Source organism: Anoplopoma fimbria, chromosome 13, assembly GCF_027596085.1.
Source record: "Anoplopoma fimbria isolate UVic2021 breed Golden Eagle Sablefish chromosome 13, Afim_UVic_2022, whole genome shotgun sequence".
NCBI lineage: Eukaryota > Metazoa > Chordata > Actinopteri > Perciformes > Anoplopomatidae > Anoplopoma > Anoplopoma fimbria.
This window is the reverse complement of record NC_072461.1, coordinates 23,714,446-23,858,624: the sequence shown is the minus strand read 5'-3', so window position 1 is coordinate 23,858,624 and position 144,179 is coordinate 23,714,446. Positions and strand designations below refer to the sequence as shown.

General features: G+C 39.7%; 4 protein-coding genes across 4 annotated transcripts; 1 reads left to right on the top strand and 3 right to left on the bottom strand.

The window, feature by feature from the left end:
* Nucleotides 1-6,925: 6,925 nt before the first annotated feature.
* Nucleotides 6,926-10,418, top strand: xbp1 (X-box binding protein 1). Its single transcript, XM_054610787.1, is given in 6 exon segments — nucleotides 6,926-7,241; nucleotides 8,272-8,368; nucleotides 8,723-8,839; nucleotides 9,004-9,084; nucleotides 9,087-9,170; nucleotides 9,298-10,418. Coding segments are annotated over 6 exon segments (1,236 nt in total). The 5' UTR covers nucleotides 6,926-7,014; the 3' UTR covers nucleotides 9,928-10,418.
* Nucleotides 10,419-24,546: 14,128 nt separating this feature from the next.
* LOC129101695 (coiled-coil domain-containing protein 60-like) lies at nucleotides 24,547-57,067 on the bottom strand. The gene is given in 13 exon segments (XM_054611599.1): nucleotides 24,547-24,844; nucleotides 26,364-26,553; nucleotides 26,732-26,878; nucleotides 27,950-28,090; nucleotides 30,202-30,268; nucleotides 33,976-34,162; nucleotides 37,886-37,973; nucleotides 40,098-40,202; nucleotides 45,543-45,585; nucleotides 45,588-45,679; nucleotides 47,103-47,273; nucleotides 51,998-52,050; nucleotides 56,751-57,067. Coding segments are annotated over 13 exon segments (1,707 nt in total). The 5' UTR covers nucleotides 57,000-57,067; the 3' UTR covers nucleotides 24,547-24,670.
* Nucleotides 57,068-63,820: 6,753 nt separating this feature from the next.
* Nucleotides 63,821-75,087, bottom strand: hspb8 (heat shock protein b8). The gene is made up of 3 exons (XM_054611119.1): nucleotides 74,463-75,087; nucleotides 70,751-70,814; nucleotides 63,821-65,050 (listed from the first exon to the last, which is right to left on the bottom strand). Exons 1-3 carry the CDS (start codon nucleotides 74,902-74,904, stop codon nucleotides 64,873-64,875), a joined length of 684 nt encoding a protein of 227 aa, XP_054467094.1. The 5' UTR covers nucleotides 74,905-75,087; the 3' UTR covers nucleotides 63,821-64,872.
* Nucleotides 75,088-78,318: 3,231 nt separating this feature from the next.
* srrm4 (serine/arginine repetitive matrix 4) lies at nucleotides 78,319-142,042 on the bottom strand. The gene is made up of 13 exons (XM_054611832.1): nucleotides 141,810-142,042; nucleotides 97,847-97,981; nucleotides 88,945-89,028; nucleotides 88,711-88,791; nucleotides 88,596-88,622; nucleotides 88,313-88,363; nucleotides 86,098-86,181; nucleotides 84,911-85,076; nucleotides 80,946-81,268; nucleotides 80,544-80,738; nucleotides 79,653-79,754; nucleotides 79,386-79,541; nucleotides 78,319-78,583 (listed from the first exon to the last, which is right to left on the bottom strand). Exons 1-13 carry the CDS (start codon nucleotides 142,040-142,042, stop codon nucleotides 78,319-78,321), a joined length of 1,902 nt encoding a protein of 633 aa, XP_054467807.1.
* Between the last annotated feature and the right edge of the window lie 2,137 nt (nucleotides 142,043-144,179).

Sequence of the window (144,179 nt, the reverse complement as noted above, 5' to 3'; positions counted from 1 at the left end):
CAAAATGATAAATTGATGAGGCAGAACAAATGACGCCTTGACCTCTAAACGACCAGAGAGAAAAATGCACGTTTCATCATTTTTGATGCTAAGAAATAAAAGCAGCAAAAGCAGGTAGAAAAAAAAACAGAGCAAGTGATTCTGTAGAGGTGGAAGGCGTGGGAAGGCACAAACAAACAAACAGACACCCCAGTGGATTGTGGGTAAGGGGCAAGATGTGTGAATGGGAGGAGGCAAAGGCAAACATACCGCCCGCCCCCCTCCCCCTGCAGCTGGATGCGGTCCCAGGGTGTGATCCTGATCACCCCTATTGTCCAGCCTGCCTTTGCCCTTTAACACCACCGTTTACACCAGAGCCGCCCCGGTGAGCACACACAGGCGTTACTGTTTACCCTGCATGCCAGGACTTCACTGTAGAAACCAGGACTTCACTGTAGAAACCAGGACTTCACTGTAGAAACCAGGACTTCACTGTAGAAACCAGGACTTCACTGTAGAAACCAGGACTTCACTGTAGAACTTCCTGTAGAAACCAGGACTTCACTGTAGAAACCAGGACTTCACTGTAGAAACCAGGACTTCACTGTAGAAACCAGGACTTCACTGTAGAAACCAGGACTTCACTGTAGAAACCAGGACTTTCCTAGGGAAAAACAAAAAAACAAAAAATATTTATAAATAAAAAGCAAGGATGAGTATTTTTCTTCTGAATTACAATGTGAGTGCTGAAGCCGGAGCATGTTGTAGTCTAATAATAAAGTTTTTAAAAAGGTAATAATTAAGAAAAAATGCGTTTCGGTGAAGCATGTACAGATACTGATATTTAAAGTGACAGTTTTCAAGCCAAAAAATACCGATTGCTAATCCATAGAATTATAAATAATACAATTATTTAAGGGGGCAACTAATCATTCACAGCTTTTCGCAATATGATTAATTTATTTAGAGAAAAAAAAATCAGTTTTACTAAACATGCAAATACATTTTTCATTTTTAGGTATTATTAACTGCTTTTATGTTACTGTTGAACATCAAGCATTGATTGTCTTTCTCAGCAGGTTGTTTGGACTGGTAATAATCATGCTCACAGTATCGTTAAGCTTTTATCAAGTTGTGCACCTCACCCCAAACTGGCATATCCTGAACCCTAAATGTATTCATTCTATGACATCAAATCAATACTATTTCTACTCTCAGGGACAAACTTAGATGAATAACACAACACAATGTACTGAGACAGAAGATTAGTCCTTGCATGAGTTTGAATACCACAGGGTGCAGTTTTGTTTATCTGGAACTCCTGGTTCTATGTTACATCACAGTTATGTCCCCATCTGGAAGAAATACATTTGATTAACACGCCCTGAGAGGTTTGTTTTTTTATGCTTTTGGGGTTGGTCCATTTTGAATTGTGTTTCTTTTGGGGACCCACCCAGTTTAATCACAGGCTCCAAGTTTGAGCTCAAGGGACGATCCCCACCTCTGCATATGTGTGTGTGTGTGTGTGTGTGTGTGTGTGTGTGTGTGTGTGTGTGTGTGTGTGTGTGTGTGTGTGTGTGTGTGTGTGTGTGAGCAGAGACAGTTGGTATGTCTGGTTGAGTCTAGCAGTCAGGGCGGACTACACTTCGGTTGAGCTGTGCACACAATCCCTCTGAGAGCTTCCAAGGAAGATATTTGAATCCAGGATGTGTAACCAATGATTTAATGCCGACACTGCAAATAATGTTAGTCAGCTTGTCTCATGTTGCAAAATATAATTACTCTTATAACACAGCAAATATTCCATTTTTGCAATAATAAGAAGTCATGCTAACAAACCAAATTGCAATTTGCTATGTAAACCCTCAAAAAGGCAAAACCCATTCTATTGGGGAAAAAAAGTCTGGAGCAATCTTAAACTAAAATCAAAATGATGCTTATCTACAAAAACTATATTAGAAAACCCCTCCAGCAACTATTCAATTAACTTTCTGGAAGATTTGGATGAGAAGATTGACTACTTACACATCTGTTTGTTAAATCTGAAGCTACAGCCAGTTATCTTAGCTTAGCATAAAGCCTGTAAACAGGGTGACACAGCTAGCTTGGCTCCGTTGTTTAATCCATAAAATACCCAAATGTAAAAATGAACAATTTGCCATTTTAAGAGTCAGATATGTTCTTGGCTTTTAGCTAAATCAAACAAACAAGATATAACTTGTTAGTGACCCTTAGAGATTCTGTTCAGCTGATTTTGTTACCAATGGACAGAGCCAGGCTAGCTGTTTCCCCCTGCTTTCAGTCTTTGTGCTAAGCTACGCTAACCGTCCTCCAGCTGTAGCTTCTTTAAGGGACATAAGAAACAACAAGATATAGTGATTCTACTGGGTTTCTGTGTTGTCAAGAAGTTAAAGTTAAAGAATACAAGGTTTCAAGATGCTCAAGGGCTCTCCTCAGGGCAAAAACCTTTTTTTCTGCGAGTGTAGTTCAAGGTCTAACTCAAGTATTCTCCAAATGCACTCTAAATTCATTTGAACCAGTCATGCAGCCAGGACCTTTAAAGTTTAAGAGCGTTTAGAATGTCCTCGTCTGACGCTGTATTCAATGAGTGGTAATTGTTTGTTTCGTAGTAATTTGCCTCTGCACTATACTTTTGCTCTGGTTTATGCTTTAGGATGCTTGTTAAAGAAAGGAGATGCACTTATGACTTCTGGTGACTAGTAGTTCTCTTGAATACCTATGTTGAATACACTTCCTGTAAGTCGCTTTGGATAAAAGCGTCTGCTAAATGACTGTAATGTAATGTAATGTAATGTTTGTGCCAACGCTGTGGTGTTACACCCATGTAAGCACATCATGTATTAAGAGGATTTACATTAAGTACTTACAGAGTCTTAGTGGTACGCTCTCTTCTATATGTTAACACAGTAGTATGAGTACATTGGCAGTGGTGGAATGTAACTAAATACATTAAGTAATGTACTTAAGTAAAGTTTTAAGGTATTTGTACCTTACTTGTTTTCATCTTATACACTTTTATACTTACAGATATACATTTCAGAGGCAAATGTTGTTATTTTTTAGGCATTTGAAAGCTTTTAACTTTTCAGTTCAAGATTTTATCAGTTCCTAAACTATGATGCTGTGTTCTTTTCGCTGATCGTCTTGTTTACTTCTGTTAGTCATAAAGAGGCATCACTAATAAATTGATACAGTTTCATAACTAGAAGTTCCTCACAATAACTTTAAAGTACTGTTTACATGTTAATGCCTCAATGATAATGGTCCAGTAATATATTTATATTCCACTTACAGAGCCCATTCTGACAGACGAATACTTATTCTTTCGATACTTTGAGTACATTTTGCTGAAATACTTTAGTTATTTTATTTAAAAGTGTGTTTCGATCTGGCAGCATCTAGCAAGTGTTTGGTTTGTCCTTTCTGGGCTACTGTAGAAACATGATGGCCGGCTCCTTGAAGAGGACCCGCTCCGTATGTAGATATAAACGTCTCATTTGAAGGACACAAAAACACAATTCATATTTTCAGGTGATTTTACACTAATTAATGATATTATATTCTAATTCTGCCAATATATCCCCCTAAATGCTACACACTATTCCTCTACGTTAAATTTTGAATTCAGGATTTCAACATTTCACTATGAAATGTTGAAACAATGTGGACTCAACACATGATTTGCATTTTTAACGGGAAGCGTTTGCAGAACAAAAGAACATTTTTGACAGTTTTGTGACCGAGGCCCACTGGCTATGTAAAGAATGTAGAACTTATGCGTATGACATACAATAAAAAGGAAAAAACCCTCTGGCTATTCTGCAGAAACATTTAGAATACTCTTCAGTTGTCACACCTCTATCCCACTCATGGTTTAGCATAACTTGAGAGCTGCACACATTTGGGAGGTCACTTCACTGATGGTGAATGTGACACTTGTCTCATGCATGACGGGGGGGGGATCCCCAACCGACCGTCCAGATCAGAAATAACTAACTGTGTTTCACCCTGTGGCAGGAAGGCCGTGTATAAAATTAACCATATTGGCCTGTTTTGCTCTCCAGAGTGACATAAAGAAACTTGAAAAAATAGGAAATGTTCACTAGGAAGTTAACATGTGACAAGTGAGTGTAAACTTTCATTCATGAGGCTCGAGGAGTTTGACCTATTTAGTACATTGCTTCAAATAAAAGACGTCCTGTATTCAAATCCTGTTTCCTTCTTCAATACCAGACAACACTGTGAAACACACACACACACACACACACACACACACACACACACACACACACACACCATCATAAATGGCTGCTCTCACAACTCTCAGATGTTGATTCTGGGTTGTGACGGTAAAGCTCTGCAAACAAGCCAGTGTTTGCTCTTGCTCCTGTAGTTGAGGTGAGAGACGACAGGGGCAAAAAGGGCTTAAAAGCAGTAAACAGTAATGGTGGCCAAATACTGCAAAAATGTGAATTCCTCTTTGAGTATAAATAGGAGTTCCAGGAAAAGAGAGTAGTTGTGAAATTGCTTGATGTTGTTTTTGACTGTTTCTGACTGAGGCCCCTCTATCTTAAATGATTGATAGCTGCTTGTAGACAAAATGCTTAAAGCCACCTGAGGAGTTTTATTGCGATGGCACACTCATATTAGTAATAGTAGTAGTAGTAGTAGTAGTAGTAAATTATTGTTATCAAAGTTGTAAACTATGCTTTATCGCATCAATTCATATCATTCAATACACGACTCTCCATTCAAAACATGAAGTGAACTGAACAATTCACCTCCTTGTTAAAAGTTTAGACCGTGTGGTTGTTGCTTTCGCCTCAATCCATGTGTTTTGTTATGTTGAAAAGGCTAAAGAACTACTTGTGTTATGTGTTATGTTTGACTCTTTATTGCTCAAGCAAACCGCAGTTTCACTACAAATCTTTGAGAGCTCCTACAGATGAAGTTTAAAGTTTTAAATTCTGAACTCAAATGTAGAAAATTGTTATTTAGCTATTTCTAAATATTGTATTTGGTTATTTGATCACAGTGTAATGATTCAAAAATGTTTTTTTCAAAATAATATGTGCATAAATGAATCATCCACGGTGAAAACTAGTTAAAAGAGTGCAAACGTTACAAAAATAATAGTGCTGTAATATGATTCCTGTGGCTTTAATTTAAAGTGTAATTCATTTTTTCAAATTCTGCAATATGCTGATAATAACATAATAATGCTATCGAAATAATTTTGTGAAAAAACTTGTGAAAAACTTTCTTCAGTGGAGGAAAAGAAAATCAAAGTAATCATTTGACTGACAAGAAACTGACAAACACTCCAACAGTGCTGCAGAGGAAATACGAAAATGAGCCCTTCTGGGAAAGCCATCAGAGTGGTAAAGCTTGTTTCGTGGGTCTAATCAATTCCTTGGAAGGAAAGAATGAGGAAATGATAATACGCAGGGCAAAGTGCAAGGAGCATCAGATGTCTCAATGGAGCCTACTATCAGCGTTGGAACTATGAAACTGAAGAATATCTCCTGTACTGATAAAACAAAAATGTGACCCTTGGTGGCATTTAAGTTATTGATCTCAAATATAAAACATCAATGTGATATTGTTATTTTTAAACCACCATAAAGTGCTTATGAGGATGTAAATACCATATTTGGATGAAATAAAAAAAAAAGACAAGGTTCCAGGAAACTCCAGATAAAGGTCACAGCTTGTCAATCAATAAAGTGAAAGTACTATAAGTTTATAGTGTAAAATATGATGCAATTCCTGGCAACAACAACAACAACCTAAAGTATACACTGACTCAAACAGTCCATTCTGGCTCTGCGGATGCACTATAATATAATCAAATAAACAAAATGACACATTTAAACAAGAAACTGAAATGGAGACTTGATGGGGAAATCACATTTAACACAGAATCTTTGGGTAATTCTGAGTGAAACTCCAACAATGCAAATCTCATCAGCGCCGGGGGACCAATCATGGGCCGTCACCATATTTGGATGAAATAATGTCTCAATGGAGCCTACTATCAGCGTTGGAACTATGAAACTGAAGAATATCTCCTGTACTGATAAAACAAAAATGTGACCTTTGGTGGCATTTAAGTTATTGATCTCAAATATAAAACATCAATGTGATATTTGTATTTTATATTATATTTATATATATATATTGTGTAAAATATGATGCAATATCTGGCAACAACAACAACAACCTAAAGTATACACTGAATCAAACAGTCCATTCTGGCTCTGCGGATACACTATAATATAATAGTCTGTGTAGTTGTATAGTATGTGTATTTATTGTCTGTGTAGTTGTATAGTATGTGTATCTTATTGTCTGTGTAGTTGTATAGTATGTGTATTTATTGTCTGTGTAGTTGTATAGTATGTGTATTTATAGTTGTATAGTATGTGTATTTATTGTCTGTGTAGTTGTGTAGTATGTGTATTTATTGTCTGTGTCTGTGTAGTTGAGCTGCTGCAAATGGAATTTCCCCCATGGGGATCAATAAAGGAATATAATAATAATAATATACTACTTCATACAAAAAATATGTGCTTTTTACTCCATTATATTTGATTAAGAACCTAAGATAGTAATTATTTTAGCAGATTCAGATTAATAATACAATATATAGTCAACACGTCATGTATTATTATAAAATAAAGGGGAATTTACCAGATGCACCTTTTAAAAGTGCTGATCACATTCATTCATTCATTCATTCATCATAATAATAATAAATAATAATAATAATAATAATAATAATTCTGAGTGAAACTCCCAACAATGCAAATTTCATCAGCGCCGGGCGGACCAATCACGGGCCGTCAACAAGTGACGTCACGGCCGCTGGGAGCCAATCAGCTGCCACCACGACAGTAGAAGAAGCTCGGAGGAGCGGCCCTTCTTCTTCAACACTTGAGAATTACCGGCGATCGGGTCACCAGGCGTCCGCTGAATTCAACCAAGAGACCCGGTTATTTGGGCTAAATCAACATGGTGGTGGTAACAGCAGGGACCGCGGGGCCCCACAAAGTGCTCCTGATCTCCGGGAAGCAGAGCAGCGTGTCGCAGCCGGGATACAACCGGCCCATCTCGGTGGTTTTGCCGTCGTCGTCCAGCCCGGCGTCCTCGGATTCAGACTCCAACTCCTCCACCGGGCCGCCGATCCGCAAGAGACAGAGGCTCACTCACCTGAGCCCGGAGGAGAAAGCCCTCCGCAGGTCGGTCTCCTCACACCTCAGCTCACATTATGCATGATTAATCTAACAGTATGCATGTTTAAATCTAACATTATGCATGTTTAAATCTAACATTATGTTTAAATCTAACAGTATGCATGTTTAGTTTAACAGTATGCATGTTTAGTTTAACAGTATGCATGTTTAAATCTAACATTATGCATGTTTAAATCTAACATTATGCTTGTTTAAATGTAACATTATGCATGATTAATCTAACAGTATGCATGTTTAAATCTAACATTATGTTTAAATCTAACATTATGTTTAAATCTAACATTATGTTTAAATCTAACATTATGTTTAAATCTAACATTATGTTTAAATCTAACATTATGTTTAAATCTAACATTATGTTTAAATCTAACATTATGCATGTTTAGTTTAACAGTATGCATGTTTAAATCTAACATTATGCTTGTAACATTATGCATGTTTAATTGTAACATTATGCATGTTTAATTGTAACATTATGCATGTTTAATTGTAACATTATGCATGTTTAATTGTAACATTATGCATGTTTAATTGTAACATTATGCATGTTTAATTGTAACATTATGCATGATTTTTTTTAAAAGCCTAAACCCAGCTTTTGCTCATGGACACGCCCAAATGTATTGATTCCCCCCCTTTGATGTGAAGAAAAAAACAAAACTCCAAGAACTGGGTCAATGTTGCATCTGCATGGATCATAAGTAGGTCAAATAAAGGGTGTTTAAAAAAAAAAAAAAAAGAAGCAGTTCATTAATTGAACCATTGTTATGCACAGAGGCTTTGGACTTTGCACCAGCTTGTCAAAGTGCTTATCTGCAGGATTTGACTGTCCTCAGAGCCGGATACTGATATCCTGGTTGTGCCTGCGTGGCAGAAACATGGCCGGCTGATTGCGCAGTACTGTGAACCCGAGAGTCATGTCAGAGGAGGAGGAGGAGAGGGGAGGAGGGGGCTTAGTCAGCATCATGGAAAGAATGTGTGCTAAATTCCTGTTTTTTTCCTTCCCCTTCACAAGGAAACTCAAGAACAGAGTCGCAGCTCAGACAGCCAGAGACAGGAAAAAGGCCAAAATGGGGGAGCTGGAACAGCAAGTGTTGGAGTTGGAGCTGGAGGTAATAGAAATATTTGAATAGTCACAAAACAGGGGTGTAGCTAGGCATGCAGGGCCCCCCCGTCCATCACCCGCCACACCTTCATCCATGTGTCATCTGATGTATAAATAAAACAGAGATCACTGGATGTATTCCATGTATTCCATTTAGAAATGGCACACTTGCAATAATTGCATTCATCTGCTTTAATAAAATCAAATACACAACCCCCCCCCCCCCCTCCCTCCCTCCCTCACCTCACCTCAATTTGGTGCGGTTTCATTTTCTAGTTTCTCCCCTTCATGCATCACTTCCCGATAGACCGTTGCAAGTTTCAGACGTAAAACATCTGTTGGTGTTTTTCTCGCTCTGCAGAACCAGAAACTTCACATCGAGAACAGGCTACTCAGGGAAAAGTCGAGCGGCCTGCTGACAGAAAATGAGGAACTGAGACAGAGACTTGGGCTGGACACCCTCGACTCAAAAGAGACGGTACGTTTTGTGACGCGGGACAGCGGAGGGGGAAGTGCGGGGGTGGGGGGGGGAAGTTGGCTTGCGGGTCAATGTCGGATTCTTTTTCGAGTGGCGCATTCTTAATTCACCCCCCCCCTCCTCCCTTCCCGTTCTCTTTTTTATTTTTTTTTTTTTTGTCGCAGGTTCAGAGTTTGTTGTCCAACGGGAACGAAGCAGGTTTGGGGATCGGGTCTTCTGAGTCCGCAGCACTCAGGCTACGTGTGCCTCCGCAGCAGGTGCAGGCCCAGCAGTCCCCAAATCTGAAGACTTCTCAATGGATACAGATGGTTCTGACACTACAGACCATGAGGTAAGTCTAATAAAGACAACTCCTTCTTATGAATAGAGCCCTCTGTTGGATTCAAAGCTCTGTAATAACCACCAGAGTCAGGTCATGGGTCACTAGGCTAATCTCCTGTTTCCTCCTCCACCTCTAGTCTGATTTGCTCATGGGCATTCTGGACATCCTTGACCCAGAGCTGTTCCTCAAGTCTTGTGAAGAGGAGTGCCAGGAGCCGCAGGTGCTGCTGGTCGGAGGGGGGGACCCAATACCTGCCACCACACCTGCGTCTCTGGGGGCCCCATCAATTAAGCTGGAGGCCCTTAATGAACTGATCCACTTTGACCACATCTACACGAAGCCCGTGGAGGTGGTGGGCGACGGCGGGCAGCGAGACGACGACGAGGAGAGCGACGACGAGTACGAGGAGGAGGAGGAGGAGGAGGAAGAAGAAGAAGCGGAGATTGAGGAGAAAAGCGTTGAGGCCGCCTTCGACGTGGCCGACGTGGTGGTGGTGGTCGAGGAGGAGACCGTCTGCGTCAAAGACGAGCCGGAGGAGGTGGTCATCCCCAGCTGTGACGCTCAGAGTGCGGTGGACGACTTTTTCTCCGGCGCCTCCCCACCAGCCCTCGGCGGCCTGGATAAGGAAGCCTGCCTTGCGGACACCTACAGCGACTCTGGATACGAAGGGTCCCCGTCCCCGTTCAGCGACATGTCCTCCTCCCTGTGCTCAGAGAGCACCTGGGACGACATGTTCGCCAATGAACTCTTCCCCCAGCTTATCTGAATCAAAGCATCCAGCCCCAATACGTTTATAATATATTGATATTCATATAAGAGCTCATGTGTAGCGTTCAATAACGCGTTCAGACGAGCACACGGTAACATAGGACACCACCCAATCCGCTCGTGTATATAGGCTAAAGTTAAGCACATAATCTCCTATTATTACAGCAGGTCTGTATCATTGGCGATGCTGCATTGACTTGTGGGAGATGGAGTTCATATTTTTGGCACCATTTAATTACTACAGAGGATTTAAGATTGATTAAAAAAAAATCTTTCACTCGCTGTTCAAGACAACACGTGGGTGGATTCCAGTATTTCTGTAAATTAATAGGGGGACGGAGGCCCGACCATTTAAATATAACCTTTTTATTTATTTGTGTATTCAGCTTCAGAGTCGTTGTATGTCCACATGTAAAGACGCTTTCTTCTAATTTGTTGACGCTCTCCTTGTAGTCTTAATTACTGCATTAAAAAACTTTTTGCATTGCATCTTGTCTCCTGGTTTAAGTCTTTGCAGGTGTTTAGACAAAATGAAAGTTTGATCTCCCATTAATATGCACACGAAAGTAGTTTTTAAAAAGAAATTTAAAGAAAAGATAATGCAGATAATTAACAACCGGACAGTATAGTGTTTCTATCATGAACTGTACTGTTTGACGGAATGCTCTTTACTGCTGAAATAAGAAGTTGATCAATGAATTAGTTGCCAGAAATCATTGGCAATTGAGGTCATTTATCAAGAAAAGTATATGAACACTTGCTGGTTCCAGCTTCTCAAATATTTGGCCTTTTACTGCTTTATAGTGTCAGTTTACATTACAGTCATTTAGCAGACGCTTTTATCCAAAGCGACTTACAGGAAGTGTATTCAACATAGGTATTCAAGAGAACTACTAGTCACCAGAAGTCATAAGTGCATCTCCTTTCTTAAACAAGCATCTTAAAGCATAAACCAGCTTGGTACAGTTAAGAGCAACTTAAGAAAGCAAGAACAATATACTTAGTCTATCCTAGCAGAATCAAGTAGTTCAGTATCCCTCCAGAAGTCAAATACACTGGTTTAGAACTGATGGGCAAAGAAACAGCAATTTAAAGATGTCACACTGACTTAAAAACAATACTGAAAACCCTCATCTCAATATTATCAACTAAAGCAAGAGGTCCTGGATTAAATCTGAGGCTTTGCAAAACAATTAAAACATGTTACACAATGACGATTCATAGTTACAAATAACTTCTACTCCCAAACGGACGCTAAGTACTTCTGTTTATAGTGTCCGATAGGGTGACGTGCTTCACACCTGCTCAGCGACCAAATTGTTGCCATGTGACGTCTGCACAGAGCCTTCTGATGATGAAACATGCGTCACGCTGACACTTTAATACCCGCGGATGCAGAAAGCATAAATTCGGTTTATGGCGCAGGGGCCACGAGTACATATTGCTTTATTTGAAGGGCTCAAAAACCAAAACTATGGCCTAAGTGATCGATTAGTCACCAGTGAAAATAATGGGAAACATGCTCTAATCACTAATCACACATCTTTCTGCTTACATAGAGATTCTACAAAACGATTGAATTATCCTCACAATTTAAAATCCCATCACCGATGGAATCAGTTTCACGCCAACACGTGTTAAAGAGATCAGGAGTTTTAATCATGCAAAATGATGGTTAATTAGATTGTTGAATGTTTACTGTGCTCTTAGTATAGAGTGAGTAGTGGTATAAACTCCCTAGTGTGAGCGATCAACATCCATAACTCTTTCATAAACAGCACAATCTCTCCCCAGGTATCTTGTCCAGCTCTGAAATAATCTCCCACGTGTGCAGACACAGTGTTTATATTCCCTATCGCTCTTGAGCCAGGGCAACCTTGCTTTTCTGAGAAGCCGGCCTGCTTGTGTTACATAAAACCTCTAATGTGACTGGGAGTTTCCTGGGAGTCTAACCTGAGACTGTTTTTTTAGTCTTTGCTTCCCTTCAGAAATAGGTCAGTTTAAATATCGTTGGCCTTTCTTTGGGGGGGGGACCTGGTGTGAAGAGAATAGGCGGAGTTGGGCGAACACCTTTTCCCTCATTGTGAGTATTCTAATCACAATGAGGTTTGTTAGAGGAGACACCTTTAAGTCCCTGAGGCTGTGATTGGTATGACCCACCCATTGAACAAACGCCCCCCCGCCTTGGAGTGCCTGTTGTTGAACGAGGTGATTAGATCTTCTTTCACATGCAACACTGATGGAATTGATCTCAGCTCTGCCCGTCTCCGTTAGCTTTAGCTCCTGTTTTTTTTGATTACAAAGCTTTTTTATTAACGACGTCATCCATTATGTCTCACAGCAGCTACACTCACACATGAAGGCAAATTACCTGGAAGAGGCCGAGATGGGTAAAAAACCCTCCCACAAAAATTGGCATCTCAGCTATTTCTCTATAATCTGACCTCCATTCTGTTATTGTGGTAGGTTGAAGGAAACCGCAACAGACCTTTGACGTAGATACGCCTCAGCTAACCCGAAAGAGTGTGGTGAGAAATTGACTATTTCCTGTCGCGTATGAAAAAACCACAGCCTAAACCAGCCTTACAGCTGTAGAGACGAAACTGAGAAATATCTGCTGAAGCAAAGTAGATTCCGGTTTATTTGAGGACGATAGACTCTTTTCTGTTTCACACTCGGTGAGTGTGTGTTGGACAGTTAGTTTTGGTTAAAAATGAGTTAAGTAAAGAGATAAATCGGCACCCTTTTTTCTCATATGTTGCTTCTTTGCTCATTGTTGTGTAACTTTTAATAAATGTATTAAATTGTTTTAATTATGTTTGTCTGCCATTTCCATCCTGTAAATCCCTTTGCATCCTTTGTTTTGAAATGTGCTGTATAAATAAAGTTTATTATTATATATTTAGATATTAGAACGGCTTAAATCTGTATAGTTACTTAGCCATCATTTCTCTTTTCTCCCCTCCAGTAAAGTCCACTCAAAGATGATTCCTGCCAAAAGACTTTCCTCCAATGTTGAGATAAAGCACTTTTATTTTTACCGTCACTGGAGATTTTAAAGATGAACTCACTGGAGATTTTAAAGATGAACTGTTTAGAAACCCAACACAGAAACTGATATTCAAATCATCAACAGTAAACCAAAGAACATTTGTGGTATTTTGAGGTGCTGCTTGGTGCTGTAACAAAACCAAGATGTAAACGTTAAAATTCATATGCATTCTTCAAAATGGCCAAAGGACACTAACTATACGTCATCTGTGGATATCAAATAGCTTAATTTGGATCTTGCTCTTGGCAACTGGACTTTAGCTTGCCAATGCTCTAATAAGAGGGGCAGAAGGAGGTTTTATTATGACCACGCAGATCTTTTGAACTCCAAATCCTTCAAAGTCCTTCAACAGACGGATACAGTTTCTGTTGTTGAGGTCGGGGTGCTGCAATGTGGCTGTCATCTTTTTGTTTGTTTGAGAAGGAGTGAAAAAATGCAGCACAATGACTGTTCAAACTGAAACAATGAACCAATGAGTGACAAGGGCTCAGTAAAACCAGAATGAACTCCATGTTATTGCAGATCCTAACTCTGTGTCCTTCTGTTGTAGGAGCATCAAAATAACAAGATGGACCATAATTATTGTTTTTGTACCAGTGATCATTTTGGTGAAGTTAACCATGACTAAATGTGTTGGTCTTAAACTTTATTTTCCCCGACGAAGACGAGATGATGACGTGACTTAACACCAACTAACTAACTGACTTTACCAATTTGCAATATTGTTGATGAAGAAAGACGACTAAAATAAAGTTTTAAGAGGAGACAAAATATTATTGTGCGCACCATATTCGGACTGCACAGGCAGCAAACAATGAGCAGTCAGGAGGACTCGGTTAACTTGTTTAAGACAAAGTTAACAATGACAACAACAGGGCTTGGGAGACGGAAAAGAGGTGATATTTTGGTTACAGTCTTTTTGGCTAAAATAAGACTAAAACGCCAAGACCTTTAGTCGACTTAAAATTGAAAAAAAAAAAACAGACTAAATATGATAAAAAACTAAGAAGGACATCTGATACAGGACTAAGACTTAAGACCTTTACACAAGGAGGTGCAATGATTAAAAGACATGGAAATGCGAAATACTGCCTGCAAATATGATATGTCTTTTATTTTGAAAGGTAAGAAGGAGTGTATCTGGTATGCACTGCCTTTTGTCAAGATTTAAAGGAGTTGTAAAGTCTGCCGTCTTGGTTTGGACTACGACCCCTAATGTTGTTGTTTCATAAATATAGACACAACTCAACCAGTTCTGCACAACGTGATTGGTTGATGCCTTTATTCACGTTGCAAAAGCAAAAAAATGATGACTAATATTCGTGATCTGTGTGAAAGTATTCCCGGCAAAAAACGGTTTGAGTTTCGCTCAGAATGTTTGGCCTTAAGACTAAATAAAAAAAACATTGCTGGTAAAATGAACACTCATTTTATACAATAATTCAGCCCTTAAATTTATGATCATTTCAACATATGATACTTGAATCCCAGACCCGCTCCACCACCCCTCCGCCCCTTATAAAGACGAGCTCCATGTTAGTGTGCTTCTCTAAACCAGTATGAAACCAACCTGGTGCTGGATGTCAAAGTTCGTGCTTAAATTAGAACTAGATCTGTCGCCCTAACGTGACACTGTCGTCACCTATGCACGGATTTGGCTAAACCTCACTGCAGGCCTCGAGTTACTACGCTCAGCAGTATTATAAAGAGGATTGCTGATCCTACTCGGTCGGCGGCCACTTCAATGTAAATATGGGTGTTACAGTTGGAACCATTAAGCTCCTCAACCCAAACAGTAAACAGTGCGATCTAAACTGTCATTTAAAGAGAGAGCAACAGAGCAAATCTGCTCCGACACAATAACATCAAACATTTAACGATAAGGATTCTGAGAAATTAGCGGAAAAAAATTAAAAGGAAGTAGCACCTGATCAAACAGGATTCAAAGAGAGTCAGGTGTAAAGCAAACAAGAGGTCAAGGCAGCCATGTGACAGTTTTCTCATGTTTCTCATTTTCGCTGGTTTTACCTGAGGGGGGTTGAGATGGAGGTCACAGCCTCGAGGGGCTGAGCGACTTCAGTCACCTGACCCAGATGAGGAATCAGCGACGCCCTTCGGCTTTCTCTATTGAAAGGCTAATAAGTGGCTGATCACAAGCTGGGGCATGGCTTTGCTATTTAGGGCACTTTATCAATAATTCAGTTGTAGGAAAAGTGAGACATCGACCACGTCATTGCCAACAAACAACATCTGTCCATCTCTCCTTCATGTTTAAATGGCAGCACTCAAATCACCTGGTAATATTACAAGAAACCCGGCTCGTCAGTCCTGTCTGCCCACTTCAAAAGGTGTGTTTCCACTCCCATCGTCCGACCACGTCTGGTTGGTTTTTCCGGATTTTAACAGATGGAACATTCCAAATGATCGTTTCACATGCAGCAAGGCATTATAAGGCCCTTAATCAACAGGTCTTTCATCTTCATCATCCCGTCAGAGCTGTAACAATACCTCCTGTCTTGCCAGGATCAATCAACCGTTTATTTAGTTGCATCACAAGTCGAACGTGTGTGCACAACAAGGAAGCTGCAGACGTAAGGTGAACAATGACGCACACACATCCCGGCAATGCACTCACATGTGGACGCACACTTCACTCTTGTGCTCCGTCAAGGCGGTTTCCTCTCGAGCTGCGAGAGAGAAAGAGCACTGTCCTCGGTTACCAACGGCAACGAAGGACAGTCAGCGGAGTGTGTTAATGCATGTCTGATCCGAGGCACTGAGCCAAAGCTCACCGAGAGAACAGTAAGGCTACTTATGGGAGTCAGATGTGTCCCTGAGAGTCAAGAACATGCAGTTCCACAAGTCGGGGAAAACAGTTGTAGAACTTTATTTAAAATCCCCTCCAGAGAGGTTTAAAGACACAAACATACTAAGAATAAGAACAGGTTTTTCCACTTTTCCAAATGACATCGATGTTTTTCCCTAATTGAGAAATCTAGAGTCTATGAATAAGCAAATGTACTAAGTTAACAAAATTACTTAGTTTGGTTCAGGCAACAAAACTACTTAGTTAGGTTTAGGAAACCAAACTACTTAGTTAGGTTTAGGAAACAAATCTTCTTAGTTAGGTTGAAGCAACAAACTACTTAGTTAGGTTAAGGCAACAAAACTACTTAGTTAAGTTAAGGAAACAAAACTACTTAGTTAGGTTAAGGCAACAAAACTACTTAGTTAAGTTAAGGCAACAAAACTACTTAGTTAAGGAAACAAAACGTGGTTAGGTTAAGTTAAGGCAACAAAACTACTTAGGTTAAGGAAACAAAACTTATTGGTTAGGTTAAGGAAACAAAACTACTTAGTTAAGTTAAGGCAACAAAACTAATTAGTTAAGTTTTGGCAACAAAACTACTTAGTTAAGTTTAGGAAACAAATCTTAGTTAGGTTGAGGCAAACTAAACTACTTAGTGAAGTTAAGGAAACAGAACTACTTAGTTTGGTTTTGGCAACAAAACTACTTGGTTGGTTCGAGACAACAAAACTACCTGGTTAGGTTTTGTGTCGAAACTGAAGAATGCAAGTTATGTGACAAATAAATCAACTTCTTGTTTCACACTGGGAACGAAATACAGTCTCTTGGGTGACAAATTGTTTTTGTTTACATTGTTGTATGAATCACAGGACATTATAGGTATATTTTGAATGCTGGATTAGAACAGCCTGCATTTTTCATTTTTTTACTTTTTAAAGTTTCCTTTTGGACCTTATTATTTAGTCTCAGACTTAAGGTGAGCAAAGAGAATATTTCCTCCTTTGGCAGATCAATGTGATATCCCCCTTTTAGTGTAAAACCCTGCACACATACATCACTCTGCAGAGCGAAGCTAAAACATCCAAGTGAAGTACCAAGAAGCAAAACACAATGTTAAGTAGATGAGGATGTTAAATATTTGTAAAAGCAACATTTCTGCCAGAATAAGCTGAGAGCAATCTTGATTATCACTCTATTTCAAGACTTTTCTTTCAATTAATGAATGACCACATAAAGCAAGAAAAGTGATAAGTGACAAGCTTGAAAATAATCTTTTATCTTGAAGAGAGCCATTACCATCTTTTGCTTTTAAAATAAAAAAAAAACAACAACAACAACAACAACAACAACAACAGCATATTCTTAGGAACACAATCCGAGGCCAGAAACGAGACGATGAGACATTTTGTCCATCGAATGACAGCAGGCTATTTAATAGGCACAAGCTAATGCAAGCTGCTGGGAGGACTTGCGTCACAGGTTACACAAGGCTCCATTGCCATGGTTTCAACTTCCTGTACATGTGGCAGGTCTGCAAGAGGCAGCCCGTCTGCTGGAAGAAAAACATTAATCACTTGGATTCCTCCTACACAGCGTGGCAGATTCTCCCTTTGAAGCTCTGTCAAAGGCAGCAAACCCACGTAACAAAGATCCAGAGCGGATCAAGGGGATTTAAACTGACAATTTCTTTTGATATTATCTGAATGCCTTCTCATAACCTTGACGCAGCTTTGCATTTTACTCGATCTGCAATTTAAGTCCAACTCCGAGGTCTCAACTTTCTCAGTTTCTCTTTCACTCAACTTCTTCGGATGGCCTTTTTCACTTCTTGCTCAAAACCATAGAGGCGCCCTGAGGTTAAAGCCTCATACCTCAGCCTCTGTCTGCCAGCAATTAGAGAGTAAGCTCAGACATGATCACAAGGCACAGGCGAACGGGCATGCACACTCATACTCAAGCAAAGTACCGCAATTCTTCTTTGGAATTTCCTAATTCTTGTTATTTTCATCAGGACCACCTACGCTATCTGAGACAATAAACATCCCGTAGCTGTCACAGTTTGTACTGTGTCTGTTGCAATGTTGAACACTCCCGCAGGGTCCAAGTGTAATAGGTCATAGATCAATAGTGTTCCTGTCGGGTGAAAACCTTCTACTGTACATCTGCTGTTTGGGAAAGTCAGAGAAACAACCCCACATGAACTAGTCATGCTAGCAGCTCTGTGAAGCTGCACTTACAGTCACAGTGGTGCTTTGAGCTAAATGCTAAAATCGACATGCTAACATGCTTACAAAATGAGGATGCTGGCAAGCAGATCGTATGTTTACCACGATCACAATCTTAGCTTAGCATGCTAGCAAGCTAACGTTTGTCATTAGCTTTTTTTATTTTCAGGTATTTGTTTGTAAAGTACTGGACAAATTGAATATTTGACCTGAATGAAAAGCCATGGGAACACCAAAGTTATTAGTATGTATTTCCTGGGAACCATGACTGTATAAACATTTACTTAATCCATCGAATAGATGTTGGATGTCAGTCTGGATCAAAGTGGTGGACTCACACATCACTAGCGTAGCTAAAAATATGTTGAGAGATTTGGTCAGAGAATGTTCTCAGCCTATAGACAATCGTGTAATGGATCAATCAGAGTTTAACACAGGCATCAGCTTAAATTATCTTCACTAGAAAAACATTTGCCTAAATCACAACATTTTATCAGATGCGAAGGCAATTTTATAAAAAAAAAATACAGGGAAAATGAATGTGCTTCATATTCTGAGAAAGATAACGAGATCAATACAAAGTCACAACCTATCTGACATTCTCAACAGCCATGGTCAGATCTAGAGCGACAAGTAAAGCAGCAAACTTTCACTGCTGCAGCCACAACAGGTGTTTTCCCTCAGCGGCCTCGGCTGTAAAAGTGTCACATGTGTGTACTTTAAGCTAACGCTCCACGGCTATTTTGGCCAGAGGCGCGGACAGCGTCTCGTCTAGCTTGGGTGACAAGTCACTTTGAATTTGGACTTAATGACATTTGTCAAAGTGACATAAAAAAAATAAATCAAACAGATCAACCGAGAAAGTTCTGGATGCAGTATTTGTATTTTGTGTTTGGAAATGTGAGTGTGTGCTTGACTTTGAGAAACAGCATGAGCACCCCTGCCTGTTTGAGAAGCGATAAGAGAGTGTCTACATGTGCAAAGTGCCAGCTGCAGGGGATTTATCAGTAGGACAAAGGGCTAACCAAGGGAACATGCAGGAAGACACAATAAAGGAACTGATAAAAGCATGTCACGGAGCCGTTACAGCTTTCATATATTTCAGGAAGTCTGCCATCATCCAGCGTAACTATAATACAAGATTAATGTCCTATTTTCAGACACAGAATACAAAAAAACAACTGATCATATAGTTGTTTACATGTGAAATCCAACTAAAACTACTGAAAAAGTACAATATGACATGTATTTCAAGACCCCTTACGCCTCATTTTAAAGTTGATTTCACAACAATTCAGCTATTTTTAAATAATAATTTCGAGGCCCAGCTTTTGGTTGCACAACGTTTCACCGCTAAGCAAACACTTTCACACACTTACGGCCAAATTCACTTTCAGAACTACACAAGAATGGAGAGGCTGCCGCTGGTAAACTGGAGAGTAAATATTTAATTTTCCTGTAGGCGGCTCGACCGTTGTGTTTTTGATATGATGTGGTGGAAAGGACACGGGGTTGTTAAGATCAGGACGCCCACCTGACTTAATCCTCATCTGGACCCTGAAGCAGAAAACAGCAGTTCTGTCATTGTTCATTTTGTATTATTTGGTACATTTTAAGACAAAGGCTTTCAGCAGCTGTTCTTATTCTTGACTGCTTGTAATGACGAGGATCACAGAGTTTAAGCTTGTTCTGCTATATTACTCATATCAAACGCTTTCACCAAAATGATACGTAGATGCTTAAAATCCTCTGTATGTTAGACCTTCATTTATTCTCCTACTAAACAGTATTTTCTGCTGCTTGTGCTTTAACTATACAATTATATCTGCAACGAGCTACGATCTCCTGGGAAACCGAAGGCTCAATTTACGGCACAAAGAAAGTGCGAATGCCAACCGACAAAAACAGAAAGAGGAAGGTGTTTTTGTTGTTTTCCCTGTTAGCTATCAGTAGCCATCACCAGTTACCAATAAGACTATAATGTAAGTCCTTTGCTGTAACTAACCCCAGTAGCGTAAATGGCGGAAGTTTGAACAACCAAAGTAAAGCCCTTTGTTTGGGTTTTCTCGTGCAGCCTTTTAATCCGTCATCCGTAAAAATCGTTAAGCACAGAAACCTTGCGCACTAAATCCAATACGTTTATTTGTTGTAAAGAAAATCTCAATACAAGACAAAACTGAATTAATTATGAGGGTGCTATAGATAACGCTAGTCCCAAACGGGGCTAATGAATGAATGACATTAGCAAGAAGCTACCGCTAAGCTTCCTAAAGTTCACTCACTACTGTCTAATCTCTATGAAGTCCCCGATTCCAAGCTGTTCTGCAAATCGCCGGCCACAATGTCTTTAAATGCCACACGAAGGTATTTTTACCTCGTCGTTAAGTGCCTCGTGCTGGAAGCCATTTTGGAAGATGATGTTTGTATTGAAAGTGGCTCTAAGTGGTCAACAGCAACAAAAAACATCACAGAAATGGAAACTATTCGGAAAATTGAAATGACCGCGGAAAGTTTCGGATTGAGTGTGTAAAGGTGATTGACACAACTAGAGTTTGAGTTTACTTTTAAACGTGCGACCATTTTGGACTAAAAATACGGACCTGATGTGCAAAGGGCTTAACTTAAATGCAATGTATCCTGTGTTATTGGTAGTTGCTGTGAAACACTCCTCAATGTATTTTAGTAAAGTACTGTTTTATCGTGCTCTGCTTTAAGATGAATAAAATAAGTTTAAGATCAAAGAACAGCAGTAGTTTGTAGTTTGTTTCTCTCCTGGCCTCTTCTTTATCTACTTTAAAATCATGTGCATCTTTAAGAAACTACATCCACACATAACACACTTAACACCACAGCGACTAAACCCCGATGCACACCGGGGTCTGGGACGGATCACACCACGTTTCGTTTACACCACGGCCACATCATCTAGTGAAACCATCAGAGCAGTCTAGCAATAGCAGCTGTTTTTAACAACAATTCTCCCACACAGATGACTCAGAGTCCACACAGTCTGTTTGTCTTTACCGCATGAAATCAGCATATACGTATAAGGTAAAAAAAAAGGGGAAGGGATACTCGAGCATTTTAGTATTGTACTTCCATAAAGATAGGGGCTTGTGAAAGACAGATAAAGAGAAAAATGGTTTAATAGTCATAACACTTTATTGTTGAAAAGTATGGAGTCTCAAACTCAAACTGAGATAATTGTGATCGTCCCTGACATAATGTATTTGTAAATAAAGTTCTTTGATTGTATGAAGAACAAAAAAGGTCCACATAGGGATCATAGACTGTATGAAGTGGACGTAGTCACTATGCCATCAACAATTGGTTTGTGGACTGTGGTTTTGAAGCCTCGAGTTCGACATTATGGCCATCGCCATCTTGGTTTTTGGTCGTTGCCATCTTGGTTTTATGCAACCAGAAGTGACGTGGTAGCAACCTGTCAATCGCAAGATAGCCACCTCCAAAAGCATACTCTGACTTTTTGTTTATTTTACTCTAAATTGACAATTATTTACTAAAAGAACATCATGCTGTATTGAAGAAGACTTGAAACTAGAGATTGAGACCAAAAATGTATGTTTACAATGTTTACTGAGGTAATAAATTAGGTGAGAAGTATTTTTTCTCATAGACTTCTATACAATCAGACCTCTTTTTGCAACCGGAGGAGTCTTGGTCATTAGAAGGAATGTATGTTTAAGGCAGCACTTCAGTATAGGCTACCCTTTTCAGATCTGGAGGTCTCCACCTCGTAGAGGGGTCGGGTGGATAGGTGGGCCTAAAAACACCGGACTTTCACCCAGGAGACGTTCATGTCTGGAGTGAAACCAGAAGTCAACGTTGAATTCTTTGTCACGTAGCTTCCATACTCAATAAACACTACTTCTGTAGTTGTTTTACTATAAACCACAATCTTTTCCTTAACCTAACCAAGTAGTTTTGGTTGCCTAAACATGGCAGGGGCTTGCACTGTTTGCTCGTGTTGCTGGACATTTGTGGGAAAGCGCCCCAAAAAATAACAAAATGAGGTAAGATATCAAACAAACTGCTGTATTAGGACACATTGATCTATTTACACCAGCTTGCTCATGCTCACTTCAACTAAGACTGTTCTTCAGCTTCAAACCCCTTTCTATATTTGATTCATGTGCATAATTATACCACTTTAAGCCCACTGACTTGCAGCTATATTTATTAATAACACTTTTATTTACAATCTTCCACTTTATTCCGTCTAGTCTTTGTGCCCTGAGGCACGAGTTCTAAAACCTGAGAGAGAAGTTCAAATGAAAGAATCCTTGTTCCCCCTCAGGTTTTTCTCTGCCGCCCTGCACCCCACCATCCCCCCCTGCCCAGGGCTAAGCGAGGGGGGTGGGGGTTGGTTGAACACAGCTTCCAGACTGTGAGGCATTCCTAAAATGAGTGCTAGCTTGTTGCTCCCCCCCCAGTTCCCGATCCCGCCCCTCCTCTTCCAGGCAAGACACTTTTCCCCTTTGACTCTCCGCTGCTCTGCAGACTGACGTACAGACAACATGCCCAATCTCAAGTGGAAAGAAAACTACAGCACATGTTATCGTGAATGGATAAGGAGGACTAGAAGTTACTAGAAGTCATTTACAAAAGCACGAGTTGGAATAACACATATTGACAATGTGCTCCTTTTAATCATGTTTGACAAAAAAACATTATTTTGCTCAAGGCATCTCAACCACATTAGGTCCAAACATTCATATCACATGATTTCGGTCACATTCACTTTCAATTCCTCCAAAATGCTGATCGAGGCAATGAACAGAGAGTTTATTATGTTTATCTAACAGGCACGGTTGAAGGTCAGCCTTTTTTTTTATTCACAACACCGTCAGGAGGCGAGGTTAAAGGTCACTGTGCATGTTTGGCTGGGTTCAACAGCACAACTGAGTGTTGGTATATGAGGTTGTTTATCCATTATCCGATCGTCCCTTTGTCATCTGTGGATTGCACTTCAGCAGTAATGCTGACCTGTAATGTTTTTCCATGTAAATTGAAACAGTTTTACTGCTCTCTACAGACGGCTAATACTGTGTGTTTTACAGCACATTTGCTAAACACACTGACTCAAGAAGATCTTTGCAGGAAAAGGTTCTTGCAAACAGGAAAGGGTGGGTTTTTACAACAAATTTCACATTGGGCAACACCAACAGTGTTTTTTTTTTCTTTATTATATAAAAGAAGAAGTGGTTAGTAAGCATGAGTAGCGATGGCTGCTACGACAGAACAGACAATGGAGGGGGCCACATACAGAAACACTTAATGCATCAATACAATGTTTGACACATAGCACAATAGAAAGATTCTATGAAAATATGAAATGTTCACTGGAGACTTACAGGGAAATGCGTTAGAAAAAAAAAAAGCAGGCTTCCAGGAAAACATTTGGTTGTTCTTTGTAACCTTTGACTGATTATTGATAGGTATGTGGCTACTCTACTTCCTCCTTCCTTCCTTCCTTATTGTGTGCCTGCATGTATTGTTTAACCCTACCTGTACATAGGTGGGACCCCGTGCTCATAAGTGGAAAAAAGCATTGAACCAGGGTATCTGCATATTCTTAGGTATTTAAGACCTTTTTAATACCTCTTAAAAGGAAAAAATAATACCATTTTGCAGCAATAAAAGAAATCGACAATCTAGTCCACAGTATACACCGTTATTGAGTTTTGTTGAATTTGCATTTAACTGAAATATTCCGGGAACATTAGCTAACATAACTCGACTTTACTGTGGGAAAGAAAGTACTGAATGCAGTCTGGTGACTGGTAGTGGGGCCTCCAGGCTTTAACAGAGGGGACATATTCTCAGTAGACAAACTATCAGAAGCAGCCAACTACTATATTGGAAAAGTACTTTTACTGCTTGTTATTTTCAGATATCATGTGAGACTCCAGCGCTTTACAACTCATTATCCCAAGTTTGAATGTTTTGCAACAAGGCTTACATCGCGTCTCGGACATATCGTTGTCGTTGGCCAACCACTCGGGAATTTAACGATGGTTGAGCCCGCTCAACTCACGCTTTTTTCTTCTTTTTCTCCTGCCGCAGCCTTAAAATCTTAAACTGTATAAACATGTTTTTATTCTGGGTTAAAATGATCACAGCCACAAAAGGCGTACCACCAAGCTGTACGGACTGTACGCTGCTCATTTAACGTACAAACAAATTGGTATCGGAAGTTACAGACCGGTCATTGTTGTGGGATATAGAATAATAGTATAATAAAACATAAAAACTAAACAAGAAAATAGAAACACTCAATAATTACGGCCAAGGTCAAATTGAATGCCTCCCCTCCTACAATTCCAGACAGATTCCAGACATTTTTGAATATCAAAAACTAAATTTAAGACATTTTAAGACTTTTGAAGGCACCCTGATTGTACCTTTAATGTAATTGTTCCTTTTCTTTGGGCAATTTCTTTTAACTATGAAATAATAACAATTGGGTCTTTTGGATTTATTTGTTACTTATTGTTGATTTGTCTTTCCAGTCAGGTGAATTGGTGAAAATGCAAGATAACTAACCCTTCTTGTCACTTTTACTTATCAATTTTTGCCCCGTTACTTTTGAGACAAATTGTATTACTATTTCAGCCTTGAGCTCACATTTGATTTACAACCCTGGTGTCCCTGTGTTCCCTTCATCTGTTTGTCCTCCAGGTCTTAATGAGTGTGGTTCACCTGGTGTTTGCGGGGCGCCGTGGCTCTGCGGGGGCAGAGTGACCCTTGAACACAACCAGGAGTCGTACTCGTCCTTTGGCATCTGGACAACATGCTCCGTGGCAATCTGACAGAGAAGGAGAGTAATGGAGGAGGGGATAGTTTAAATAGAGATAGACAGAAAGAAACCAATACCTGGTGTCGTCGGTTTAACGCTTTATTCTATTATTGGTTATTATTATTATTATATATTGAATTTTTTGTATTTGTTGTTCATTTCGTATTGATTGGTTTTGTTGTGTTAAATATGGACATGTTTTATGTGGGTTTGGGCCTCATTGTTGAGCTTTCTGTTGTTTTATTGCCTTGCTTTTTCTGCTTTGTCTGTCAAAGCACTTTGTAAACTCTGTTTTTAAAGGTGCTGTATAAATAAAGTTATTATTATTATTAATATTACCTCATACAGTCAAAAGTAAGAAATAAACAACAAAAAAACTGATTTTTAAAGAGTCATTGACACAAGAGATACTGGACAACATCTGTCTTATAGATGGAAGTTAAGAGCAAATCTATGTTGACTTTGTAAAATATACTGCTGGCAACCAAACCAAAATATACTTTGGTGCACCAAACTTTCCAGACCTTCCTGAAGTTCTCCTTCTGAGCCAGTAATGGAAACCTAATACATCATCTGTGGTCTGTTTGATTCAGTTCTGAGGGACACACTGCCACATGCTGTCCTGAAAGAGGAACACGAAGAGAAATCAGCCAGAGCCCGACCCTCTAAATCAGTGAACCAACTTTACTGTCCTCTGGTGTCATTTATCAGCCGGCCTTCCTGTCATTACACCGTCAGCTATCTGCTCTGGAGTCTGGAAAAGGGTCTATTGCCCCTCATTTCTGACCGGTAGAGGCGTGTTCAGAGGTTCTGGAGTCTGTTAGTTAAGGGAGTGGGGCTCGTCTCTAATTGATGGTTTGGTGGGAGTGGTCGAGAGTTTGCTTTCGGGCTTAAAGTTGAGGGGGGAGGATGAGAGGAGTTTAACTAAAGCCCACAATTGAATCTCTTTTATTTAAAATGGACCTCGTGGAAATACATCATTACAGACGACTTATGGTGGGAACAAACGAGAAAATGTTTAATCTGCTAAACCAATTGCAATAAGAATCTGGCAACAATTACCTTCATTCAGAAATGTAATTGTAACCCAGAACACAGGATCACCTTCAAAGCTCAGATTCCAGTTGTAAAGATCAATGTTACATATAATTGTGACAACTTCAGCTTATCTTTCAATTTGAGTCTTGAACTCCACACAATCTTTGTACTTAGATCAAGCAGAGTTTTGTTCCTAGAATATATCAGCCAACTCATTTTGACCAAATGTTTAATGATTTAAGACTTAAAAAAGAATCTGTGCTATTTTTATTTCTTCTTCTGTATACATGTCTATGAGATCTTTGCTCAAGCTTTGACATCAATGTGAGTTCATTCATTTACTTATAAAGCCCTTAAAACTATCTTAGTTAATTATTTCATTTCATTTTCTCAGTATAAGCTGTGGGAGAGAAATAATCATTGTGTTGCGGCTATTCCTTGAGGATTTCTAAAATGTGTGCCAGTTTCCTTTAGCTTTATGTTTGTGTACCTGGATGGCCACACAGAGCTCAGGCAGACAGAGCTCCCACAGCTCAAGACCCCCGAGCACCTTCAGGAAGACCTGAGGTCGAACCCTGAGCGTCTGCTGCTCTGCAAAACCACTCAGCTTCTCCAGCACCCGGCTCACCGCTCGCTCCCTGCACACCTCCTCAGGCAGGCTGCTCAGCAGAGTGGACAGCCTGGAAGTAAATGACAGCATGGGTGTCAGATCCACTGATAGCGTCATAAGAATATGGTATTTATTAGCTCCAATGTGCATGTTAACACATATGTCATATCACCTCAACCCCAGTAAACTTCCCAAACCCCCCCCCACCGACATTCCTCACTAGATAATGTCTTCAACAGGTTGCATACCATATATTGTTGCCGTGGTCGTTTTTATTGCGGGTGTTTGGTGCCTTCGTCTCTGGGGACTGGCAGGTCACGTGACAAGGAAGGCCATGGGATTCAGTCACGTGACACAGAGCTCGATATCTCCGGAGGCCGCTGTTTAACCTCTCCCTGGATGGGAGAAGAAAAAAACGAATTAAAATCTAGAATTACTGCCTCGTGGTAGTCTGCCTCCGTTTACCAGCCAAGTGTCAGTTTATATAGATGTCTGTCTAAAACATCATCACTTTAGTTATGGCCATCAACGTTTTTTGTGAGCTCACAGTGACCTTTTAACATCCAAAATCTAATGAGTTCATTTTTGACCCCAAGGTGGACGCTTGTGCCAAATTTAAAGAAATTTCCTCCTGGCGTTCCTGAGATATCGCGTTCACAAGAATAGGACCGACGCACGGAAGGATGACCTGTAAACACAATGCCTCCAGCTTTTCCCAGCTGAATAGTTTTAATTAAGACGATTCTTTTTTGGTAGAACATGTCCTCTGATATGAATGTTTAAATGAAGTTGTATCTTATTAAATATGTGCTGATTTGTATAAATCAATATTTGCCATGTTTTTAGGTTTCAAATGTTGTATAAATCAGGCTGTGAATGACCATAAAACTTACCCAGTTGATAACTTACATTTACATAAATATGCAAATTAGGAATTATCTAATGCTAACTTTTGGTTTTCATTTAGGAGAACTCTACAGACGCAAAAAGACTAAGTAGTAAAATCAACACCTTAATGTGAAAAAATCCCCAAATTAACCAGTGCATGAAAAACAATGTTTTGCCTGTAGTGTCTCGCCTTACATATGTATTTGACAGAACAAACATGTTTGTAACACGAGTAGTAGCACCAGTCTGAGGAATGTTTGGGACGTTTACCCTCAAAGTGAAAGTAAAGCAAAGCCTCAGGGAGTCAGTGGGTAAAAGTCTGTGATATCATAAAACACAATAAGATCACTTCATTCTTATGACAAAACACCTTCATTCCGGTTGATTTAAAAGTTCAGCATTAGCGAATTTTTGAAAACTATTCCTTTAAATATCATTCAAGATCATCGATTCATCCTGTGAAGTTTATCATTTTTGGGGAAAGAAGAATAATTTAGTACTTGATACTTAAATGTGACAGTTGTTAAAAAAACAATAAGACGGAATACATTTCTTGGTATTGGATGTTTTTGTCGGACCTGGCTTTGAGCTCCAGGACGTCGACGTAGTGCTGAGACATCTCCTCAACCTTTTCGTGGAAGGCAGCTTTCAGCTCCCGCAGCGCGGCGGCCTTGTTGTCGATTAGATGGCTGATGGCTAACGGGGGTTTGGCAGGACAGCTGGATGTAGGAAACACAAGACAAACAATATTTAGTGTTGTGTTCTTTGATTTATAATCAAGATGAAGCTGTAAAATGTGTCTTGTTTGCCAACTTTCTGAAAAAGAACTGTGTCCGGCAAAAACAGTTTTATAAAAAGGTATTTATTTTTTGGTGCTTTGACTGGTCTTGTCTTGGGAGACCTTTTATAAGGTCAACCAATGTGGATTTGAACATGTTCAAGCTGAAAATCTGCACTTTATCCTAATAGTTGTTGTTCATTGTATCTTTATATCTTTGAAAACATTCAAGCATTCATATGAACTGTATATATAACTGTAATATTTAGACAGTGACAATAAGCCGAACACTGTAGGTTACATAGAAGTAGTTGAGGTTATTTTTGTCATGGGTGCGGTTGAAGTCGCACCTTTTGGGTCGTCAAACTGGAACAGAGGACGGTAAACCAGCAAGACTTGCTTATAGGAGAAACTGTTAAAAGAGGGATAGGTCACTGTTGACAAAAGCGAGTTTGGATGTAGCAATTAACGGCCAAAACACTTTCACATGTGTTCTCGTGAACTAAGTTTTCTTTGACATGTTTTGTGGGTATTTGCGCCCAAATATATCCGTTTATTTCACCGTCAGGAAGATCATGAAATTGGTTGCGGGTGTGGGCATGTGTGCGTGCGTCCGTCTGTGAGTGAGTGAGTGAGTGTGCCCCTCCGTGTCCGTCCACGGCTTATCTCGAATTCCGCTGCAGCAAACTGCATAATATTTTGGGTGGCCTGTTATGAATGCATGATCAAGGTCCTCTCTGAGTTGTGGTAACCTACACTTTCTCAAAACACTTTTTATGACTCACAACTCTTAACAGACCCCCCAGCTGGTAGGAGCAGCTAGTGCTAACACAGCTGAGTGCGCCGCCGACGCCTAGCCGCTACTCTCCGCCCAGAGACACAGTGCGGGGTAAACAGTTTGCTCACTTGTATTGTTTTGGACGATGTGTTTGGCTAAAATTTAACAAAACTAGCAGTACACACACTGCTTAGAACATCTACGCAACTCAGACAACTGGGATTATTTGCTTTTGGCATGATTGTATGAAATGTATTTAACAGCGATTGCTTGCATACACTGCAGCTTGTTTTGGAGTTTGAACAAAGTGTGTTATAGGACACCTTTCTGCCCTTTAGTGTCTAGACGGGGGGATTAGCCAATTGTTGGTTTTATTCATTCAATCACAGTCATTGCAGACACACCTGGCGGAGATCTGTGCTGTACTGAGTGCACCTTTCCAGTTATGAGTGTCATATGCTGTTTTATTCAATGCTTTTTTCTGCATTTATATTAATTGTACACATTTTGGTTGCATAAAGAAAAGTGGATGGATTTGAATGCACCACAAATGCATTTTTGAAGTGTTAACATTTTGCACATGAACCATTCAAATGTTGATGCAGACTTTGCTGGCACAAACCCACAATTACTGCAAAAGCTGGCTGAGAAAAAAGCCATCTGGAACATGTAATCAGCCATTGAACGGTGGTAATCATGTGCAGCCAAGGTAAATATCAGGTAGAAAGCACCAGCGAAATGTCCTTGATAACATTTTACAACATGCCCTTTTGTCCCAACCCCCAACTGATGTTTTATAGCACATTCCTGACATAGCCTTTCAGATCACTGCCTTTAAAGCTCCTGAATAGGCCAGAGCAGGAATGAAGATGAAGGGGGACTAAAAATAGAAACACAAATGGAAAAAGGCTGTCCACCACAAGAGTACAGGTTGAGCTGCCTCTCTTCTGCTCTTCTTCTCTTTAGACATTCCAGGGTCACGGGAATGTCGCTGCTTGGTCATGAGGGCTTGGACTTTTGTCCCCTTTAGGATTAGCTGCTTTTGATCTAGGGAAATAAAGCCCTGGCTGCAGTTAGGCCTCATAATGGGAGCCCGGCCCGGCCCGGCCCGGCCTAGAGGCAAGGCAGCAGTCAGGGGTAGAATTTAAGGATTTATGGCAGCAGGCTGGTAGCTGTTATCTTTTTATACAATGTTTTTATTTCCCGGCTGCTGGAATAAAAAGTCAGGTGACAGACATTCGGTTAAATTGTAGATCCTTGCAAGATGAACTTACCTGCTGGTTTGTGAGCTCTGGCCTTTTGTCTCAACTTTCTGGTGGACATTTGGCAGTGTCCGGAGACCTAGAGATTAAAAAAACAAAACTTTATCAAACCATTTTTTTCCATCTCTCCTTGTCTCTTCCATCACTGCATTTTATTAAAAATCTGTGACTCTCTCTTCCTTTCATTTTCATGATTCATTCATGTGATGTGGAGTTGAAGGGAAGCAGAGTTGCTGAGTCAGGAGTAACATCAAGTCTGGGTTTGTTCACTTTATGATTCAGGAATAATGTCTTAGCCCAGTAAGGCTCCACACATATTCAACGCAACACCCCCACACTCCTACACGCAGCTGCAACCTCCTGCGTGCCATCCCACCCCAACATATCAACAACAGAATTAATATTTAATGTGTAACTATGAGTAATTTATGACCCCTCAGGTCACCTGGTAAACCTGCTGAACTCAAGGGTCAATTCATAAACAGGTACACACACACACACACACACACACACACACACACACACACACACACACACACACACACACACACACACACACACAGCTTTTAGTTGTTTCCCCCCTGATGATTGTTTGTATAATGAGTGTTATGACCTTTGTAACTGGAACATGTATGCACCGTCCTGTGTGCTTGTCGTAAATGGCTATTTTTCTCTTTTTTCTCCGTCTTTCTTTCCTTTTTCACTTTTATCCAAATCACATTAAGTCTGAATGAAATATGTTTTATAAACACAGCTCTCCTCCTGATAGATTTCCTGCCCTGTGCTGACATGAATCTGAGGTGCAACAAGATGATAAAGGAAGGAAAGAAAAAAGCTTTCATACATTTTCTTGTGAATTATTGAATACGTTCACCACTTCAGGCCTGTAAAAAATCCATCAAATAAAAAAAATCTCTTTGGTTGAACTCTTTACAATCCACACAGGTTGGGAACTGCATCTCCTTTCTAACCAGAATGTTTACAAGTTGCTAACCGAGACATGTTTCCCTGCCCCCTTCATCAGAGGAATAGAAATAGAAATAATGGAAGTATAAGTCGGCAAAATTGTGCAAAAAAACAGGTTTGATCTTGTGCAAGTATTAGTGTTATTCCTGTATTTCCACAAAGTAAAACAAAATTATGAAGACAAAATATATCCCTGTAGGTGTTATGTTTTCATATCTGATCTCACAGCTCCCCCTGGTGTTCACACGCTGCTACTACACCATGAAATTGACAAGTTTATCCTCTATGTAATCCCACTGAAGGATCAGCTGCTAGTTTCTACATAGATGTCACACACGGTGATGACACACATAAATCTTCATAAAGCTTCCCGAGAGCATAAAGCATTCATTAAAGTGTTAAATACCGGCCTTAATGATTCAACTTCTCTTCAAGCTTTGACAAAGATTAATCACAGTGTGGCAAATCGGGCTGACGAGGCGCTTATTAAAATGTATAGCATGATTTCTCAGGAGGAATAGCTGTAAAAAAAAAAAAAAAAAAAAAAAGAACTGCAGCCAAAACTGTAATAGCCAATAACTTTTGCAAATTGGCTGGCTTTAGATTGAATAAATAGAGTTCTTATTTTAATTATCTCAAATTAATGCAGCGGATTAACTATCTGTGCTGCTAAAAAAACAAACAAAAAAACTACTGAGGGAGGCATTGGAATGCAAAATAAACCTAATTATTCAAAGTTTGACAATTCCTTTTTTCATCAAAGAGTTCTCAAAGCATAAAACTCTTTCAAATGCATTTACCAGGCAAAACAATGTAGTGTGGGCAGAGCCGCACATCTCCAGTGGCCAATTTCTGGATTTGAAGCATAACTCTGGGGATTAGCCTGAACAGCAGTTAATTGCTTTAAAACCAATGGCGCTGAATTAATCCTTTGATTTTTGGACTCCTTTTATGATTAGAGCGAGAGCGTAGGAGGGAGGGAGGGAGGGAGGAGTGGAAAAAAGTATGTGAGAAAGAAAGAGTAATGGAGATGAGAAAACAAGAACACAACAACCTGACAATGACTCAGGCTAGCTGTCTGTCATCAGGAGGTAATGATGTGAAACCTGTAATCTACAGGAGTGTGTGTGTGTGATCAGATGATTTATTAATACTACAGTCTGAAGCCTGAAGCAGTGCATTCTGGGAGTCTGAGGGGGCAAGGTATGAAAGGCTCTGAGCTGAGTAGCTGAGTAGTGTGTTGAACAGAACCAGCTCTTATTTTGGTTTCCATTTCAGACTCAGCAGGTGGTGGGTAAGTGTGTGTGTGTGTGTGTGTGTGTGTGTGTGTGTGTGTGTGTGTGTGTGTGTGTGTGTGTGTGTGTGTGTGTGTGTGTGTGTGTTCATGAGGCTGGACAGGGAATTGCCATGGTGTTTTTTTTTCTTTATCTCTTTCTCTAGCTGCAGGAATAAAGTGACTTTTTAAGGCCTTGTGATCATAAGTTCATTTCAAACTGCTGTTTCTATGACAACAGGGCTGAGTTTTCAGTGAATGTTTGAAGAGAGTTTGAGATTCCTATATTCAGGGTGAGGGTGTTTTTGTGAAGAGAGATTGTTTTGGGTGGTTCCTTTGTTCCTCTAGGTCCAGTTTTGGGGTGTAATGTTGACTTTGGGTTACAGCTGTCGTGACATGAGAAGTCAAGAAGTTTAGGATATGCTTGAAATGTTATGTTCTATTTTTTTTTTGCATTTCAGGGTCGTGCAAGGAAAGGAAAGAGTCAAAATGTCTTTAAAAAAAGAAAGATTACATAATGTTTAGAAAGACAAAAAGTTTTCTTATTAACATATAGCAACTGAGACCATAAAGTCAGGTGTAAAATGTTTACTGAGATTATAAGACTTCTACACAATCAGACTTCTTTTTGCAACCAGAGGAGTCGCCCCCTGATGGCCAGTAGAGAGAATGCAAGTTGAAGACACTTCCCCATATCCAACCTTAATGTTCCTATAAATAAGAGCATGGATCAGAATAAGAATTAGGCTAATGTAAGGAGTATTAGGGTAAGGCCTTTTTAAAGGTAAGGGCACATTTAGGGTTACTCTTAGGATATAGGGAATGAATAAGGTCTTTGTGAGAATAAAAACACAAACATTGGTATGGTGGTCCATTTGTGTGTCTTTTGGTGAGAAATGGAAAGTCTCTATAGTATGCTGTGTTTCCCTACAAGTAAAGAGATAAGATAAGATAAGATAAGATAAGAAGATAAAGATAAGATAAGATAATCCTTTATTAGTCCCGCAGCGGGGACATTTGCAAGATTACAGCAGCAGAGTGGATAGTGCAAACAAGAGATGTAAGTAAAAAAATAAATAAAAATTGATCAAAACAGGTATACTAAATAAGTACACACAGTAAAGAATAATGAATAAGTAAAAATGTTAAATGAGCAATAACTACAATAGGATATAAAAAAACAGACAGAATTGTTAGTTAATATTGCACAGATTATATATATATATATATATATATATATATATATGCACGGTGGATATATGGATTTATACTTTCAGATTCTTGGGATGTGTGATCTACTGGGAGCAGAGTTGGTTGTGCAGCCTGACAGCGGCAGGAAGGAAACAAATACAGTTTGTATTGAAATGTGTCTCCTATGCAGACTGTGGACATTTACATTTGGTGCAAGCATGCAAACTAAAATGTGATTCAATATCTTACAAATCGCCCACCCTCCACTATACATGTGCCTCATTTACATAAATATGTAACCCTTTAAAGGAGCCTGTTTGCTTTTCGTGATCTAACTTCTGATTTGGACGACTAACCCTCTGATGGAGGTCGGTCTGGAGACTCCGTGTCCTCCTCAGCGACCTGGACCAGAGAGGACACACTGCTGCTGCCCACGGTGACGGAGGTGAGGGCGAAGAGGGAGGCCACGCTCATGGAGGACTCCCTGCGGATGTAGAGGCGAGCAGAGGAGCTGCGACGGCGCCTGGGTGGAGCTCTCTGAGGCTTGAGGGGGAGAAAAAAAGAGAGATACGTTTTTAAAAAAGGGCATTTGTTTAGTTTATTATCTAAAAATGCAACTACAAACTACTGTTTGTTTCAACCCATAGAGGTCAGTATAACAAAGCTTTTCTGACAGATTACAAATATTGCTTTAAACTGGGTCCTAATTGTAATTTAAAAGAGAAATCCCCTGTTGAATAATATCATGATGTTTGATAATTTTCTGTTTTGTTACATATAATATAAATGTGGTGTGTTTTTGCCTTTCTTTTTAAGGTTTTTCAGTTTTATACTATATACTATACAACTAAACTATATATCATTTTATTTTAGCTGTATGTTTTATTGTTCACTTGTAACAGTGTATTCTTGGAGTTATAGCATTTAGTGATCAGGTGTTTGTGTTTCTGGTGTAATATCTTTATCTCAACCTGCATTATTTTATGTTTTCTGATTTGTTGTTCCTTACATTTTCCAGGTTTTCTTTTGAAATGGACCGGAGCTTGTTGCTTTCAGTCAAAGGTAGACATTGTGGCGTGAAAACCAAACATAATAATGCACTTCATCATCATACCGTTGCTATTAAGTACCCAAGCAATCACCTCTCTTGTATAAGGTGCTATATTTGTATATGTATGTATTTACCTATTTATCTCATTCCTTTTTCTCATTACATTTGTGCAACACAATTGGAGATACTGTCACTTACTTTACACACAATTCTCGATTCACATGTATAAAGTACTTTATTTTATTTATGTTATCACTTTTTAATCTTACACTTTATTAGGGCTGGGCGATATTTTTATATTATATCGATATTGTAATATGAGACAAGATATTGTTGATTTGGGATATATTATTATGGCGTAAGTGTCTTTTCCAGGTTTTAAAGGCTACAATACAGAACAATACAATTTTCTGAACATACCAGACTGTTATATTATTTGCCTTTACCCACTTAGCCATTATATCCACATTATGATGATTATTATTCATCAAAAATGGAACTATTTTGTGAAAAGCACCAGTCAAACCCTACAATATAAATTTGATATGATATATTTTGATATTTGGTTTTCTCCATATCACCCTGCCCTTCTTCTTATTGTCATTCTATCTCATTATTGTCGTTATTTTTTTCTTTTATATGATTAGTTCTCTTATTATTATTGCCGAGTCGACCCGTTCTCTCATCAAAAACATTTCATAGTACTTTTGACCCTGTGTTAACCTTCATATGACAAATAAAACTGAACCTTGAAAACACCGTACAGCTTCCTGCACAGACACGCGTCACTAATGGCTACAACACCACCTACTCCAAACACAGCGCCTCTAATGGCTGTCTCTCATTGTCCTCTATTGTTTCTCCTGTCAACACAGAATCTGTAATTGCCTCTTTTCTCCTCGTGTAACTGCTGCTGAATGTCAGCACAGAATGGGGACTCTTGGTGTTAGTTCTGAGGGACTGACTAAAAACCTGGCCATAACTACTGATGCTTTTAAATCTTTCAATGTTTGTTTTTAGTATTTTGCACCAAGCTCCATTTTCTCCACACTAGAAATATCTCAGTGGGATGTCTAGCCATCTGCGTTTTGGCCGGTTATTTGTGAGAAAAAGTAAAAGCAGAACAACAAACAACTAAAAGAAAAAAGTGATTTGGCGGAACTTTTCTATAATAATAGCATTTCTTTTTTTAAAGTGAGAATTCGTTTTCCTTCAAGCCTGAAGCAAATTCTTCAATTTATATCAGCTTCCTGTGGAGAGTTCTGATCCCCATACAGAAATATGCAAACACACACACACACACACACACACACACACAAACACACACACACACCACAAACACAAACAACAAAGCTGCACACACACAAACACAAACACACACACAAACAAACAAGCTGACACACACACACACACACACACACACACACACACACACACACACACACACACACACACACACACACACACACACACACACACACACACACACACACACACACACACACACACACACACACACACACACACACACACACACACACACACAGGTAGATCCATCTCCCAACTAAAGGACGACATATGAGCAACAGAAAGGAGCCAGACGTGTCTCTCCCCCTCCCCCCCCTCCCCTCCCTCCCTCCTTCCCCCTCCTCTCTCCCCCCATGCCCTTCCCTCTCTCCTCCCTGTCTGTCACAGAACACCAGGGCCTTAAGTGTGTGTGACGCTCCCATCAGCCTAATTATCAGCGTGGAAGGAAGCACGACACCTCGGCAACTGCTATCCAAACGTCCTCTACTGCCACACACTGACATCCAAGAAGGAGCAAGTGTGTGTGTGTGTGTGTGTGTGTGTGTGTGTGTGTGTGTGTGTGTGTGTGTGTGTGTGTGTGTGTGTGTGTGAGTGAAGATGTTTTTTGCTTTTGGAGTCAGTCAGTGAGTGTAATCATGCATGTTTGACAGTTTAAGGAAATGAGCCTCCGCATCAAGATTTAAGGTTTAGAGTCTATTAGTGCTCGAGCATGTTGCACCTGACTTTCGCTTTTACTGTTTTGTGTGTGTGTGTGTGTGTGTGTGTGTGTGTGTGTGTGTGTGTGTGTGTGTGTGTGTGTGTGTGTGTGTGTGGTGGGTGTCACAGTGCAGGATTTCTCTCTTTCTGCACAGCGTGGCAGGTAGAGGACTTTGAAAGATAAGTTCTGTGCAAAATCCAACCTTCTGCTGAGATCAGAGTTTGTCCAGAACTCGGAGGAGGGACAGACGGAGAACATGAATACCCATTATGGCCAAAAATTATAAGCTCTGGCTTTAACACCAAACTGGAACAAAACGCTCCTTTATGACCCTCCCTTTGTGCTCAGGGGGTAATGTGGTGTTGAGACGTGACAGGGCCGTCGCCAAACTGTTGGCACAAAGTCGGAGACACACTATTGTTTAACACAAGGGTCGGCTATCTTTTTGGTATAAAGCGCCATTTTTTTAAATATGCGCAACATCAAAAGTTATACCTTAAACGTATCTGTCATTTTATTCCATGAAGGCAACGTCCAAAGCAACTTTTAAATAAAACATTTTTCTGCGCAAGAAAACATTCACATCTGAGTCAAAATCATGAATCCTAACCACATTCAACCAAATCTCGTTCTGCAGAAAATAAGTTTTACAATTTCTGCAACGAGTACTATTCAATCAGAGGCAGAGTAAAGGTTAAAAAAAAACAGGCAGTGCAACAGTCAATGGCTGTTTAAGAGGCAATTTAGCATGTAAATGAAAGGGCAATTCAACATTTCCCCCAGAAATGTCTGCAAGTGCAACAGTGCGGCTCATTATTGTGTTTTAATAGTATTGGGCAAAACTAATGGAGAAAATAAATAAGACTTTGGCTGAACAGGCAATAGTTTGAAGTAGAAGTTTATTATTAGTTTTTTTGGGGGGGGATTTATTGAAAATAGAAAATCGCCACTTATCCTTTAACTGGAACTTGGATAAAGTGCACAGAAGTACGATGATGGCATGTCCGTAAACATTTGGCTATATAATTCAAATCCAAAAAAAAGAATAAATAATAAAAATACTAGTAATACTAATACTAAAAATAATAATACTATAATAATAATAATAATAATAATAATAATAATAATAATAAATGATATAATGAAAATAAAAAATGAAAGAAAATTATATATAATAAAAAAGAAAATTGTAACTAGGAGTGAGGGATACCTTGGTTGAAACAAACTGCTCCCATTTGTTCTTAATGGCTCTTTCTTTTTTCAGCGCCTTAATGGTGGTCCTGCCTCGGCCAGGGTCTCTGCGAATGGAAAATAATCGCCGCTTTTGTGACACATTCATCAATACGGTGACCTTCTGCGATTCAACACTAGTCGAAAAACATGCCTTTAAGGCAGAGACAGCTCGTGAGTCGCTCCAGCCATTATCAAAACCATAATTCATCTTATCCTTAAAAAACGTTGGTTTAGATTGATTCCCGGCATCAGAGCCGCCGGCCCGGTGGAAAGCCCAGCAGTGTCGTAACCTTGTGATAATGTTTCATTTCATCCTCTCCTTGTCTTCCTGTACAGTAATACCTCGGCTGTATCATTTGGTCCATAAAGCTTAAGACTTTCTGGGAAATTGGATTTGAAGCTGAGTGAAGGCCCTGGAGGCTGTAACACGACAACGTCTGGGTACAAAAAAAAAAGCTCTTTGTAGCTCTTTTCCTTCCTTTCCTTTTCTGTTTCATTTTGCTCAATCAATTATTCAAGGCTTACAGTACAATAACACGCCTGTACTACATCCTACAAGGAGCTGTTGTGACTGATGGCGGTACAGTCGCCTTTAAACTTCATGAATTAATCTATTCTCAAAGTCCAGGTCTCCTCTGACACTTGGTGAGAGACCATAAAGATCATCATAGATCAATATCAAGGCAAGAAAAAAAAAAAGACCTTGGAAAGAACTGCCTTTGAGGAATTAAAGTGGCCCTATTATGCTTTTCCACTTCCCCCTCTTCTTTAGTGTGTTATATATATTTTTGTACATGTACACCCTCAGAAGCTCCTGAAACGGCTCCATTGAATTCTCTCCTTCACTTCTGTAACTTTATGAGGTCACAATGTAACTTTATGTGGTCATAATGTTACGGAAGTGACATAAAACTCCTTCCGGCTAGTTTGGCCCTCAAACAACAAAAGAGAGAGACGGAGCTGAGGAAGCGTTTTTTGAAATGTGAAACGTTGACCAATCACAACAGAGCGGGCTAGCTGACCAATCAGAGCAGACTTTGCTTTCTGGAGGGAGGAGCAAGCGCTACAACGGAGCGTTTCAGAGAGAGGGTGAGAAGAGGTGCTGCAGGACAGCCAGGATGAGAAAAACAAGGTGGATTATGAGCATTAACGCATGTAAACACGTTGTAACTGTAACTTGAGATAAAAATATGCACCCGGAAAATAGCATAATAGGGCCTGTTTAAAGTAGACTACAGATGCAAAGTAACACTAAATCCTGTGGGTTTAACATGTGACTTTTAGCACCACATGCTGCTGCCTCTGCACTTTCTCTCCGTTTCCTCACTCTCGACGCCCCGTGGTGGGTCAATATCACGGGAGCTGAAACCTTGAGGGGAGTTTTGGGGTTGGCGAAGATGGAAGAATGTAATCTCCTCGCTAAGCCCGGACCCCCTCCGGAGCTTTGGACTTTTTATATTTCATCCAGCACTGTCAGCTCCCCGATCGCGGCCACCCATCATCACTGGCCGCTTCCACAGTACAGAGATGCAGCGTCTCTCTTCAGGTGGCTTTGCTGGTTTCGACAGAAGTTACTCATCGGTTGTCGTGCAGAGGTCAGCGCCCGTAACGAGACGATCGCTGATGGATGTGTCACTCATGCTGCTGTGTTTTAGCCTCCCGACTGAGGCCCGAAGGAAGAGGAATCACTCTTAAATAGTAAATGACAGTTAATGTATTATGTATGGAGTCCCCGACATTATCCTAAACGCTCTGCGTGCTTTAGTGTCTCATTGCTCACAGTGATCGCACCATTATTTTGTCAAACATGAACACTCTCTAAAATGATTATTTATTCATAAGCATAAACATTACACAGGTGATGTTTAAACCAAAAATTCAAAACATATTCCAAAAGAAACAAAACAATTCAGATGCACTGTTTTGGCCTTAAACTTAAATACCACGATTTAATGAGACGTGATGTCTGTAAACTCGTTCACAGAAGGTGCATTGAAAACATTTTCCACCAGAGTCAATGCAAAAAAAGTAAAATTGTATTTGGGCAAAACAAGTCTACGAGTTTTAAACAGGAAGGCCTTTAGGCAGCTTTCTTTTTAAAGCAACTTCTTACTCGTGCGTTTGCTTTAACTGACCCCTTGTAAGTTGCGTGTGGGTGGGAATGACCTTTGACCCCCAGAAGAACTTACTTGGGGTCCCAGCAGGCGGCGAGCGGGCCGACTCTGCCGTTGCGGTCCAGAGTCAAGGCCTCCAGCAGCCAACTCAGACAGCAGAGCTGGCGGTAGATGACCTTCCTAAAACAGAACACAAAGACGGGGAACATCGACATCTACTCGGAGGTTTTTGTTTGTCTCAAAACAGTTTTATGATAATAATTCCACAAGATACAGTGAGCAAAAAAAAATATTCCACATGTCAAAAAATAATATTGCCATTTTTACGGCGATATCATTTTAACAGGAGGGAAACACTCGTCAGGGGAACTTCAACATTACAAAAGGTGGGCCTATACGCTATATATGCAATTGCGTAGGGCAATGCAAATCTTTATCTACATTTTTTTTGTCACTAGAAAATGGCTGTGGTAGTTCATCTTTGATATAAATAAGAATTTGATAATTCAAATGAAATATGAGTTTCAGGTGAATTCCAGATCGATACTACAGGAGTTATGTCGCCCTCTGGTGGTGGTTTGCATTCAGAGTGCAGTGAGAGAAAGCTTGAAGCTTTATACAGTGAAATAATATGTAAGATAATGTTTAAATGTACGTAATACTTTGCGTTAAACACTCGTAAAAAACAAAACTCCATTCATTGATTGAAATTATTTCTGGTTGGCTAAAAATAAAATCTTTATATTAGGTCTCATAGTATTGTCGTATGTTATTAACGATAGTTTATAACTAAATCTATTGAAAAACACAGTTCTGGCACAGTTCATGAAGTTTAAAAACTCATGACAATAAACAATTTAATATTGGTTTTAATATTTTGCAATATCTTGAAAGAAATAAAAAATGATTACACCCCAACTGTTTTGAGGTATTGCAATGACATAATTCAGCATTTATGTGTGTCTCTCTCTCTCTCTCTCTCTCTCTCTCTCTAACACACAAACAAAAAAATGTGTGTGGCCCCCAAAATAAAATCTTGCCTCGGGGCCTCTGTTATCTAGAGCCGGTCCAGTCTCTGAAAAAGTCAATTTTTTTGACATTTTCGGTTTAGAGAAAAAGGAAACATAGAGAGAGAGATATGTATCAAAGGTCAAAACTGTCTGTCTTCAAGAGGTCAAAGGACAACATGCAGGATGTGAATCATTAAGCAGTATAGCCAATAAATAACACAGGCATTAACAATTATTTGGTTAATGTATACAGCATATCTCCTCTCTTTAGTGAGAGCTCCTTGTGAGTTTCTGTGACCTCCAAAACTATGAAGATAGTTTAAAAAGAAAAACTTTTCTGAATTAAGATTTTTCTCCTCATTGTTTGATAGAAAATTAAAATAGACGGACAGATTATTTTGTCTACAGCTTTACATATAATACATTATTTTCTGACTCACGGCGATATATTGTTGGTTATACTGGGTGTCTGTAGTGAGATCCAGTACCACAATCTCCTGAGCTTATTGCCTTGCTCAAGAGCACCTTATGAAAAAAAAGCTTTAGGGAGGAGAGTTTGATAGCATATTCATTTTTATCACTACTGTACACCTGTGTACCACAGTAAAACATTTTATATCGTATTCCCATATTTTGACTTTTGCACAATTGTATGTTTATATCTTAGCTTCTCATTTTGACGTTTAACTGTGTCATTTTGTGTCTATACATATGTATGAGCCTGAGAAGAGAGAATTTCATCGCCAATGACTGCTTTGCTGAAATTAACTGTACATTATTTCCTTATTTTACTTTATCGAATGGAACTACCTGATTAAATAATGTCACACAGACCTTTTATGTTGTATTAGAAGTACTTTTAAGTGCTCTGAATCACTGCCACCAAGACAAAAGTTATGTTTTTGATTGAATATCACTACATTAAAGTGGCCCTATTATGCTTTTCCACTTTTCCCCTCTTCTTTAGTGTGTTATATATATTTTTGTACATGTAAAAGGTCCATAGAGTGTAAAACCTGAAGTCCTCCTAAAAGGAGTTACCCTCCCCCTCAGAAGCTCCTGAGCTCCTGAAACGGCTCCATTGAATTCTCTCCTTCACTTCTGTAACTTTATGAGGTCACAATGTTACGGAAGTGACGTAAAACTCCTTGCGGCTAGTTTGGCCCTCAAACAACAAAAAAGAGAGACGGAGTTGAAGCTCCGGAGGAAGAGTTTTTTGAAATGTGAAACGTTGACCAATCACAACAGAGGGGGCTAGCTGACCAATCAGAGCAGACTTTGCTTTCTGGAGGGAGGAGCAAGCGCTACAACGGAGCGTTTCAGAGAGAGGGTGAGAAGAGGTGCTGCAGGACAGCCAGGATGAGAAAAACAAGGAGGATTATGAGCATTAACACATGTAAACATGTTGTAACTGTAGCTTGAGATAAAAATATGCACCCGGAAAATAGCATAATAGGTCCTGTTTAAGTAAAAGTGGATTGCCCCCTAACAAAATATAGCCACTGCAAAACCAATCACACTGAATATCCTTCAATTCCAGTCAAGTCTTCTATCGCAGGTAAAACAAGTGGATTGAAACATTGACACAAGAGGCACTGACTCCTCCATACAAGAGCTGCTGTAGCGGCAACATATGCAAAACACGCTGTCTCTCTTTAAAGCGTGGTTACAGAGTCACCTGCAGTGAAGCGGTGCCGTCCATCACAACGACACTTTCACGCTCCGGGTCTTTACGACCGCATCCATTCCAATGATCTCTCCAAACACATCAAAACACACAATATGAATTCTGCTGCTGTCCTGGGGTCGCTCCGAGCTCTTTTCATTATCGACCGGGGCCGTTTGTCTGCCAGGCTAGATCGTCTGCTAGATTAGGATTTGTCAGATGTCAGGTAACAGCCTTTCGAACAGGAGGTTGTTATTTTTCCAGAGGTCTCGCCAGAAAACAAAAAGGCTGCACTCTGGCAGTGGCAATAAAGCAGTGTTGGAGGAAATGCGTGTTGAGTTGGAGGTGATGTATCGCAAACACAGGGTTGTAGATTTGTCCCTGTGGAGCACAGATGGATGTAAAACACAGAGGATTCCTGTGTCTGTGAAGACGGGTAAAATATGTGTAAACATATATTGGCTCTTTAAAAAACTGCTGGAACAGGTATCTCTTAGTTTGAAAGCTAAAATGTTCCTGCTTTGCCATTAAATCCTCTTCAAACACATTTCAATTGACACGACTTAAGGCAGCAACGTCTAAATATAAAGCCAGGAATCTGTCTCTCTGTGTTTTCTTTGCATATCTCGAGAATCGTTTTGTCCAATCTACACTTGGTCGGTTAATTGACGGACACCCTAGAGAGTGCTTTGTCCAATGTGGTGCAATTTGGTCACTTGGTGGCGTCTTAACAACTAGATTTGAAAAAAATCATGCAAAAATTGAGGAAATTGAGGTACTGTGAAATACACTTAAATGTGAACAGGAGTCTGTACTGGCTAAGAGCAGGTTGTACGCCATTCAGAAGCTGATATCACAATATCATCCAAGGGTTTTTAATAGTCTTCATTGGGATCAACAGCATTTCTTTAGCCCATTAAATGTATTAATACAATCATTATAATTACTCTAAAATATATAATCACTTAAATTTGACTACATGATACTACTTCCTAAAATTTAAAACTTGAAAAATGATGGTTTTTTTTATCTTTGTAAGAGTGCTCTCGACCAAACGTTTAATAAGAAAATGTTGGTGAATCCCACAAATCAGTGCATACTAACAAAATATTAAAGTACATTTGTTTGTATATGGCTTCCTGCACGAGGCCCAATGTGTGACACAGTATTTCACTTTTGTTCAAAAGCCTGAACTTGTGGATTGTTTGCAGCATCAAATCCTCCGTACAAGATCAAAGCAGAGCAGAAACCACTAAATGTTGCTGTTGTGAACCAGAGTTCCCGGTGTGTTTATTGACAGCCCACACCTGAGTTTTCTAACAAGGCGGATTTGTCAGAAAAAAAACTTTCTCTGACGTGTTTTTTCAGAAAAGGTTAGCTCCGGTTCACGGGGCATCAAAGGGAGTCTGCCGTATGAAAGAAATACAAAATGAAAGCATCCCGAATATCTGTCAGTGTCAGATGTTTTGCATTAAATATTCAGCAATCTGCCTGTTTGTTTTCCTCTGTTTGATGTTTGCTGAGGTGTAGTAACACATCTGTTTGACATGAATCAAACGGATGAACACTGGCAGACACAAGAGGGTGGAATGAGTGCAGTGAATCCTTACAATCTAATTCTTTACAAACAGCTCGCCTTCTTCTTTGGGGCTATATGGGGCGTAGAAAATACATCACAACCTATGGCCTCCTGTAAACGAGTTTGATCAATATGATTGGTGCAAATACTCAACAACTCTCAATTATTGAAATTAGAGAGAGAAACCGGAGAAACAAGAAAGATAAAAAAGACTGTATAACACTTGTTCTGATGTATATGTCCATAATTCATTATAATCCTACTTTTAATGTATTGTATATGCTTATAGCACTGTCATATATAGTTATAAGCACGCATTAATATCCGCAACGCTTTATAACATTAAACATAACACACTATAAAGCATTTTTATAATGACTTATAAGGTCAAGTATCATAATACTCATAATTGCTGGTCACTCACTATCATCGTTTATTATAATTCCCATAGTTCTAATACATTCTAATGTTATTTATAAGCATTATAATCACTGTTATAATGCATTATAATGTGATTTTACATTACTCTGAGTGATCATTGTTTGCTTTCAGAAAAGTGAATAAAATCTAATTAAATCTAAGCAAGAACAACAAAAAAACATTGTTAAATTAATCTTTACTTAAAGCAAACAATGGTCACTTAGAGTCACTTTACAATGCATTAATAAAATATTATAATGTCTTATGACTATGGAAATTATAATATACTATCAACATTGCAAAACAAAATGTCAGCAAGTGACCAACAACTATTAAGTATTTTGATACTTGACCTCATTTTAAAATGCTTTAGAATATGTTAAGATTATTGTTATAAAGCATTATGGATATTCATGATTTATTGAACAGATTATAATGTATTATAATTATGTTTATTGTTAATTTGAGACATTAGCATCATAGAAAATATTTTATCTGTCCTCCTTGAAGACCTTCTTCTGTTATATGCAGAGGAAATACAGCTCCAAATCTTCCAGCTCCATCTACCTACACACTGCATATGTTTACGTGCAGCACCATATATCTGAGGGTTATTTACTGAGAGTGACAGGCTGAAGGACAAAACACCGCGAGTAAAGAATGTGCTGCTGCTCGGGTGGAGGCTGCGGAGCGAATTATGCAAAACACAAAAAATCCAGCTCTTAGACAGCTTCTAACCTTGAGCACTGTAAAAAATCGCTTGAGCAGAGATACGGCTCGTGGAAAAGGACACCATCTTGAATAATTGTGGAACGAGCAGGCTGTGCAGTAAGTAGCGACCTTACCTCGGCGCTTCACTCAGCAGAGGGGAGGTCAGGGAGTGATGGACGGGGTGAAAGGTCGTGCTGAGCGGCTCTTCTTCCTGCGTGGCCGTGCTTCGGTCGCACCTGACCGGCTGGTTCCCGCAGGCGGAGGAGGCCACCTGAACACAGCAGAGATACAGTGATGTGAGCTTTTAATGACATATGAACATATTGATGATGAGATTGATGTGATGAGCAGATATTTTGAGGTGGTAACATGAAATAAGAATGAGTTCAATTCAATTTTACTGTATATTTTAGTTTGAATGTCGGTTTGCAAAGAGTTTAATGTATGAATGTTTTCAAAGATGTTACAAATTTTTATTATCTTAATCTGAAGATTATCATAAAGGATATTATAACAATTCATTCCGTGTCTGAAAAACAAATATTTTGGCCATCGTGTGACTTTTTAAATCTCCTTAAAATTTATACATAGGCCACAAAATACTTTGATTAAATGTAACACGAAAATCCGCGATATATGTGAATGAAACTAAAATATTTAACAAATAAATGCATTAATAAAATTTGAGTTTTTGATATTAATATTGAACATTTTAAATATATTTCTCAATATTTTTTAACGTCCCTGGTTTGGACAAAAACGAAAAAGTGAGAATCGTCAGGAAGAGGATCAGAAATAGGATTGTTCCTCTGCTACACCAGTAGGTGCCACACAGAGTAGACAGAAGTAGCAGCAGAAGAACTAATATATATACACACACAATAAAAGTACATTAAATACCTTGTAATGCAAAGTGTTGTTTTAATAGATTTTTTGGGCCACTTGAGGGCAGCACAACAAGCTGTGAACGTAACGAAATATAACACGTCGAACATGTGTTAAGTTTCTTTTTTACACATCCAGCAGCAGATACAAACAACATTAGCTTTCATTTGTAGTCGTGTTTCTGGCCTCCTTAAACAACAATCTATACTTTTGTTAAACCAACATCAGTGTGCTGCTAAATGAGATCTGAATCCAGAGGATACAATGTGATATGTTTAATAATAAAAACAGTTTGAATGTCTTTTGTGCGCCTACAAATGTGGCATATATGAAACAGTTTTTTTTAACCTATATGTAATTGTCTATACTCCCTAAGGATGCAAAATTAATTCAAACACAGTCATATCGTATGTGAATCATTCTCCTTTTAGCTTTGTTTTGGTCTCCACCAATTTGTGAGGGAAATATCTGACTCTGCTAGCTGCTAAAGGCTGCGCTATGCTCCGCAGCTAGTTGCTTACTTTGATGCTGGGCATATAGCGTACACTGGGTTTATGAGAGCCTTTTTTTTTGGTTAATGGGAGTTGTTAAAACTTGGTCTGTGACACCAAAATGCTCTGAGTAGGGTGATCATTTTCTGTGTTTTTCATGAGGAGCATCTCTTTTTAATAACTCTGTACATTGTAAATCTAAAAACGTTGATTAGTGCAGCTTTGAATACTCTGAAAACTGATGAACTGATAAAACTACGGCAGAAGGAAACTCAGCAAGCAGAAGTGAAACTAGGCAGATGTGAGTTGTTGCTTCACCCGTCAGATTCGCTGTCGGAGTCAGAGGAGAACCTGGGAGGTCGCGGCTCTGTTTTCAGCTGCTCCTCCCTCCTCACCCGCTGCCTCTCTTCCTCCTCCCGCTCCTCCTCTTCCTCCTTCTGCAGGCGGTGGAAGTAGCTCTGGCCTCGCTTAATTGCCGATGCCAACAGCCTGCAAAGACAAAAAAAGAGACGTAAAGAGCAGTCATAAAATACGCCGCATCGACCCATCGTGCTTTAATGATGATGTATGTTCACTTTCAAACAATCTACACGACAGAAATAAATAAATAACATGAATTAAAAAAAAAAAACACAAATGCCAAGCGAACACATTAATCTGCTGTGTTTTATTGGATATACAAAAAACATGAAAGCCGATGAGCTATGGCTAAAAGTGTTTGCGTGACTTCACAATAATCCCTTTTCACACACACACACACACACACACACACACACACACACACACACACACACACACACACACACACACACACACACACACACACACACACACACACACACACACACACACACACACACACACGTACTGTAAATCATCCACATCAGAGCACAACCTAAACAGCAGGCAGGTACAAATGACACCTAACTAGAGCATTATGGGAGAAGCGTGTTACGTCTGGCCAGATTAATGACTTAATTATGGCGGTTTAGCTTCCAACCATAACCTTTCCTCAAACACTGTTTGCTTGTTTTCCTCATGCTGCACGCGTAATTACGTTTGCATTAACGCAGCGCTGGAAAATTAAAAGACGCCGCTTCGGAGGAACTGTCGAGGTGACTTTGCCAGTCGAGCGAACACACCTCTGCGTTTGTTAATCGTTTTTTTTTTTTTTTACATGAGCAGCTCGCCTTCTTCTGGGTGAAGGAGGCAGAGAACAGCAGGTCAAAAGGGCGTGCTGCTATGAAGCTCATCATGGCGAGATGGAGTGGAGAGTCAAGGTGGCGTTTGATCATTTGTTTGTGGAATCAACACATTTGCTTTCAAATGTAATAAAGACTGTGTTTCAGGTTTTGTTGCTGATGTTGGAGGGAGTTGAGCCGTCATCAGGAACTCCAATATGAATGTGACTTTGAGATAAGTAGTTATGTCAGATCACAAAGGCAATATCAAGAGAACATTGTGAATTTGGATCGGGCAATAAATCAATATCATTGTTTATATCATTTCAGAGAAATTGTATGGAGAAGATATTAACTGAGTGTTTTCTTTTAAAACATTCCCCCAAGAAGAGCACAGAGCTTTGAAGCAAATTTTACACAGTAAAGCTACAACTTCCAGGTCCATTATATATATATATATATTTTCAGATTTTGTCTCCAGTGAGCATCTTCTTGGAGCTTACTATCCAGTTCTCCCAATTAAACCATCATGTATGATTCAGGTTCTGACATGATACAAATTTTGCAAATGTTTTATGAGGAGGGAAATGCATTCATTGGGTTTGTTCCACATAATTTAGCTAGTCCGGAGCGCCTCACGGTGAATAGAACAGCTCCAATTTCCTGATTATGAACACAACAAGAAACAGAGGAGGGAGGGTCAGAACCTCAGTGACCTTACAATATTCTCGTGACCTTTCCCTTTGCAGGAGAACGAGATTTTTTTGCAAGCAAAAGGCACAAAAGGCCTGCATACCTTCCAACCCCCCTCTGCAGCTCCAGTTCTTATTTGTTATCTAGCGAGCAGCTGGCTGGTAATATTTCGCCCACAAGTGGAGCCAAGCACTTCAAGCTAGGAGGGGGGGCACAGAGCACTCGTGTTCCAGCATGCTAATTTGGCTCCCGTTTGGGTGATACGCAGAGTGCACCCAGTTTAGCTCTGAGGCATGTCTGTTCTATTTGCATACCACCACCACGCCCCTGATATTACTTATTAATCTCCAAATGTGACATCTAAGTCCAAAATGCGGCAGTCTTAATTAAAGTGTTGGTTCTATCAGCATCGCTAATGACTCGTAGCTCTCGAACGTGCAAAAAAAAAAAAAAAAAAGAGTTGTTCCCTGGAGTAGCTGCCGGCTGCCAAGAGTGTGGGAAGAGGCTCGGTGACCTTGCCTCAGACGTGACTCATTCCGTTAGCTCTTTGTGCTAAAGTGACTCTTTCGCTTTGGTTCAGCTCCCTAATTGATTAATATATTTTGAACTTGCAAAACATGTGGGCGTCTCACTGCTGGTGTTGGACGCACCACATGCAGAAATGTTTGCGACAACGACACTGAGTGTGTCTGAATGTAACGTGAAAAGGTGAACGAGGGGGAAGGGAGGGAAAGAAGCAGACGGAAGAAACGAGCCAGTCGATGACGGGCGGGAGTATTTGGTGTGACAAGAAGAAGGCATGGAGAAGAAGCAGCGTAGCATCAATACTTAAACACACAATGAAACTATTGTGTTTGAAAGCCAAGACGCTCTGAAGTAAAACCCCCATTATGCCTCTTCTTCATCACCAGCGTCTGTGCTTCCAGTCAATAACAAGTTATTCTTCTTTGTGAGAGTGAATTATGAGCACAAATCAGAGCCTGGCTTGAAAAAGCTCATTAAAGATGACAATGCTCTGAAGGGAGGCTTGATCGGTGGTGGTGGCAAATTGATTGCGGTGTAAAAAAAAAAAAAAATGGAGACATTTGTGCGTTGGGAGAGGGTGGTGGTGGAGGGGGACTGTTTTTTTTTTTTTTTTAACAGATCAGATCACGGGAGCCCTTGGGTGGCAGCTTGTTGCCAGGCAACAAAGGAGATATGGTTTTTTTTTTTTAGGTAGGTGAGGCATCTTTACAGTGATTAAACCAATTCTGTAATAATAATGTAGCATGGTGGATTTGGTTAAGTGTGATACACAAGCGACTGCAACACGACGTAAAAACTCATTTCATAGCTAAAACCGATTCGGATCAGAAGAATGCTAGTTGGGAAGTTTCATCCGTCAGCCGCAGTGGGACTAGAAAACAGGACTCGCATTTGTGTTGACAAGACAGCGTGGTGATGGTTCATGTCAACATCGCCAGACATGAACGGCAGAGCACGACAGCACAAGCTGGCGCGGTCATGAATGACAGAGTGCCACGGTGATTTAGGCTCTGTAGTGTCTGCTGAGCCAAAACAAGGGGGAAAAACAGGAAGTACGAAACCCAAAAGAGGACTCTCGTCATCATATTGCGACAGAAATTAGTGACGGCATGCACGGTGTATAAGGATTGGTAGCAAGAGTGATGTAAATAACACGAGTTGAAGGAAAACATCAAATTCAAGTGACTATCTTTAAATGTGCGTCCTAATTTCAGACTAATCTTTAAATGGAGATAATTATTGCAGCTGTGTCTGTGTTTTTGGGGATTATATAAATCAAATGATAAATCCCCATCCTACAGAGGAGGATTAGGGCCATTTGAAAGACATTATTTTACTCTATGTAACATTGCCAACCCATTTTCTGATATTTTTGTGCTTTTATCTGAGAATGATGATCTCTTTAATCAAAGAGCTCCATTGATTTTTTTTTCTCCCCTCTCAACTGTTTCATACTCCTCTTGACATGAATTGAGATAATGAAGATTTGACTAGTGAAGTACTTTTTTTACCCTTGTCATGATTTATTTTATATATCTGGATGTCCCAAGAGTGTTATTGCACTTTTGGATACCACTTCTCTACAACAAGAGAAAGGGAAAAGCTGTGTTTCAATCATCCAGCTTTCAAAACTGAATTTGAAGTCAGTTCAACATCAAAGTTATGTAAGTATTACAATGGTCTATAAGAGTTTTATATGCCTTGAGAAATGATGGATGAACTGTCAAACTCAGTATATTTGAGTGGTTCTGATATGTTACTTCAAAAATCAACACAAAATAAAAGTTTCTCATAGTTACCGCGACTATATACTTTGTAACATGACCTACATAGTTACCATAATGTTATCATCTAAGTATAACAAGAAAGTGGGAAAGTTGACCGAGGTCCTGCCGGGTTCCGAGCTTACTCAACTGTTATTGGAGCGCAGAGGGAAAGGGGGCGGGGCTTAGGACGGGTAAGTTATCGTAGCTTAGCATGAAAAATGGTTGGTGAAACAGCTAGAGTTCTCTCTCTAAAGTTCAACAATATCAGCACTTTCAACATTTACTAATTTACATCTCAGTGGGAGTTACCACTAGATTTAAATGACCCATTATGAAAAATGAAATTGCTAAAAAACAGCCCGCTAAGTGTCCATTCTTTCCACCAAACTGTTCGAAATGAAAAACAAAACCAGGCCCACTAAGTTTAAGAGTTTTTTTTTTACTCTGGCCAAAAAAGCATTAGAGACTTTCAACACAGGAGCTGACAGAGAATGGGGCTGCCATTTGGCCTAAAAAAAATCATTACTGCTGTATTCACTTGCGGGGATAAACAGCCACATTTCATCTGAGGGCGAGTATCTCCTGTGAAAATGGCAACCTTTCCCCGTAACACCTGTATGAATAATTCAACACTCTGGGCTCTATCAGAGGCTGTCAGAAATGTCAGCCGGTTGGAAGTACCCTTGGCTGACCCGAGAGGATGTTGACTCTGCACCCTGTGGTGGGGTTAGGGGGTTGCACACACACACACACACACACACACACACATACAGACACACATACAGACACACATACACATTGGACCAAATGCCACAGCGTTTCCAGTGCCAGGACTCCACTGCCTGCAGGACACAGAAGCACTAAAAACTGAGCGTGCCTGCAGTGAGTGAGCAAACTGTTGCAGATTTGTTTTTTGCCATAAATAGCTGTTGCTATTACTATCCTCATCTGTTTCAGTGGGGGGGGGGGGAGCAGCAAGACACCACATGTTTACATCAACAGACGGGAAATCATTTGATCCATATTTGCCCACAGATGTAACTCTCACCTGGTGCGGCCCAGATGCTTCCTCAGGGAAACGATATCCGCTCTTTTACCAGCCTGCGTGCGACAAAATTGGCAAACTCTGAAAAGTGAAAGTGCATAAAAAACAAAAGAGATAAAAACAAAAAGGACAAGCAGCTATAATCTTTTTGGTTTTTTTCCCGAGTAGCACTGGAGCTCAGAGGACTTTTTCCCACCCATGAGAGACTCTGCCGCATCCCCATGTGACCTCTGCAGAGGCAAATTGGGCAGCGGGCCCAGAGTGAAGATTACGTCTCTAATGTGACATCGCATATTGAAATGAGGGATAATCGGGCAATTAATCTCTACATAATTAACTGCAATGAGTAAAAAAAGAAAAAAACACTCCTTAAGCAAGATAAACTGATGTTTTCGGCAATGTAAATTAGATAACAGGGTGTGAGAGGAGTATAAATGTGGGCGTGATGATTAACGGTCACACCTTACTTCCTCCTGTGGAATCTGGAGCGCTGCTGATAATGGATTGGTCCACTATCTTTGGTGGGTCATCTGTAGTCGCCTATGAGTCATCAAGATTCGAGGAAAAGAGGCATTAGCTCGGACGGGATATTCATGAGGATTTTTTTTATCTTCAGATCTTTCATTTGACTTATTAAGGCAGCTTCAAAACTTATAAAATAGAATAGAACGGGATAGCACATCTTAAAAGTGAGGAAACTTATTTCCAACATGGTCTCGAGCTTTTTAGAACATATAGACGTTAAATTAAATAACTGCAATATCAACCAGATGGCAACCTTCTCTTCTGGAGTTTCTTAAACTTGCATTCTCTCTAAATTTCACCAGGGGGCGACTCCTCTTGTTGCAAACATAAGTCAGATTGTATGGAAGTCAATGAGAATATGACCCTACTTCTAGCTTGATTTACTGCCTCAGTAAATATTGTAACCATTAGCTTAAGGTCTCAATTGCTAGCGCCCATAACAGCAGTAACTAGGGAATTGAAGGTAGACCTGATGTATAGAATTCAATCGTGTTTTTGTAAAACAAATTACTGTGGAAAGTGTCTCTTCATTAAATTAGCAATTTCGAGTATCTAAAGTATTGTCAAGTAAAATTAAAAGCTTCTGTCTTTGCAGCATTTTTGGTTTTAAGCCTTTGCTATATTTTATTGTACCGCACTTTGGTCAATCGCTGTTGTTTTAAAAATATTTTTATAAATAAATAAATAAGAATCACCAAGAATGCTTTTGCTACTGTAATGTGAGAGTCTTCCCTTAAGGATGACAGCTAAAAATGAATCCAAAGATAATTTATTGTTCCCAAATCGGCCTTGGGTCTCTCAGATTTCCACAGATTCACTTGTCACTTTCTGGTTCAAATGCCTTCGGAGCCATGCAAAATGAACCCCTTTAACTGCACACACACGCCAGTATCTCACTTGGTAGAAAGCTGTTGTTCAAATTCACAGAGCTTTATTTAAAATCACAGGGTTGATACCAAAGATTCCAAAGATACCAAGTATATGGGGCTGAATTTTGGGGGAAATTGGGTCCAAATTGATGCACAAGCAATCTAGGATATTCCCATTTAATGGTAATGCAGCCATAAAAACATGAAGTATTGGGTTTGATACCTTCTTGGAACAAACTGATACAGAATATATATGATACTGTCAGACGAAATTATTTACAATCTTAATGCTAGGGAAAAAGTGCACGTAAAGGGGTAAAAGAAAATTGAGTTCCAGAGAGTAAATGCTGAATCTTTCGGTGGTAAATATGATTAAAAATGCCACTCCCCCTAAATGTCATGACTTTTTAAGATTCATGGCAAAGCTACAGATGAACTGGACAAGAACCGAGCTGAGCTCAGGTCTTCCAGCTGCGACACCCAAAAGGACAAAATAAAAGGTGGCCGTGAGCGTGGAAATGCCACGGCCGTCATATTTCACTGCGGGGCTTCTCTCTGAGCGGGTCCTGCCTCCGCTCGGCCCCCTGCTCCGCCCCACCGTCTCTCTACGTCTACGCCTCCTCACCCTCCTTTCTCCTCATCATCCCCCTTGTCCTGACGCCTGCCTCTGCTGATGGATGAGCTCGTTTGCTCCAAGTCTCCTTTCGAGTCAAACCGGGACACTGTCGTTGCCTCACTGCTAGTCCAGTGGACACAGAGAATAGAGACCCCGGATTATGAATGCTTTATGTATGCACGCAGGTAATGCATGTTCCAATACATACCCCCAAAACAAATGATTTCATGGGATGGTTTGTGAAGCTGCTTAGGCCTGTGTATTTCCCTGAACCCCCAGGAGTAACGCACGTACACCTCACAATGCTGTTAGTATTGCATTTGTCCTAACAGCACCGCAGAGAGCTGAATAAAAAGCATTGCAAATGCAGTAACACAGAGCAGGAAACTGCAGAAGATGAGATTGACTTATTTACCTCAACCCATGGTGATTTACAGTGTAAACGGGGCGATTCTTGTTCACTGTAGTCATAGAGGCAATGGATTGGCAACAGCCGGCATTGGCTAAACCAATTCATCGAATGAATTTTCCTCTTCCACAAATAGCGTCGTTTTATGTTAGACCGAGGTTCAAGCATCGCTCCGCCAATATTTCTGACTCATTGCCGGCTGCGATAACCTGTGAGAAACGGCTTTCCAAAAAAACTAAAAATATTTCCATAGATAAGCCACTCCACTCTGATGATGTCGGTTTTGATATGGAGTCTCTCTATTCGCCGGCCAGCCTCAGCGACTGAGCCAACCCTAACAATAACTATGATGAATGCAGTGTCCACGGGAACAAACCAGCCGTTTGACACTTCATCCCCCTTGATGCATTAGCCGCTAATATCCCGTGGATCCGTGGCGGGCGGTTTGAAGCCTCATGAGTCGATGCGACGGGCCCTTCCCCGAGCATAAGACCGTAATCATCGAACAATCGTCAATGTCTTACGTCAAATGCATTTGTTAGTGGGAACAGGCTTTGGGGGGGGATCAGACACAGCATCTGTGCTGCTGATTATGAAAACTGACTCTGCAGAGCCCACCGGGGGCCTTCAAAACTGACTCTGAGATCCTCTCCAACTCAAAAGTAAAAGTAAACTGGGTCATGGGTTGTGTTTCCTATCCTTTTGACTGTGAGTCCGAAATGTGTTTTTTTTTTTTATATATCTGGGCTAGAAAATTTTGATTTGCACCTCACTTGATGTGCTTGAGGGCAGTCAGCGTCCATTAAAAAGCGACTGGTATTGGATGGGACTGCTCTGTGTAGCCTGGGGAAGTGGAGGGAAAGGTTGAGTGATGAATGAGAGATAGAAACCCCGCCATGAAATGGGAGGGATCCCACACATATACACAGAAATATATGTGTGTGAGAGCAGCATTAGCAGTTCAATGGGGGGAAAAACACGAGTGTAATGGGACCGTGAAGACTTTCTGATCTTTAGCAGACACCCGATGGGATGAAAAAGAAATCGTTAAAAAGAGAGGAAGGGAGAGTTTTGATTCTCTCAAATGAGCCATTTTTAATTTTGAGTGAGATGAATAAACAGCCAGCCATCTTTGAAGTTAATCCTGCAACAAGGCATCAAAATGATTTAGTGATGATGTGTTTACAAGGGATGTGTGGGAAGTCACCTGAGACAAGACGTGATAAAGTATCTCACTCTTTTATCTACAGTACCAGTCAAAAGTTTGGACACACCTTCTCATTCAACTACTTTGAAGAATCTAAAATATAAAACATATTCTGGTTTGTTGAGCATTTGTTTGTTTACCACATAATTCCATATGTGTTCCTTCATAGTTTGGATGTCTTCAATATTAATTTACAAGGTAGAAGAAAATAAAAATAAAGAAAAACCATTGAATGAGAAGTTCATTCAATTTTTGTGTTTTTTACAAAGAGTTTGAATTATATTTAAAAACCATCAACTACTGTCACAACAAAAAAAGCTATAAAAACAAAGATGTCATACATCGATATATGTTTGTAATTATACAATCAGGATTTGTGCCTTAATATTATTTATTTATGTCTTTCCATTTTCATTTTGTATTTTGTTTCTGTCTTTCCTTCTCTCCCCCTGGCATGTAAGTTTGAATAAATATACAGTACCGGTCAAAAGTTTGGACACATCTTCTCATTCAACTACTTTGAAGAATCTAAAATATAAAACATATTCTGGTTTGTTGAGCATTTGTTTGTTTACCACATAATTCCATATGTGTTCCTTCATAGTTTGGATGTCTTCAATATTAATCTACAATGTAGAAAATTTTTATAAATTTTGTTTTGTTTTGAATAGAAGTACCAGTCAAAAGTTTGGATTCTTAGATTCTTCAAACCATTAATGAGAATGTCCAAACTTTTGACTGGTACTAATATAATTAAATAAAATTTTCCAAAAATGTAAAATTCCCTTATTATGAAAACAATAAATAATTAATATATATACTATATATATATATATATATATATATATATATATACAGTACCAGTCAAAAGTTTGTACACACTTTCATTCATTTTCTCATAGAAAAAAAAATAAAAAATAAAGAAAAACCATTCAATGATAAGGTATCCAAACATATATAATAGTAAAACATATATAATAAAATAATAAATAATATATATATATATATATATATATACAGTACTGATATACAAACTTTTGACTGGTTCTGTATATAAAGTCAAAACAAAACAAAATGTATAAAAATGTTGTGAAATCATGCAGTTTATTTTGGTTTATGACTTTAAATACCTTCCCCACGTGTTGCTGTCCCAGAATGTGGAGTTTCACTGGTTTGGGATCCAGATGTGATGGAAGCCTGGGAGCCTCCTCCAGTCCCCGGGCCGCTTCCGGGTTGCTCTGCCGGCTCAGGTGCAGCTGTCGGCGGTCAGGATTCACCCAGAGGTCCGGCCCAGGACTGGTCCGAGCACCACGTTTCTGGTCACAAATTGGAGGCATTACCAGCGTACAATTACGATTATTCATGTTAAGTGTGTACATTAATAACAAAAACTAAAGTTGAGCAGAAAACAGCGGGTTAATAAACGCAGTTAAAGTGTGCAAAAAGTTTTTCGACTGTTTTCGACACTTTTCGTCCTGCGACCTCCGTTTCCCATGGCAACGGCAAAAGAAGCTCCGCCCACACGGAAGTGAAAGTTATAAACCATGTGGACAAAAGTATATGGACACCACAGAGGCCTAAATGAACCCAGATGTTGCATTCACATGAAGCTGTTAACACTTGAGAACCGTGTTTGGTTAATTTATTAATAAATTAAAGCACGTGGTTGCTACTTGACAGCTAGTTGTGACTGAAACCATGTTAATTATGAGGGATTCTAACAGGTGGATGAAAGTCTGACTAGTTAGCGTGATGTAATACAGAGCCTCATGACCGACCAATACCTATTAATATCACAAACTACATGAAGGATGTTTTATTTGAGGCATGTCAATCACAATGGCTCACCAAATCACATTAGTTCCTAGAGAGTCATTATTGTAACCAACATTAAACTGGCAGTTACACAGCCAAAGTCCATTTACTGCAGTTCGTCTTGATCATTAATTACACATTTTTATTGCATAGTATTGTTTTTCTAGTGAAAACAGAAGTCAAAATAACATCACACTAACTCATGGTAACTCCTGAGTCAGATAAAGAACAAGGTTATATCAATTCCAATGAGACTACATGTGTGGCTGTATTTATTGACACACATATGTATGCCTTTTCGCAGCAGACACTTTGACTTGTCGCTGCAGGAAAACTATAATGTGCAATTATTAACATTTATGATGGCTCTCGTCTATTACGACTCCCAAATGAGACATCAGACCAGTCCCAGTTTTTATTATTGTCAATAATTACTTTGTTTTATCCATAATAAGAAAAGCGCATGTGCTACTAATGACATTATGGCTCTCTTCTGTTCAAGGCATGACAGTGCAACGAACCAGCATGTAATACCTGGATCCTTGAACTGAAGCAGCTAAATGAAAATCAGCCTTATTATTTACATTTGTGCTATTCCTATTCAAAATGTCTGCCATGAAAAAGGCCTGTTGTCGTCTAATTATTGTCTCACTCTCATAACTGTAAGAGTCTTACAACCTGCAAACATACTTGACTATTGAGAGACATGAACAGTGAATGTCTCTGCTTGGTCACATTAACTTTTTTCCTCATTGAGATCTGTATCACTCACCAGTGAGATTATAAATGTTATTAAACCATCAATCACACTGAAAATAGTGGGGCTTTATTGATATTGGCTAAGGTGAGGTGCCAAAGCTCTTTCGTTATTTTTTTAGTCGGTTTTGCCAAAATCACAGCTCAGTGTGAGGCTGCATGCAATCAATCCAAATGAATAAATCAAGATTATGTTACAGAATCAATAATAATTTCCCCACACTAAATCAATCTATCCTTTCATGCTCCATCTATTCAGTATTCCAGTCCATGCAGCTCTGAGATCTACCTGGAAAACTTTCATTCATCATTATTTTTAAAATACAATTTCGTAGATTATCCATTTATTGTTAGTTTATTTACCGCTCCACATGTTTCTTTTTTTTCGTAGCATTTAGTGAGCTTTCCATGTATCAAGAGGGCCTTGTTTATGTAAACTATTGACTGTGTTGAATTGGACATTTCTGCAGCACTAAAATTTGGATAAATTGGTTAAGTTTAAATGTTAAGAGACAATTGGTAAAAACTGTAATATCCATATTCAAAGGTGTTTAGCTCTGTTAGTACTGCAGCTTCTAGCCACCGGCTCAGATGTTGCCATGTTGAAAGCCTTTGATAGACAATACATATGCTCTCAATTTCACATTTAGCACCTTTTATGAGTGGAGATGGGTGAAACTCATATACTGTATATATTTGAGAAAACTGACATACAGTATTTGAGATTCATTTGTCAATATTTTAAAATAATCTCACCAAAGAAGTTTCTTCTCTAATACTCAGCTTTTTACAAATTGTATTTCCACCTTCGCCTTCCAAACTTTTGACGAGTAGCATGAACATCTTGGTGCACTGTGGGCATATGTGCCTTTAATTTGAACAGGATGGAAGTCTCTATTGATGGTTGGAACAGAGGAACACATTTCTTTGCAGGCGACTCCGGCAGCAGCAGCAGCAGCAGTGAAACCCAATTTAACCTCTCACAGTATATCCTACAGACAGCATTTGTGGGTAAGGCATCACACAAAGTGTCAGAAACATCTGTTCAATCTGTTCTGTGCTCCAGTGGACAGTATGCCGAGATCTCTGGGCACACGGCTCTAAAAATGAAACACTGACAAGTCTGTCACACTTGATAAAAGAGGGAACAATAATAATCCTGTTGAAACTGCCGAGCGAAAGAAAAATGGAGTGGAAGGGAGCTTTGTACACTCAATACACACACACATGCCACTGAAACATTTCAGATAACACAAAACAGATAATTTTGTGTCATCCTCAGCCTCTAGCAGAGGTATTTCATGCTCCTGACCAACCGCTGCCAGAGTGTGTCCTTTGAGGGGGTGAAACATGGCGGGAAGAGACACTCTGGATGTCCTCATGACAACACCGAGGAGCCCAGTCACCAATGACAGAATAGAGTTCACTGGGATGTGAGAAGAACGGTCTTCAGGCAACAAATGCAACAGTTCAAACACAAACTAGCCTCAGTCAACCGCTCGCTATTTGCCATCGCACCCTCAAAAGTTAAAAATACACCTAATTAGTCTGTGGCCTTCTGTAGGCCAGCCAGAGGTAGCGGCCTCCCCCTTCCACACCCATCACCCCATGCATGCCCTCACACTCTTCTCATGGGATCGGCATGAGTGCTTAATAAGTGCTAAAGCAGACAGGAGCAGTATATAAAGCCATCAGAGATTTCTCAGTCTCAACGCACTTAGCTTTCTTCTATCATTCCAAAGCTAATTAAGGAGATTTTAGTTGCTGAAATTCAACAAAAGAGGGTCCAATTCCAGTTTTATTCCCAGCTCCATAGTTTTCTTTTGTGTGTAATTCTTATTTCTTGAAATCATGGAGGAACAGGACAAAACAGAGTCGTCATGTGGGTCGCTCGGTGGAGGTGTCCCCTGGTTCCCCCTGAGAAAATGGTGGCTTTTCAATCAGGATCTTGGCCTGCCGCCTTTCCTGGAGCCAGGGGAGCCTCGGTGGACGGACGTGGACCGGCTCCAGAGGAGTTTGGCGGGCTGCTCCTGGCCGGGGTACATACCCGCTCCGCTGTTTGTGCCCTACATATCTGGGTCCATGCATCAACCCGGCCAGAAGATTAGTGAGGAGCAGTACAAGTGGAGGGTCAGCCTGGATGTGGCTCACTTCTCTTCCTCAGAGATCTCTCTCAGCGTCAGGGACGGATTCCTGGAGGTTGGAGGTACAGAGCTTTGGCGCCCAGTTCTGTTAATTAAACAGCATTAAAAGTTCACTCTGGCATTGCTAATTGCTTTTACACACAGGATAGTTTCTGCTCAAGTATTTAATAATCTTATCCATCTAATATTATCATCTCTAACAGAGTTATCCAAATAGTCTTCTCTCCCAGTTCACAGAATAAACCCCTCCAAACTAAACGCTAATGGAAAGGGAGCTGAATGAAACAAAATTAGAAAGCTGCTGAAATAATGGGCTCGGGGAAATCACTGCGCTGTGGCAGAAATGAATTTCTGTGTTGAGTGGTTGCTCTGTGTTGCTTGATTCCTCTGCGTGTCCTCACATTTCTTCCCCATAAACGGTAATCCATCCCCAGGGAAACACGAGGAGAGGCCAGACGAACATGGATTTATTGCCAGATGTTTTACAAGGAAATACAGGTATGCAGAGTAAACACGGATAATAACCTGCAGACGATTACATAGTATCCAGCATCCACAAATGCAGACATATGAAAAAATAGATATTTCTGTATGTATCAGTTTCAGTATTTGGAAACACTTTGTACGTGGCGTTGTAAACAGGATCTTGTCGTTTTCAGGCTGCCAGCTGAGATTGATGCGAGCAAAATCGTATCAACACTTTCTGTTGATGGTATCCTGACTGTGGAAGCTCCAGTTTCCAAAACCTCCGTTCCTTCTGCCATCGTCATTCCCATAAAGGTGATCACAGCTGGGAAGTTTATTTACATTTAGGCGGAGACACCTGAGTCAAAAACATCTTTTTCACGTATTGATCAATTTTGATATTTGATTGTATTTTGCTTCCATAACTTTTCATTTGCTACTTTGTCTATTTGTTTCCGTAGATTTCTCCTAAATTTAAAGATTGCATTAGATAATGCCTCATTTTTATATTTAAACTTCAAATTTCCGAAAACTTGAAATACAAAAAATGATGGTCTTAGTGTAATCAAGTGGGGAAGTTTTGTAGTGATATTAATTAGTCAAAAAAATGTGACCTTATTCCCCTGATTTTCTCATAATGAGTTTTTCTCTCACTACGAGGCCAGAAATGGCTACTTTAGTCGGCATGCACTCCATTTTCCTTTTTTATCTCTATTCTGAAGGTTTTTACGTTCATACATAATTCATTTGTAGAGCACGTTATTTCTAAAAAACATGGAGGAATTTTTTTTTAGGCTGTGTGCAGTATTTTCTGATTCATGGAGTGATAAAAAGAGATATCCCAAATCCCCTCTGTAAAAAAACCTTTGACTCGAATTGAATATGTCATGAAACAAGAATTTTGGTTAAATAGATGTTGTAGAATATTGAACCTGGCTTAATCCATTGTTAGTATTCTGTTCTGGAAATGTATGCAAATCAATGCATATTTATAAAGATAATTCCTCATTTGCACATTGAAACATAAGATTTTAGAAAACTTCTAATACAAAGCATTATTGGCTTACTGTGAGTTAACATGTGGGGAAGTTTCATTTTGATTTTTATTAGTTAAAATGTTTACCTTATTCACCTGGAGTGACTCCCCGTTAAAGGGATAGTTTGACATATTGGTATATGTGCTCATTTGCTTTCTTGCTGAGAGTCAAGCACATTTCCAAAACCTTATCCCTCTTGAGTCTCCACTTATTAAAGGACTGGCATTCAAGTTCAGTGGTATTGAGGTGTGGCATGAAAGCAGAGCTTGATAACCTGTAATGATTTAATTTCACTCCTGACATTTATTTCATATTTATACACAAATACAGGTGGACCTGGAGGCGAGTGCAGAAAAACAGGAGGAAGAAGAAGCCCCTGATACTGACCCAGATAGCTGCAGAGCACCGGAGGCGCAATGTTTCCCGTCTGCAGAGGATGATGGGGAAAAGTCTCAACAAGAGGTTCAGGGCGATCAAGGTGACCAACCTGGCAGTGCCACAGCTGAGCCTCTGCAGCCTGACGAGATGAAGGAACAGGAGGAGGAGAGCCACGAAGAACCAGCCGCAGAGTCAGCGCCTGTAGATGGCGAAGGCGCAGAGGGTCTTCAAGATCCTCCTGAGCAACATGAAGCTACATCCAAACAGCCAGAACATGAAGAACCAGCCGCAGAGTCAGCGCCTGTAGATGGCGAAGGCGCAGAGGGTCTTCAAGATCCTCCTGAGCAACATGAAGCTACATCCAAACAGCCAGAACATGAAGAACCAGCCGCAGAGTCAGCGCCTGTAGATGGCGAAGGCGCAGAGGGTCTTCAAGATCCTCCTGAGCAACATGAAGCTACATCCAAACAGCCAGAACATGAAGAACCAGCCGTGGATGGAGAGATCCAGGTAATGACGGGCTCAGGGGAGTCTGCTGAGGAGATCACCCACCCTAAGGAGCCGGAGCTGGGCGAGAGTCCACCGAGCGAGGCCCCGAGCCAGGAGCTGGAGGTCGCTGACGTCAAACAAGAACACACCGAGTAGAGGCCCAAACCTTAACACTGAAACAGCCCGCACAGCTTGCCTTGCACCAGTTCAAGCAAAGCATTTTAGACGATAGATAGAGATGGCAATACATAACCATGCTGTCTTTGGAGCTCCAATAAAGCAATAGCATGTGAAAATGTTAAATAAAGTGTTGGCTTCACTCATTATATCTACATGTTTTCACATCCTCTCAATTTTTGTGTGAATTTGCAACTGTGCCTGAATAAGTGATCACAGTCATGAGCAACGTGTTCATAGCCACCTCTGAAAATACATGAGTGCAAAAAAAAAAAAAAAAAAAAAAAAGTGATTAATTATCATTCCGTTTCAGCTAAAAGGTTTTGACATTAATCTGATGCTATACGTTTGCATAGCTGTGCATTAGTCACTTCCACGTGAATAGCTCGCCCAATTAGGACGTTGCCATGGCAGCGCAGGTCCACATATCGTCTAATAGCAGTAAAATACAGCAGTTTTATTTTTTCTTCTGTGAGCCGGCACGTCACACAAAGCGACGCCTTTGCACAGGCAAAACTGTGGAGGCCTTTTCGTTTGTATCCGCAGTGTGATCCCAGTTTAGGAAAACTTTTTCCCAGCTGATTATCCCCCTTGATTCCAATACACAGAGAGGATTGCATTTTTTTGCATCACACAACATGCAAATAGCTGCTTCCAAATTTTTATATTTTTTTGTGTGCACTTGCCTACAAAAGCTCTGGCAGTGCTGCCTCCGTGCATTCGGCCCATTCCGCAGCACACGGCGGTGCCAATCTCACCCAGCACTAAGCCCTCCGCTAATCTGCTGCCCAATTCCTTCTGTTATCCAACAATAACACCACAGGCTCGCTGGATCCTTGGTGCCAGGCCAGAGAGTGGCACGGCTCTCAATAAAAAAGACACAGATGTTAAGACACACTGGGAGATTGGCTGGACATTTATTTTATTGAATCAGCCAAAACAAAGACGTCGACAAAAAAAAAAAAAAAGAAAAGGCCGGAGACAAACGTCTTTGGCAAACAAGTCAGTCTGTCCGCTCCAACATCCATGCAGCCATCTTTCAGAACGCTCAAATAGAAAAGGAAAAAAAAACGCAAAACCATGTTGCAAAACTTGTAACACTTCAGATTAATATATAGAATGAATTGGCACATAATTGAAGTATATTTACAATACACTTTGGTAGAATACGATTCACCGCATAATAAAGCCACAAAAGGGAGCTTGCTTTCGTTTCTTGTCAGTTTAAGTGACATTCATCAACTCAAAAGATAAACAGCTGTAGAACTGAAGGAAGTCAAGGCACTCAAGTGATTAAAAGGCACATTTGTTTTGTTTCGTTTTTTTAAAACCAAATAAATCACATATAAATACGTCTAATGCAAAAAAAAACTCCACTTAATTCATTGCATGTTACATAACATAAATACAAATATGATTCACAAACAGTGTCATATTAACTTGCTGGTTAGTGAGAATGCTCTGACTTATAATGCATCAGCCGCACAAAGGCTCTTGCATAACCTTAGGATATACCTATATATAATATTAAAGCTGCACAAGACAAGTTTACGTTTGTGAACTTGAAAAAATCCAATAAAACTTCACTGCAAATCGGAAGATATGCATTTAACGGTTATACATGAGAGGCACAAACTGGGTATACTGGAAGAAATTAAACATGAGTACATGTTTGTCAAAGCAGCTGGTCTGTAATTGCTTTGTAATAAGGGGTAAAAAAAACCCATCTTCAGTTTGGTTTTCTTCTAGGCATTTGAATTTTGGGTTTACATTCTACAAATCTACGGCATCTCTGTCATTGGGGAACGGAAGATCTTCATTCTTTCTGCTTGTAAACTTAAAACCTTGTGCAGCTTTAATAAGAACCTCCACCAGGACTTACCGATTATATATTCTACACATTTCAACATGAGGCTGAAGGCCACACATTTCCAATCAAACATGTAATCAATAGTGCAGATGATTTAGTGTATTAGTGAGGACGCTGGGTTTCAGACTAAAGGGGCCTCCTGGGGCTTGAGGGCCTCCATCTCCTGTGTGTCTCCACCCTGCGGGGAGCCCTCGTTGCTGAAGAGGTAATATGGAGGCGTCTGCCGAGCTTCGATGATGAGGACGCCCTCGGGGGACAAGGAGGCGAAGACGGTCACGGGGTCCACGTCTATCGGGATCCTGAGGGGAGGGCAAGAGAGTTCTTTTTTTTAGAAGTTGAGATGTTGAGAGTAGCAGAAGTTTAAAATCTGTAAGCTGCTGTGTGTTCAGAATGTTTAAAAGCACGAGTGGGAGCAACAAAATGCGGAGAAACAGCCTCGAGAAACAGTTCACTTCCTGCTTAGAGGTCGTGCAAAACTTGTTCACTGCAAAAATTGTTAAATACAGGGATTTTTTATTGACACAGTACTAATAAACAGCCTGCGGTCAGATGATCTTAACGCTGCATTTTTAGGAGAAAAAAAAAAATGTTATTAAAAAATGTTCACCCAGTCCTCCTTGGCTATAACACTCATTCTACACTCACAAAATCTCCCTCCCAGGAGATGAACTGAAAGGAGTTTTCATTAAAATATCCTCCAGCTCTGCGATGAAGACGAGGAGAGAGAAAAACACACATGAGCTCCAGGTGTGAGGTATAAATTAAACCCGAATCCCAATTAACAAGAGTGTCTGTCTGCAGAGGTTTAACACCTGTAAATCTAATCTGCTGCTCTCGTCTGCCATATAGCTATAACAGCTCGTTTTGTGCTTGCCAATGTTTTCTTTTTTTGCCTCTTTGCTTAATATTTTTTGACACTTCTCATGCTGAAAATGTTATATTTGCCTGAGAAGAGTGGGGCTAATTGGCTTGCAAAACTTGCAGGAAGTTCAGCCAGAGCTGCAGAATGGAAAGGTTTACCTTTGGATCAATGATATTTAATGATGTGACATTGTCAAACTGATACTGGTATTTAGTTATCAAGTCGATTTCAGGTTTATTTTCGAAATAATACACCTCACTTTGGAATGAAAGTCTTCCAAAACGCTGCAGAGGCAAACACACAGAGATCCAGGCAAACTCTGTTCGTTGTCCAGACAGTGTGGCCAAATATGGGTATTGTGGGTTTTCTGTGCGAGCAGCCAAGTGTCTCTGGGAGTTAATATAAACATCAGGCTGCCGTTCAGACGAGGAGACTGAGACTGTGGGTTCGCACTCCATTTAATTAGAGAGGACCCTCCACTGGCTTCCCACTCCACTGAGAAATAAGTCAGAAGGGGCTGAAAACCTCTCCACACAGAAGCAGACAGACGAAAGGGTCAAGTCAGGTCTATTTGTGTGGCCAAATATCACACACAGCGTCTTATTTAGCTTAAAAAAAGAAATCACATAGAGGCCCCAAAACTATTTAAATGGCTAATGGTGCAATAGATGGGGAAAAAGGCAATAACAAAAAATGGAGAAAGTTGTTGAAGTAGAAATACAGAGTCTCAAGAGTCGGATTATAATATATCCAATTTAGATAGAACCTAAACAGACTTCCGCCAAGACCAAATGCCCCGCAGTAGCTGGCAATGTTCACAAAAGTGGAAGATAAATCCTGCATCCGCCCCGTGAATCTGATCGGTTCCAAAATATTATGGGTTCTCCCTTGGCTCATGCTTCGTCCTTCCACCAAGTTTTTAATGAAAATAGGGCAGGTGTGTTTTTTTCTGTAATCCTGCTGACAAAACAGATAACCAAAAACCGAAACGAAAAACATGACCTTCATACAATTCAAGCCAAATAAAGATAAGTTGCATCATTCCGAGGACAAAGGCGGTCAGGTATATGTGGGGTTTCGGGTGGAGGGGAAGATGGAGGAGAACCAGAGTTTTGAAGACAGACAATTATACAGATCTCATTTAGAGCTTTGATTGACTCACTCATATTAGTGGAAAGGTTTTCTTAAAAAAACAATGCACGTTGTATCATCAATGTTAGGACAAACAAATCATGCTAACATGCTGAAGTTTAGCAGTCGTAAACATGCTGTTGGATTCTGACTCTTTGATAATTATTGCAACTTTCTCTTTATTTTTTTGCAATTTTCCTTTTCCCCAACTACAGGTTGCATCTCATTGCCAAAATCATTTTTACCATGTTCACCATCTTAGGATACCACTTAACACGAAGTAAGGTTGAGGCTGATGAGATTACTATTCATTTGCAGGGATTAGGTAAACTAAAGTATTGGAAACACTTGAACTGATAGTGGTGCCAAAGAGGAAAAGTTAAAAGGATGAAAAAAATATATATTACAATTCATCCTGTGGGAAACTACACCATATTTCATTTCTTTTCAGCAAGAAAATGTCCAGGAATGAACACCAATTTTATAAAATTTTTTTTAACTTAAATGTAATCGCAAGATGTTAAAAACTAGTGTTAGGTTAGAAATGTACTCAACCGACCTTATTTTTTGGCACTTAACTAAAAACGTGTTGAATTCAAGATGATGGAACCAAAAGTGTAAAAAAATGCTGACTCATGTCTGGGTTTTTATGACTCATTCCTGCAGAACTCTATGATTTGTTCTGTTCAGTGGTCTATATATCGAGGAAACAACTAAATTATAGATAGTATTTGAAGTGAGTAAAGTGTAAACCAGCCTGCTATTAATCTTTAATATCTTTTATCAACTCTCATAGACACACACACACACGCACACACACAAACATGAAGTACCCCCCCCCCCCCCACCACCACCACCTTCCTTCAAGGAGCCAATCGCTGCAAAGCAAAGTCGCCCCTTCTGACAAAGTCAAATCCCTCAGCCGGCCCATTAACGTGGGTCTCCAGCAGAAACCTTATCTGTCTGGCTTGGGGAGTCTATTTACCTCTGGCAGGCGCACATTTAATCTCACACATTGATTCTGTAAAGCTGCCAAAGCACTGTCCAATATGCTTCCCCCCCCAACACAGATCCAGAGACAGAACCGAGACCAGACAGTGAGACCGGACCCGATGAGTGTATGTGTGTGTGTAAAACATTTAAGGCATACTGTACTGTTTTTTTGACCCAAGGTTTTTTCTTTCTACACCCTCTGAATTGATTTAACAAACAACTAATTTGGTTAATAACTGACACAATTCACGTTCAACAGAAAAATCCTACCTTGGACCCTGTTTACCATAAATCATCAGTGTATTCTATCAATAATTTGTATAATGAAATGTTGCTTTTTTACCTTTTAGGAGCATCTACTTTGCTTTTTACCTGCTGTCTCCCCTCATGCTCATATCTGCATGAACTTGTTGCAATCATTTGTAGGTCATATATGAAGTGGTGGGAAATAACATTCACAAATATATCTTTACTGTAGAACTAAACTTACAGTAAGTCTTATTGTGAGGTGCATAAAATATTCTTATTTCATGATTCATGCTATATCAACATTTCATATGTCTTATGTGTGATTCAGTTCGCTTATATGATATATTACTTTTTTGTTGTTTTATGGTTTCTTATTTATTATATCTTTACTTCTTCATAAATGTGTTTTGTTTTTTACTTATGCTTTCTGTTGTTGCACTTTGCTGCTCTTGGACTTATAAAGAATAATCTTATCTCTTATCTTCTTTATTCTTCCACTCTTCTATATTTAGAGGAAATATTTGCATTTTATTCCATTCATCTGACAGCTTTTAGTATCTTTGCAGAAGAAACAGAATGAAAAAGTACTTAGTGCTCGATTTAAAGTACATGCTCAGCTTTACAAACCAGTACTGTGACTTCTCTGTGCTGTCTCTCTATTTTACTATAAGCAGAGGATTTGAGTATCGAGGTCAGTTATTTATATATTTGACCCCCACCCCCCACCAGAACCCCCCCTAATATATATAGATATATATATATATATTTTTTGCCAGTCATTGGTTTCAGGTTTTTACCTAGCCGAGGAGCACAGGCCTGATCTGAGGGCTTTCCAATTACCAGGATTGTGATATGAGGAGCACAACTGCTTACTAATTAGCCAACAGGAAATTAGCAGAACTGGAGTGACGCGCCAGCGAGACGGCGATTCGCACCAGCGATTAGCAGCTCTGCTGTTTGAAGCCCTCACGCTGCCCAATTAAAGAGAGGCGGAGAGCCGGGCGGGCTGTGGAAACTTCTGTGGCCTGTTTTGGCTTCGGATGAGTTCCAACACCAAACAGTCGACGACGACATGTGAGACGTCCCTGAAGCTAAACGCACCGATACTCCTCCGTGTAGAGCATGAGTCAGTGTTCTAGTGTTAGGAAGTGTTGACAAGTTTTATTAGGGGAGTTTGTTTGTCCACTTGAAGCTGATAAGAGAGAGCTGTGGACTGACCTTTACATGCTTTGGAAGTAAATAAACAGCAATGATACAGGGTTGTTATCATGTTGTTGAGTAAGGATATGATTCTCTGTATTTTTTTAATATAAGTACTCTTCTATGTAAAGGAATACCATTTTTATATCAATTATTTTCCCCATGTAATGTGGAATTCTTAAGGAAAACTTTATTATAAAGTCTTGGGGAATTTAGGAATTTTAATTATTTTATTTATTAATTATATAGAACAGGTTCATTTGTGATATTCAGGAGATTAGGACCAAACTGTTTCTGTTGATATATGGCGTAAACAAAAGTTACGAACTTATCGTCTCATAAAGAATAAGTATAACGCAGAACTTTATGTTAAGTACAAGTATTGTTGTGTGAGCTCGGTGAAATTGAGAACGAGGACATAAGGGAAGTCCTCTTTAGTAAAATGACTTCCATTTATGCTGAATTCTTTTGGCTGGATGACTATGGAAAACTTGAGTTGTGTTTCAGGAAAGGAACCTTCTTTGTAGCAGATTGTATTTGCCAGGCCTGGGAGAGAAGGCAGAATGTTTAGTTTAAGATGGAGCGGTGAAGCAACCTTTTATTTTGTAATCAAATGGGACCTGATGAGATGTGGGTCCACTGCAGCTGTATTGTTGGGTACGTTTTGTGCATGACACGAAAATAAAGATATCTATCTATCTATCTATCTATCTATCTATCTATCTATCTATCTATCTATCTATCTATCTATCTATCTATCTATCTATCTATCTATCTATCTATCTATCTATCTATCTATCTATCTCAAACATCCGTATACAATCACACAACAGGTGCAGTATAATCCAAGTGTAATTTATCTTGACACAGTCTCTCTCGATTCCTCCAAAGTGTTTTTTTTGGATACGCTGGTCGCCGTGGAGACATGCGAGAAAAACAAGGTTTTCTATGGGAGTTCAAGGTAACACTGGGTGAGTAAATGAGTTACAAATGGTCATTTTGTTGGTAAAGTTTTCCTTTAAGAGTTCTCCATGAAGGAGTTAAAGTCTTGTAGGTTAGCTTCTGATTGACTAGCAAATAGTGTCAGTGTTTTTTCTGTCCATGTTGTCTTGTTATGGTCATGTTAGTGTTCAGCAAACTAGCAAAGTTAACACATATAGAGCTTTCCAAAACAATTGTTGCATAAATTAATATTTAAAAAAGAGTAGCTACAATTTTCTTAACGAAATGAAGCCAAGACTAAGAGGGAATTAAAGTGAGCGTGTAGACATATGTGCAAAATTATAAATAAACTTTAAAGTTTTAAGTTTAAAATCAAATCATTTTTTGCTTTTGACCCCTTAATCTAAAGACATGTCTACTTTTTCCCCTTGAAACAGCTTGCTTAAATCTTTGTGAGTAGCTGGATAGAAAAGTGTTTTTCTGCTCAGTTTCTTTTGAATAATATTTATACGTTACAGAAAAACACTAAGATATGTCTTAAATAAACATAACAATATCCATAAAACTCCCAGAGAGAAAAAGAGAGTTTGCCTCCACCATCCATCAGCTGGATTATACTCACTGTATCTTCTTTGTGAAATTCTTTGTGACTATTCCTCCTTCTTCCTGCTTCTCTTCATGTTTTCCTGTTTGAAAAAACAACAACAACAACAACAAATAAGTGAGTGAGAGGAGAGTAAAATTAAATAACCTCTGATTTATATTTTAATCTAAATAGTTTAGCGACGTCATGGATGATAAATGAGCGTCCTTTTCACCGCTTCCGATTTGATCATAACCTTTAAAATGTATCGATGAGCTTCATGATGGAGGTAAACACAAAAAGCTGGTGATGACACTGCGATCAAAACCAGTTCATTTGGCACAAACAGTTTTCCGTTGCTCAACCAGTGACAGTGTGTTTTTATACTTTGGGGCCACTGGGTGGGTGGAGATGAACATGAACATGATGAAACACCTCCTGCTAGCTTTGTTTACGCCCGTTGTTTCTCTCGGGTTTGCCATAGCAGCTGCTGTGAGTTAAAGCCTCCAGAGAGGACGGTGATAAGATCACCGGTGAAGTCATGACATTAGTATTTAAAAACCTCACCAACACTTTAAACTGGTCCCAGTTCATGAATAATGGAGGTTTGGTCGGCGAGTCGCTGCCTCTCCTTGTTTTTAAGGCTCTCACGACAGAGATGCCAAATTCCAGATGCTCTATGTAATATTAATAATACTGAATGTCCTGGGAGGAGAGACGGAGGACGGGACGGCAACACTTCATAATAACCAGCACTGATAAATGATAAATTGATAGTTTAATAAACTTTGGTAACAATTACATGATAATGAACCATGTTTATAAAATATAAAATGTATCATATCTATATATTTATTATATCGTTCTTTAAATTAGTTTTTTTAATTTATGTCATGGCTTATTATACATTATTTGTATATTGTATCATAGCTGATAATAATGCTTTATTTATTCTGAGGAAAGATGGAGGATGGGATGGTAACACTTTACGATAACCATCTTTAATAAATGATTATTTGATAGTTAATTCAACTTTAGTAAATTGTTATCTTACCTTTTCATAACAATTACATGAAATTCTACAATTGTAAATTATACATTAATATATATTTATTATATATTTATTTAAAAATGAGTTTGTATAATATGAAATATAATAAATTAAATATTGTATTATAGCTGATAATAGACAATAATTATTATATTCTGATACATAGTTTATTGTTGCAGACATTATAACATTGTGTAAACTATATTAAGTATTTGTTTATGACCTTTAGACATTTTTTGTAAAACATCTATAAACATTACATAGATAGATTGATCAGAAACCAATAATGAACCATTGACAAAGTATAAAAAGAAGTGAAACCATGTAGTTTGTTAGTTCTTTTAAAAGCTGCACTAATCTGTATTTTCACGTAAAGAATTGATTAAATGACATTTAGCGACCAAAGAGACGGATATTTACCCTCAAAGATGGTGGAGACCAAAAACAGAGCTTTAAGCTTCTACAACAAACTTTTATTTTGTGTTCAATTCGGCGGTTCCAGATGTGTTAAGCCTCTGTCAGCTGTAAAATAAATGTTTGTTCATATATCACTGCCATTATGAATCCTAATTAAATGTATCCAGGGTCATATTTCATCACCAAACGCAGTGGAGCTTCTACTGGCGCAGAGTTGTCTCCCACATCACTTCTTTATTTAAAAAAATCCCTGTTGTGTCACTTCCTCGGAGGGAACGTTAGCTAGCTAACAGCGGTAAAACACGTTTGTCTCGACCTGATTATGGGATATAATACGGACTGGATGGGTCTTATGTGAGTTTAGTTTGTTCCTGGTTGGATTATCTCAGTCCAGTACAGAACGAGGCCTATAACAGGTGCTATTTATAGTGCTGACAGGCTTGTTGAATTGTTTTTGTGAGTTTAGCTTGTATCTTAAAATCTTTATTTTGGGAATTTTGTTATGATTCTTCAGTAATCTTTTAATCATCTTATAAAAGGGGAAAAAAGATTAAAACTTTTCAGTACGATTCAGTAACATTTAAATAGTACTATCAGGGGATTTATACGCCCCTCATGGCTCCTTTTAGGTGAACTGTCAGCGATGATGAGTACATGGAGTTCATGTGGAGGATTCTGTGTTAAACATTTGTTCACTCGTGTACTGAACACCTCCAGCATGCTTTTATCACTCTCCCCGTGTGTCACACTTTTAGATCGGTGGTGGTGGTGGTGGGGGGTGAGTCACTGCAGGCCCAAAATGGCGCTGATTGAATGACCCAACTGGCATACCAACAATGTGTTTATAAAAAACTCAGAGTCAGTGGGGGGGGGGGGCTTTAGTCCTCCTCGCCCTCGGGTATCCCTGGAATTCACTAACACGAGGAAGACATTTATGTGACTTACTCCCATAACCAGTGACTAGGCATGAACGCTTGACACCAGCAGGAGACAGAAGGCCTGCTGGGTAAAAAAGCCTGCATCCAGAACATTCTCTCTTTTTAAAGGCGGCTCGTCTTATTGTAAACAGAGACTGTTGTCACGGAGGCCTTGCCTTAAATCTAAATCGAGCTGGTGGCTGACTGAGGGAGTGAGTCTCCAGGAATCTGAAACAGGTGTCCGAGCTTGAGGATCCGCCTGCCAACATGAAAAAAGTCCCAGCACCCGAAATCTGTTTAGCTCTTCCATATCAAGACTCACTAATGCTGAGAGCATGTCGTACCGCCGAGGACTTTCATTGTGCTGCTTCGAATCTGCTGCCAAAGAGAAGGAGCTGCTGTTTTCTCACTCAGGTCGGAGTGAAGATCCTGAGAGAGAGAGGATTCTGGCTTGTGTTTTGGCCACACTGCTGCTTTTTTCCAGTGTATTTTACATGTGCACGTTGTTTTGTGCAAGTTTTATGTCTCACATGGTGGTTGTTTAAGATATTTTTGTCTTAAAAATAAAACAAATATAGTGAGGGGAGGAGAAGTTATGGAAATATTGAGGTCAAGAGATCAAATTCCTTCAATGAAATCCCATCCTGCTAAGAAAAAAGTTGTAACTTTCAATTATTTGAATATGTTTGTATTATAAATACCCTGCAACTATATTTATTTGAACTTTTATCTTCCTTAATTCAGTTCTATATGCTGTTTTAATTCAAATTTCCACACAGCCAGAGAGATATTTCTGCCTGAGAAAACAATATTATTATATTTAACTAGTATAGTTCGTCCAGAAAGACATTTTCATTGAGTCCTAAAGAATTGCAAAGTACACCTTTAACAAATATATTATTTCCCATAAACAATACTGAGGGCATGACCTCAATGTCCTTAATAGAAGTTACAGCACTGCACTTACTTTTTGTTGTTTTTTCACAAGCAGATGATATTATTTGCTCAATGAATTTAGTTTATATTCTACTGTACGTGTTTAATTTGCAATATGTGTTAAATGTAGGCAGTTATTATGTATTTGGAATGTTAAATCCCCTTTTAAAAGGCGTTTGTTGTTTTTAAAATGTGCTCTATAAATAAAAGTGGGCTGATGGATGTCACAGTGGGAAGTGACCAGCTGGGTTCACTCTGACCTCCAGTCTCTGGTACCAACAGTAAAACCCTTATCTTAAATGATTATATTTTATTATATCATATTATAAATTGATTATAAAGTTATGTATCCTGCTGGGGAGAAAAAACAAACAAACAAAAACAAGTTTTCATTTCATTTTCCAGGCCTCTAGAACCTCATCAGACTCACCTGACACTTCTACAAATCCGTCCCTGGTTTTGATGGTTAACTCCTCCGGTTTGAAGCTGTGCACGTTTACGCACACCTTCCACGGTTCCCCGCCGGTGCTGCTGGTGCTGCTGCCGGTCGGGGAGCTCCTGGAGGAGGGCTCCCCGTACCTGCTGGTGTACACCGTGGGGCCTCCTGAGGACTGTCGCGAGGGGAAGCCGGTGCGTAAACTGCTGCCGAAGGGCGACGTGCTGAGGCGCGTCCCGAGCCGGCCGGGACGAGCCCAACCCGGCCAATCCATCGCCAAATCGTCGGGGAAAGCTGGGATCCCAAATTCATCTTCCATAAACCTGGACCCGAGCTGGTCCCTGAACGGGGACTGGTCTCTGAACGGCGACTCCCCGAACGGATCCCGGGGGAACCTCTGCCGGTTTCCCATCGTGTAGAAGTCTCCTTCTGCCATCGTCCAGATGAGTTTCAAAACCAGATCAAGTTGGACCAAACAAAACCCCAAAAACCAAAACTTTTTCTTTACAAACAAACTAAACAGAACTAATCTATGTGGAGTAAAACTTTATCTGTGTTTGGTGTTGCGCATCACAACCAGTCACCAGTTTAACCAACAACAAAGTGTCCCAGTATAAACAGCTCTAACTAAAGCACTAAACCCCTGCTGGCTCTGGGTTTTATACTGGGCAACAGATGACGAGTCCCAGAAAGTACTGGGAGGATCTGGAGACGCGCACACTGCAAGAAATATCTTCCTAAGAAGTCAAACAGAGTCTTTAAATCCTTAAAGTAAAGAGAAGAAGATCAAATTACGCACTGATCCACTCCAAAATAATCTGTGCCAACTGTTTATTAGGGTAAAAAAAACCACATTAAGAGTTAAATGAACATGTAATTACTTGCTGGTGTGGATGTTTTTTGCAGGGGGAGGCGCAACAGCTGACCAGAGACCAGCCTCCAAACTTAGTCTGTCCACATGTCACTCACACATGACCTGGAGCTCCCTCCTCCCGGTGACTCACTGGGGTTTTAATAGCAGATAACGCAGAGCCTCCGGGGTCAAACACACACTGATGTCACAGCACGGAATAAACAGGACAGCTAAGGAGTCTGGGAAGAGGGCTAGTGTTTCAAGAAGTGCGTCTTCAGACCGTAAAACAAGATTTTTTTAATTTCAGGACATGATTTCATAGAGCTCATTCTAAACACGCAATGAAAGGAGATGTTGATTTCTTTTTTTTCTTTTTTTTATCCAGGCGACAAGTTATTACAATGTTGATTTATGCATAATTTAACACTGAGGACAATGGAGCACTATTGCTATATGACTTTGTTATTGGGACTTTTTTTTATAAAATAACAAAAGACATGATCGGAGGGATCTTCAGCACAAAGACATCCAGAGTCCATTGACTGATGGCTGATGGGTACTTTTGTCGTCTTTTTCCTCTTTCCGATGCATCATATCAACGTTTCTAACATCCAACAAGGCCCCAATGACATTCTGTCAAATCAAAAAATAATCACAACTTCTTTTTGTACAATCTATACAATGCAGATGCATATTTACACCACAGTAATTACATATTCAAAATGACTTTGCACAAGAACTGATGTAAACTTTACTTGAGGGGGGGGTCTAGAAAGTTTCATCGACTCGACTGCACAAATCTTCCACCGGTCAGGTCGCCATCGTTTTATGGAGTTTATGGACGACTCTTAACGCTGAGTCACTTTCCCTCATTCGTCCAATTTCGTCGACATTCAGGGAGCTAAGCTGAGAGTATTGGGTGCATAGAGAGCAGTCTGCTGGGGCCCCGGAGCAGTGGCACAGACGGGATGATGGATTTTGAAGTGATAGAGAAATATAACTTGTAATTATACGGAGAGGCAGTTTTCAAACTCTGGAGGGGAAAAAGCCGCCTTGAAATTAACTTCGAAGAATCATTTTGACACTTTGAGAAATGCCGAGAGAGGGGATTGATAACGCTGTCAAGCGTGAGCGGTAAATATGAAGTTCTGATTAGCAGCATGTTAGCTTAGCTTAGCATACGGACAAGAAACAGCTTATCTTTCATATCTCGTTTGTTATTTCGTACAGAAATGTCTTCAGGTTTCCAGATAAACGGTGGAGAGTTCACGGTTTCTTTTTATCCAAACAAGAAGTAGTCATTTAAATAACCTCTCGTAATCACAACTTGTTATTTTTACATTTAAAGTTGCTAAGATGAACTTTCAGAGCATTTAGTGGCTAAAGAGACGGATAGAAATACCTCTGAAGTTGGTGGAGACCAAAAACAGATCTTTAAGCTTCTACTAGGAACTTTTATTTTGTGTTGAGTTTGGCGGTCCCTGTGGACAAAAGCGGTAGTGTTTCTGAGCACCAGACTCCCTTTAGAAAACCTCTCATTTTACAGCAGCAGTGGTTCTGACTGTCTATTAGAGCTGTCTTGGTTCTGGTTCTCCTGGGTCCCCCTTCCCTCTATCAGGCCCAGCATTACCAGAGATTTTATAAACCTGTTAATAAAGCCAAAGCAGCTTGTTTCCACTCTTTATGCTAAGCTAACTGTCTGTAGCTTCATATTTAACAGACAAATATGAGAGTGGTATCAATCGTCTCATCTAACTTTTGGCACGAAAGCAAATTAACATATTTCCTAAAATGTCAAACCTTTGATTTAAAAACAAGCACCCAAAAACAAAAGGTCAGACCTTTTTTTTCACATTTTGAACATCTGCTTCTAGTTTGAGGTTTATGTGTGAGTAATGTGACCAAACCCAAGAATAATTACCAACAAACCAAACATAAATTACAGCAGTGTCATAACAACTATGAATTGACAGTGTTGCATAGAAAGATTGACCACGACTGAGACGGACAACAAACCAATAAATATTAAATAAGCAATAAATAAGGATGGTGCTGCACAATTAAAGAAAGTACAGATAAAAAAAAGTCATTTAAAGTGTCCTTTTGTTCCCCAAAAACAGATCCATTATGTTTAATTCGCCGTGAGTTGTCAAGTAAAATACCTCCTCCGACACGGTGAAGATTGTTGGTCCCCGTGCAGCGTTTCGATCGCTCTCCGTTGTATTACATGGACTGACATTTCAATTGTTTTCCACTTGATCAGAGGATAAATTAACTTGACATTTGAGCTGACAGCCAGTTTGCTCGCCGTCAGGCCGCCCTCGCCGGTTCAAAACGCGTTTGTTCTCCACCTCGTGAGGCGCAGAGATCAGGGCAATAGACCTTTTCCTCATTCCTGACAACGAGCCATTTGTAAGAACTCGGATCAAACGGCTCAAATGTTACCTCGGCAAAAAAAACCTCAACATACAGACCTGATATGGGACGGTAGATTCATGATGTCTTGTGAAACTGGTGCATCTGCTCTTGCATTAGCCAACACATTCTGTATATCACCCCAAAAAAATGAAAATTTCAACCCTTATTGGTACCTTTACACCTTATTATGCACTATTTCAAAGAACTATCAACTTCAAAATAAATATTTAGCTTTAATTTCAGAGAATAATTTAATGGGAAATGAATGAATGGACATAAAGTAAAGAGCAGCAATGTGGGTTGACCAAATAGAGGAACACTGTTCTGGTTTCTATTGTAAATATCTAAGAGATGAACAGTCTCAGGCCATTGTGAGTGCTGATGCAAGAGGATGCAGTACAAGAACAAAACAAACAAACAGAAAGACATTCAGTCTCCAGTGGTCTCTTTGGGCAGAGAGAACAACACTGCCTCAATGAGAAGACGTGGTCGGACCCCTGCGGAGACATTTCCACTCCAACATCCACCGCTGGAGCACGGCCGTGAGCTAACATCCCCTTAATGTGCTCTTATAAAACTCTAATGTCTGGTTTTGTGACGCTTGTTCAACGAACCGCGACTTCGGCTGCGACTGCGGGTCCCAAAGATTGAGTTCCAGGAGGAGCTTCGGCTGTAGCTCCTGTAGGTGGAGTAACTGTGGCTCCGACTGCGGCTGCGGCTGACGCTGTGGAGCCGACTGCGACTGCGGCTGCGCGTGAAGAGGCTGCTCCAGGACGACACGCTGGTGGACCGACTGCTGGAGGAAGGGCTGGGTCGGAAGTAAGGGATGGGTCGCTTCCTGGCACTGTGGAGAGCAAAAAAACAAAGGACATTAAAGCTGCTACGTGAATTTTACTAAACTGATCATTGTTTTCATATGCACAATATGTCAAATGACTAGTTTATTATTTTCGTCTTAAAGCAGCAATTTCACTATTTTGGTTCTCATCAGCGTCCTTCTTTTTTAATAACAAAAAGCTCAAATAAATTCACTGCTCAGCACCAAACATGCAGAGAAACAAAGTTAGCGACTAGCTGGTTATTTAGTGGTCTTATGTGGACTTTTCTAGTTGTCAAATATAGTGGTTTTACGTAAAAAAAATATTTATTTTAACTGAAACCACAATTTATTCCTAAACCTGACCAAGTACTTTTGTTGCCTAAACCTAAACAAGTACTTTTGTTGTGTAAGTAAACCCAAAAACTTAGTAAACCTATGAATAAAGTTTTAATTTGAAAAGACAATATGCATGTAATGAGTTTAGTGTTGTGTTTTTTTGTGCATATGAAGTATGAAACGAAAGAAAAGTAAAGCTAACCGTGTGGCAGACAAGATCTGCTTAAAAAAACTGAACATCACACTTTTTTTTTTTTTATATTTAACATTGCCTGTGTTGCACCATCTGTTCCTTTCATCACCTGTGGTGGCTTCAGAGCTGACGGTTATCTCATCCTCTGGCTAAATGCCATTTCAAGGTGTGCAGCTCAACAACACTATGAGGCAGATTCTAGGTTTGGGTCTTGGGAGCAGCAGTACATATTTGTCTCCTCTGGGCATAATAAAGTATATTGTAGCTGTAAATAAACCCGGCTGGGTGAAGCAGTACCTTGTGATTCGGCGTGCTTCCAGATGGCTCGGTGAGTCTCTCCTCCGTTTCTTCATAGGAGAGTAGGATTTCCGTCTTTGTCTCTTCCCACTAACCTTATGAGCATGCTTCACATCTGTCTCTCTGGAGCTATGCGTTCTCTTTCTGTGTCTTAGTCTGGGAGGCAGACACAACAAAGTGAACATTAAACAATTGTGGGTGTATATTTGTTTCCCGTACTCTCCTCATGAGGAGTCCTGAGCAGCTGAAGCGTTTGGTGAAGCTCACCTGTCAGCGCTGTGTCTGGAGTAGCTTCCTCTGGAGCTCAGGCTGGCCACGCTGCCTCGTCGCCTCGGATCAGCAGAGTAACTCGGTGAGCGCGAGTACGAGCTGGCAACCAGACAAAAAAAAAAAAGACAATTATCCCCCGCAATCGAGCAAAGCAGCAGTAGTAACAATTACATGAAATGTTGCACATATTTTCATGCAAATTCTTATAATTTCTGCAAAATAAAATATGAACCGCTGCACCTTTTCATCAACTTCCTTTTGCAAAAATATCATGAAAGCATTTGTGTTTTGTTGATAAATGAATGTGTCTCTTCTGATTCACATGTTAACTCAATTACTTCCTTTTTTTTGGGTTTGTGACCTGTTTTACTTAGTTTCCGGACTTATTCTATATTTGTGAAATGTTTTCGGAACGTAACTTAGATGGTTAAAGTTTTACTTAGTTTATCTAATTTTCTATGTTTGTGACGTGTTTTCCGAATATACCTTAGGTTCTTTGAGTTTTACTTAGTTTGTGTACTTATTTTAAGCCCAACCATAAAGTTTTTTTCAATTGATTTTGTTGCTTAAAGCTTCTGCTGCCGATTAACCGTAACATTTTGGCATAAAAAGACACATGAAATGCCTGAAATGCCTTATCATGTCACACAGAATGTCCTTACAATATCTATGTGCTATTAATATGTTTTGTTATTCAGGCACCATGGATGTCTTTAACACATTTCATGCCAATCCATTTGACAGTTATGAGATATTTCGGACTGGACCAAAAGTCACCCACATTCCCACTTTTTTATGTGCAATGTACTAATTGAAAAGGGAAATGTACTCAGAATAACTAATAATAGTGGATATTAGAGATGTAAAACATAAAAGTAGTTAACCCACCTGCAGGATGACAGCGACAGGCTTCGAGAGTAGCGGCCAGAGTATCTGGAGCTCCCCGAGGATCTGCTCCTGCTCCTGCTGCTGGATGACCGCGTCTTCAGCCGCCTTCCAGACGACTTTCTCCTCCTCCGGGAACAGCTGGAGGCCTTTGGAGATCTCACAACCTCCACCCGACACCCCAAGGTAATCTGCCCTCTGCAAACGGAAAAAAACACATTTCATTGCTTTGAGGGATGAAGCTCAGGCTGCATCCTGGGTTGTTTTTTTTTAAGAAGATGCTCTCCCTTGTTCTCACTCATGAAATGAATATTTCAAAAGAGGAAACAGAGTGTGGAAACAGAAGATAAACAGCTTGCAATTTTCCCAGGTTATTTTTTTATTTATTATACAACACAACATTACCTCTTGCCATTTCCACTGAAGAGGGTTGCAGACAAGCCGTCCTCCACATAAGGTTTGCACAGGGAGGCGTAGCTGGTCACAGAGTTTCCTGAATCAGAGGCATTGTCTCTGTAGGTGAACTTCAGCTTCTCTGGCGAGGCCAGACGTTTACAGTGGTTCCTCTTGCTGTCAGTGACACTCGCCTGAAAAACACCCGTTTTGCTCGACGGCGGCGAAGACGTGTCATTCCCCGAATCGTAATCGTGCGGAACTTCGGTCCGGCCAGATAAATGCTGAGACCCTTTTCCGTGTAAAATCTCTCTTGCGGGTTCTGACGACATAATCTGCAAACAGACAAACGGGCTGCAGCTTAAAACCAAACGTGTGTTGATAAATGACACCTGCTATCTGCTCTGATGCACTGTGAATACTCTAGTACAAAAAGGTACATATTCCCTTGAAAACACAGAGAAGGATTTTTTAAATTCTTTTTTTTTTTTCTCGGGATAGAAAACTTCGAAAGATAAAGACATCATGCAAATTTGAAAGCATGCGATTAACCCCAACAGGAATGTCTGAACTCTTAACTTAAGTCAAAGAAATCAAGAAGAAAAACAAATTGAGATAAATCTGTCTAAAACTAAGAAACAATTATATGAAAGGAACAACAAAAGAGCAGAGAAGAAAGGAAAAGCTATGCTTGGAAAGATCTACCGGCTCTAACTCGAGTGAGGAGAAAAAGCAGTAAACAATAGCCCCTTTGAAAAGCCTCATTTAAAGAACATCGAACAAACATCACAAAATGGGTATTATGTAGAAATGAAAAGGATTGCAGACAAAGAGAGATCCCATCAGTCTAACTAAGAAAGCCCTCAGAATGGGACAGATGACTGTGCTCTTTCTCCTGTAAGAAGTAAAAATCATTTGCCTGCACCGACCTACAAGTATAAGCCCTAAATCTGCAGATAGCATCGACTTACCAATCAAGATTTCCTCCTTAAGTAGGTAAGGTGTAAGAAAAAGGGAAGAGCGGGCAACATAAGTGCATCATTAGAGTCGTAAATTGCAAGAAAAAGACAATAACCCTCTCTTCAAACCCAGAGCCAGTTAGATTTATATTGGCATGTTCCTTTTTCTTTCCTTAATGGTGCATTGTTTTTGGGAGTTTTTCCGGAGCGAAAAATCCCAGAAAACTTTAAAAGTGAGCTCGTATGCGAGTAGAACTACTGAGTTCTTCTACAGCAGACGGAAAAAGATACTGACTCTACGTCAAAGTTAACTAATCTCATAAAATGATGATCTCGCTTTTATGTTTTTACTACGAGAGGTTTATGCAGTCTGTCCTCCCTAAAGTTTCCCATCATCTAGTCTGAAGACCGACCCTGAGGGAAAGTCGTTGTTCGTCTTCTACCACTCGCATCGTACACAAAAGTAAAAGATTTCACTTACAGAAAAAAAACTATTTTAATCATGGACATTCTTCACTGTCACCTGGAGATGAAGGCTGCCTTCAGATAAACATTAAAAATGCTTCTTGTGACGTTTCTTATGCTTCCACCACAAAAGAAATCCACAAATTCATAACTTATATATATATATACAAACTAAGGTTGACATATTCAGTAATCAACCACATTCATGTCAATTATTCATATTTTTGAGGGTTTGTTCTTTACGGTCATACCTACCTTTCCCTTTATGGATTGCTTTTTTTGGGGAAGGAAATATTAAGCAAAGATCATTCTGCATTACTTTTTAAAATGATGTACTTTTTTTATCGACCAAACCAAAACCCATAAATAAATGAAAACACCACTGAATACTTGTGACACAGTGAAGCAACCCCTCAGCTAACTAACTGCGAAGTCCTGCTGAAAGACAAGACTCAATATATGGATTCATTTATTGAATTTCAATTAAAACCCTGTGGTGTGTAATTAAAAAACATTTCTCTGTGCAATTAGCATAATTTAATGATTGCTGGAGAGAAAACGTAATATATTTCATGCTCCAATAAGCATGAGACAATGAGTTTAAGGACAAAGCTTTATTTATGAGGCTCTTAGGGAGAACATCACTTTAACAAAAAAAAAAGGAAAAGCTAAATCAACCTGCAATAAACAGTTAGAAGCCATCAATCACAGTTTAAAGATGTTTCATTTCTGTTGGTTTCATTTCAGCTGCGGGTCAAATCTGATATCTAACAACTTAAAGGAACAGCTGGAAGTATGACTAATAACAGATGCAATGACCAGAGGGGACTGAGGAGGGCTGAAGTGAAAAGGACATATTTTTAACCGTATCATGTCAAACGCAGCTCCTGAAAAACTGCAAGTATTAAGACAAATTAAAAAAAATATCCATACATTATATTCTTATGACAACAGGACAAGAGTCTCTTTGTCCTTTTCACTGTTTTAACCGCAATGGTTTCATTAGATCAGTGTAAGAAAGTAAATTATTATATATTTTTTTGCATTTACAAAGATTTTCTGGCCTTTTTTTGGGGGTCAAACATGGCAAGAAAATGTAAATAATTATTCTAAGTGATCATTATTTATCCGTCACAATAACACAGATATTAAATGATGACAGAACAGGTAGCAGGATGACACTCCCTTCAGCTTAAAGCTCTTAGTTTTGACTGCAGCACAGTATGTCACACTTTTGATGACCTTTTGCTGTAGTTACACTCGTCTTTTCAATGAACTTTTGTTATCCAATTAGCCAGAAAACCTACCGAGGTGGCCTGGTTTGCATTGAGTTCAGATCTCAGTTAGGTGTGAACGGCATGTTGGCAGCTTATTTACTAAACACAGGTCTCAGACATCTCAGTCAAGCTCAGCTGAAACCTGCTAAAAACCTGCTGTCTGAGTCCTGTTAAGTTACTGCTGATGAAAACCAAACATTTCCTTCATTTGTTCACAATAAAAGCCTTTAAATTTCAAAACTACGGGTACTTTTACTGTGAAGAATTTATAGGAGCTTAAAGGTTTTTAACACCAGGAGCAGGAGCTCTGTTAGCTGTTACTCTTCAATAAAACAAGTAACACTCAGGGAGGAAGAGTAAGCAGCAAAAATAACAGGGGAAGAATTTATAGCAAATTAAATGGGTTTTAAAGACGCTCCTTATGACCCCGAAATATCTCCGATCACTACCTGATCAGGCAGGTCGAACTGAAGTGTCTCATATGCGAACACAGCTGAATCCCAATCAGGCACATCCGATCAAAAAAGGTCTGTGAAAAAGGGCTTCACTTCCTGTGCAGCGCTACAATTTTTGCACCAGTGTGCTCTGCAGTAGGCAACATATTTACCAAGACAGGTCTTAAACTAAACTAAAGGCTTTATTGCATCCTGTAGCAGTCAACTACAAATCTATACTTATATAAAAATATTTTATTAAGGTAAACAAATAAAGCTGTATCCCATGTGTTGTTATTTTCTTAATCTTGACCACATTTGCAATGCACAGAAATGATTATTTTAAAATATTGGCACTGAATATTCATTAATACAATCGCAGAACAAATATATCTTTCATAAAGGAGGATAAACGTGTTGTAAAAAATAGATCTTGAAAATAAAATATTTATTTAAATTTAATGTCTCGACAGAAGGGAATATGAGATTTAGAAACACTGTATTCACGTTGCTAAATATAGAGAACGTGTCTTTTTCCAGCGGTATCATTACTGTAATGGGAAGTCTTTTATGTGGCGTTAGTATTAAAAACTGAAAAACAATAAATGACAAAATGAGCTCAGAGTCAGGCCATGAATAGTTTTGGCCTTTTGTTAATATTCATCTTTTAGAGAACAGCTAAATGGATTTAGACTATTCATTTTCTAACAAAATACTGTATTTTGATTGAAAAAAAATACCAGGATGTGGAATGGAAATTTTAAGCTGCTTTAAATTGCCATAACTGGGAAATCAAACTGAACCAGCGGCAGAAAACGTTAAGAGTCCTGACGTGTACTTACGGTAGCGGTGGAGAGGATGGAGCGATATTTTGGAGCCGTTTTACACACTGATTTGGTTTCAGGTCTCCACTTCATGTCCGTGTGGTCAAGCACTCCGTTGGACTCTTCTACTACGGCTGCCAGCTCTCCTAAAGCCTGATGCACCACAGATTTCTGCAGAGGGTGTCTGCGGGCGGGGGGAAATACTGGATTTAGTTTTTGTGACGTAAATGCTTCTTTTCAGTTGCAGCAAACTCTGCACCACAGTGAGTGGAACAAAAAGTAGCACATATGCACTTTTTGTGGACATTTTTTTGTGTGAAATATCTGGATTTACCTGAGCAACATTTTTTTCTGTTCTTTTGTCTTGACCACCTTTAAAAAATAAATTGTAACCTGTTGTGTTGTCAAGGAAAAACTGAAAACAATTGTGGATAATTAGCTGTTTTTTCAGCTGTATAAATGTGTAGTTTAAAGCTCAATATATCTTGATTTTCAATCGTGGTTTCCTCTGCTTAAAGTGACAACAGACAAGTTATCAATATGAAGTAAATGTTGACTGCAAAATATAATGTCAGTGTTTTTCTGGCTCCCTATCAGCTTTGATTTCACTACAATTCTGTTGGCCACCTGGTTGCAAAAAAAACTGGAAAATGACGTCTTGATTTATGTCACAAAGGAAGAGGATGGCGCTTGAGTTATGTTCATAAGGTCATAAATTCATAAAAAGTTGTCTGTTTCCCAAGGAAACTCATAGTAATGAGTTAGTTATAAATAGCTCTAGACAGATTTAAAATAATTTATGTTAATTGAGCTATTAAAGATGCAACATTCAGTGGCGATCAATGATTATCTAAGCATTACTTATAACCATTTGAATCGTCCAGTTTTTCCTTCTAGCTACTTGGGATTATTATGCCGTCAACCCCGTTCAGTATAATCCATAAAAACGTGTTAAAAAAAACAACATCCTTCATCTTTCAAAATGTTGCAATACGTCATTAAAACTGAGTGCATCGATCTGTGGAGTGAATATGGGGCCACTTCCTGTGAAGCTGTGATAAGGGCCGGTCGTGCCTGAGATCAGGAAGTCACCTCTGCCTTATCAGTCATCGCTGTGGTGTGACCAGGAACTCGGCAGACACCTCGAGCTGATAAGATAAACTCAGGGAGTAAAGGGGGAGGACGGGGGAGGGATGGGATCGTACCTGTCCTCTGTGGAAGACTGGTAAGAAGAACTGTCCGACTCTGACCTCCGATAGCGTCGCCTCCGCCGTGAGTGAGTCCGAGAACTGGAGGAGGAGATGAGGAGAGAGGATACGAGTGGATAAGGAGCTAAGAGTATAATCAATCCACAGGAAGTACCATTTTTATAATTAGTTAATTTATGATGTCATTTATCAGGTTCAAATTCCAGCTTCTCAAATGTGAGTATTTGCTGCTCCTATCTTTTCGATACCATTGCACATATTTTTAAACTTTTGATTTACACTACAGCTTTTTGGTCACGGCTATAATCAGGTTTTTTTTCAGTGCTCCCACTCTTTCTAGAAATCATTTTCCAGGACGTTTTCCCTGATAATCTATCTGGTATGACAGACAGCGATACACTAATATGCTCCTCTCTGTGGAAGTCTGGTTCATTGGTTTGATTCTCTCAACAATAACCAACGCACATTTGAAACCATTGATCTGAGCCGGAGTTGAATCATAAATCCTAAACCTTTGCGTGCAAAAAATAGATTGGGAAGAAAGTTATGAAATGTAATCCAACCTGCATGTGCTACCATGTGGCATGACTTGTTTGGATAATCTAACGAGAGCAGCCTGTTCCAAATACTCTCGTCCATAAACTACCATTTGAACCTTTATATGATCTTGAACATAACTTGGCTCTTTCAGATGGCAATGTTATCCATTTTGGGGAGTTATGATAGATAGACTACTTCATTTGCAGCTTAAAGAAATAGGAAAATGTTGAAATACCTTTTCATGACCTCACAAGATTTTCCAGGGAATTTTATTTTTTTACTCATTTTCCACGTGTTTTCAATGATTGGAAAATTGGTCAACTATTTTTTCAGGATTTCCAAGATGTGTGGGAACCCTGCAATAACTTATTTTCTAGATAAGATCTTTTACCAAATAATTAAGCCACATTATCTAAACCACTTTATTTGTCGGCAAAACTGAATATGTGAACCCAAAAGCTTTGTAATAATCTTTCAAAAACACGTGTTTGTCTTCAACGGCTCAAAGTACGGCAGTTCCAAGACTAACCAGGAAGTTAGTCTGTAAACTGTAGATGTGTACAGCTGACAATTTGTTGTCCAAGGCAACAATCATGACCCACTATGTTCCAGGTTTACGTCCAGTTGTGATGCCTCATTCATTCCCCAACTTGGTCTAAATGTATATCCTTTTAAAACCTTTCTTTACCCATTGAACTTCTTTTTTTTTCCCAGACCTCAGTATTAACTTTCAAAACAGTTGAAATAGACCTGGGGTTGTGCTCACTGACATTTTTTCCCAGTTTGGAGAAACAATTGCTCACCAGAGAAGGAGAGATAAAGCGTGAGGATGCTATCTTACTACAAAGCTAGCTAGCTACATATAGCAAGATGTATCCATGAAAAACTGCTACAGCAAAATGTCGACGAGTGTGGATGAAATCAGTAACTAGGAAAATAAGAAGCTGTAATAAACTAGAATTATCCTTTAACCAATTAATCTATGACCCGTGGATGTATTACTTCTCATACTACGGACATATTTATAAAAAATTGTAAATGATCTTTAGTTGCAGCCCTGTACAAATGTAAATGTGTTGGTATTGCCAAATGTTTGGATCTAGTTTTCTCTGATATGTATATGACCTGTAGGAGAGCACGTCAGAGAGGGCGAGTGGATAAAAGGAACGGCGAGGGAACGAAGAGCACAAAAGAGCCGAGAGGAGAGGAGTTGAAGTGAGATGGAAAGCAGCGGTTTCTGTTGAAGTAAGCAGCGACTGAACTCGGATCTGTGCTTACAAACAACAAGCTGCTCATCCAGAGTCGAATTATAAAATGTGGCGAGATCACAGCATGAAATTGGTTTCTCTTACCCTCCTTCACCCCACTATTTCCCCCCCCCTCTCTCTTTGTGGCTCAAGGATTCAATCTATTTTTCCTCTTTCTCAAGTTTTTGTTTTTTTTACGCGCTTTGTTCAGAAAAATAAAAGCCTGCACGTTTCTGTGTTCACCCATCATAACCCTATATGAGAGCACTTCGGAGGACGCTCTCTCTCTCTCCCTTTCTTCCTCAGCGATGGGTGTTCTGTAAAGGGCGAACGGGCTTAACATGGGAGGAGGAGGAGGGGGTCACAAAAGAGTTGTGTAGGATTTAGAGAGTACATTGATTCTGCTGCAACAATCACAGACTGACCTTTTTTTGTGCTTGCGCTCATCCTTCCTCTTGTGTTTTAAACTTGAAGAGCTGGAGGGATGACAGAGAACAGAACGATGAGCGATGCATTTTAAGATAATCACTTCTTAGAGCTACATAAAGGGCACTGGCTTTTTAGTTGGATATCCTACAGAAAGCATGTATCCCTTTTTTTTTTGCTCTTTTAATTAACAATTTTAACCTTTAAAAATGACACACACAAAGACACAAGGCATGCTAAAATATTGCACAACATCTTGCAATCATCGTACTGCACACATACCTGTGTTTTGACTTTTTGGACGTATACCTGGAATATAAAAAAAATAAAATTGAATCACCTTATAATAAACGTCATGTCATTGTGCCGATATTTTGTCGTAGTAAGCAAGAGCTACCTATGCCGCTTGCTTTTCTTGGAGCTCTTCTTCTTCTTCTTTTTCTTCTTCCGCAGTGGCGACAGGCTGTAGGAAGGAGACCTGAAGCCGGAGGACAAATATACATGAACCCCACAGAGTACCAAGCTTCCTCCTGTACACATGTCTCGGTTTATTTATTTCAGGAAACAGGACGAATCCGTCCGAACATACACCACAGTGCAGAGTCATCTCGTTTTTTTTCGGGGGACTGACCTTTTCCTTTTCCTCTTCCGTTCAGACTTTCTCTTCTTCTTCTTCCCCTTGGGCCGAGGGGAGAGTTCCTCATCAAAGGAGGGGCTGTGAGCAGAAACAGAGCAGAGAAGACGCTTCAGTATTCATTCCAGTGACGGGATTTTAAATGTGAAATCTGTGCAGCAAGAGTTACGCCGTCTGAATCCCAACATCTGCGCTTTTGGAATTTCATTTACAGTGTGGGTGTCCCAAAAAAAGAGGATATTTTCTGGCTAACCTTTAGTACTATCTAGCCATAGAGATTCTAGTTTTATTTGCCCAAGTGTTGAGGTATCTGAGATTTCTGCCTCCACTCTAACACAATGGAAGTTTATGGAATCTCAACAGACCCGTTTATCTAAGATTTACGTCCATATTGGACAATTCTGAAGTCAATAATTTACATCCAATGCCAGAGATCAGTACCAAGGCAGGAAGTTGAGCACCTTTCAAAGTGAAGCATTGGTTGAGGTTGTGGCAGTCCCTTGGTGGATCAGAGTGTAATCAACAACGTGTAATAAAGTGTTGTCTTTGCATGAATGACAAGCTTTCTCTCAGCTTAACCACATTATGGTTGCCATTTGCAGATTAAGTAGAAAGTGAGAATTTTAAAAATATTGGCAGTATATGTAAATAAAAACAATAAAAAAAGTTGTCATTGAAGTATTTTGAAGTTATAGAACAACTTGACTTCCACTGGTAGTGCTCAAAGTATTGAAAAATGCCTTAACTGGAATCTACTAAAGAAATAGTCCCTATGACAACAAATGAAAGTGTGTTTACTCAATTTCAAATGTCACTTCTCATTGCTGTGAGCACCACAAACGTCATTCCATTCAACTCCACTGTTTTGTAATGGATAAAGAAATCTTGGAGAAGAATACTTCTGAAAAACCACAACAACAAAAAAGTGTCTGCATGGCTAGACACCACTATAGATAAGTTAGGCGAGCTGACCCTTGATCATGAGATATGAATGGATCAAATTCATCTTTATTTAAATTCACAAAGAGCAAATGCTGTGAGGACGAAATGCAGCAGAAATGCAAAGGAAGAAAGTGCAAAGTATGAAACAAAAATAAACATAAAAGAATATTCAATAAAGGGAAGGTATGAATATGCTGCTTTTTTTGCCAAGGATTTGCACCCCTACTCAGTCATTGAGGATCAGAGCTTTTGCACTATGTTACACACTTTGGACCGAGATACAACATTCATCGTGAATTCACGTTTTTAAGTACACGGCAATACTCTCACTCGACAACAAACCAAAGCTAAAGCCATGGAATCACTGAGGAAACGGGAAGGATAGAAGTAGCACGCTATGACATCCGTTGCCACAGAATCTTATGTCACCGTTTCCGTGCACTTTACCAGCTTATGTTTAGTTTGACCTCAAGCATTTTAAAGCATCAAGATGAATCGATAGTCGTTTTATACTCGAGGTGTAGCCGTGTGAATTGAATCGTGAGGAGCACAGAGATTCCCACTCCTAAGTGTAAACAGCACCTACAAGCTGCATTAACAGCTACATTATTAGATCATTTTGTTGTGTGAGAAGTTCTTCACCTGCTTTATTATGTAATATGAAAGTGTAAGTGTTGTTTGCAGTTTTTTTATGCCAACTCTCGCAATAATAGTCCTTTATTTTCTCTAACAGAAGGGGGATGTGATGCTCATCGCTGGCATCACATAACTGCTCGTAAATTCATCCTGATTCCCTCGAACAACACTCACAAGCAAGATTATCTGTGAGCCAAATGTCCAATACGAGATGATCCCATCACAACAGGAGGATGAAATCCTATCCAGACTGGTTTTAAAGAACAAAACAGGTCGCACGCCAGTGAGCTTCACTGATGTCGGGGGTTAATGACAACATGGCCTCGCTCGGGGGGGGAGGGGGGGGGATGGATCTGTGATGCATCTCATCCACGGTCAGCGCCCAAAGATAAGTTCAGTAATTATGTCAGGGAATGAATCCTAAAACCAAGAAATGAGTCGGCATTTTTGCACTTTGGGTTTCATTTTTGGTAAGATGCCTAAAAATAAGGTCTGAGGTTAGCACAAGAGATTTGAACTTGTTCTAAGACATACAACAGTAGGGACTCCTCTTGTGAGATTTTAAGCTTTTATGTGTCTTACAGAGGCGATTGCTACCAAGTGGCTTAATAAAAATACAAGATGTGATCACTCCGACTAGTAGTTTGTTTTTTGAATTTTTAAGTTAGTTTTTAGGTTTTTGCAGATTATAAAATTACCTGGATCTTTCGCAATACTGCCGCATTAATGGGCTCATAGAGCAAACGTACTAGTGTTTCCTTAAAGGATTCAAGCAGATCATTCTTGGCTCGCTCACATCAACGGAGGAAGAAAACTAAGTATGGATTCTGCAAATAGTGCAACTTTTAGGACCTAATGATAGAGCAGGCGCACTAAAAAGGGGCTATATAAGCGTTTGCACCGGAATTTATCCCAGAGACAATCTATGTCTACGTCCAAAACTCTTTTTGGGATAAATGGCAGCACGTGACAGACCCAGAAGTTGTGATTCCACCGTTTGACCACTAAGATAATACTACGGCGCTCTACCTTGGCACAGACACTCATATCTCGTGCTAGCCTGATATATTCCCCTTCCACCCATTCTTCCCTTGAAGTGTGAATTTATAATAACAAAAAAAAAAAAAAAAAAAGAAACTTGTCTGATTCAATCTGTTGAAACAGCTTGATTGCTGTCCAGAGGTCCACTTCATTTTCTCTCAGAAAAATGAGTGATGTGAAGAAAGGAGACGAGGGGCCTTTGAAGCACCGCAGCCTCGTTGAAACAAGCCTTTCAAGTGCAGGTCGGCAGAATTTCACGGGAAGAAAAGAGACAGGTGGGAGTGAGCGAGCATGTTGGGTGATAGAGAGTACGGGAGATGTGCAAGAAGATGCTTCTGACCGCAACTCGACTTTCCTTTGATAACGAGGTCGAACATAAGCTTTATTCTGAAGACTGTGACGGTCCTCTGGAGGTTAAACCAGAATAGATGTGAGTTTCATGTAGGAGTGACGGAGTGTTTACAGCGTTAATGGTAGGGTAGTAAATAAGGCAGAGGAGGGAGCTAGCATGGAGACACGACGCACTACAATTACAGCCCCGACATCCTCATTTACTCGCTTACAGGCAGATATATGAAGACAAGCACATTGAACTGTTTCATGAATTAACAATTGAAGCTGATGGCGTGGACGATGTATCCGTCCACTCAGCTATTTCCAATCATCGCAGAAGCTATTTTAATCTTTGGGTTCATCAATCAACAGTCAAAGCAACATCAAATTTCAAACTATCCACTATTTCCCTGTTATTGTGCACTCGAGCCAGCTGTCAAGCCGAGCGTCTCCGATTCATTGATGTGATCCTCCATCGAGGCGATCAAGAGGAAAAAACAACTGAGATTTGAATCTTCTCAGCCCATTTCCCCAAGTAGCAGACGTATCAAGTCTTTCCAGAACCCCATTGGGAGGAACGGCATGAGCATCATTTATTCAGGCGGCTTTCTTTTTGAAGAAGTGACTTCAATGCTTAGTGTTGCTCTGAAGCAATACGTTGATTAATCGAACAACAGAAATAAAATGATCTGAAACTGTTTTGATCATTTCATTTCATCAAAAACACCAAACATCCACAGGCTCCAGGTTTTTCCAAATGTAATAATTTTTCATATCTTTATGTTAAGTCTTTATGTTTTGTATCGCTGTTCGGACAAATGAAGGAATATAAAGACACCACAATGAGCTCTGGGAAATTGTCTATTTTCGCTATTTTCTGATCTTTCAATAAACTTAAATATGAATTGTAAAAATAACCGGCAGAAACTGAAAATATATGTTACATGCAGAGCTATTTTCAGTCAATAGCTGTGGTGATGTCTTTAACAGTTGTCTCCATGTTCTTTTCATTATGGCTCAGGTACAGTCGGATGCTCTTCCCAATGTTTGAAGGCTCTCGTTTCTTCAAAAGGGGAAATTAGACATTTACAAAGAAACTTATGAATCTCTAGAAAAAAATTGAGATAGAGAGGTCCAATGCCCCTTTTGCAATGACGGACTCCCTGAAAACATCTGCAACCACTGTGACCCAAAGACAACGAGAAAGTGAAGAAGCTTCAGCTTTTTTAAAGGACATGCAGGAGTGACAAACAATTGTGTTCTTTTGGATTCTCTCGTGAAATTAATCGTTTCTTATCCGCTGAACAACATACAAGAATTTAAAAGAAATTGGAAGAAAACCATAAGTTAAGTTGAATGGCTTTCCTTTCCTTTAACCAGCTACCTAGACTTGAATATAAACATGGAAACTAAATGGCGGGTGACAAGAGTTATTTAAAAGTTAATTTCCCCTCATTCATGACAAATTGGTAATCCAGCAGTCCCCTTTAAGATTTAATTAGTAAGCCAAATATGTTTAAAAAATAAAACTACAATATACTTCTATTGAGAATTAAAACAGCATTAAAGATGAATTTCTGAATAACATTACCAATCTCCAAATGGTATTTTCATAGCACAGAATCAGGCTAAGCTTATAGCTCCAGGCAGAATTCATCCAAATGTCTACAAATAGTATGGTAATCAGGGACATTTTTAACCCCTTTAATGTTTTCTGGATGGAAATATTTTGCCATTTATGTCAAAATTTCAAAGACATGTGCCTTTATGTTGCACAAACAGCAGTTCCCGCTACTAACAGGTGATCAGAAGTGATCCAGACGCTGACAAACTGCACCCCACGCTTGATATATGCGAACCACAGAGCTCTGGAGACTATGTGCCGGTTTCATTGGATGTCTGGATATAATAAATGGCCCTGCCCGGTGTAGTCAGCAGTTTGGGAGCATTAGGAACTGAAATGCATTAAGGCTGATTAGACCGACCGAGCCCAAGTACCCTCTCCTGGTAATGAGAACGCTTTGTCACTCATTAACACCTCTACCACTCTGGTCTTGTAGAAAGAGAGCACAAAGCAAGCATTTGCATTTTTTTTTTTCACTTCTTTCCAGCAGAAACAGTTTCTTTTGATGAGGTGGAGAGAATGAAAAGGGAGAATGAGAGAGAAAGTCAATTGCCAGCTACACTGGGAATGGTGATTGTGTAGAACAATGATAGTATAACAAAAAAAAAGGGATTTGTGGGACATCTGATGAGAATATGCTCAATGCTTTGCAATTGCGCACAAACGCCATCAGTGTATACACATAACTACATCCTATTCTGTTTTATAATAATAAATACATCACTTGCTGGGAGTCAAGCGCTGTATTTTATTAAGTAAAGTCATGATCAGGTGGATTTCATTTGTCATCGTGACACCTTCTGGCAAATTAAAGAGTACATCAGCAACCTGAGCCGACGGCAGCACAGCGCTTAATCTAAATTGTATTGCATAAGCGATATAGTTCTGTCCTGAATACCAGGACTTTTGAGGCTTCAAAGCTTCAGTGAGAAATATTTAAAGATATTCGAAGCATATTTCAGCCCTGGTAAGCCTGTGCATTAAAACAGAAGTTGGATGGGGGGTTGACGGTACGACACTGTCATACTTATAATGTTCTTTACTTTGCTATTATTAATATTTAACGAGACATGAAGACAAAAATCAAACCTCGAGGATTTTTCTTTTTATGAAAAGAAAATGGCTACAAATTGTGCAATAATCACATAAAAAAAATGTACGCTGATAATCCATAAAAAACAGAGTTGTTCAAACATTGGCCTATAAACACATGAATAAATAAATAGACTGCAGCCTATGTCAACATATTAAACAAAAAGACCTGTCTATCAATCTCCTCTGTGTTTCAGCGCCACGCCCACACTCACACACACAACAAACAGCGTTATCTCAGAATGACTAAAAATAATTCATGTTGAAGCAAAAATGAATGATGAAGGATTACTATTCCTTATTTCATGGGATATTTGGGGATTTTTTTGGTAATGCATATTTAAATATAACATAAAACAGAAGAAACGATGCGATTTTTTTTCAGCACGTTGGGTTTTCTTTACTTGAAAGTCCATGTGTTTTTTTGGGAGACGTGACGACACATGGCAGAGTTACTCCCAAAAAAAACTAAAACTGTGCCAATATGGCAACATTTATGAAGCCGATGAAAAAAGGTGAGCTGAAAAACATGGACATCGGCTTTGTGTATCATGGCGCCTCTTCAGGCTCTGATTCTTCTTCTTCTTCTTCAATGTTTATTGGCGGACAAACCAGTTTTTAGGTGCATCACTGGTTCACTGGTCTATTGAAAATATTGACACCAGATCAACCTAAATTCAAGCGAATTAATTGGATTTTTTCATTTTAGTGGCTCTTTTTCAGGTGAACCAGGTTTTGTAACATCAGCTTTCGAAAAAAAAATCACTGTAGCTAGACAACTAATTCTGGAAGTGAGCTGGTGTCAGTGGCTTCTGGTGTAATGTTATAATGAACATGGGTTTGCTCTGGAACTTTACGCTGCTGCCAGCCAATTAGCCAGATAACAATCCAAAGAACAAATGTCTTTCTGAACAGAGGAGAGTTTTCCCGCTGTGCTCTGTAACAGACACAAATACTTTATAAGTGTCTCCAGCTCGTTAGCCACTTTTTACTGAGGGGAGATAAATAAACACACATAGAATTTTTTTCAAGCATTTCTTCTCTTCTTTGTGACCTTTGATCCAGGAATGATTTGCTGATAGCCAGTGATGCATCTGTAGCAGATCTCATCTTAAAAAGCTTTTTCCTTTAAAGGCCTTTCTTAACAACTATTATATATTCTTTGTTTTATTGTGAAATGATCATGTTTGTATATAAGATGACTGTATTAATGTTATCCACACAGCGGTTTTTAATGCTGCTTATGTCCTTTTACTATGTTTTTATATTCCTAACTCTGGATAGCACTTTTTGCCTGATAAGTGCTCTATAACTGTTATTATTGTGCTGATTATTATCATTGCAATGATATTCAACGGGTTTATACCTGGATGGTGGCTTGAGTTTTGAGAAAAAAAAGCTGGCCAACACCAGTGCAGCTTCCTGACATTTTTTTCTTTCAGTATTAATGAAGCCAGAGTGTTAACAGAAGATTAGTACATGAAAATACACCTTGTCTCGTCAGTCTAAACCTCACAGAGGGGCTGCGACAGTAAAGGTTTTTTACAGCGAACTACAGGGGGGCACATGCTGAAATTCAGAGGAAATTAATACACTTTAATATAAAATAATATTAATATAATATTAGGCTTCAGGGAAAATGAGCAGTACAAATTTCACTAACATCTGGTTACTACATTGATAAGGAGGAGAGGTGGGATCATGGTATGCTCTTACACTCCTTCCTTGGGAGTCATGAGTGCTCCGTCCACTTTACTGAAAAACATCTCTTCTGATTCCTCAGTACTTAAGTTTCGAACAACTTTTATATTTCAGTGCCATTTGGAGTTATTTAAGTCTGGCTGTGTGTTTACACATTTTTTTCCCCCTCTTTTTATATATATAGAGAAACATCTAGGCCTAATTCACAAACTTCCTTATCTATAATTAATGAGAAAAGCACATTTTGTGCGTAAATAAACGTTCCTGACCATCTTTACTGCCATTTCTGCATCACCTGCATAAACCTTCCATTTTGAAAAAATCACAACTCATTTAATGCTTGTGTTTTTGAAAACATAACACATGTGAAATACTTTAGAAAAGAGACCAAACCAACAAGTTATTTTATCAGAAAAACAAACTAGGAACACAAGCCTTTCATATTAGATTCAATGTTTTAAGTAGCTACAGCTATCAGGTCAATATGAACAATCAGGCTCCATCATTTGAATCAAAGGTGTATTACAGATTGCAGATATGAATGGAACAAGAAAGACTGTGGGAGAAATTCTGCAAATTGACTTGGCGACCTCAATTATATCTCTTGCGGCCCATCTGTGGGTCACAACCCAGTTTTTGAATGACAGCTCTACTGTAACTTCAGCTCACAGAAAAAAAACAAAAAACTCTGTTTCAAGGACTACAAACACCATAAATCTTTCTCGCTGAGCTTTATTTTTTTCTAGCAGACGTCTTTCTTGCACGTAGCATCCAGAAAAAAAGAAAAAGATTATCAGAAGCATGCATGCCGGCACGTTCTCTGAGCTCGCTGTTAAATTCAAAAAACAAAGAGAAGCAGCCGCCGGGTAAAGTTCATCCAAAGAGACGTGATTCATGTTTATGATCCTCGCTTACACCTCAGATGCGGCTTCAGTCGTGTTTTACATATCGCTTGCTGCTTCCCGCTGTGTTACTGTGAAAGGCTTTGAAGGTGTCAGATTAATTGAGAGTTTAACACAAAAAAAAGGAAATAAATCTGCCTGAATCGATTTTTCCCACCTCAGAATACGAAGCCTGGAAACTATTCTCAGCGTGTGAAGGAGACTTTGAATCAAAGGTGCTGGTGGGAAAAAAAGAGAAGATCTGAATGACACCGTGTGGAATTCCTCACAACATGTTTGTGTTTCTCCGCTGGGCCCGACCTGATAACACTGTTTACATTTTTTCCACCCGCATCAGAATATAGAGATTAGCTTTGTTTTTCTCACAGAGAGTCAAGCCCTGAAGGACTGTTTGGTGGGCTGTTAAAATGCTTTATCATCAGCACTGAAATCTACAAAAACACCCCTCCCCTCCAAACAAAAGAAATAAAAAAACATTCATCATCACAAATGTTTCAGCATGATCAACAATCCCACAACTTTGAAAAAGGAAGTTGATTTCTTGACTTTCTCTCACATTTTCTTTCAAGCCTTGAAGGTTTCCCAGGCCTCCTAGTCGACACGTGTGACAGCGTGAACACTAACTCACCTCCTGGCCCGGCGGTGGCTGTGGTGTTTGCGTCCTTTCCCTTTGATGCAGCCATTCCTTTCCGCGGTGTCCAACCTGGTGTCCGCCGCTTTCCTCTCATCTGTCTTGAGCGGCTGGAAGGCTGTCGTCTCTAAACTGTGAGGAAAGCATGAAAAAAAGAAAGAAGTAGAAGTTAGTTTTTGCTCCTGTGCCTTTGCATGAGAACTTCTGTAAAGCGATTTTTCTAGTTGTCCGCACAGTTAACGCTTCCATCGTACAATAGCGAGGAGGACTTAGCATGCTTGGTTAGCCTCATTCCCTCTGGTCTACTGGATATGTGTTTTATTCCCCTCCATTTCTCCCCACTGCCAACCATTCTCTGGCAAAAAAAATTGGAGGGCGGCCATTTACCATTCAAATCGAGGTGTCAATTGAAATGTAGTTATTTACACGCTTCAGTGGCCCTGACATTTTTGTGAAATGGTGTTTTATTTCTCGCGCTGGGCAGATGCAGACATGGGAGATGCATGGTCATCAGAAGAGTGGAAGTTCTCCTTGATTTTTTTTTTTCTGATAAAATAGAGCTTGCACATTTTTTGTTATCGATATGTATTAAAGAGAAACTAAAACCCCAAACCATTTATTTCAGCTGAATAACAATGTGTTTTGGTATTCAGAAGTGGTGCTGCTGGATTCAGGTTCAAATCTTTAATCATTTTAACTGTCCTAGTTAAAGCAAACTGTTGAAAAATTCTAAATGTTTTCTTCTTTCTCTGTTGTGGTCATCTAAAGTGGTGATATGCAGAAAAACACCAAATTTAAATGATTATAAAACAAATCATTGTATTTGTATTGAAATATCTGCTTTGATAAAAAAAAAGAAATCTTGGCATAAGTAGTTTAATTATATATTTTAAGAGCTGGAGTTAGGTAGTATAACAGGGTATAATTCACTCTCTAATGTCTATTGTATATTGTTTGAAGACAACTGCATTTAGCTAACAGCTAATACGTTAGCTGTTAGCACACACATCCGCAGTAAGAGACTCCATGCTGTCAGCAGAGAGTCGGTCACTGTGAACTCTGAGCAGCATGCATAGGAACAAATAACAATATATAGTAAGAGTCTGATTAACTTTATTGTTCCAAATATTTTTGAGGTTTTTCCTTATTTTGGGCTTGGAGTTGTGAGAAGTTGTGAGATGTATGTTTCCCTCCACTCACACTAACCACATGTTGTGTATAGCTGTGATGTCACTGTCCATGGCCCTGTGTGGCGCTGAAAATGATCATGCGACGGCGGCAGGCATGTGTAAATGTAATCCGAAAAAAACCTTAAATATGAGATGACTGCAAAAATCCAGTTTTGAGCAGCAGCCAATCGATTGGTGCATCTCTATAAGTTAGCAAAGAGTGGATTCAGTGTAGTGATGGAGTCGTTAGATTGAGTTAGATTGTACTGTTAGCGTTGATTGTTGTAGTGTCAATTTAAGAGGTGTGTTTAGTACCGAGTCGGTTAGTTGGCGATTTTAGACAGTTGTTAGGTTGTTCATAAGTAGTCGTAGGTTAGCTTTAGCTCGTAGTTAAACTTTGTGTGTTTTACATAGCTGTTTAATAAGTATAAGTAATTATACACATTTCCTGCAGTTTCAAAATCGAGGCGGATCATCTCTGGCTTCAAATAAAAAAAAACAATGCTGCTATAAATCAGGTGTTTATCAGCTCACCTGCTTCCACCTGAACCCCCCCCCCCCAATAAAAAAATCTTAATTCTCAGTCAAATTTTGGCTGCAGAACGAATGACTAAATAAACTGGATGATTAGATGTGAGCACACAGATCTAGCCCGGCTTATTATCCTCTGTTTTAGTCATGGGAGATTTGAGCGTAATTACACATTCTCCTCTTCCTCGAGTGGCTCCCGTCTGATTGTAATGAGAAGATAATCAGAGCCGGAGATTAGGCCGTCAACACCGCCTCCTCCTCCTCTCTCCTCCCCCCCGGCGACAGGCAAAGCAGGAACTGTCGCTTTCTATCTTCCTCACCTTTCGCTTTCCTGTGCTCCTCTACATAAGAGGGGGTTTTCCACCCCCGGAAGGGAACTAGGAACTAATAATGTAAAACGGCAGACTGGGTGCTCAAACATGGCCGAGTGTCTGAAAGGTGATCGGGGAGATAAAGACAGCCAGCGGAACGATAGTGTGATCAAGGAGGGCTGATGGGAAACGTTCTCCTACGGTTGTTGGGGACGCAAAGAAAAGTTAGCTTATATTGTTTTCTGGATCAATGTGATTTATACTAGTTAAGGTGGAAAACTGAGAAATGATTCCCAACTATTTTTTTTACAGTGGTTGATTATCTAAGATGAAGTCTTGAAACTCACAGACCATCTTGGTTAAATCTTATTTTGTTTTATTGGTTTTCAATAATATAGCGAGTGAAATGTCAATGAAAAACCAGTAGGAATGTGGGGGATACGTCTATAAACCTCTAGATCTTTTGCCTGGTTGATATCTTGTGCAAGACGGGCTCCATGAGGCTGATTCATGGGAGCACCGAGCAAATGTAACCACGGTGAAAGGAAAAAGAGCAATAGTGCTGGTGGTGCCTCCAAGTTGAACGGTGAAGACGAGTCATGAACGGTGAAGACGAGACATGTCACCTTTTCTCTGATCACGTGTGTGTACATGGTTGAATGATCTGTCTCTCGGCTTGAATTTATGACTCAGTGATTACCTAATTTAAAACAGTGACCATCTTGAAAGCAAAGTGATTTTTTAGATCGATCCCACACGGTGATTTCGTCACACCTTCCATCTGCATACAGCAACAATAATCATCATGGCGTTTCACTGCTGCCTGCTTTCAGCAATCCAACGTCCTCCTCCCCCTCCCCTCTGCCTCCTCTTCTTTACTGTATATTTGCATTTAGATGTAAGCGAATTGCAATGTTTCTCCCCATGTGTGGCGGCGTTCACTGAATGAGTAGCTATCTGACAACCTTATCAACCAAGGCAGAATAGGGAAACCATCTGAAACCATGCAAACGTGTCGTTCTTTCAGTGGAAATCATGGAAGACTTTGATTAGATTCAAAATCGTTCACTCTCTCATGTGGTCTTTTGGTGTTGGAACACTTTCATTATGACAAAAGATATTGACGATTCCAGCCAGTTGCAATAATTCCTGCAAACATCTGAACAATATAAGCAATTTACTTTAACAAGGGAGAACAAGGAAGCTGAAACGCTTTTGTGCTGTTGAACGCTGAGCCCCTAGTTCCTGAATAAAACCGGAGTGGAAAGTTGCACCAAAGCTTCTTAAACTGCCCCCCCCCCAAAAAAAAGCTTGCTGCTTTTCCGTTAGTTGCTGTCACTCTAAGAGCTGAGGATGATGAGTTCTAAATGAAATCGATTTCACCATCGCGGATGCACATTCCCTTCATCCGGCTCTGCAATTTATTGCCGAAACTTTCCAAGCTATAAGCACCTGGATTTATCGCAGGGGTGTTTGTTACTGTCAAACGATACCTCAATCCTCACACACACACACACACACACACACACACACACACACACACACACACACACACACACACACACACACACACACACACACACACACACACACATAAGCATGGACAATCCTTTTTGTAGTCGTAATTCATAACCGGGCAGCGTTTGAAGGTATTTAAAGGCACAATTCAAAAGCACCAAACTGGCAAAAAGCTTTAAGGTTTAAGCGAGTGTACTAGATGAGTGGTTCTCAAGCTTTTTTCACTGATGTACCCCCTGTGAAATATGTTTTCAGCCAAGTACCCTCTAACCAGCGCAAAGCATTTGTTTTAGGATAATGAAATTGAATAGCCTACTGAATATAAAATTCTGTTTATTTTTATAATAAATATATCATTTTATTATAAAATCTCATTTTACCCCTAGGGGTGCCTTCACGTACCCCTAGGGGTGCCTTCACGTACCCCCATTTGAGAACCACTGTACTAGATTATGAAAAGTCTGCGAACACTAATCCATCCCACTTTGTGACCTTTTGACCTCTTGCTCTCATCATATGTGTCATACGGCACACGCATGCTTCAGCAGATCTCCCTCTGCGCTGAGTGATTCTGTCCCTGGAGGCCTGGAGGAGTGACCACGCTGTGACTAGGTCTTGTTTTTCAGTCTTTGTCACAGAGGGAGGGTCTCGCTCCTCTCCACACGGGGCTCCTCAGCTCCGTCATACACGGCTGCTGTTGGCTGTCACGTGGACGGGTAACAAACACGGACAGATGGTGCACAGAAAACACACTGCGAACAGGGAGACGGCGTGTTTTCAAAGAGGATGAGGATGTGATTTTTACCTTTGAAACATTCTACGAAAAATATGTTTATATGTTGCTGATTTACTAACTAAATGCTGGTGATGCTGCCCGGAAAACTAGTTTCTGTATTTACTGTGATACAGCTCATTCCTCTGTGCCATAGAGCTCCATAGTTGACTAAAAGCACACGGTTCCACTGGGTGACATGCTCCTTTATTTATAACGTACATGGGCACTGCAGTTTGTTTATATAAATATATAACGTCCAGGTGCCCAAATTCACAGCTAAAAATAGTCCCAAACAAATACTAAACTATTTATATCTGTTTGTAGTGATTTCTTTTGTTTTCGCATGGATCATAATTTATTAACATTTCCATAGTTGTGACGCATAATGTTTTTATATTGTCATATAATGCATTATAATCATATACTACTGCAGTATATATGTATGTGTATATATCATATATATCATATAATTATACGATTAGACAATGCTTTTAAGCAGATAATAATACATATTTAAGTATGTTTATTATGTATCATAGACTAGGGCGTCGTAGAACATGCAACAGAATGTTTAAGGACATTTTTTATCCTTTTAAACGCAAGTAAAAGTGTAAAAATGATTGAGCCTTTTTTAACACAGGACTTATCTTTTAAGGTTAAAAATAATTTGTGGTTTTTGTTAAATATTCAAAGTGATAATGTGTCACATGTTGTGCTTCAGGTCCCCTCTGACTTTTTCAGTATTTAACCAAGGCACAAGGTCTCTTTAATCTTACTTGAGTGTGTGCTTAAATTGTCTAAACATAACCATTAACATTTTCAGTAATGCCTTAGATTACTCAAGTTACTATTGTACGGAAAAGAACATTTCTTTATGCCACATATGTGCGATTGCAAATGAGTTTTAATGGATTGATCGACCAATAAGTTTCAGCTCTAGTTAATCCACAGAAAATGAATACATTCATTCATTTAGTAAAACGAACGTAATCCTTGTTGCAGCCAAAAGTGAAAAGCAGAATCGTTTCAATTGTTTTTCAATCCAACCATCTGTTTGTAGGTTGAACTTCCATCCCTGTGCTGATACATTCATAAGACATCATCGCCTGCCGGAGCCACAGGAGGATCATCATAGTTTGTGTACAGTTTCATTGTCCACGCCCCCGTTTACGATGTTAAATTGAGATAAACTGCTACAATATCTGCCAGGAGCTGCTCTGTAATCTGCCAGCTGCTTTACACAACACTGGCTCTCTGTCGGAGGGCTCACTCTCACAACGTCAGCTGACATCGTACAGGTGTGAAGGAGCATGCCAGGCAGCCATTAAACCATCCAGCAAAACAGTTCCACACAGTGTTTGCATTAAAAAACGTGTCAAAATAATGATTAACACAGATTGCATTCTCAGCTGCCTCAATTATATTCTGCAAAACATGTTTTCATCGGCACTCTGCTTATTTTTTCAAAACACGTGTTTACTCCAAAGCGGTTGAAGAAAAAAGCTAGCTGACAGTTTGCTTCAGGAGGCCTTGTGGGGCGTTCGAGTGACTGCAGAGCTGGAGGAAACAACAGAAGACACACAGCACTTTTCCCTCTAACCCTGGTGTCGCTGTGACAGGACGAGATCTTACAAAGTAGAGTTTAGTGACACGAGAGGGGCATTCGTAAATGTTCTGTGATCTCATCTGTTTTCTGACAGCATAAAAAGACAAATGCACTTTTTTTTTGCTTTGGTTGTGTTTTGCTGTCTCAGCATAAATCAGTGAACCCCTCACAACCTTCTCGGGGCAATTTTGTTCAATTAATTTTGTTTTTTGGACAGTGTGCACTGGATTATCCACATACTCTTAAAGGTGGACTTAATCTGCTTTCTTTTCCGGAGTTTTCAATGGGAACGCCCACTCAGCCTTTTTGCAAAAATACAGTGGTGTGGGTTACCAAAGTAAGCTAATCAATAAGGTTGTAAATAATGTGAAGTTTTTGAAGTTGTGTTATATGTGTACTGTTGATTCTGCAAGGTTAAATTGACTGTTTTTGTTAATGGAGTCTTGTTGCTTTGAAGACAGTGATACCAATTCCTCATCGAAAAGGGCTGTCTGATTTTAGCCACTTAAAAAAAGGCCAGCAGAATTTTTGTTTTTAAGTGTATGCTATATTTTCACCGCTACCTCGACAGCCCATTTCAATGGGGAACTGAAGTTGTTATCTTAGATTTGAATAAATAGGGAACACCACTGGGAAGCAAAGAAAATAAACAAGATACAACGTGTTCATTTTGAGCTTTAGAGGTGCTGCCATAGTGCTGGTTTCAGTGGATACATTTAGTCTAATCATGCTCCATTTAAAAAACTCAAATATAGGTTCAAGCCCTTCAAAATCCATATTGGTCGACCCTGTGTCATTTTGGTTGCCATGCCATCCTCACATGCCTGTTGTTTGCTGAGAAGACTTTCCCCTAATAGAGCAAGGGAATAACAAACTGTGGCAAACAAGTTAGGGGTTATACATGGAAGGATCAATACGGCTCACTCTAAAGCAACAACAGGAAAGCAGCATCAGGGGATCGATGGACGATATGTCACTTTAAGAAGTGTGGAGGACCCAAAGGAGGTTAAATATCTTATTTCTAGATTTTCAAACTCAATTAAGACGTTATGTTGAAAATACAAATGGTAATCGTTTCATAATGGCTGACACTAATTGCAGAACTCTTGGAAAGAAACTTTACTTCTACAAGAAGTCTAGTGGAAGAAAAGATTTCCTCAGAGTGTCATCTCTCTTGACTGTGGAGTGGCTCTCAGTCTAACAAACCCAAACATCGTGATTATTCAAAGTGGAGGGTTGCCACATTGTGCAAATTAGCACTTAAGGAGCTCTGTTCTAAGTTACAAGCTTGTAAACACGTCAAGGCCTTCAGAGCTGATAACGGAGACCGAGGAAGGACTGCACGACCTTCATCCTCTCAGGAGACGTTCGTGTAAGTGGAAGTCGAGTGTGAAGAACTGGGGTGCTTTTTTTTAATATATTTCTTTCCTCCCCATTTCCACAGATGATTTAAGAGTTCCCCCGCCACACTTGAGGTTCAGTGAAGCTAATAAACTTTTCATTATCCCTGTCAGAGCCACCAGGAACAATTGATTATCGTTATTATAGGAGTGATGATAGTTGAGACAATTACTAGGGAAAGGGATGATCTACTGCCACAATTAAAGCCCCAAACAGGGTGGTCCCAAGGCACTCTGCTTTAATTCACACCAAGAGTGTTTATCCGACTTTCAGACTCGAGTCAAGAATAACTTTATTACCACGCTAAGGACAGAGGCGAGCAATTCAATCCACACAAAGTGGATCCGACGCTTCCCTCGCGAGGATAACTCTTAAAGGCGCTCAGAAACCTGTTCAAACTTTCTCAACGCAAAAAGGCGGATACTTTTGAGTGACGTGTTATTGATTAAATGTTAAGACATTTTGAGGCAATCGTTCAGATGAAGAGCCACACACAAACACACAGGCATGCAAATCAAGCGCTCCCCCAATCAATTAGGCACATGAGCGAAACATCCAACCACTTGATTACCGAAGCTGCCGTCAAAACTGTACTAAATTTAAATGAGTTTTCTGCATGACACGGCATGTTTTTAGGAGTTTAATCTAAGATATCTGACTAATGAACACTTATGTTGCCATGAAATTAATCAAGTTTGCATAGCCGCTCTTGTGAGAAACCGTCCTGGGGGTTGTCAGGTCCCCTGGAACAAGTTTGTTCATGTAACAGTGTTGTTTCTTTTCTAATGGGTAAGAAAACCACCTCATGAGGGGATTTTTTTCTCCCAAACGTAGGAAGATGGGTAATACATTTTTTATTTTTTTTTGGTGTGTGTGTGTGTCATTTCTCCTGCTAGAATAAATCGCAAGGATGGATGCAAATCCTTTTGGGGGGCTGAGATCAGTCCCGAAATTGGCCGCCTCGTCTTCCTTACAATGCATGATGGGAAGGCAGAATGATAGAAGTGAACATCAAAGATTTAATGGCTGTTCAGCCCCCGTTAGGAGGTATCAGTGGCCCCAGGCAATTTCCTGTCCTCGCTAGTTTGCTCTAAATGTAACATCCAACTCCAGCATTAAGCTTTGACAGTACATTAGGCTGTAATTATGAAACGTTGGGAATGAGTTCTGTGTTCTCTGTTTTAATTTCAAGGTTCATGATTTATCTATAAATGAATTCTCTGTAAATGAATTCCCTTCAACAATTTGTATTGAAGAGCTTCACACATTGCACCAAAGAGCAATGGTGGGAAATAACTCTAAGGTGACAACGTTCACTATAGTACAATTTTAAGATGCTGGTACTTTATTTCTATTAAATGCTATTTAATGCTTTTAATCCACTGGATTTCAGAGGAAAATAAATAACAATAATTTATTCATATAGCTATTATCATCAAAGATTTCAAATAAAAACACATAAGCTCAAAACATTAGTTGATGCTTTCCAACATATTGGGGTTGCCGTTCTGCTTACAAAAAAGCCTCTTGTCACATTAAAGTAGTTGTTAACAGTTCCACCAATGAGAGGTTTTCCCTCCAAACCTCCCAGACGGTCTGTTTTTAATAAAAATGTAAGACCAAAAGTAAAACTATCCAATTTTTACAAAAAAAGCAAAGATTACAGAAAAGCCCCAGAAAAACAATGTAAATTTATGTAAAGAAGTTGAAGGAACGGTGCTGTAATTTATTTAAACAATTATTAGTGACTTGTTTGTCATAGCTTTTTTATGTGTGTGAATGTAATGACATTTATTTAAAAGTTTCCTGGAATTGCTCTTTAGATATGCAGAATATGATTTTACAGAGAAAAAACTTCCAGAAGAATTAGAAAGTTCAGATGAAGGCTGTGGTATCCGTAAATAAGAATATAAACATAGAAACTATGTTTACTACTATAGAAAGTTTTGTCTTAAAGCTTTGTGGACATTATCTATAGTAATAATAATGGTCCAAAGTGATGTAAAATTGTTTAGTTTTCAGACAAAAATCTTTATATTTTCCTGAGGGATGACATCTAAACCAAATATCTCCTAGTCATTTTAATAAATTGTAGAAATTCAGAGTATAATCATAATTTCTGAAACAGACTGATGCGCATACCAACATGTGAATTAGGGGACTACTGACACATTTTTACTTGATATATATCACTATATATGAAGTAGTTCAAATAAGCTCCATCTCGGCAACTACAAGAATAAAAAACCTGCGTACACTTTGATGAATCGGTATGAATATTAATGTCATAGTTGTGTCTGTCTAGAGTACTTTTACTTTTGATACTTTAAGTACATTTTCATTTTTGACTTTAGCAGGATTTGAAAATGCCAGGCTTTTAGTCGTAATAGTAATTTTTCTACTGTGGTACTTTGCCTAAGTGATGTGAATACCTCATACACCTGTCAACGAGCTAAATGACTTGATTACTTGATTGTACATCCTGTGTATGGATGATAATGTGGCTTTGTGATTACATGTGGCGAACAACTAGCCCTGATTAGCTCAATCAGAATAACTACATAGTATTTTGAATATTAAGTAAGCTCAACATCCTCGCCTCACTATCAGCCAATCAGAAGCAGCGAGCCCTTTACCCTTCCAGCGGGTGAGAACGCTGCGAGCCAGAGTGACTTTAACGACAAGTGAGGTTGGTTTATTCAATTATTGTGTCCTGATGATAAAACGGGAGCAACATAATGGCTTGATTAATTTCCTTATCACGGTGAGCACAAAGAGTAATTACAACCAAATCCACCGCTTGGTGAACCGCACATCATTCAAATTAGAGCAGTCTCCACTCGGCAGCAATCACTTCCTCAGAGAACAAACGAGTCGATCGGCCTCAGGACGCCGCCTCCGGCCCCGAGAAGTGTTTACCTGAGAGCTGGAATCACACTGAGGCAAAAGGCCACACAGGGAGCTATGAACATGTAATCATAAAAGAAAATGATGTGTGCGCAATTACAATGCCAGTGTGAGCGGGGACGGACAGGACCTCGGTGAATTTATTTGCCTGAAGCGGTCATCAAAGCTCGTGACAATCTTGACGACTGGCACGCTTCTAGCTGGCGGGAAAAATTGTGTGAGGCTGCAACAAAATCACATCCTATAATAACCTATTAGCAACTATATGACCTCCAATCACATCCACGACCACCTGCCACACAGAGGGCTAATAACCTAAAAGCAACTTTTACATGAAACTCGGTAAACAGAGACTGAGTGAAGATCTTTAGTCAAAAACTGTGACCTTTAAATAAACTGTGCCAAAGCATAATGTAAACTCACAAGTAGGATTTTAGAAATCACTGCTTCAATCAAGCTACACTGTATGTTAAAACATATCATTTGTACATTTTGAAAGGCAGATTCGCCTCAGTTTGTGCCTCTAATTATTTACCATTACATCTGAGCTACAGAACTTCCATTTATCTGGCAAAAAACAAATTAATTAAAAAGCTGGGATGTCATTTACCAACTGCACATTTTTTCTTAAAGTATTTCCACAAAATTTTATAATTTTATATGGCATATTTCGAAAAAGCACTTCACAAAATATGTTAAACCAACTGATGCAAAGTGCAATAAAATGCAAATAATTAAAAATTGAATGAGGGTGCGATATAATAGATAAAGCTTTTATAGACACGGAGACATGCCAGAAGATCTACAGGCTGGATTCTAGTTAGCGAGTCAAAAATATAGTCAAGGTGATCATTCAATTGTTGAAATGTATTCGAACAGGCGGCCAATGAAGAGCTATATTCCTGTAAGTCGCTTTGGATAAAAGCGTCTGCTAAATGACTGTAATGTAATGTAATGTAATGTACATGAAATCTTCTATCTCATCTGAGTGTTGCGGTTATCTAATCAGGATGCAATAAAAGCATGGGCTACAGTCTGAACGGCTCTGCAGATAAACAAGATTGAATTTTGGAAATGTTCCAAAGATGTCAGAAGCAGGTTTAAACATCTGAGTTCATTTGGTGATCAGAATTAAATCATCAAATGTGACACGGATATTTCTGCAATGAAACGTTATGTTTGAAGACTGGAGATTTGACTGACTGATGAGTCTGAACCTTTTTATAACTTCTGATTTATTCTTAGTTTACTGTAACTGAATAAAGTTCTGAGATAACCAATTTTTAACTTTTGTTTACTTCTGAGTGGTTTGCTCACAGTTACATGATATAATGGAAAGGAGAAGTAAATCTGAGAATCATCTGCATAACAATCAAAACCAAATGTTTGACCTATTAGTTATAGTGTTAAATGTCATTACTTGTTTTATAATAATTGCAAGGAAACGCCATATCCTTCTACCTAGATAAAAAATAGAGCTACAGCTTTATAAATGTCTTAAATAGTTTTTTATTGTGGCACATGACAGAGTTATTTTTCGTAAAGATGGTTCTTAGAGTCTACGGTGGCTCCCCAGGCATATTTAAGAGAATCATTCATAAATTCAGACTGTATTTAGCGCTCTGATTGTGGTACGTTCTTATTAATAGTTCTTATTATTAAATGTATTCTTTGATTTAAAACAGAAGCCTAACGATTGTCAAATTTAGAAACTGCAGATTAGTCTACATGATGATTTTCTCACTCACACTATGAGATTGATTGAAATCAAGAGTTATGTGAAATTAGTATATATGTATAATAAACAGTATTATTAATAAGATGAGATAAGATTTATAAGTAGAAAGCAAGTCTTTCAGGATTATGGAAATAACTTCACAACAACGCTTTGTGTTTTTAACAATCTTCCACAAGATAGGCATTTAAAATAGATAAAGAATACAGCAATAATAAAAAAATATTGCAATACATTTCATCAACTTGTTTGGTAGGAGCTTTTGAAGTTCGGCATACATTTATTTTTGAGGAAAAAGTGAAACTTCGCAAACATTGAAAGAACCTCCTCACCGCTGGCTCTGGCAGAGACTATTATTTATTAGCTTTAAATAGATAGCCAGGAGGTTTCTTTCCAGATAATCATGCCCTAAAATACTGTGCATTAAGAATGAGTCCATACTTTGAGGAAGAAAAATACAAGTAAAAAATGCATGTTTTTGACGAAGTAATAACTTACATAGTTTGCAAAAAGTAAAATCGGACCACTCTATCCATAAAGCTCTCTGTGGGCTTTAGTACTGAAGTCAGAACAGCTCATTAAAAACCGAAAATAGAGGAAATAGATGTTCCTCTCTCGATTTATGTAAATGAAAACTGTAACATTGACTGGGGGATGAACCCATTTGGAAAATAAATTATTTTATTTAGCCGGTGTATCAAAGCCTGAAGCCTTCGTTTGACTGCTGGAACCTTCTGGATTTCCATTGCCAGCTTCTACTATTTGCTTTCCCCTCTGCAGAGTTCAAAACCAAATCCAATCGCACTGCTAGCGCTCAGATACATGAGAGCCGTTAGCGCTGCGGTCCATTACAGGAGCCGCTGCAGGCTTAGAGGAGGGGAGGCCGTGTAGGAGGGAACGTTCAGGAAATGTCAACATTTGAATAGCGTCTTCAGACGATATGCTGCTGCTGCACAGAGTACGTGCTTTGAGTAGAAAATGTATTGCTGGATGCTGACATGTCAAATCAGGACACATGGATGTGTCATGTGCTTTCTGCTTGGTAATATTCGTGCCAGAGTGAGCTCATGTCAGAGTTCGGCGCAGCGGCACTTCGCTTGGAATCCGAGGCTGACACCGCCAGGGCTCTGACAAAGATGGCTCGAAAAGCTAAATGTTAAGTGAAAAGTTTATTCCAGTGTGGAGCGCAACGGAGCCAAATCCAACGGAGCAATCAGCAGCAGTTAAAGTAGCAGGAAAGAAATCAAGGGATTGCACCACCGGCAAACGGTAACATGCACAACAAAAGTCGAGTGACTCTTTATTAGCCCGACACCTTGAAAGCAACGTGAATGCAAACACTGTGGTGGCGCCATCATCATCACGCCGCCATCATCATCACTGTTATAATCGTCAGCGTTATGCCCGTTGTAGCCATAATCAACAATGCCGTTTCAGACGCATTTAGAGGAAGAATAACTCCGGTCGTCACGCGGTCCTCTTAGCCCAGATTGTTAACATCTAAACTGGAAGTGTTCCTCCTCTTTCACGCATCATAAACCCTACGTGGGCATCAATTACTGGCTTCCAAATCGAGTTGGAGAAGTGATTAGAGGGTTCTTTGTGTGGAGGCGGAGGGAGGGAAGCGGGCATAGTTGGGTTTAATTAGCAGCTTGTGAGGCGCACTTCCTCATTGCACTTCTTCCTGTGTGGAAGAGATTACTGAAGAGCCTCCCGCGGATGCTAATGTGGCTAATGTATGTGGAGTGCAGCGAGCAATAATCAGGGCGCGCGGCCCCGCGTTTAATTAGCACGACTATGGCAGCGGAGATGAAAAACGCGCCGAGAGGAAGCCGCTGAGGTGGATGGGTGATTGGCAGAAAGGGGCTGCTGCAGAGTTTGACCAAAGAAGAAGAGAAGAGGCGAGCCTTTCAAAAAAAAAAAAAAAAAAAAAAAGATGTTGGATCAGGGAAATGAGCCTGAAAGTCTACGCTGAAAAGGGGGTCTAATTTGTTCCCAATGAAGTTAGAATTTGCTCACTCAAACAGCAGATGACAGATGGCTTCAGAATTGGACATTTCATTTACATGTTTTTGTTTTTGTGAAGAAACTGTATTTTTGAGAGGAGCTAAACAAATATCATCTTTTGTTGCACACCTCTCTAATTTATATGGGAGGACAGACAGAAACACAAAACTGTCATCTGGCTGAAACTCAATCAGCCAATTAAACACGTAATATTTACCAGCAACTGCAAATAGCAGCGTGAATAACTTCTTCCATGACACTGAAGATAATTTCAAACCAGCTTTGACAGACCAGCAGCCATTGCTTTGTACGTTTAAGGACCTTTTGAGATGCGTTTCACCATTTCTGTCTCCAATTATCCACCATCACGTTTCCCCTGTAGTTGCTCCATGGGAATAATTCACAGCAGTAAATTAACGGTTTCTCCAACACACCTGTCTCGATGTACACACCTTCAATGGCAGAAACAGATTGGGACCCAACAGTACACTTTGGTATTTCAATCTCCCCCCACCGCTGCCTTAATGAGCTGCTGGTGTTCCACACTAATTTGTGTCGGTAAGCATATCAGGTCTGCAGGCGGCCATGACAGGCGTAATGAAACCCAATGGGCCGGTCGACACCTCGGTGCAGGAGACAGACTATGGGAACTCCTGACAAGATCAAGATATACGCCGATAATTAGAGAACGGTTTCGGGATGGACAAACGTGTTCCCGTACTTCCAACTTCCCTTCTCAACCTCATCCTCGGCTGTGATGCCCTTTCCTATGCAAAGCAGCTGTGAATTATTCACAAAGTCTCGCTTGTGAGCATGTTTCTGAGTATCTGTTCCCTCATTAGGTAATCAATGTCAGTAGAAGAGAATGCGGACCAGAATTCAGAATAAAGATAATTTGTGTCAGGGAGGGCGTGAGGCTTGAGATGATGTCACAAGTAACATCTGGATTCATGGCTAACAATGTGTTTTTTTCAAACCTGTCTTTCACAACACAATCTAATTCGAATGAAAAATGGGCATGTTTAGGATGAATTCAACCACGGGCAGAAAATGGCTAACAGTGAAGTTGATGATTGGAGTCATGGAATTCAATTTATTCTAAATTGTACCTAAAATTGAGCTGCCTGCCTGAGCTAGAGAAATCAACACAACATTTATTTTTTAATCAAAGAAGAAAAAGCACCAAAACCCCAAAGCACCATAGCTGAGATTAACACTGAAGCTGCACAACAGAAGACATAAATAGCATCATAAAATCAGTTTTTTTTAAGACCGACACAAGCTTGAATTACCCGACATCTGTCCTTTTCCCCCTCACCTGAGCTCGTTAAAGTTTTCACAGTGTGCACTCTGTCTTATCATGCTGCTCTTGGCGTCGAGACGTGAAACAGAAAAACCTCATCGCTGCTGAGTCTTTGCCTCCTACCAGGTGTGCCGCACGGACAGACGGAGGCGCAGCACCCAACCGAACCTGCAGATCTACCACCAGTTTGATGCTATAAATGTACCTAATAAGTGGACGGCATCACGTGCAATCTGATGCCGACCGACTCCCCCGCTGTCTTCTCATGTTTGTCTCAGACCTCCAGGCTCGTTCGTCTTTGTTTCTGTTGCTGCTTTAACCTTCTGTCTATGTCTATTTGAGTCCGGTCCAAGAAGCCGAGTCTTGGTTCTTGCGAGCTCCGCATTCCTGCTGTCTGTGGCGTATCAAAGTCAGGACCTCCTCCCACATCTGCTGCTACACCTTGTGGGCTGTTAGACGGACCACGTGGTGTCACATCCTCAGGCTCTCTCTCCATCTTTCCTGTTTTTCCTCTTTGTACATGACTGTGTTCTTCGTCCCTCAAATTAGACTTAATGCAAGAACACGTTTTCGTATCTTCATTTTATCTCACTCTCAGATTCAGCAAAGCTCCTAACTTCAGATAACGGTGTTAATGACAAGCGTAAACATGATAAATAGGAATTGTAAATTAGTAATTACAATATTTTACGCCCCAATAATTCAGTATTAGGCTACGAACCCTGGACCGTATGTATTGAAGTCCTGCTTTCAGAGATCCATACAGGAAAGTCTATAATTTGAACAGCACCAGCAGGGGAATTAAGGGACGTACTAAAGACAAAGAATGTAGAAAGATGCTGTGTCACCTGAGGGGTCACACTGTCACTGAAATACACAAATGGTTCGATTATAAAAGAAACGTCTCACCACAGCAAAAAAAAAAGACTAAATAAGTCGTTTTGCAGTTTGAGATGTTCATATTGACATAGCATTATTAGCCAAATTGAATGAAAGCTCATATGGTTAGACTACATGAATAGATTTAGAACTATATGACCCTAATATAATATGAATTGCAGAGTCAAAGTGTAATCTTTATGGGGATTTCAAACTGAAAAGAATTGTTTTAAGGTAAAAAAATAAACAATCAATTAGTGTAAAAATGAATCTTGGATAACAGCAGACTACGACATGTCTGGACCATTTGTAAATTAAATTTTGTGGCTAAGAGAAAATTCCAAATGCAATGAAATTTGCTGATTGCAGCAAGTTTGTCTAAATTACTCTTAAAAGCCACTTTAGAACGATTCTGTTCGAGTTCCTCTATCCATGCCGTATACATCTCCACTCAGATCTCACTCCAGCTTCTTTAGAGAAACCATTTTAAATGGCGTCTGTTGCAGCAATCTCACAGCACTCTTTTCATCACTCACACAACACACAACACCGTGTCCACTTATCACACAAAGCACCGCCATTTGAAGGGAGTGATCCAGTTCTGACAGGCGCTTATAGAATAAGCATTACCACGCTGCCCACTCTACATGACATGTGCATGTACGCGCAGTTTACAAGCGTGGAATATCCCTGTTGAGGGGACTTTTACATTAGCCATGCAAACCTGGCATCTAAAATAATCATCTTAAAAAATGGAGCGGTGAATGCAGAATGCAATCAAGACACCCGCCGACTTCCAACGCCCCCCCCTTCCTCTCCCCCTCCAAGCTAATCAGTGTGGGTGCTGCTAGCTGGATGCTAGACTTGATCTGATTGTGAGACAGAAACACTGTAAGCCTGTAAAGGACAAGTAGACCAGCCTCCACTTTATATTATGATCGGAGGTGGCATGGTGGTCCAGTGGTCTTTTTGTGCTACATGGATCCTACGTTGCATTAAATACACAGGAAAAAAAACATCCCATCAGCTACAACGGTGTTCAACTTTTACTTATCTTTGAGAGAGTTACTCTCTAGGAGGTTATATTTTCATTGCCTTTGTCTATTTGGGATCATTGAACTCCCTGCATTAAAGACAACAGGCCATGATATAATTAACCTGGACCTTTACTCTGGCTGAAGATCAGGCAGGCATCTTTTTTTACTGTTTGTTGTGGAAGTTAATGTTTTTTAAATCGGAGCTTTATTAATTGGAACAAAAAATGAATCTGCGATTCTTCAGAATATCTATTAATTGTCTGTTTTTCTTCATCTTGTGTGATAGTAAACTGATTATCTTTGGGTTCGGACTGTTGGTCGGACAAAAAAAGACATTTGTTAACATCGGCTGAGATCTAGGAGAATGCGGTTGACACTTTTAACTATTTTCTGACAATTTAAAGGCCAAACGATTCATTGATTAAGCAAAAAACCACAGGTATCCCGCATTTCTAATGACAAGTTTAGGTTTTTTTCTCCCTAAGCTGTACAAGTAAAGGTAGATGTCAGATGGAAATGTTTACTACCTATCTGGCCTCTAAATGAATTGATTGATTGATTGATTGATTGATTGATTGATTGATTGATTGATTGATTGATTGATTGATTGATTGATTGATTGATTGATTTAGGTTGGTGAGATGGGGTTTGCATAATAATCATGTTTACTGCAGGTCATCCATGACGTATTGTATATAAGAAATCTTGAAAAAGATCATCATTTTAAATGTGGAATATTTTATTTTCGTTTTGTAAATAAGAAATCTTTTTTAAACTAAATTAAATTCTTAAACTACGTATCTTTGCAAACAGAACATGTTGTCACGTACAGACTTAGGTACGTGACACTATCACATAATCTTAAATTAAAAACCCAGTCTTTACATTACATTACATTACAGTCATTTAGCAGACGCTTTTATCCAAAGCGACTTACAATCAGTAGTATGTTACATATCATTCACCCATTCATGACAGCACCATCATGCACCATCAGACTCTAACTAACATTCATGCAACATCCAGTCCACACCGATGGCAAGCCTTCGGGAGCAACTTGGGGTTAAGTGTCTTGCCCAAGGACACATCAACTGCCGAAGCCGGGTATCGAACCACCGACGCTCTGATTGGAGAACTACCTTGCTCTCCACTACGCCACAGCCGCCCCGTCTTTGAAAAACAAGTCAGTGCAATAAATCCTGTATGTCACACTGTTCATTAAACCCAAGTCTTTATCTCCATAAAACCAAACAATGACACATGGCGGTTTTAATCTATGTTTAGAGCAACAATGTTCCACAACAGAGCCCCACTTCCTCCCTGGAGGGTTTCTAACCCGTCCTGGTGATGGCTGGAGGTGACCTCGGTCCATGTTGGTACACGTAATTATCATTTCCCTACGGGGGAATCGGTGATCAATGAGAGAGTGACCTTCGCCTCTGCACGCACCTTTTCTCAAAGTCGGATAATAAATTGGTTCATCTCACCTCCCTTGCCGTCCGTGTTATTTAGAGGGCTATCGGAGGGAGTCCATTACCTTTTTTATGGAAAGGAGGTTCATTCAATTTGCTGGCGACCCAATAAGAAGTTCTGTATGGATGCACGGCGAAAGGGCTCAAGGGCAAGTGAATTATTCCATTATCTTTAATGTGTGGGGAGGCAAACGGGGGGCGTCAAGGTCCTGAGGGGATTTATTCAGCTACGTAACCTCTGTTCCTCAAGAGGAAACAATAAGAGTAAATACAGAGTCACAAAGGCTCCCTCGTGCCTATTCACAGCTGTCCTCTTTAAACAAGTTTAATTGTATTTCCTCTTTATGCTCCAAATTAGATTTTAATATAATCATCATTATTTAATTTATTTACATGCTGTCATCCAAATTAGCTGTTATAGCTGCAACTTTTTATAATTAAATGTCTTTTTTACAAAGATTTTCTACCCTTTTGTTTGTTGTACTAGAAATAAAAACAGTAAAAGATGTTTAATGTCATGTTGTTGTACGATCAGCTAAGTCTTTATTCTCTCTTTATTCCAGGGTGGAGTTTGATGTTACGAACATAAAACTCTGACGGCATTTAATCGAAAAAGCATCACAGCCAAATGGCTTTTTGGCTGTGATGCTTAATTAAAGAGTCTTCTCTTATATTTGATGTAAACCTTATTAAATGATAATCCCCCCTCAAAGTCAAAGGTGGTGTCTAAAGGATTCACCGTGCAGCGTAGTCAGGCTGCACATACATTACTGTATTAATGTAGATATATAATGAGTGGTATTAACTGTACAGTGACATGCACATATGGTTTTGTATCGTCGCCTGTAGTTTGAGAAGAACCAGAATGAATGTTGTTTTTAGGGTGCACAGCTGTCTGTTCATTAGTGAGTGATTGTAGAACCAACGTCACCCACTGTGGAAAGCTTTTATGCATAAAAATGAGTCCGTTCTACAAATCCCACATCTATCCTTGAACACTATAATACTATAATAACAACAGTTTCTCAACATACTCTTCAGGTAAGTTAGTCGATTTTTTGACCTAAACAATAATCACATAAATTAATAAATGCCATTTGCTGAATGAAATGGTGCCTCTGCTCTTTTCCCCTAAAGTTTAAGGCTTTATTTCATAAAAGTTATATTAAATACTACGTGGGAAACTCTGATTTTATACATGTGGCCAAGTGTAGGTGATTAAAAGGTCCTACATAAAATGCATCCCTCAACTGAGAGTGTTAGAGGAATAGTTTGACATTTTGGGAAACGTGTGTCGTGTCGACAGGTAGATGAGAAGCTTGATAACCCTTTGTTAAATGTGAAGCTGCAGCCGGTTAGCTTAGCTTAGCATAAAGAATGGAGACGGGTGGGAACAGCTAGCGTGGCTTTGTACAAAGGTAACAGAATCCAGCACCTCTAAACATGTTGTGTGGAGGCTGATGATGATGAAACAGGATTCACAAACGTGTTAGCTCTTACTAGTTAGCATTAAGTTCTCTTTAAGCTGCTGAAGGTCATTCTGGGAAACGTAGGAACACTCCTAAAACAGTAATAATAATAATGATATGATGATGATTTGTGTCTTCCTTCATCATGACCAAATGGTTTAAAGTCCTGCCAGCTGAAGTACAATATTTTTCTATTTCAAAAGCAATAATACTCAAGGTGAAAACATCAATGCAACAGGACATGAAGTGTGTAGGCTCACTGAGCATATTGAGTCCTGATCTATTTTGAGAGCTCTCTGAAAAAAAGCATCACTGCCTCATAACATAGGTAAACAGGCGTATTATTATAAATTGCATATTTCATATCGTTTTCCACTGCAGAGGACATATTGGGAAAGATATGTTCAAATATAATCCCTCAAGGCATGTATGAGGCATCTGGCGCAAAGCCTGTCAGCTGCTTTGAACGTCTTCAACGTCTTGACAGCGTGCTTTTTTTTCTATCATTCTGCTGGCAAACGCAGCCGTTCCATGAGTGAACATGAGCAGCGTGCCGATAGATGTACACTTCAATATCGCCCTTTTTGTCACTCAAATCCTATAAGCACATTATCCAGAGAGTAAATTACAGCGAGGGAAAGGGCGAAGTTAAAGTGACTCAGGAGTGGGGAGTTCATTCTCTGTTCTCAGGGGAACAGGAGGAGACAGAGTTTCGGAGAAGGTGACTATGATCTTGCAGCGTTTGGAGCAGCAGCAGATTGTGAAAAATAGTAGAGGCCTGATGAAAAGTGACTTTAGCCTTATTCACACGGGGCTACTGCAGTTTACTCTGTTGGGAGCTTCATGCCGTAAATGAACAACCCTGTCTTCCTCTGTGTCCTTCACTACAGATATCTAAATATGAAAGTTGTGACTTTGTAATTGTGTAGTTAAACTTGTGTCAAGAATGAGATATATTTATATCTGTTAAAGGGGTTAAATTGTGAAATGGTTGTCCATCCATCCATTTTCCGTAACCTGCTTATCCAGTTAAGGGTTGCAGGGGTGCTGGAGCCTATCTCAGCTGTCAACGGCCCGTTGAAATGGTTGTGACGGGGGAATTAAGAATGTGTTGTTCACTTTGCAAATTTAATACAAAAAAATTAAAATAAGGTGTTAAATGTATAAAACTGAGAAATGATTGTTAGCCGTGGTATTATGTTCACCTTGTGGGTCTTTGTGTGACTTATCATGGAAAAATTGTGTCCTGGAGACACCTACTGTATTGGGAACTACCACAGAGGCTGTTCTGGGTACTTCAACCATGATGCTATCAACCCGATAGCATCATGGCTTTGCAAGATGCAGTCACGCAACTCTTCAGGTGTGTAGTTGAGATCAAAATTAAGGTAGAGTTTGATTTTCGGTCTGGTCTGAGCAATAGGTGGGTAGGAAGTGGGGAAGGGCGTTTTGGATTTGTGGCTGGTGTGATCCCATCACAAGTTGGGAACCATATTTTTTTAAATTTTTTATAGCCTTTACATAGCAGTGGGCAGATTGCATGCTTGGTAAATATGGAATTAAGATTCATGTCTTCAATCAACTGCATTGTTTTTTCATTTAATTTAATGCGTCATTGTTATTTATTCTTTATTACGTGCATTACTTTTGGAAACTTATTAATAAGGACCAAAATAAGGAACATCAAGATTTACACCCTTCATATTTTTTCACCAAGACTGGCATATTTTTTGGTTATTTTTGGAGCACCATGGGCTGACAGTCTATAATGAGAGAGCACAGTTTTTCCTTTTGTTTTGCTGCAGAAACTGACTCATTTAGACTTCTGTAAGACATTGATTTCTACTTCAGTGTCAGTTTTAATTTTAGATTTAATTATTTTGGATAGAGGGATGTGCTGCTCTAATGAGGTTTCCCATCACCTCACCATACCGCTGTCACATCGTTTCACTATCCATGTCATGATCATGCGCTCTTGTAAAAATCCCTGTTACAAACCGCATACATTGCTAAGAAATCAGGTTTATCCATCAGATATCTTGTTGCGTTAACAATGCTTCTTTAATCCATTGTTCAAATTAGACGAACTCAATTTCTCTTCTACATGACATTTAAGAAATCAAGTTGTGGCAGAAAGCAAGCCGGTTATTTCAGGGCATAGTTAATATTTTTTTCTACCTCTTTCTCCCTTTTTCATGACAGTAAGAACAGATAACCTTGTCTGTTCACGTTTTGAGGAAAGCCACGATTATGCTGTGTGGTGTAATTTTTTTCCAGTTAAAGAAATATTATGTTGTAGGATGGTGGTGGGTTCTGGAAATCGCTGGTTAGGTTCAGGCAACAACAGCACTTGAAAGAAGGATTCCGGTTTCAGTTAAATGTCAATAAAGTAAAGAATCCTTGTCTGGTGCTTCAAGCTGCTGTTGACTTTTTAAGTGTTTAATCAAGATGATCTTTACCTTACTTTAAGGTCCGGTACTGAAACCGGGTATTTAATTGGGCACCGCTGCAAAATGAATAAAGACCGGAGTAATTATGAGCTCTGACGTTATTGGTTCTTTTATCTGTACTTTTTAACGTTTTGATATAATTCATTATCACGTGCAGAATCTCCTCTGCTCTCTGTGTCGGGGCTTAGCTCCTCCAACTAGACACCTACAGAGCAGCAAATAGCAGAGCGGAGAGGTTGTGGTGGAGACAGTGAAGTGGACCATTACATTACATTACATTACATTACAGTCATTTAGCAGACGCTTTTATCCAAAGCGACTTACAGGAAGTGTATTCAACATAGGTATTCAAGAGAACTACTAGTCACCAGAAGTCATAAGTGCATCTCCTTTCTTAAACAAGCATTTTAAAGCATAAACCAGAGCAAAAGTATAGTGCAGAGGCAAATTACTACGAAAACAATAATTGCAACAGACTAATACGAATATAATAAGTGCTACAAACTACTACGAATAGGATAAGTGCAGTAAACGAATACGAATGCAATAAGTGCAGCGAACTGATACGAATACAGTAAGTGCAACAACTAATATGAATGCAATAAGTGCTACGAGGAAGGCTCAGGGTAGTACTTCTTGACCAGATGATGTGAACTCGGATGACTTGAGTTGACGACAACAACGCTTGTTACTGTAGGAACAATCAAACCTTTGCAAGGAAACACCTTTATCAAAACACCTGCTCCACAAGCATAAACATGATGCAAACATGTGGAAATATTTCAATCTTGCTCTGTCCACAGTCTCCCATCTACCCCCAGCACAGCGTGCTAGCTCGGCTAATAGCGAATTGTTATAAACAAGCTAAAACAAAAGCTGTCTTTATGTAGCCTAACTGTTAAGCTTGGAAAATAATTGAAACAAGTTTGTTTTTCAAATATGATCAGTATGAACATTTCAGATACATCAAATACAATTCCTCAGTGTGATGTTAAAAAAAACGTTATTTAGTCTCCTTAAACGTATTTGCAAATTATTAGCATACACAATTCCTTGGGAGACAGGGTTGAAACAGAGCAATGTCCATTTAAAAAAGAGAAAAATACTGTATAATTTGATTTTCAATTGATTAGTATTATATGTCTTTCTTCTAAATACAGCCAGGCATTTGCCCTTAAATAATTTACAGGCATGCTCTATTTGAACAGAATTAAAATCACCATAAATCTTCGAAAATTATTGCAAAACCATCTCACGTCCCAGAGCAATATTGGTCCTGTGAGAGTGGGGGAACGAGGCTTAAGGTCCAGGATTAGAGCTGATAGCCCAGGCGGTCCTCCACGATGATGACCTGAGGGGCTAAGACGCTGCGTTGCTAACTGGCTTTTAAACTTGAGACTCCTCCAATCTGACGTACCGTAACCTTGGCGGCTGTCAGTCAACGGGTGCATCGGTCTGTCGGTGAGGCTGGAGGACTGTTCTCTCACCTCAGAGTTTTATGAGAGAAGATAGGGCGTCTGTGAGATTATTCCTGTTTTCCAATACCATATTGGCCCCTAATCTCCCGCCTCTCTCGGGCCATTCTCAACAGGATGAGGTGTCGTTAAGGGCAGCGACAGATGGAGAGAGGGATGGTGGAGGACTTTAGGAGTAAATATGTCAATCACTCCAGGCGCTGAGAGGTTTTCTTGAAGAGGAGGAGAGGAAAGTCAACAAGCCAACTCTCTTCCTCGCCAGCGTCTCTACATCAGAAGCATTCATTCGCATAACTACACCTGAATAGAAGTCTTCTGCTGCATACATTTTATGCAGATTGGGTTTAAAAGAAACGTTTTCTTATGAACACACACCCTCACACACACAGTGGTTTTGATTCATGTGCAAAAGCTGTAGTTCAAAAGCGCTGCATTTCAAAAGCATTTTTCCTCAGGTTGAATAACGAGGAAAATGTGCAGAAAATCCCAAATGGACTATTCTGCTCTTTGACTTTGACGTTGATATCTCAGTGCATTAAGTTTGCCCTTTGGCCATCTTGAGAGGGATTATGCCACCAGTCAGGATCTATTTGTTTACGCAAATCATCACTTGATAGGCCGACGCTCCCCCCACCTCGGCTGAATACATCAAACAAGATGAGGGCGTCCTGCAGTCAAATTGTAGCCGGCAGCTACAATGTCCATCGCATGATATAATGCGGTGCGCTGTATTCTGATGCAGTAAGTCCTGCAATAATATCCAGATATAGAAAATGGAGTTTAATGTGGAGGTTGATTAGATTAGGCAGATGTTCTGCAACTCCAGTCTATGAGGCATCGTGATTCATGCAAACCTGGTTCAGATTCTTTGTATTTTAAATCTTTGGATTCTTTGGCAAAGGTTCCATCGGTGCAGTGAGAGAGAGGAAAAAGTCAAACTTCTTGCACAGTCTCAATAATTTAGCAGTCTTCCTGAGAAGTAGGAACTCATTTAGATGAGGACAAAAGGCACTCGTGCATCACCCGGGTCGGATCAAAGGCAAATCAGTAATTCGTAGCCTCCTGTTGTAGTTAGATCTGGTGTTTTATTGCGACTAGAGTTCCTTAAACTGTCTTCGGAGTCAAAGAGAGTGCTGAGACAAAGCAATTCTATTTCTCCTGCAAGGGCACTGCTGAGCCCAAGTTTAAATTGAATGCCCCAAAATAATCGTTTAATTATGTGCCTATCGGAGAGGCTTTCATGTTTTCCAAATGAATCAAGGCGAGTGTGATAACCAATTCTTTCATCGATGCAAAACTGTGGGGGAAAAAAGAAAGCCTTCCACGCTTTTATCAAAAGTGATAGGAAGCCACTGAAATGAGCTCATATGCCAGAGACATTAATTATATTTCTTATAATTAGGTAGAATATCCCCAGATCATCCCGATCCCAGCAAGATAAATTTAATTAGTGGACAAATTAAACGACACATGCAGTGTCCCTATCTTTATAAAGGATCCTTCTGAGGCTGGAGGATGACTCAGTTTCTAATGGGTTACTGTCAAGGTATGGTCTAAGACAAATTTCCACCACACCAGGCAAGGCGATGAAGCTATATTGTAAAGTAGATTTCATCTCAATTTGTAATGACAAATTCTTTTTGAAGGGCTTATTTTTTTTTTTACTGAGGGATTTCAGCTGAATCAAAGCGTGGAGCGATAGAAGCATTTCACATACGTATCACTCCATGTGATCATGAATGCTGTCTATAGCTAAAGAATTACTGGCACTGAATATAGAACAGATCACCTCTCCATGATGACGAATAAGGCTGACTTTAAAGGCTGAGAAGTTAATTAAACTTGCATTGTGGAGGACTAGCCTGGCCGGACACAACTTAATAGAATCATCAATTATTTATGGGTTTACAAGACAAACAAGACAACATGTTACTTTAAAATTAAGTATTAATTATCCACATGTCTCTAGAAGTTGAAATCCCAGAACAGTAACACAAAGACATGGGAAATGAAGGTCTGTACCAAATTTCATGACAATCCGGCAAATAATTGTGAAGACATTTCACTCAAAACCACAAATGTGAACCTCATAATGTGAACCAAATGATCACCAAAGTCATTCCAATTCATTTTCAATAACATACACAATAAAGTCTGTGTAAATCCATTGAGTCATGCTTGGCTAAAAACTCAAATAATAGTCAACAAAGGCCCAACCTATCTCACCGCTTTCAAAAAAGAGTGACAACTTGCTAACATACCTCTTATGCTGTATGTAATTACCATGGCTATATATATCAAAAGTCATATATTTTTACATTTTAAAGCTTTGATTGAGGTTTTCAAATGAAGCTTTGAATATCTTTCTTCATTATCTATGATGTTATCACCCTGAAAAATTGGTTGAAAAATGATTTTGCCTTCTTGTGGTTATATAAAGGTAATTTATGGTGCTGTTAGATCGCTGCTAAACCTCAATGTTATTACAGGTGAGTGCAGGATTTTTTGACGGCAGTGAAAATATTATTTTTTGAAAGGCTAAATGCCAACAAATATGGATTGAAGCAGAACATATTATTAGATAAAACCTGTGAATTTTGGAAATGCTTAAATCTTTTTTCAATAAATGTTGACTTTTGTGCTGGATCTTTTTTTCAGAACTGTTTTCAATACATTTTGAGAAAGAAGGGGAAAGGGAAGATGGAAGCCGGTGGAGGCAATGTTTCTGATTATAATAATTCAAATGTCAGCATTAAGAATGAAGCTTCAAAGCTTCAAATTATCCGGTACAGCCCTAATAATAAAATAGTGGATGTTAAAATAGTTTTTCCTGTCTGTAAATATAATATTTCAGTTATTGTTGATCTTCTACTGTTTTTTGTTGCTTATTTATAATACTTGTTTTTTTTATTTTCATTTTTTACTTTTATCTTGTCTTTCTTCTACTATGTCTCTTGTGTGCACTTTACTTTACCCTGCTGTAAGCCTGCAAATTTCCCTGCTGCGGGACTAATAAAGGATTATCTTATCTTATCTCTCTTATCTAATAACCAACTCCAGCAGAAAAGTTGGGTCCATAGATATTTATATGCGTTGTTTTGACAATAATTGCGTATATTGTTCTTTTTCTTTAACTAATATCATCAGTAGGGGAATTTTAATGTCGCCCTACCCTAGTCTGATGACTGAGCAGCTCACAAGGCTGTTGCTTAATGTAATTAAGGAAAGAAATGAGGCATTTCCAGACACCAAGGAAACAGAAACACCAATCTTGTGGTATTTGGGAAGTGTGCTGATGTTAGGGAAAAAATGATAACCTTCTTTAATGATTTTCTGTCGTCTGCAAATATGAAACTGCATGGTAAACCTATACTTTGCTAAAGTCAGCATAATTTGAGATATCATCCACTCATCAATAATAAAGAGGCGCAAAAATGTTTTGGTTGGTTGTTAATTGGGGGATGATATACGGTAGCGATGGCTAAGAAATTCTCTGTTTTTATGTCAAGTAAAAAGCAGTACTTTCAAATAGTTTAAAAGAGGCGATCCAAGTTTGGTAAAAGGATCATATCTCCTATCCCGTCTCCGTGTAATTTGGCCTGACAGAACAGGAGATTTTTACTCCTCTTCCCTAGCATGTCCCTCTCACTCCGGGAACAGCGACAAACCTGTCAGCTCCATTTGTCCTAATCAGTTCTCACTGGGATGTGCCGGCTACTGGAAAGTCACTGGGAATAACACTCACACTTGGAAGTAGCACACTGGGAGGATGAGCCTATGAACAACAACAGTCCGTGCCCTCTGTGCAGAGCTCTCGACCTGCTACGCCGTCACTCGTTGACCTTGATGTTGACCTTCACATGGCATGCTCAGAATCAGCTTGTTGCTTGGGATTTCTGAACTATCCTCATCTGACGTGGCATTAGGCAGTGTGCACCTCTGAAATGTGAGTGGAAGCTCTGTAAGGCAGCTGTGCACATAGGTGAAAAATGGCACCAAAAGCTAAGAGCTGAAATGTAAACTTCCGTCACTTTTATAGTTTTTAACATCAAGCAAAGGATTTAGTGAGCCCACGTTTCTTTTTCTTTTTTCTGCTTACTGCTGATAAGAAAATGTGTCACACTTCATGTGCTTCGAAAATATTTAATATGCGATATTTAGGTCAAATGAACATTGTCTCTTTTTAAAGCCTTTATCATTTAGACATGCTGTAAAATAAAGAAAAAATGATCAAGGTCTGGACACTAAAAGAGGTACCTCCTTACAAAAAAAGAGGTTTAATGACGTTGGAACTATTCACAGGGGAGATTGGTGAGTTACTGTAGCTTAGGCCGGGGATAAACTTGCTTTCTTACCACACGTTTGCGTGACACAAGCATTCATTTCTGAGGACGTAAACAACCAACAAGGACGCGTACTTAAAGTAAGTGTATCTGCGGCCTAACAACGCTCGTGCAAGTCAGTTCGAATAGCTTCCCGAACTTCTTTGTCTTTTCACTGTACTTTGGTGTTTAGTCTGTTTTGAAACGTTGTTCTCAGGATTGTAAATCATTTAAATTCAGAAATAATCATTGAAGGGTTGGCTCTCCAAGCTAGCTCGGTTGCTAACAGCTAGCTTGCTTTCAGTTAGCAAGCCCATTAGCTTGACTCCTATCTCATAACTGTCAACATATCCTCTTTTGTGAAGCAGTTTGTGTTCCAACAGAGGAGGTTAAGTGAAAGTACATTGAACAACTAACCATAGTTTGTTTGTTTCTTGTTTGTCGTTCTCTCTAGGTCAGCATGGTAGAGACGGCTTACTAACGGTTAACTGTGCAAACCCACCTACAATTGGATGAATTTAATGGATATTACCATAATATTTTGCCATTTTATAATGTGTGACCTAGCCTTTGGATCCACAGCACTCCACAGAAAAAATAAATATCTCACAAATTAATGAATTTATTATTCACACTCTCTAACTCGCTCGCTTAATTAGCAAATCTAAGGGGGAAAACTGGTTTTAAATGATCTTTCCATCCTTTTAGGTCATGATTAATTTAATCTCAGCTCATCACAGCCTTGATATATTTGCCAACCCTGTCCCATCTTGTTGCCGTTCACATTTCATTCCTATTCCATTTCAATACCAAGTCATTATATTTCATGCTGAGCATAAAAGAATAGAAGCCAACGTTGTAAATGTTTAACTTCAAGGCTCCCAAATTGCTAAACGAGTCGAGCTCCACTTTTGGTAAAACAAGCCAATAACAGTACAGACTGAACCAGGATCACTCACATACCACCTATCTTTGATAATACTAAACTCGGAAGGGTGCTTCACTGTCTGTGACACTGTGTGTCCTTGTTGAATTAAAATATTCCCTGGAGCGGCTATAACTGCACTAATGACTAGATGTTATATGCTGTGAGTGTCTCACAATGGGGAGGCACTGGTATTGATCAACAACCCTGTCAACCCCTCAGATGTAATTTGGTCATTTTACAGCTGAAAGGCAGTAAAAGTTATATTAGCCACTTTAAAAAAACATGAATCCTGGCCGGTAGGTACAATTTTAATGCTCATATAAGAACCTTAAGCACAAGGCAAAATGGATTCATTATTTATGACTGCATATTCAAAACAGGAATAACAGCATAATGAGGCCAAAGTGTTAGGACTACTTAACTGGAATCATAAGAGGTTTAGTGGCATAAATTCTTAATGCAGACATTTTGTGGCTGTTTGAAATGTTGATTGAAAAGGGCCAAAAGCAGCTAAAAACAAACATTTCAGGCTCTCAATGAAAACAGCTCTACAATGACTCGACCTCACCACAAAGTTTATAGTTTTATAGTTTTGGAATGGCTTGTCATTGCGTGACATTGCGTGTCAAGAAGCGACGGCAGAGGTGAAAGCGACGGCAGAGGGAATGCCGCGGGGCCAATTAAATCCTCCGCTCCCATCTCCGATTGCATTTGTGACATCAACACCGCCACAGTTTGCGCCCTCATCCCCCCTGCATCAGTTATGCAAATGGTGGCAATTTCACATGAATGGCAGATCGTCTTCCTGAAATGAGGATGGGCAAGGAGGCGAAAATGAAAAATGGAGGACCAGGCCGAGACGCGGGAGCCAGTCAGCCTTGAAATGATTTAATTTAAGCGAGTTGACTTTGATAAGTTTGCATTTTAATAATGAATACTATGACTGCTTCAGGGGTCCAGTTGCAAAGAAGTAGCATACTTGGCATAAAAAAGGAGCAAAAAAAATAGAGACTAACAACGCAAGTCAGTCACTGTAGGACAAAACTCATTGTCTGAATGTCCTCTGTGTGTTAGTGTGTGTGTGTGTGTGTGTGTGTGTGTGTGTGTGTGTGTGTGTGTGTGTGTGTGTGTGTGTGTGTGTGTGTGTGTGTGTGTGTGTGTGTGTTGATCTATCGTAAACAAGAAGTTCTTTGGACTTTTTTGACTCTGGAGTTAAATTCGCTGCCAGGGGAAAACGGCTTCAACCTATTATGTAAGATTTTTCAGTTTTTCCAATATGCCATCTCTGGGGTGTATGCATATTTAATGAGGCCTTTGCTTCGGTGAGATTTTATACTGAGGGATTTCAGCCTCCTGTCATTATGAGTGATTGTGCTTCCTCTTGGCATATTCCAGTTGGATGTGGCAATAAATATCTGTCTATCCCCCCCCAAAGCACCACTGATCTTATTATGATTATGACTTTTTTTTCTGCCGCTGTATATTCAAAACCTGTCGCATTATATCATTTATGATTCGGTTCTTACAAACTCGGCAGTTCGTCACACAGGAGTGTATTTTTATTGTACGCTGTACGTTAGAAGGTGAAGTTACAGCACATGCTCTATGTTAGAGAGGAAAACACAATAAAAAAATGACAAGACGTGTTTCTCAGAGCCTTACAAAAAACAGCTGTGAACAACGGCTTGTGTTTTTTCGCAGCAAGTCAACTTTAATTTAATGGAAATGCTGCATTTAGTAGATCCACTTGTGGGGGCGAGGTACCAAATGCTAATGTGTTGGGTCAACTTCAATTCTGGGGAACTTTGACATGCTGATTTTTTCTGAATCTGTTAAGTCGAACTCTTCCGTAATTTATGTGAATAGACCTTAAATGACATGCTGGAAGTTAAAAACAAGCAGTACATTAAGAAGCAAGAATTTCTTGGATTGTGGGGCCTTCTTTGCTGCAGGTCAGATGACCATTAAAGTTAAAAGTTTGGGTCATATCTTTTTCATTTCTATGGACATCCCTGGTTTGTGATGATCTAATATGTCCTAATGAGCGAGTCGTCCCTCTCTCAGCCACCACTCTCTGATAATGAATCGCTCAAAGAAGGAGGTCATCTCTTACTGTCTGTGAGATGTACTGCTGTCTATTCCATGTAGAGCCAGCGAAGAGGTCAAAGGAATGTTTCACCTTCTCTCTCATCGTCCATTACGAGTTTATTCTATGCCGTACATGCGCCTGCATATAATTCAATTCCCTTTGGCCAAGACTCAAGAAAGGATTTTTCTTTATTCATGGGCTGGAATATGATATTGAGTAAAGTGTAATAACCTTGGCTTCTCCAGTGTCCTGAAAAGGGCAATCTTAAAATGTCACTCACAGAGTCTCTGTTCACATTTCCTTTCTTCTTATTTGTCTTTCACACAGTTATTACAGCAATGCTTTACACTGCTGTTGTATTGATTTCCAACCCACCTCTAAATTGAAAATAATAAATATTTTCCTTTTCCTTTCCCCTTCTTCACCCTGTTTCTTTTTGACAAAATACAGAAGCCAATTACATAAAGCTGCAATATATACACTATGGCCTGATTCCAATTCTGGCCCCTACATCTCCCCACCCACTTCCACTCCGTTTCGAGGGTCCGGCATATTAAGTGCCATCCAAAACCATGGAGAGTGGAAGTGGAGTATACAACAGCAAGTCTACATCAATGCTAACTTCACCAACTGCCCATACTGACCACATGCAACCCCATTTTTTGTGTTGGACATGGAACACGCTCTGTACAAATGGTACAAACCCTTCATGCAACCATTTATTCGTAAACTGCTCAAACTAAGATCAACATTTTATATTGTCATACAGATGTTAAGAAGTTGAAGGTGATTGTGTTTAGGACCAAATATCCCCTCATATCTAGTCTAGAAAACATGAGATGTTCTCATTTGATTGTTGTATGTATAAAGAGACTGTTGCAAAAACCAAGCAGTTCATAAACATCAGCATAAAAAACCCCAAGAAATGCCACCAAAGAGGCTTGAGAGTCTTATCATTATTCATCCGAAAGATGCTGGTATGCAACCATGATCACGAAGAGTAACGACATGTCCTGTTCCTGCCAGAGAGAAGGAAGTTTTTTCCAAAGCTTGCTTCTGTATTTATACCCTTTATCTTAAAAAAAAGGGGTTCACTCTGTCTGTGGTACGGTCGGATTGGAATTGGTTGTGTTTTTCACAAAAGCTTGTACACAGTTATGTATGAGGCAACATGTAAGAAACTGAACCTTTGAAGCTTTAACCTTGGTGTTGACTTGTTCTTCAATGTCAAAAAAAGTCCACAATATCTTCTTTTGAATCATTTGAACAAGGTTGAGTCTGCATGAGCAGCCACAGGAAATGAAAACTGAAAGTCAAGTGAAGTATTTGAGGCAACATATGTCCGCACATGTTACTCACATCCCCAAATAAAGAGTAGCCAGAACATTACAGGGTCAAAGCTCATAAGAAACCCCTAATGAAGTTTGAATGACTAAAGCTTTTGATTCTTGACAAACCCTCAGTTTTTATCCATCAAACTACTGAGAAAATAGTCCACTTTTTTCAGGAAAAATCTGTGTTTTTTAGATTTCAGAGATGTTTTACGCATTAATAACAATTCCCCACCTTTGTGTCTCGATCTGTTAGTCGTGCAGTCTGCGCTTGGCAAATTGACAAAATGAGAAGCACACACACACACACACACACACACACACACATGCATCATGTGAACAAGCATACACAATGTACTATGTTAATGGACTTAAATGTCATGAGTCTTTTAAAATGTCAGTGCACTCAATTTGAAAATAACGTAAGAGCAACCAGGTGCGGAAAAAGATCCATAGTGTTGTAGCTTATTCTAGATTTGTATACATCAACACTTCAAATTTCAATGAAAAATACAGTATCTTTCAAACAGGGCAAATGTTTCTTCCCCCCTCCCTGATATGATTATGGAAATAAAGTAATTTAAGCGTACAAACACAAGCTAAAACTCAATCATTTCACCTCTCTCTGCCAGTGGAGCAGAACATTTCTCTTAGAGCATGACAGATTACATCCCTGCCTTATGTTTTATGTTTAACTGATGCTCATTGAACATCATACATCTTTGCAAACAGCTTTAATAAAATACATTCTCTTAGTGCCAACGCTTATATTTGGAAAGTGGACCTACTTAACTACTTTATTATAATTTAGAAGCACTCACATTTTGTATTATTTGTGTCGTATGGAATCTCAGAGGAAATTATTCCACATTTACACTTCACATTTGATTTGTTATATGTAAAACACAAGAAGAGCTTTTAAAATATGATGCATAGTTAAAGGTTGAAATTGGTGAGAGACAGAAATCAGTTGGCATTTTTTCTTTTCAGTTTTCAGTCTCTTAGCCAAATGAGGTAAATAAGAAGTCATTAGTACAAATTAGAATAAGATATGCAGTCACCATCATCCTTTATGCAGAACTTAACATAAAAGTCTATTACTTTGCTTGAGTTCTATATAAAACATTCAGAGAATTGATAGAGCAGCAAACAACTAAGATTAAAGGAAGTAATGTCTACCTGAGCAGAGAATGAAGTTGCTCTCTCTCTATGTGTGTTGTAATCCTGCCACATGTGCATGTAAGTGCATGTGTGTCCATGTGTGTGCGTCCCACTGGCTAGCTAAGCGCCACTGCACTGCTAATAAAGGCGATGGCGTCATTGAAGAAGCGTACACCCAACCTCCCACAACCCCCTCTGTCAGCACTGTTGCTGTTGGCACTGTTTCCACCGTTAGCACCGTTAGCCTCTAGCCAGCAGCCCAGCTCATCTTGATATTATAGTTTTTATTATGTATAATAATCTGCTATGAGCTAGTTAAGAGATTAAACGGGTGCATGAAAAAGATACACATGAAAATTTGCTACGCGGGATATGAGACTCCACAGTAGCCGGCAGCTGCAGAACGAAGGCAGTGTGAGGTATTTTCCTCACTGAGAGGGCCCGCGGGCCGAGAGCTGTGATACCTGAGGGGACATTTTCACCGCAGCTTTGAGCTGATGTTTCAAGGAAAGGGTTAACTCTCAGCTCCTTGCTCTCATCTTAGAAAAATCCTGCTGCTGCTGTTCAACTCTGGAGGAATTATCATGTTGAACCCCCCCATGGCGTTATGTGCATGCCCATATATATGTTGGTATACAGTACCAGTCAAAGGTTTGGACACACCTTCTCATTCAATGGTTTTTCTTTATTTCTTTATTTTTTTTTCTACATTGTAGATTAATATTGAAGACATCCAAACTATGAAGGAACATATATGGAATTATGTGGTAAACAAACAAATGCTCAACAAACCAGAATATATTTTATATTTTAGATTCTTCAAAGTAGTTGAATGAGAAGGTGTGTCCAAACTTTTGACCGGTACTGTATACTACAGGTTCCTTCACATGCAGACAGTTTGTGCACATGCGTTCTGTTGTACTTGGGGACCAAATATTATCACAAGAGGAGACATAAGAGGGGTTTGTTGGTATTATGGTTATTATAATTGATTGTACTGTGATGAGGGTAAAGGTTCAGGTTAAGGGGAACGTATAGTTGCTGCAAAAACAAACAAATACATACTGGTAAGCTTATTAAGACCAACATGAATGTCTGAAGAATAAAAATGTGCCACACTCTTTGCAGAATCAATATCAGATGTTTATAAGTGTCTATATTGCTTTTTTTTCAGCGCTCCTGTTATTTATCAATTCTCCAAAACATCTTGCTGAACAAATTAAAGATTGTCTTTGTCTTTATGATGAATTGCTGCTTCTAAAGACAGATTTTTCCCAATCTGTCTTCATGGTTTATGTATTTTCTTGTATTTTTTTTTTTCAGTATTACAGCCAACTTCAAAATGTTATTTTCACTTTCCTGCCAGGCTCGTGGAGTAGAACAATGAACATTACAAAAAAACTAAAACTAGTGCGCCATTGTATGTTTCTGTAAAACAATGGGAACGTTGAATGTGGTCATTACTGAAGCCTAAAATACGTTTCGTAAATACGTTTCATATTAGTTTTTCAGGTTTGTATGTAGTTTGCAGACACACATGACACATTGGTTAGGTTAAGGCAACAAAACCGCTTGGTTATAGTTAGAAAAAACCTCAAGGTTTGTGTTTATAATAAAATAACAACGTAAAGTAACAAACGTAACAATAAAATAGTAATGTAACTAGCATAGATAAATATGGACCAACCTTAGACTTTCTTACATAACAAGCATAACAAGGTCACGTAACAAATGTAAAATCAACATTTACTTTTGGTTTTAAGCGGGACACGTACATCGGTCTCCTGGGTGAAAGTTCACTGTTTGTTTGACCCATCCCCCTTCTAGTGCTCTCGCTTTTTATACTCATTATGCCACGTAACTTTAAATAAACATCACTTGCTCTGATCGAATGAAAAAACTTTGGCGTTTAACGTATCCGTGGTTTGCAGAAACACACAATGTACATCATACTTTTTTTTCCCCTTGTGAATGGGCTGAAAAAACTGCAATGACAGACGCAGATTTGTATGAGCTCATGCATTGATTCTAATACAGCATGTTCCTATTCATTGCTAGCATGTTGATGCCTTTAGGGGTTTTGATGCACTCAACCACTGGATACAGTAATAGTAATGCATATATGTTTATGTGTATTTGTGTACATAGAAGGATTTAGAGCAGCTCCATCCTCTGATGCAAAACCCAACCAAGCACACAATCTTACATCTTTTCATGAAGTGTGTGTATGAGAATAAAAAAGAAAGAGAGCGGCTGGATTAAAACATCAAAGACCCTTTTGAGCTCCCCATTCACTGGCTTTTTGTTACCATCATGCTTTGGTTATATCAAGCATCTATCACAAGTTAGCACTCAGCACATCGTGTCCCAGAATCAATGGGAGCGTCATTAAAGCTAAAGTGATTTCTAACAGCACAAGTATGAGACCACGCAGAGACGCGTGAAATTTGGAAATGTCAAAGTGAGCCTTAAAAGACTGATTTATCAACTTTTACATTAAGATGAAATCAGATCACAACAAAGAGAACTTTACATTGTTAGCTGCAGCCAAACCGCAGCGGGACTCTGACAGGATTAGACTTGGTACAATAGCACCCTGCAGGTAAAGAGAAATACGGACGGTCAGAGTGTTGCTAATTGGAAAATTAGAAGCAATTCGATTGGCGGGCCTCTGCAGGTTACCTTCACCATCGAATATATGACAACTTAATTTAATTTCCACTAAAAAAACAGCTCAAATTATCTATAGCCTGTCTGGTGAGTTAAAAGTGATGGACTGAAAAGGATTTTATTCTTTTACTTATTAAAGCCCAAATGCAGTGAAAGCGATAATTGACTCGCCTAATTTGATGCAGGTCAATTGATGCACTGCAGGCATCAGATTTGAAATGCCAACACCAAGGAACCAGCAGTATTTTGGGGAGAACGTCTCCATGTAGGCAATGTTTTTGTGTATTACAGATCGCTGTTAATAATCTAATAATCTAAATAATGATGATCCTGGTTCAAAACTATAAATTGGATTAAAGATTAAGTTATTATTATGCTTGATGAAAGTTTGACTAAATAATGTGAAATTGAAAATTGAAACAAGTTAGGAGTAAAGGAGTCAAAGCAGGTTGAAGTGCCTCACGACGCTTTTGGTTCGACCGTTTAAAACGATAAGTATAATTCAACAGGCCTTTCAGTATGTTTGGGCCTTTAAGCCTATGTAAGAAAACGCGTTAATACTAAGTTGTGAAAGAAGAAATTATGCATCTTTCTTCTTGCAAATGAAAAGTTAAATTCTTAAGCAATGAAACGCACATTCGCTCAATACAATTAAATACACTCAGTAGATTTGCTGCCACAGCCTTACTTCGTAAAAGGAATAATTATAGAGCCAAAACAAGTACATTTCAGAACTTCACAGACAATGAATCCATCAAACATACTTTCATTTTCTGTGTCGGTAATTTACTCCTAAAAGGTATTAATCAGAAAACAATTCACACGTTGTGCAGAATGCGGCAGCTTAACAAAATAAAACAAAATTACTCCTCTGTATAGTCTCGGCAATGAACATTTGTCTATATGAACTGATCATGTATTCATATGTGATTTTGTGTTTGCGTGTTTTCTCTTTTCCTAGTAAAACACTGAACTGGTTTTGTTAAAAGAGCTCAATTCAAAATTCGGAGCATATCTATGTCTTGCCTCCACACAGTTCTCAACATGGCGACTCCGGAAGCTAACGGCTATAACATTCATTTCACAATCATCACTTGAAATGATGAAGGCACTTTGCCAATGACAAGGTACTACAAAATGTAAACCGTGCTTTGGTGTTTCATTTTTACCTCTTTACTTAAGATTTCATAAACTTATTTAAAAGGTGCTAACATCGCTACAAATGCTGACAGAGCTAACGGTGTTTAACCGAGGACAGATGCCAGGATGTGGAAATTTCGGTTACACAACGACGCCGTATGCCCTTTAGTGCACAACTACATGCTGTGACCGTGTACTAGGTGTTAATCATGATGCACTGATTTGATTTAAATGGATTAGTTGTGCAGAAATGAATGCCAAATATAAATCAACTCCACCAATTACCCTCTGTGTTATAACTGCTATTCCTGTGACATGAAAAAAAAAAAAGAAAATGCATCCTGCTGTAAAACATACTGGAACGATGCATCAAGCGTTAAGCAACAGACTCTGGTTTGATTCAAACGGATTTGCAACACGGGAATCAATATCCAATGTGAATCCATAGCGGGTGATAAGTCGGATTGCCGCCCGGGGGGGGGAGTCGGCATCATCTCCTTACTCTCTTGTCAGTATGCCTCAGCAGCCGCATCCTGTGCGCTCTGAGTAATATGACACAGACACAGTGAGGGCGAGTTCACGCTCACTGAGGGAAAGGGAGAGGAGAGAGATACTGATGTGAGGAGAGTGAGGAGAAGTCGGGGGGGAAAGAGATACTCGGCGATGAAGAGAAGTGAACTCAGAGAGATGTATAAAGGCGGACAAACCTCGTCCGTCACTAAATCATGTTTGTCATTCCCACAGAGAGAAAGAGAAAGAGACGCTTCGTCCCGGAGGAGCGCTCTGACTGATGCTCCTTGATGTTTTTGAGACTCTACATCCTCCATTCATTCATTCCCACTCTCAGAACATTTTATGTCTGTGTTTGTGTGTATGTGTGGACAATATCCAGGCAGACACAGAGGTGTTCGCCGTGAAAATTCAAACCAAACACAAATCGTTTCCACTACAACCACAAAAACATTCGTGTTTATTTCCAACTTGGAAACATCTGGCAACATCGCTCAAACAAATCATCATCAATTCTGACAATCACACTGGCTTTCAACAATCCCCCATTTGGCGAAACCCATTTTGAAAAAAGGTAAAATGATTGATGACCTAAACTATTGATTCATCTCAGTTTACAATTGCAGCTCTGACCTACCATACTTGCTTTAGTTGTGTGCACATACAGTTTTCCTTTTCAATGGGGGACACTTTGTTGGGCCAGGTGGTAAATACTAAAATACCCATGAGCCTCAGCTGTAGCAAAGAGAAAACCTTCGCTGTTGCATTTAATGACAAAACAGTTGCAAAATGTATCCAAAATTGACCCAGAATAGAAAGGTGAATTCATTTAAACTGTAGATTATATTGTCAGTTTTCACAATAGTTTAACGTTTAGCTTGAATCTATTATTAGCAATGCACGTACCGTAATCAGAAATACAGAAATTCACCTTGGGAATCATTATTCATTTATTATCTTATCTACTCTTTTGGTATACGTCGTTTCAATCAGGAATTTTTCGTGCAGATCCAAGCTGCATAGAAGAAGCTGTAAGTCACGTAACATTAACTTTTACTTCCAAACAAAGGGGCGCCAAAAATAGCTCATCTCAGGTACAATCCTGAAATGAAGTGGTTTAGAAAATCTGGCATGTTTTCAACCTGTCGGATCTTCTGATCTTGTGTTATTCTCGCTCTGTCACACTTTGTTGTAGCTGTATTCAAAGATATCAGCATATTACCTTGTGAGTATGATGGTATTATAAGTGATATAATGGACACAGTTAGGAGAAAAACACCCAAGCTGTAATAAACCTGAATTGCATCATTATATGTAATGCAAAAATGTTAGATAAAACTGAACGTTTTTAAGAGAAGACATTACAACGTAAACCTAAATGATCCCTTTAGCAACATTAAGAGATAGTACAGGAAAGCAGAAAGAATTTGGAGAAAAAGATAAACTTAATGATCCTTCCTGTGCCCTCAGTCTAATGAAAATCTTGCACTCTTGTGTAAAACACGCAGAGAAAACATATTATTCACACCTGACTGCCACCGACAAGACACAATCCAGCCAGGATTGTATCTCAGCCCGTGCCCTGAAGGCATCACGGACAAATGTGAAGAGTTCCTCAATCACTTTGTCAATAAATCAGTCTCCATATTGATCCCCCATCATGTGAAATCTACACCAATAGGTCCGTCAACACTGAAAACAACAGTTGCCTCCATGAAATCCTCTTCCATTTCTCTAGATTTATTACAAATGGGTTTGAAAAAGTTTCTTTTCTGGTGTTTTTCAAACCACTAGACCCAATATTCTTTCCATTATTAACCGTTATCTTTCTACTTTCTCATCTAGTTTTGAGAACGCAATTCTCCAGCCTGTGCTGAAAAAAGTCCACCCTCGAATATTTGCTTTTAAAATAATCTAAGGCCTATTTCAAAGCCTCAGTGCTTTTCAAATGTATGATTGTCGTCATTTCTAACAGCTACAGATCTTAGAAAGTAATTCATGCCTTTATTTTTCAAGCAGGCCATTTGCTTGCCTCCAGCTCATCCAAAAAGGGCTTCTTTTTTTTTTTTTAAAAACTCTATGAAATCAGATCACATCACTCCCATTCCTGCGTGTTATAGCATTGGCTCCCTGCGGGTCTTAGAATTAACTACAAGGATTGGCTCGAACATTTTAAGGCATTTTAAAGAATAGTCAGGCCCCTGGTTATTGTTGATATGTAAATCCCTCATGAGCCCCTGAGATCCTCAGACCAGAGTCTCCTGATTGTTCCACCCACTAGCTTTATTAGCAGGGGTGACCGGGCCTTTTTCAGTCTGTGACCCTCACCTTTGGAACTCCCTGCCTCAGTATTTCAGACCAGACACATCACGTCTTAAAATTAACTTTTATCAGATAGCCTTTTTTATTTATGGAATTGTCTATGTCTGGATTCTCTCTTGGTTGTATTTTTTCTTTTCTCTTAATTGTGTTACTGACGTGTTTTGTGTTAAACTATGAAATTCTTCTTGTAATCTAATTCATTTAGCATTTTTTAGTGTTGTTATATACTGTTAATAATAAATATAGTTAATATTATTGACTTTATAATTAATTCTGTACAAGAGCTCTGCGGTATGTGCTCTTATAATGATTCATTTTTCATGGGATCATTTAAAAAAGGTGTTGATTTGACGTTGTGTTCAGTTTCCAGGCTGTAGTTGAATTGCACTGCATTCTGTGTCTAAGGTGTTCCTGTTATTTTGTCCAACCCGCTGTGTATTCCCAGCGGTGCTGTCAGTGTCCAAGCCCCTCCAAACCCTTTCCCTCTCTCCCTCGTTAAACCAGCATCTGCTGAGGTAAGAGGCCTGAAACCCCAGAACACACACACACACACACACACACACACACACACACACACACACACACACACACACACACAAACACAAACAACACACACAAACACAACACACAAACAAACACACACACACACACACAAACACAAACAAACAAACACAAACAAACACAAACACACACACACACACCCCCCCCCCTCCCTTGCATTGCATTCTCTCGGGCCTGCCATCTGCCACAGAGTTGGACAAGACCCCACTAACACGGCAGCCTCACACACACACACGCACACACACACACACACACACACACACACACACACACACACACACACACACACACACACACACACACACACACACACACACACACACACAAGCTTACTCGCTCATTTTAAACCCTTGCAATTGCTGGAAAACCTCGCCAGTACAGATGCACATGAATGCACAACAAACACACAAACACACACACACACACACACACACACACACACACACACACACACACACACACACACACACACACACACAACCCGAAGTTAGCCAGCTGCATACTTAATGAGGAGCCCCCCCATGAACAAAACAGCTTGCAGGGTCATTATGGTTTCGTGGTTTCGAGCGCAGCCCCGACCCCGCTGCACAGAGCCGGTGAACTCCTCCCCTCCACCGTGCAGGCTGGCCCCGAAGAGGAGGAGACAGGGAGGACGGAGAGGGGAGGACAGAGGGAGAACAACAAACTCTAATTACTCCTCTGTGGCTAACGGGCCCTTCCAGCTATTCTTTTTTTGGGGGGTTCCAGTGGTAAAGAGAGAGATAGAAGGAGGAGAAAGGAAAGAGACCTGTGCTGATTGAACATGAAACCTCTCCCCCCTTCTGTCTCCTCTCCTCTCTCCCTCTCTGTTTGTTGTACATGATGCCCCCCCTTCACTTTCGCTGCAATTGTTCATCACCCCTCAGTTATCCTCGATGAATAATGATGTCTCCTCGTGGAGAGAAGGAGGCAGAGGAGCGAGCCTGAGGCCAAAGCATTCTGATGGTCTAAGCATTCCCCCAGTTACTCTCTGCTCATGCAAGATCAACAGAGCTACCATGAGGGAGGGAGGGAGGACGCCTGAGCTTCATCCTGCGTTTCCATTCTCTGGGTGTTTGTTTGTTGTGTTTTACTCATTATTTACAATCTGTATCATCCAAAAAGTCCCTCTGCATTTCATCGTCCTGCAGTTATACAAACACAGAGGCGGGACCAGAGAGGACTGTTGAACAACGCCGCTGTTGTCTTTGACAAACAGACCTGGGCTAAATTTGCCACATCATGTCAGCTCTCTGGGGACATTCGGTCTCGCCGATGGCCCCCCCTCCCGCGCCACGCTGCCATCGTCGTCACGGTCACCCGGACGGAGCCCGTGGAGGGGCAGAGCCACTTGAGGAGAACGTCCTTCCTCGAGACGCTAAAGCTGAAGAGACAGCTGGGCCTCGCTCCAGAGTCTCCGGCTATTTACCAAAAAAAAAAACAGGCTGCTCAGTTCATGGCAGCAAGCCATATTTTTGTAGGTTTATTTGCTCTTTTTTTGCCGGATTCCCCAAATAGATTTGAATCCATCGTCTGGACATGGCTATGGTTGATTGACAGAAAAATGAGTTCTGCCGTTAGTTAGATCGCTTAACTGGAGAAAAAAATAAAATAAAAAAGAGGCATATTTGGATAATTCTTCCAATAAAGTGTTATTTTCTTGTCATATCCCACAAGCTAATAAAATCTTTTACAACCAGGCCATGTGCAGCATTACGGCCCCGCTGTAATAGAGCCCATTAAAGACACATTATCTGGTTCAGTGTGTTGCGCTGCCTGTGCCGATGTAGGATGAAATGGGCCATTCTAATCCTCATTAACATAGCTAATTTCACACGAGAGAAAGTTGATAGTGGGTGTCAAAACCATTCAAAGGTCACCCAAGCAAGCGAGATCATTCGATGTGCAAGTAGGCACATGTGTGTGTTTTTAAAGGCGGTTGTGCACACATGTTCTACCTGTTTGAACATCCATCGCAGTGTTGTGAAGTGTTTGACAAAAAAAACAGGCACAGCAGGCGGAGCGGTGCGTGACACAGTGGATGAAGTTGTCAGAGAGAGCAGATGATGGTTGATACGCATACGGAGAGAGAGAGGATGGGAAAAAATGAGAAAAAGAAGTGACAAGGAGGAGAAAGGACAACAGATATTCATCCTTCCCCTCTAGCTCTCCTTTGGTCGGAGGGATGAAAGTAGCTCCTTCAACAGACATGGACACGAGGGGGAAAAGAGGTGATTGGCACCAAGATGCAGTCATGTGACCTTTAAAAGGGGACAATTAAGTGAACGTGACACTCTTCCTGCCAGCTGTGTTTGGCCGTATGTCATACGAAGAGAGGCATTTGGTGATAAATCAAAAGCAAAGACATTTTTTGAGTTATTTGAGTCAGATAGCACTGATTTACAGCTCAAAATATGATAAGATGTAAACGTGAAAGCTAAAGTGTTTACATATAGTCACAGAAATGCTGTTAGGCCACCTTGACATCTAAAATAACAACTTTAAAAAATGGATAATTAGATGTCTCTTGACTTATAAATCACCAAAAGAATGGACTTTTGGTGATTTATGATTTCAATGTTTGACACGACAGATGAGTTTAGTGTTTCAGGCGTCAGTAAATATAGGAAATTGCAGAGAAACAAACATGAGTGTCCTAATTGGCAATAACTCCACAACCGCTTGCTGATGTTACGTATAGAGTAGCATGTGTTGCAACAGAGAGTAACTCGCTCAAATCACAAAAGCTCGACAATCTTTGACAACTCTTTGAAGCAGCTGGACGGCAACCACACTTCAAATGGGGAGGAGAAAGAACTAAAAAGAAAACACAAGATGTGTGTTTTGTTCTTTGACAACTCACTTGGTCACCCTCCGGCGTGCGGTGATGCTGGCCACGATGACGCTCTCCGGTCTCGGGCTGGCCACAGCCTTGAAAGTCCCCCTCCAAAACTTCTCAAAGAGCTGCTTCTCCTCCAGCTGCTGGAAGCCGACGGTGCTGCTGGTGATGCTGCTGCTGCTGATGATGCTGCTCTGCGATCCCAGGGACGGTGAGGGGCCACAGGGGCCCGGCTGAAGGGAGCACGGGGGCTGCATCTGTGGTTCTTAGTCTCCAAAAGCGCGAAAAAAAAAAAAAAAAACTCCAATAAGAGTCTACACACTCATGGAAAACACACACACACTCGCGCGCCGGTTTAGTCGCTCAGGAGCTGTCCAAGTACTGAATTCCAAAAAACGTCCAGAGCGCAGCGACTGTTTCGCAGCTTCCTCTCGTCTCACAGCGGCGGGTCAGTGTGTCAGCGCGTCTGTCCGCTCCTCAGATGGAGGCTTGGGGAGAGGAAACAAAAGCTGACCCTCTCCAACTGGAGGCTGGGTATTGTTCTCCCAGATGAGGGGTGTGTGTGGGGGGAGGATTGAGTTTCTTTCTCCCCGCCTCTCCTCTTCAGTCACATCTGCTGCTTTTTTTCTTTTTTTAGGGGACGGGGGTCGGGGGTTGTAGGAGTCGGAGTGCCTCCTTCTTCTTCTTCTTCTTCTTCTTCTTCTTCTTCTTCTTCTTCTTCTTCTTCTTCTTCTTCTTCTTCTCTCCCTGTCGGCAGCCTCACACAGAATAAAGCATCACTCACGGGAGATGGATCTCTATTTCAGTCCAGAGGAGTCAGACAGACAAAGTGTGGTTTTTTTTGTCTTGAGTGCAATGTTTTGGTCTAGAGAGGATGGTGAGGATGGTGCACCCCCCCCCCCGCCCCAAACGCACACCCTCCCAGCGCCGAGCAGGTGTCGAGGCAAGTGTCGCGGCGTGTCTGAGGGCAGGCGTGAACGAGCGTTGAGAGAGAGAGAGAGAGAGAGAGAGTGTGTGTGAGAGTGTGTGAGAGTAGAAATCGAGTGAGGAGCTCAGCTGAGAGCGGCTTGTTTTGTGTCTCTCAGCTTGTGACGTCAAAGTCGGGGGCTGGACGCTAAGGGAGAGGGACACCTCCTGTCATCCTCTCTCTCTCTCTCTCTCTGTTACACTTTAATCACTCTACTCTACCCTTGATTAGAGTCACTTCTCATCCTGACGTGTCCTTGCATCAGTTTTCTTTCTTTCTCTTTCTTTATCCGTCTCTTTCATTCTCAGTGTTATTGTATCTCTTGTTTCCTCCCTTCCTTCCTTCCTTCCTTACTGTTTCCTGATCAGTTCTTCTGTCCTTTATTTCTTCATCTTGATGCCTCCTATAATTCGTTCCTTTCAATATTTCTTTCAGTAATAATAGATTAGTTGATCGACATAAATTAAATTTGCAACAATTTTTCTCATCGATTCATTTCTTGAGTCATTTTTAATGCAGGAGCTCCAAATATCTTTATTTTATTATTATTATTATTATTATTATTATTATTATTATTAGTTTAAATAAAAAATCATTGTTTATTGAATATCAAAATAACCACTCAGAAATTCCTAATCTTTTGTATTTCTTTGTTTCTGCTATATTAAACCTACTGCAAACACCACAACTGTTAAACAACCAGCAAATGTTGCTGTTGCTGCTGAATAAAGTCAAACTTATACCTCGATAACTTTATTTATCAAATATAGAAACTAGTTACAAAACTACAAATCATCGTATCGAAAAAGAGGTGGATCAACAATGTTCTCACCCAGTCTCATCAATAATTGAACATTTCCATGAATGGATGGTTAGATATTGTAAGCTATCCCATGAGTAGGTGATTATTGATATGTCTACTCTACATATAGTCTGCAGTGTGTTGTAAACTCCATCTTTTCTTGTCCTCTTCCCACACACACACACACACACACACACACACACACACACACACACACACACACACACACACACACACACACACACACACACACACACACACTCCATCAGTGTCTTGGACAAAAGGCTGAGTGAATCAGCATAACAAAAGGCCTGGCTCAGGGAGGACCAGTCAGAGCATGCGGCTGACACAAACCTCCCCCCTGGGGGTTTCAGCTTGTCCCTGCCGTCGGATACCTCCTCCTCTCTTCTCCTCTCCAGTCTGCTTCTACACGACACATAACACGGAGCAACGGCTCAACAACCTCCCCCCAAACCCTTCCTTCCCTCCCTCCCTCCCTCCCTTCCTCTCCTCTCCCTTTCTCTTCGTCTCTAATGCTGCGAATCATCAGCTTCCATTGTTGCAACACGTGGGACTCTGCCTTGAAATCTTTGGAGGGATTATTGATTACTACGGGAGGCCACCC

Coding starts and splice junctions, on each gene's coding strand:
- srrm4 (XM_054611832.1), bottom strand. CDS start 142,042: ATGCAGCCCCCGTGCTCCCTTCAGCCGGGCCCCTGTGGCCCCTCACCG. Junction 86,182..88,312: donor GAGCGCAAGCACAAAAAAAG/GTCAGTCTGTGA, acceptor CTCCTCCTCCAG/TTCTCGGACTCACTCACGGC. Junction 78,584..79,385: donor GAAGCACGCCGAATCACAAG/GTACTGCTTCAC, acceptor TGCTCTCCACAG/TGCCAGGAAGCGACCCATCC.
- hspb8 (XM_054611119.1), bottom strand. CDS start 74,904: ATGGCAGAAGGAGACTTCTACACGATGGGAAACCGGCAGAGGTTCCCC. Junction 70,815..74,462: donor CGGATTTGTAGAAGTGTCAG/GTGAGTCTGATG, acceptor TTTTTCAAACAG/GAAAACATGAAGAGAAGCAG. Junction 65,051..70,750: donor AATTTCACAAAGAAGATACA/GTGAGTATAATC, acceptor CCCTCCCCTCAG/GATCCCGATAGACGTGGACC.